General features: G+C 37.2%; 18 protein-coding genes and 1 long non-coding RNA gene across 28 annotated transcripts; 9 read left to right on the forward strand and 10 right to left on the reverse strand.

Moving 5' to 3' along the window:
- The first annotated feature begins 1,903 nt into the window (after nucleotides 1–1,903).
- LOC115763274 lies at nucleotides 1,904–4,038 on the forward strand. Its single transcript, XM_030705753.1, has 3 exons — nucleotides 1,904–2,364; nucleotides 2,428–2,731; nucleotides 2,785–4,038. Exons 1-3 carry the CDS (start codon nucleotides 1,904–1,906, stop codon nucleotides 4,036–4,038), a joined length of 2,019 nt encoding a protein of 672 aa, XP_030561613.1.
- A 1,820-nt stretch (nucleotides 4,039–5,858) lies between these two features.
- LOC115763223 lies at nucleotides 5,859–7,975 on the reverse strand. Its single transcript, XM_030705697.1, has 2 exons — nucleotides 7,457–7,975; nucleotides 5,859–7,376 (listed from the first exon to the last, which is right to left on the reverse strand). The coding sequence occupies exons 1-2, from the start codon at nucleotides 7,927–7,929 to the stop codon at nucleotides 5,879–5,881; spliced, it is 1,971 nt and encodes a 656-aa protein (XP_030561557.1). The 5' UTR covers nucleotides 7,930–7,975; the 3' UTR covers nucleotides 5,859–5,878.
- A 1,187-nt stretch (nucleotides 7,976–9,162) lies between these two features.
- LOC115763235 lies at nucleotides 9,163–11,413 on the forward strand. Its single transcript, XM_030705711.1, has 2 exons — nucleotides 9,163–9,648; nucleotides 9,741–11,413. The coding sequence occupies exons 1-2, from the start codon at nucleotides 9,191–9,193 to the stop codon at nucleotides 11,245–11,247; spliced, it is 1,965 nt and encodes a 654-aa protein (XP_030561571.1). The 5' UTR covers nucleotides 9,163–9,190; the 3' UTR covers nucleotides 11,248–11,413.
- A 154-nt stretch (nucleotides 11,414–11,567) lies between these two features.
- On the forward strand, nucleotides 11,568–13,842 carry LOC115763049. 2 transcript variants are annotated; one of them, XM_030705474.1, is made up of 3 exons: nucleotides 11,964–12,052; nucleotides 12,159–12,214; nucleotides 12,289–13,842. In XM_030705474.1, the coding sequence occupies exons 1-3, from the start codon at nucleotides 12,037–12,039 to the stop codon at nucleotides 13,738–13,740; spliced, it is 1,524 nt and encodes a 507-aa protein (XP_030561334.1). In that variant the 5' UTR covers nucleotides 11,964–12,036; the 3' UTR covers nucleotides 13,741–13,842. The 2 variants fall into 2 exon arrangements, with proteins under 2 accessions (XP_030561333.1, XP_030561334.1); XM_030705473.1 differs by having other exon boundaries at nucleotides 11,568–12,052; nucleotides 12,159–13,842.
- A 90-nt stretch (nucleotides 13,843–13,932) lies between these two features.
- LOC115763048 lies at nucleotides 13,933–16,351 on the forward strand. The gene is made up of 2 exons (XM_030705472.1): nucleotides 13,933–14,618; nucleotides 14,690–16,351. The coding sequence occupies exons 1-2, from the start codon at nucleotides 14,002–14,004 to the stop codon at nucleotides 16,287–16,289; spliced, it is 2,217 nt and encodes a 738-aa protein (XP_030561332.1). The 5' UTR covers nucleotides 13,933–14,001; the 3' UTR covers nucleotides 16,290–16,351.
- A 2,188-nt stretch (nucleotides 16,352–18,539) lies between these two features.
- Nucleotides 18,540–26,374, reverse strand: LOC115763035 (adenylate kinase isoenzyme 5). 3 transcript variants are annotated; one of them, XM_030705448.1, is made up of 10 exons: nucleotides 26,283–26,374; nucleotides 25,127–26,223; nucleotides 23,282–23,599; nucleotides 22,307–22,449; nucleotides 21,295–21,477; nucleotides 21,120–21,228; nucleotides 20,729–21,032; nucleotides 20,449–20,665; nucleotides 19,355–19,519; nucleotides 18,540–19,294 (listed from the first exon to the last, which is right to left on the reverse strand). In XM_030705448.1, the coding sequence occupies exons 2-10, from the start codon at nucleotides 25,146–25,148 to the stop codon at nucleotides 18,896–18,898; spliced, it is 1,860 nt and encodes a 619-aa protein (XP_030561308.1). In that variant the 5' UTR covers nucleotides 25,149–26,223; nucleotides 26,283–26,374; the 3' UTR covers nucleotides 18,540–18,895. The 3 variants fall into 3 exon arrangements, with proteins under 3 accessions (XP_030561308.1, XP_030561307.1, XP_030561306.1); XM_030705446.1 differs by having other exon boundaries at nucleotides 18,896–19,294; nucleotides 20,729–21,228; XM_030705447.1 differs by lacking the exon at nucleotides 26,283–26,374 and having other exon boundaries at nucleotides 20,729–21,228; nucleotides 25,127–25,148.
- A 3,430-nt stretch (nucleotides 26,375–29,804) lies between these two features.
- LOC115763036 (protein rolling stone) lies at nucleotides 29,805–38,797 on the reverse strand. Of its 2 annotated transcripts, none has more exons than XM_030705449.1 (6): nucleotides 38,732–38,797; nucleotides 32,682–32,994; nucleotides 31,276–31,501; nucleotides 30,770–30,889; nucleotides 30,508–30,691; nucleotides 29,805–30,439 (listed from the first exon to the last, which is right to left on the reverse strand). In XM_030705449.1, exons 2-6 carry the CDS (start codon nucleotides 32,781–32,783, stop codon nucleotides 30,103–30,105), a joined length of 969 nt encoding a protein of 322 aa, XP_030561309.1. In that variant the 5' UTR covers nucleotides 32,784–32,994; nucleotides 38,732–38,797; the 3' UTR covers nucleotides 29,805–30,102. The 2 variants fall into 2 exon arrangements, with proteins under 2 accessions (XP_030561309.1, XP_030561310.1); XM_030705450.1 differs by lacking the exon at nucleotides 38,732–38,797 and adding an exon at nucleotides 37,795–37,873.
- On the forward strand, nucleotides 33,491–34,201 carry LOC115763037 (sex-regulated protein janus-B). The gene is made up of 3 exons (XM_030705451.1): nucleotides 33,491–33,620; nucleotides 33,702–33,869; nucleotides 33,927–34,201. Exons 1-3 carry the CDS (start codon nucleotides 33,569–33,571, stop codon nucleotides 34,154–34,156), a joined length of 450 nt encoding a protein of 149 aa, XP_030561311.1. The 5' UTR covers nucleotides 33,491–33,568; the 3' UTR covers nucleotides 34,157–34,201.
- A 2,281-nt stretch (nucleotides 38,798–41,078) lies between the features above and the next one.
- Nucleotides 41,079–45,183, reverse strand: LOC115763196 (protein rolling stone). Its single transcript, XM_030705657.1, has 4 exons — nucleotides 44,687–45,183; nucleotides 42,311–42,662; nucleotides 42,062–42,245; nucleotides 41,079–41,989 (listed from the first exon to the last, which is right to left on the reverse strand). Exons 1-4 carry the CDS (start codon nucleotides 44,786–44,788, stop codon nucleotides 41,800–41,802), a joined length of 828 nt encoding a protein of 275 aa, XP_030561517.1. The 5' UTR covers nucleotides 44,789–45,183; the 3' UTR covers nucleotides 41,079–41,799.
- A 3,602-nt stretch (nucleotides 45,184–48,785) lies between these two features.
- On the forward strand, nucleotides 48,786–50,267 carry LOC115763256 (protein rolling stone-like). Its single transcript, XM_030705736.1, has 4 exons — nucleotides 48,786–49,194; nucleotides 49,598–49,699; nucleotides 49,769–49,955; nucleotides 50,019–50,267. Exons 1-4 carry the CDS (start codon nucleotides 48,873–48,875, stop codon nucleotides 50,239–50,241), a joined length of 834 nt encoding a protein of 277 aa, XP_030561596.1. The 5' UTR covers nucleotides 48,786–48,872; the 3' UTR covers nucleotides 50,242–50,267.
- Nucleotides 50,268–51,193: 926 nt separating this feature from the next.
- On the reverse strand, nucleotides 51,194–53,514 carry LOC115763246 (COP9 signalosome complex subunit 2). The gene is made up of 6 exons (XM_030705724.1): nucleotides 53,344–53,514; nucleotides 53,069–53,263; nucleotides 52,872–52,997; nucleotides 51,833–52,314; nucleotides 51,441–51,773; nucleotides 51,194–51,378 (listed from the first exon to the last, which is right to left on the reverse strand). Exons 1-6 carry the CDS (start codon nucleotides 53,395–53,397, stop codon nucleotides 51,234–51,236), a joined length of 1,335 nt encoding a protein of 444 aa, XP_030561584.1. The 5' UTR covers nucleotides 53,398–53,514; the 3' UTR covers nucleotides 51,194–51,233.
- Nucleotides 53,515–53,732: 218 nt separating this feature from the next.
- Nucleotides 53,733–120,217, forward strand: LOC115763252 (UPF0585 protein CG18661). Of its 4 annotated transcripts, XR_004017890.1 has the most exons (8): nucleotides 53,733–53,890; nucleotides 53,942–54,622; nucleotides 73,264–73,294; nucleotides 94,334–94,402; nucleotides 99,894–99,966; nucleotides 113,924–114,009; nucleotides 117,133–117,300; nucleotides 120,094–120,217. XR_004017890.1 is itself a non-coding variant. In XM_030705730.1 (3 exons), the coding sequence occupies exons 1-3, from the start codon at nucleotides 53,886–53,888 to the stop codon at nucleotides 57,547–57,549; spliced, it is 702 nt and encodes a 233-aa protein (XP_030561590.1). In that variant the 5' UTR covers nucleotides 53,733–53,885; the 3' UTR covers nucleotides 57,550–57,654. The 4 variants fall into 4 exon arrangements, 3 of the variants coding, with proteins under 3 accessions (XP_030561590.1, XP_030561592.1, XP_030561591.1); XM_030705730.1 differs by lacking the exons at nucleotides 73,264–73,294; nucleotides 94,334–94,402; nucleotides 99,894–99,966; ... (1 more) ...; nucleotides 117,133–117,300; nucleotides 120,094–120,217 and adding an exon at nucleotides 57,534–57,654; XM_030705732.1 differs by lacking the exons at nucleotides 73,264–73,294; nucleotides 94,334–94,402; nucleotides 99,894–99,966; ... (1 more) ...; nucleotides 117,133–117,300; nucleotides 120,094–120,217 and adding an exon at nucleotides 57,534–57,654 and having other exon boundaries at nucleotides 53,735–53,890; nucleotides 53,990–54,622.
- LOC115763251 (trypsin-1) lies at nucleotides 56,173–56,984 on the forward strand. The gene has a single exon (XM_030705728.1). The coding sequence runs from the start codon at nucleotides 56,191–56,193 to the stop codon at nucleotides 56,980–56,982; it is 792 nt and encodes a 263-aa protein (XP_030561588.1). The 5' UTR covers nucleotides 56,173–56,190; the 3' UTR covers nucleotides 56,983–56,984.
- LOC115763257 lies at nucleotides 59,071–59,658 on the reverse strand. 2 transcript variants are annotated; one of them, XR_004017891.1, is made up of 3 exons: nucleotides 59,559–59,658; nucleotides 59,332–59,473; nucleotides 59,071–59,260 (listed from the first exon to the last, which is right to left on the reverse strand). It is a non-coding gene; the product is annotated as an uncharacterized LOC115763257 (long non-coding RNA). The 2 variants fall into 2 exon arrangements; XR_004017892.1 differs by having other exon boundaries at nucleotides 59,593–59,628.
- Nucleotides 64,953–65,869, forward strand: LOC115763253. Its single transcript, XM_030705733.1, has 3 exons — nucleotides 64,953–65,033; nucleotides 65,097–65,282; nucleotides 65,343–65,869. Exons 1-3 carry the CDS (start codon nucleotides 64,976–64,978, stop codon nucleotides 65,558–65,560), a joined length of 462 nt encoding a protein of 153 aa, XP_030561593.1. The 5' UTR covers nucleotides 64,953–64,975; the 3' UTR covers nucleotides 65,561–65,869.
- Nucleotides 67,968–68,941, reverse strand: LOC115763254. The gene is made up of 3 exons (XM_030705734.1): nucleotides 68,862–68,941; nucleotides 68,616–68,798; nucleotides 67,968–68,547 (listed from the first exon to the last, which is right to left on the reverse strand). Exons 1-3 carry the CDS (start codon nucleotides 68,917–68,919, stop codon nucleotides 68,327–68,329), a joined length of 462 nt encoding a protein of 153 aa, XP_030561594.1. The 5' UTR covers nucleotides 68,920–68,941; the 3' UTR covers nucleotides 67,968–68,326.
- LOC115763255 lies at nucleotides 70,097–70,773 on the reverse strand. Its single transcript, XM_030705735.1, has 3 exons — nucleotides 70,695–70,773; nucleotides 70,463–70,639; nucleotides 70,097–70,402 (listed from the first exon to the last, which is right to left on the reverse strand). Exons 1-3 carry the CDS (start codon nucleotides 70,750–70,752, stop codon nucleotides 70,191–70,193), a joined length of 447 nt encoding a protein of 148 aa, XP_030561595.1. The 5' UTR covers nucleotides 70,753–70,773; the 3' UTR covers nucleotides 70,097–70,190.
- LOC115763247 (mitochondrial 2-oxodicarboxylate carrier) lies at nucleotides 84,189–85,201 on the reverse strand. The gene has a single exon (XM_030705725.1). The coding sequence runs from the start codon at nucleotides 85,185–85,187 to the stop codon at nucleotides 84,249–84,251; it is 939 nt and encodes a 312-aa protein (XP_030561585.1). The 5' UTR covers nucleotides 85,188–85,201; the 3' UTR covers nucleotides 84,189–84,248.
- On the reverse strand, nucleotides 87,928–89,063 carry LOC115763250 (mitogen-activated protein kinase kinase kinase 7-like). 2 transcript variants are annotated; one of them, XM_030705727.1, is made up of 5 exons: nucleotides 89,018–89,063; nucleotides 88,686–88,953; nucleotides 88,415–88,594; nucleotides 88,206–88,350; nucleotides 87,928–88,135 (listed from the first exon to the last, which is right to left on the reverse strand). In XM_030705727.1, the coding sequence occupies exons 2-5, from the start codon at nucleotides 88,749–88,751 to the stop codon at nucleotides 87,999–88,001; spliced, it is 528 nt and encodes a 175-aa protein (XP_030561587.1). In that variant the 5' UTR covers nucleotides 88,752–88,953; nucleotides 89,018–89,063; the 3' UTR covers nucleotides 87,928–87,998. The 2 variants fall into 2 exon arrangements, with proteins under 2 accessions (XP_030561587.1, XP_030561586.1); XM_030705726.1 differs by having other exon boundaries at nucleotides 88,657–88,953; nucleotides 89,018–89,057.
- Nucleotides 120,218–121,150: the final 933 nt, after the last annotated feature.

Genomic DNA, 121,150 nt, shown 5'->3' on the forward strand with positions numbered 1-121,150 from the left:
GGAACGTTCTATATAAAAGGTGGCGAATTGGATGTTATATCTTAAATATATTTGATACCTCTATGGGATCGAAGATTCCTGCTGTAAAATTAAAAGGCAACAGCATGGCAAATTTGATTAGTAGTATACGTTCGCCAGCATAAATCTCTTGTAAAGTGGAAAAAGGGTAGAAGGAAGCAACTCCATAGTCCATCACTTCCGACTAATGTACTCTTACTTGATTTTTAATTTTCTTTCAAACTGAATCAGTTATTGTAAATTTTGAAATGTGCGAATGCTCTTACATCGTTCGATACTCTTATCTATGTTACAGAAATTGCTCATGTACCGAAGCTCGAGTTCAGTACCCTCAATGTGTGTTTTGTCTATGGCTTTATAGAGTTATTATAATTTTCTCATGGAATGTACTATACATGGAAGGAGGCATCTTTGACACCATCAATTTATAAATAGATATAGATAAATATATATTTATATATCGGTGACACGACCGGATCAAACCGCTATATTATAAAAAAAAATTAAACTTTTCTGTGAACTTTTATTCGAAATAATATATTGCGTACATATTTATAAGTACGTACCTATTTATAACGAAAAATGTTATGTTCTTCGAGATATCTTGGCCAAAATCAGAACTCAGCGAGCTTCAGAAATCCCCTCACACATATGCAAACTCATAAGCCAACATTTTGCAAGGGTATTTCATAGTTTATATGCCGCAGATAGCGTTTAGTTATGTTCTTCCTAAAAGTATAAAGTTGTAGTACACGATCGACTTCTGCGTAAGTTGCCATGTGCTGCATGTTCTTTCTATCTGAACATAACTGCCAAAAACAAGTCCGTATATACCTGTAAAATATTCGTCGCGTTGCCACAAAATGTGCTTATCTTTCATTTCTGCGAAAACCGGATACTCTACCATTTGGTTTTTTTATTTGAATTTGAATCAATTTGAAATCGTTTAAAAAACAATTTTTATTTGCTTTTCATTTGGGTAACACTTTTTTTTCGCACGCTCGTGACATTATAATAAAACATAAGGTATTTTTACAAGAACAGATTGCAACTTAAGTAAACAAGTTGTTGTATTTAAATTGGGGAATGTGTGACTTTCGAATCATGTAAAGAACACGTATATTACAAAGCGCCAAGCACGAACTGTTAAATTGAACAGTTAGCTCCATTGTTAAAAAAGGTTTTACTTTTACACAATTGGTAAAAATTGTAATTATGTTTGGTGAATATTTCGAAAAATGTTCTTATTGCCAATTTAAATTGTTGAAATCAGTTTTTCAAATGGTTCTGTAACGGGTATATAAATGTATGTCATACTAGCTTGAAGTCAAAGAGTTAATGGATGAGATTGCCAACCAAATTGGATAATATGTTACTTCTGATCAAAACATTAGAGCCTGTATCTCTCAAATGAAATAAATAAGAATTTTATATTTATAGATATTCTGATACTATTCGATATTGAAATTATACTTAACATAAATAACAATTAGAAGACATTTAACAGAGTTTGTTTTGTTTCGGAATTTAGTTGAGTTCTGTTATTGCCAACAAATTAATGAAATTTATACATTTTTGTTAAATTTTATTATTAATCTACTCTTAAGTTATCGCACTTAAAAAATGACACATGCGAGGGCCTAACATTTGTTGAGGTGGTACCATTATAAGCTCAATTTGAGTAATTGGCCTTGTTGAATTGTTAAGAAACCGTTGCTCAGGTGCAGACTCTTATGTAGTATGTTCAAGCATGTAGCACGCGTTAAAGGGAACCAATGGTTGTATGCTGATAAAGTCAACCAATATGTCAGAATGTTAAAGACGACGACGGCTACTCCTCAAAATTGGCGTTTAGTTGAGTTTGGTTCGCGTCTATTAGCACACCATGGGTGCTCGTCTTGCCACCGGTCACTTGCTCTTCAAATGGTTCTTCTTTTGTCTAATCCTGATCATTATTTTCATGCTATATGCACCGTATAAAAATATTGAAATCGAACCAACAATGCGTAGTAAAACTGAAGTGGTTAGTGCGATTCCAACACCTAATTTGGCTAATAGTTCGCCCAAGATTGAGGTGCCAAAGCATTTTGTGCATACCTCACAGTGCATGATACCCTATATAAATCCGTTTTCGGCCGAGGCCTTAAAAATCTACACGCCGCGCAAGTTTATACCTTGTTCTAACGAAAGTGAACTAGTTTCGGCTCTCTACGATGTCAATCGACAGCGTTATGTTTTGCATATCAATGAACCCGTGGCTAAGAAGCTGCTCAACTCGAGTGAACGGGAGTTCAATTGCTTCTATCGTGAGATACAGCATGGCGAAAAGGCGGAAACTTATGATATGTAAATTTATGCAGAGCTTACCCCAGAGCTTCCTTTCAAAGTATTCCCTTTGTGTTCGCACAGGCTTAAGCCAAGCAAGTATTTCTCTCAGGACTATGTAGTGCCACTTCACGTTGAGGGCCTGATGCTGCAGTGCGAGACTGCCGAGATACCGTCTGTCAAGCTGCAAAAGGATGCCTACATTTTCATACAATATCGGCCGAATATGAATACTACTAAACCATCTATTAAGACACATCCACGCAAACCAAGTGTTATAATGTATGGCATCGATACATTATCCCGAATTAATTTACGTCGCACTATGCCCTTGGTATATAAGCATCTACAGGGACCCGGCTGGTACGAAATGCAGGGCTACAATAAGGTAGTATAGTCGAATGTTTCTAGTCTCAAACTGCTGAACTGCTCAATTTACAGGTGGGCGACAATTCATTTCCCAATATATTTGCCATACTGAGTGGCTATTCGCCGGAGAAGGCCAAAGAGCATGTTTGCGATACGGACAAAAGTGGCTGCCTCGATGAGATTCCCATGATCTGGAAGTACTTTAGCAATGCCAGCTACTTGACTGCTTATGCGGAGGATGAGAGCCCATCGAATACGTTTAGTTACCTAAAGCCGGGCTTTACCAAAAAACCCACCGATTACTATTTTCGTCCATTTCTGCGCGCTCTCGAGTGCGAGGCGGACAACTATAATTGTCCTGGTTGCCGCATGACCTATTGCTATGGCCGCCGGCTGGCCAATAGTTATATCTATGATTACGGCAGACAGTTCATGCAGCGTTATGTGGAGGAGAGACCCATTTGGGGCATGTTCTGGACGAATCATTTCAGTCACGATGATTACTTTATGCCATCGGCCATGCAGCATAAGGTTCTGGGTGATTTGATAAACTTCGAAAAGGATGGATCCATGGAGCACACAATTATGATATTCTTTGCCGATCATGGTGTACGCTATGGCAGTTTATTAAGTTTAGCCGAGGGTTATTTGGAGGAACGCCTGCCCATGATGTTTATCTATTTGCCTCCCTGGTTCCGACAACAGTATCCGCAGTTTACTGAAGCCCTGGCCTTGAACCAACATCGCCTGAGCTCCAATTTTGATCTGCACAACACTCTGAAGCATATCATCGAGATTGGCGGCACTCCGGATGGTCCGGCTCTACCGAGATCCTACGATTGCCCCACCTGTCAATCTCTGTTCTATCCAATCGCTGAAAATCGCACCTGTTCTGAGGCGGGCATCGCGGAGCATTGGTGCACCTGCCATCCGTATCGAAATATCGATCAACTCCATTGGACTAATCGAATTGCGCCACGTGTTATAGATCGCATGAACGAGTACTTTGTGCACAAGAATCTCAGCCATTTATGCAGCAATCTCACATTAAATTATATACATCGAACGGAAATTAAAATGAGCGTAGACGTCAGTTGGGAGGATGATTTACCCGAACTCGAAATCGCCGTTTATCGCACCAAGTTTAAGGTGATACAGAACAGCGCCGATTTTGAGGCCACAGTTGTTTTTAACAATAAAACAGAAGCTGTAGACGTGAATGTGGAGAATATCAGTCGTACGAATTCCTATAAAGATGATTCTACTTGTATTAGTGATAAAATTGCCAAATTATATTGTATATGCTTTAGTGATATCAAGGCCTAGCCAGCTTTTATTATAATTATATTGATCATGTAGACAACTAGTCGGAACAGTTTTCTGCTTCAAAATTTAAACGGAACGTTCCCACCAAATTAAAATTTAAAACACATCTCAAATGAATTTAAATAAAGATCATTAAAAAATAAAATCTAAAAGTAGTAAACTACCGTTTTCCATAGTTGCGGGTGGAATCTGCCAAACGCCTGGTCTAAGCTCCTTGGACATGTCTAACTTAAATTGTTACCACCATTTGCATAAATTAATTACACAGATACCTTATTGACTATAAACACTTTATAAGCATTTATATATTTTTTTAGTTTCACTTTGGCGGCAGGTCCCCGTAAACTGAATTTCACTGATATGTCACAGAGTTTCAATGTTTATCAATATCAAAAATCTCGATACAAATAAACAAATTTTGTTCTATTGTTGCTAGCTACTAATTTTTATCAACAAACATGACTCTTTTTGATAGAAATCTTCGAACAAGATGGAATAAGATAGTACGCCCATAATGACGGAAATGTAACATTTCCGAGAATCTCTGACATAATGCATGCGAAAAAAAAAAATAAATAAAAGAAAATTGCTTAAAGCGAATGAGAACAACGTGTCGCCAATAGAGACAATTTTCTAACAGTTAATTTGCCGAATCTTATTGAGATTTGCCTACTTTTATAGGGCAGTCTAATCTGACTTATCAACCAAGTTTGTTATATTTAATTGATTAAATAACCAAGGAAGTCCACTCCAAAAAGGTTTCTTCTCACATAAACGATGATAAGTTAATTAAATGCGACGCATCAAATTATATTACCCAAAGCTAGCAAAGCAAACTGTATAGCAAATATATTTCTAGGTTTAATTCTCAGTGCTATGAGAATTATCTTACTCGTTTCAAAAGGCAATTTTTCCAGAATCCGGGTAGGTTTTATTGTTTTGTTTTAAATTTTGCCATCTTAATTTTGCCTCGGGATGGTTTAAGCTAGCAATGATTCTGATGCTGCTAACCTTTTTGCTAGTTATTTCCCATTAACTTAATCCTCTGTCTAATAACCCTTATACAATTTCCTGCTCCAGTTCTATATTTGCACCCATTATTTACCATTCCTCCCTCATTTCTGCTATAAATCTTTTTACTTTGCCGGGCCTAACAATATTTCTAGTTATCTATTCATGAAAGGTAGTGCTTCCCTTTTTCGTCCATTGCTATAGCTTTTTAATATATCCCTAGAATTTTCTGTTTTTCCATATCTTTGGAAAGAATCTCCACAAGGTGGAAAATCTGATTTAAAAAAACACAGGGGCATTGAAAACTATCCGCTATCCCTGTTATTCGAAGAAACTGACTTTGCAGCATTTCTGCATATAAGTTGTCTCCTCTGTTCACCATGAATTCACAAAGAATCGGTCAACTACGACCAATCTGCTTGATTTTAATTCTCTAATAAATAATGCTTTCCTTTCTTAAATGCAAATAACAAATGACGTCATTTACACTAACTTCATTAAGGTGTTCGACTCTGTGCACCATGAACTTTTACTCCTTAAATTCGAGCGCTTATGATATAGTGGCCCGATCCAGCCGGTTCAGACATATGTATTGCCTGCAACACAAAGTCAGACCAATGCAAAGTTTCAAGACGATAGCCTTAAAACTGAGAGATTAGTTCGCATAGAAACAGATAGACGGACAGACGGACATGGCTGAATCGACTTGGCTGTTGATACTGATCAAGAGATGGGGCGAGATGTCTCCTTCTATGCGTTACACATTTTGAGACAAAATTATAATACCATCTGCATGGGTAATAATGATAATTGACTTTATTGATGAACATTATTTAGAAGGTCGGCAAACGCAATATTTTGCGGCTAAGGGTTCTTGTACACAACTGCCATGGGGTTCTAAGCGGCTTATGTGTGCCTCTGGCATTTCCACGACATTAGCTTGCACGTTACTTAATACTATTCCACGAAATTTGCCTCTTGGTCGAGTAGTGAACTGAATCCGATACCTTTCCATTTCATCGGGTGGCGGCACTTGAAGTCCATTAAAATCAAAGTTTATCTTGCTTTCGGCTCTCAGCACACTTTTTAACTCCAAATGATAGCACTGCATGGTGTAATTAGTACTAAATATAAATTGATTTATGCGGTAAACAATTGTCTTTGCCAATATCTCAATTGATTCGGTAATTGGCTCTTGGGTATACGGCTCACAGCTACACCAGTGATCCTGTACCCAGGCATCCTTACAAGAGCGTTTATCTGGAATGACTTCAAGTAACGACTTACAGTCCTGGCAGGTTTTCTCAAAGCGCAATGACGGGCGTACCTGCAGAAGCAGCGCTTTAATGGTTAAGTGCAAGTCTACGGTGGAGCTCAACCGACGACGATTCACGTCAAGTGCATGCCCGACTGTTGGATACTGCTTTCGATACCAGGGTGGTAAATAAATGTGCAGCATAGGCAATCGCTCTTCCAAAAAGCTAGATGACAGATCCATCAGCGGTCCCTTGTGTTGTCCATGCAGGCTGAACAGAATGACAACTGCTCTCTCGAATAAGCCATGCTCCTTGAACTGCTCAAGGTAGCTCACAAAATCCTTATCCACATTTGCCGCTCCACTAAAATCGTCATAACTAAAACTTTTCGTCCAGAAGATTCCAAAGAAGGGCTTTGGCGTCTCGTGTACAAAACGCTGAACCAGCTGAAGACAATAGTCAAAAACGTACCGGAAATTCGGTTTGCGGCCCAAACAGTAGTCGTATTGAAAGCGTTTGACCTTTGCCATGATCTTCTCGAAGGCTTTCATTATAGGATTAAGATAATAATCCACCGGCTGTCGTGTAAGAACAAAGGTGGGAGTGTCCTCGGCATAGGCTGTCTGATAGCCAGCATTATGATAATGATTCCAGAGGTAAGTGAGTGCGTCTAGACAGCCCGGCTTCTTTATATCGCAATAATTTTTCCACTCTTGCGGCAAGCTGCCCGTCAATAGAGTTATCATATTGGTGAAGGGACCATCACTTATAGTGTTATGGCCAAGCATCTCATACCAGCCCGGTTGACGCACAAAGTGTGCTGTGAGCGGCATTGTCCTCTGGAAGTTCATCTGCGACATGGAATCAATGCCCAGCATTATAACACTAGGATAGGTCAGACTGCGCTCTTCGTCGCTCTTGTCGTTGCAATTGACTGGATACTGGACAAAGGAAAATGCGTCGCGTTGTAGGACTCGTGATCTGTTGCGCAACTCAAAACATTCCACTACAATACCTTGAACGCGACGAGGCACCGTCCAATCATGGCAGGAAAATGGGGATATTATGTTCCTAAAATCGAAATGTTCAGCATGTCGTAAAATGAAAAAGATTTCGTTTATGCCCCAACAAGGGGATAATTCAATACACACCATGTAAGGGAATCATCTTGAGCTCGATGTAGCTCGTGACAAGCACAGCCATAGTCGGAAATATTTGGAACGAGCTCAACTAATAGAGACTCATTGTATTGTAAGATATATTGTTTCTCCTTTAGATCATATTGGACGGTGAATAAATCGGGCTGATCTGCACATTCCTTAAATTTGGGGGGCTCAAAAATACTCATAACGTCTTCGGAAAATGGATTAGGTCGTGGTATTTTGCATTTGTGATCAAAAACATTGAAATCCATGTCTGAGGATGCTTTAAAAGCTGCTTTGCGTGCCGTAAACTGTCCATTGAGTGTCCTTAACGATTTCGGCTTGGTCAGTGCTTTTTTATTAACGTTGCTTGAATGTTCCACTATATCATTTGTATGCCGGTTGACAAATATAAAGATGCATAGCAGTAAAAAGATGGCAAGTAGAACCTTTCCCTTATTGCTACCCAGGCAACGATACATTGTCGTTGTTAGAAGTGTTAAAGTTTGTTGATTTATAGTTTTGATAAAGAGCCTACTGAGTTATTATCAAGCTGGTAAATTAATTTACTTAAGTCAACTACAGAAAAACTTTCAAGCCGAGTTGCGTCGAACATGGCGATTCTGAAATAAAACCTTTCGCTGGACTAAGGAAAACAAGTAAATAAATTCATAACACAATTTAAACAGCTCAAGCCAAAAGGCGTTGCACCTCACTTTAAATTAAATTACCTTGTTTTATTCCAACACTGACAATGTAATGGAATAAATACTTATAGCTTACGAATGTTTTAATTTATTTGGTCAGATTACCAAGTTTTTTTCTCGCCAGTTTCTCATGATTAGACTTAAGTGGTAAGAATAACAAAGGCAGAACTTTCTCTCCATGCGACATACAGGTAGCTTCAGTTGGAAATGCATTAATGAGTCATATCTGGCACTTGCAAATATTCAAAGCGCAGTGTTAACCGGAATTTTTACCAATTTTGGGAATTTTACGAATACGCAACCGTAGTTTATTAATAAGATGATGAATGGTTTTTTTCCTCAAGAAAGTCATCTTGAACTAGGGAAAACTCTTAAATCGTTTTGTGCATCGTGACATTGAACAAAAATTCCATTGATATTTTCCACCAACGTGGACTCCCAAAAGAGGATAGGACGAAATATCCTGAAAGTTTCGGATACGTTAAGAACTCGGAATAGAAGTTATGCGATAATTAGCTTGCACGCTACTTATAACCACACGATAGTTACACGGTAAACGATCGCCGAAAGGATTCAGTTCGAGCAACACCTGTCCATTTACATACAGACTGTAGGGCGTTGTGTTCAAGTCGCATCTCAGCTAAAAAAGATCCGACTCATTCGTGCAAACCTTCAGCATGATTGGTTTATAGATATCCATTACATGACGCGAGGTATCAACAACGGTATCTTGTATTGCTTACTATATACTAAATAACGAAGGGGTTTACCTTAAACATTTTTTATGGCTCTATTGGAAATCCCTTCTGTAGAGTTTTAGTCGCAAAGTTCCTGAGTTTAAATGCATACAACTCCATGAATAGATATGTTCAGAAATACCCCAAAGAGACTAAGAAGAATCAATCGAACGGAAGTGTACTTTCCATAACCATATCCAAATTATATGCCTAATTATTAAATAAAACAACATTTGCTTACAATTTAATAGAAGGCTTTCAATTAAATCTCACACAAAACAAATCCATAAGCTACAACAATGTTTCGCCTAGTGAATAATAATGGTAAACTTATAATTGCCATCGTTGTTCTTTTATTTATTTTCATATTTGTAAATCGTGATGCAAACGTTGTTGTAGTTGAGGAAAGTACACAACCCTCTCTAAATCGCTCAAGTTTAGTTAGTGTGCAGTCATCGATTAGCGCTAAGCCCGATAAAATTTCTTCGTCAAAGAACTATTTCTGGGTCTTAGACCATAAGTGTAAAATTCCACGACTTGATCCATTTTCCGAGGATGTCATGAATATTTTTAAGCCTCCCAAATTTGAGAAATGTACAGATCAACCCGATTTATTTACCGTACGATATCACCTGAAGGAGAAGCAATATATAGTAAAATTCAATGAGTCTCTGTTCGTTCAGCTGTTTCCAAATATTTCCGACTATGGCTGTGTTTTTCATGAGATAATTCGAGGACCAGATGATTCCCTTACCTGGTGCGTATTAAATTGTTCCAGTTGAAGATTGTTACAGCATCAGCTAGAAGTTTTTTCAATTTCAAAGCTTATGGTGACTATTTCACTTCTAGGAACAAAAGATCAATTTTTTCTGAACGGGATTGGATCGTACCTCGCCACGTTCAGGGTATTGTAGTAGAATGTTTTGATTTGCGCAACAGATCACGAGTCCTACAACGCGACGCATTTTCCTTTGTCCAGTATCCAGTCAATTGCAACGACAAGAACGATGAAGAACGAAGTCGGACCTTACCTAGCGTAATAATGCTGGGTATTGATTCCATGTCGCAGATGAACTTCCAGAGGACAATGCCGCGCACAGCTCAATTTGTGCGTCAGCCGGGCTGGTTTGAGATGCTTGGCTATAACAAGATTGGCGATAGTATATTCCACAATTTCATAATTTTATTAACGGGCCGATCACCGCAACAGTGGCTGTCATTTTGCAATATAAGGAAGCCGGGCTGTCTAGACGCAATCGCTTTCCTTTGGAATCATTTTCACAATTCCGGTTACTTGACAGCCTATGCCGAGGACATTGCCACCTTTAATTTCACTCGACGGCCGGTAGATTATTATCTAAATCCTATAATGAAAGCATTTGAAAAGATCATGACAAAGGTCAAACGCCTTCAATACGACTACTGTTTGGGCCGCAAACCGAGTTTCCGGTACGTTTTTGACTATTGTCTTCAGCTGGTTCAGCGTTTTGTACACGAGACGCCAAAGCCCTTCTTTGGAATCTTCTGGACGAAAAGTTTTAGTTATGACGATTTTAGTGGAGCGGCAAATGTGGATAAGGATTTTGTGAGCTACCTTGAGCAATTCAAGGAGCATGGCTTATTCGAGAGAGCAGTTGTCATTCTGTTCAGCCTGCATGGACAACACAAGGGACCGCTGATGGATCTGTCATCTAGCTTTTTGGAAGAGCGATTGCCTATGCTGCACATTTATTTACCTCCCTGGTATCGAAAGCAGTATCCAACAGTCGTGCATGCACTTGACGTGAATCGTCGTCGGTTGAGCTCCACCGTAGACTTGCATTTGACCATTAAGAAACTGCTTCTGCAGGTGCATCCTGGCATTTCATATCAGCTACCATGCGCATCATGTAAGACATTATTTGAGATTCTGCCCGTCAATCGAAGTTGCTACGATGCCGCAATTCCAAGTCATTGTTGCAGCTGCGAGCCGCATACCAGAGTGCCAAAAAGCGTTTCGGTGAAAGCAATGGCGAAGTTAGTTGTATATCGCATAAGGCAATATCTGAGGGTGAATAATTATGACGGGCAGTGTTACCGCTTGGAGTTTAAGAATTTGTTAAGAGCGTATCGCAAGCAGTACTTGGATGTTAATGGTAACGAGATGAAATCATATGATGGATTTTATTCGTATCGCTTGAGGCTTACAACTCGACCAAAAGGTGCGTTTCGCGCAACAGTTTTTACCAATCTGAATGGTAATGTCGTGACAGTACGCGAGGAGCTGATAGAACGTTTGAATGTCTATCGAAATGACTCTCACTGCGTGACTTCACCCAGAGCCAAGCAGTTTTGCATTTGCAGACCATCGACCTAAAAATTTCAGCATTTAAGAAAAAAGAAAAATGTGTGTGGCCAACAGATTTGCAAAATGAGAAATATTGAAACTGATAATTAAATTATTTAAGAAATAATTAGAAAATGCAAAAGTAAAATGTTTAGTTGTAATATCAACCTATTTTAGTCTAATACAAATGCAAATTAAAATAAACAAAATAAGACTACAATTTATTATTGAATTGTATTTTATTCAAAGCAATAAAAGCTTTAAATTAAGAAAAACGTCCTTTGATATATGTATTAACATTTAACATTAACATTTTACTATGAAATAGGCCTTTGCGTTTGTTTCACAAATTCGAGAAATTCATAACTACAACAATGTTTCGTCGCCTAGCCTTCAAAAATGGAAAACTTGCTCTTGTCGCTTTTTTACTTATTTTTATTTTTATACTTATTAAGCGTGATACGAATGATGGGGTTGAGAAAAGAACACAATCCACAACAATACATTCAAGCCGATTCCATGTGAAATCCACGATGCGCAAAGACGTCGATAAACCTCCTACCCGAATCAAAGATTTCTGTGTCTTTGATCACAAATGCAAAATACCACGAGTTGATCCATTTTCCAAAGAAGTCATGAACATTTTTACGACGCCCAAATTTAAGGAATGTACGAATCAGCCAGACTTATTAACCGTTCGATTTGATCGGCAGAAGAAACAATATATCATACACGTTAACGAACTTATGTCCATGAAACTATTACCGAATTTAAAGTCTGACTTTGGCTGTGCCTACTTTGAGATAATACGTGGACCGAATGATTCCCTTACCTGGTGTGTTTATCGATTGATTCACAACAGGTTTCACGACTGTTGAATATCAATCAGTTGTTATAGTTAAAGGGGTTCATTAATGTTTATGTAACCATTTCACTTTTAGGAATTTTGGGCCCAGATATTTTAAACAAGATTGGGCCGTACCTCGTCACATTCAAGGTATCATAGTAGAGTGTTTTGAGTACCACAACAGATCGCGAATTATACAGCGCAACGCATTTTCCTTTATCCAGTATCAAGCCGATCGAGACGAGAAACGCGACGAAGCACGCAGTCGGACCCATCCTAGCGTAATAATGCTGGGTATTGATTCCATGTCGCAGATGAACTTCCAGAGGACAATGCCGCGCACAGCCCAGTTTGTGCGTCAGCCGGGCTGGTATGAGATGCTTGGCTTTAACAAGATTGGCGATAATACATTACCCAATATGCTTGCTCTGTTGACGGGTCTTACATCGCGTCAGTGGCGATCCAAGTGCGATGTGCAAGAGCCAGGCTGTTTCGACTCATTTAACTACCTCTGGAATAATTTTCGGAATGCTGGCTATCTGACTGCCTATGCTGAGGACACGCCCAGCATTGATACTTTTCACTATATTTTGCCAGGATTCATTCAACAGCCTGTGGATTACTATCTACGCCCTTTCCTAATGGTCATCCAGCAGCTATTGGTTACGGTACAACACTATGGCTACGACTACTGTCTGGGCCGCAGGCAAAGTTTCCGGTACGTGTTCGACTATTGTCTTCAGCTGATACAGCGTTTTGTCGACGAGACGCCAAAACCAGTCTTTGGTATATTTTGGTCAAATAGCTTTAGTCATGATGACTTTAGAGGCGCGGCAAGTGTGGACAAGGATTTTGTGCGTTACTTCGAGCTTTTCGCGAAGCATCGTTTGTTCGAAAAAACAATTGTCATATTGTTTAGTGATCATGGCCAACGCCAGGGACATTTGATGGAGCTGTCATCAAGCTTTTTGGAAGAGCGATTGCCTATGCTGCACATTTATTTGCCTCCCTGGTATCGGCAGCAGTATCCAGAGGTCGCGCATGCTCTTGACGTGAATCGTCATCGTTTGAGCTCCACCTTAGATTTGCATTTGACCGTTAAGAACTTTCTCCAGCAGGCGGATCCTAGCTTATTATTGGAATCGGCTTGCTTAAAATGTCAATCGCTACTTCAAATTTTGCCCGTCAACCGCAGTTGCGAGGATGCGTCCATACCCGAGCACTGGTGCTCCTGCGACTCGTATACACAAGTGCCTCGCAGCCATTTACTGAACTACTGGGCCAGGATAGTTGTCTATCGTATAAACATGTATCTGAGTAGAAATAATTATGAAAAAAAGTGTTATCGTTTAAAGCTCGCGAAATTACAAAGAGCTGAGCGCAAGCAGAACTTTGATGAAAATGGAAATGATGTGATGCCGTCCAGTAGACTCCAGACATATCGCATCAAGTTCACCACCCAGCCAAATGGGGGCCTGTTTCGTGCAACGTTTTTGACTGACTGGGAAGGTAAGGTGCAGGTACGCGAGGAATTTATAACACGTTTGAATTCCTATCGGAATGAGTCATTTTGCGTTTCTGATCGCACTGCCAAGATGTTTTGCGCTTGTTTAAAAGCACGTCTAAAGTTTTTATATGATGTGATTGATATCAACGACCGAGGGACTCCAAGTTGAAATAAAATTTGCAAATAAAACTGCCACAACAATTTCAATTTTTTGAAGGGAACTGTAGACTTATTTTCACGGGGAGAGTACATTCTAGCAGCGTGAGCCTCATGAGCTGGAAAATTACTCATTTAACATATCTTCCAAATTGTTTCATATGAACAAAGAACTCTTGGCATTTATAATTATCAACTAGTCTCAGCAATGTTTCAAATATTACTCAACAACACCGGCTAAAATCAAAAACATTATAAAATTAGTTTTAAGGGAATGCCAAGACGTAAAACGATGATATTAATACGCAAATACCTTATCATATTCTTTGGAGTTTTATTAATATTTATTTGGCTTAGTCATAGAGATAAAAAGGATGATCCTAAAAATAGTTTCGAGTCTTTTCCACCCGTATCAAAGGAGATGACTCCGGGCTGGCTAAAGGCAGACTTTATTGCAAGAGAAAAGCAACTGCGCGAAATGGTCCAAAGAGGCAAAATGGCAGCTCGAATTGCCGCAGATCAGCAGGAAACAAAAACGGAATCACCCGATGATAATGTAGCTGAGGATGTAATCAACAATTTTGAATTCGAGAAAAGTCCAAGCCAAGAGACAAAGCCATCACGTTATTTTGTAAATAGTACGAAATGCAAGATGCCCTATGCCGATCCCTTCTCGCGGGAGGTAATGGAGGTATATAATCCAACCAAACTCAAGGTCTGCACGAATACGTCGGATCTCTTTTCTCTGAACTACGACCGTGATACGGATCAGTACAATCTGCATGTCAATAGGGAGGTAATGAGAAAACTGAATCTCCGCGTAGCCAGGTATCGGTGCAACTATCGTGAGGTAACCCGGAGCGTCAAGGAAAATCAGGAACGCAATAGCCAGTAAGCCACTTGAATCTTTAACTCGGCATAATCAGCATAATTTTTACAATTGGGCAATTCACTCCATTTAGGGTACATCGGCCAGTCTACTTTGATCAGCAATGCACGCTGCCGCAACACGTACGCGGAATTATTGCCGAGTGTCATGATGCAAACAATGCTTCAAGGATTCTGCAACGGGATGCATTCGCCTTGGTCCGTGCAAACAAGAAGAGCGCACGAATAGAAACCCATCCACTGGAACGTCAGCCCAGCGTTATAATCCTCGGATTGGACAGCATGTCACGCATGAACTTTCAGCGGACAATGCCGGAGACGGCGAAATTCGTAAGGCAAGAAGGCTGGTTTGAAATGGAGGGCTATAACAAGCTTGAGGACAGCACTTTACTTAACTTGATGCCGGTGCTGACGGGTCACAAGTTGACAGAATTAGGAAATGTTTGTGATCTGAACTCTGAAGGCTGTTTGGACCAGTTGCCTTTGATTTGGAGAGATTATAAAAGCGCTGGCTATGCAACAGCTCTAGGGGAAGATACCATAGATGAAGGTTTATTTGCAATGGGTTTTCCTGGCTTCATTAAGGAGCCAGTCGATTATTACCTACGCCCTTTTCTAATAGGCATTAGTCGCTCTATGAACATATATCAAAGGTTTGGGTATCAATACTGTATTGGGCGTCGGCTGAGCATCTCGTATGTGAACGACTTTTGTTTACAGTTTACTTCACGTTTTGCGGAGGAACTGGACCAGCCAATGTTTGGCTTTTTTTGGAGCTGTACATTTACTCATGACTTTTACTTTGCCGCCTCAAGCTTGGATGGGAAATTCGTGGATTACCTGCATCAATTGAAGCATCATGAGCTGTTTGAGAAGTCCATCGTTATACTTATGAGCGATCATGGTGCACGATTTGGCGATCTTTTAGAATTGTCGGATAATTTTCTGGAAGAGCGTTTACCTATGCTGCACATATACTTGCCACCCTGGTTCCGTAACACCTATCCCAACTATGCTGAGGCTTTGTATATGAATCGCAATCGCTTGAGTTCGAACTATGATCTGCATAATACGCTGAGGCATATTCTCCGACTTAACGCCTCGACTCGAGCGGAGCTACCCCCTCTGCCCAGTTGTCCCAGCAGCCAGTCACTGCTACATCCTCTGCCAGAGGAGCGCAGCTGTGAGGACGCTTGCATCGGCGAACATTGGTGCACTTGCAACGAGTTCGTAAGGCAACCCCTAACCGGGGATATGTATTTAATTGGAAAGCAAATTGTGTATCATATCAATCGCTGGATGCTGGTACATCAGCACAATCATTTATGTCAGCGTATTTTACTCCAGGATATGGAATATGCGGAAAAGAAGGTGCTGTTTGAGGAGAATGGCAAAGAGACGATGTATGGATCAATTGTCACTTATCGGTTGCGTTTCCGCACCTATCCTGAAATCGGCAAATTTCAGACTACGATTCGTTATAATCGCGAACTGAAGACCATGGATTATTTACATGTACCGGATATAAGTCGATTGAATAGTTACCGGAAACATGCAGAATGCATTGACGATAAAATTGCGAAAAAGTTCTGCTTTTGCTATCCGAAAGCAAAATTAGATGGTTTTATGGACAACTGGAAAAAAATGAAGCTAACGACTTTAGCGACACTTTAAATTCGTTGGTTATCTTATTAAATTTGCATGTCTACTTTGTGGCAAAATAAAAATTATTATATTCAGAATAATCCTAACTTATATTCGTGTCCAGACAACTGACGTTTTTCTGCACTGACTATTCGATAACTTCATCGTTGTTATCGACATTGACCAACACTTTTTTGTGTCATTTAATTGCGATGTGTTTGTCTTTTGACAGCGATAAAGCTGCGACAGTTTTCATTAATTGCAGTGTTTTCGCAGTAAACGGATCTCTTACTTAACAACTTATTTAATTCATTAAAAGTGACAAAATGAAAATTGTAAAATCGCGAAAATTCTCATTCAAAAATAATAAGAAAAAAAATAATGCTAAAAATAAAACTTTTTCGGTTTTGACCCGCTCACAGACCAAAGGTTCTTCTGAAGAAGAGAACATGAACACTCAGGACTCGAAATTTAAAATAAAGATTACCGTTAAACTTACCAATGAGTTGGACAAGGAAATAGGTTCCGGTATATCATTAATTGCCAAGCCGAAGGCACTGAAGCGTTCGCGAGCTACTCAAACAAAAAGGAAGCTTTCAGCAGTCAAGAAGCAAAAACTTGAAACTGACGAAGATATAAAGCAACACCCACAAATTCAAAGGGAATCAAAAACCACCAACATAAAAAAAACTTCTAACCGGATGGTTAAAAAAGGCAAGTCCATGTACAAAAATATTCAAATGCATACGGTCAACGAGCAGCCCGATGCCATTTTACAAAATGAGGCTCAGCGTGTACTACAGCTCCAATCGGATGCGTATAAGAACTATTGTCAGAATTCAGGTTTTCGATTGGCTTCTCTATTCGAAGCAATCAAGCAGGGAAAGCCAATATCATACCCAAATCTTACGCAAACTGCAAACCAAACGGATAAAATTGGCAAGGCCCAGTGTAAAAATATGCAATTAAAGACAATCAATGAGCAGCCTGATGCCATAGTACAAACTGAAGCTCGGCGTGAGCTACAGGTCTATCCGGAAACGTATAAATCCTATTGCCAGAACTCAGGTTTTCGATTAGCTTCTCTATACGAAGCAAACAAGCAGGGAAAGCCAATGTCAAGCCCAAATCTTCCAAAAACTTCAACCCAGATGGCTGAAATAGGCAAGTCCCAATGCAAAAATATGCCAAAGGATCAACTAATGGAAACAACGAACGAGCAGTCTACAGGAATTCAAACTCCGTATAAATCTTACTGCCACAATTCAGGCCTTCGATTGCCTGCTCAATTCGAAGCAACAAAGCTGGAAACGCCAATATCATCTCCCACAATTTTAAAGGGGCCAATGCAAAATCGTGATATTTACGACGTTATCAGACAATGGAAGGAAGTAAAACCCGTATCATTACCAAAAATTCTAAAGACTCCAATGCAGATGCCTAGGGGCAACTCCAAGCGCCAAATTGTTCGAATTTTGCAGCCTGACTACGAAATAAAAACTGTGGCTCAGTCTGAACTACACTTCCAGCCGCTGAACTACAATTCTGACAGTCGATTGGCTCCTCCACTTGAAGGTAATGAACAGAACGTGGGCGCATTAAAGCCTCGAATGATGTTTGATTCCAAAAATAATATTAAAATAACATCTAAGTATAAAACTGCAACGGCCATAACTATGAAAACACAAATGGAAATGATGAGGAGGCAGAATCGTATCAAGATTGAGCCGAAGATTCATGTCCCATTCTCAAATCGCCTAATGTTAAAATACAAAGAACAATACGGGAGCAATAAGATGTTCAATGAAGCTAAACCATTTCAGCCCATACTACACCAAAAAGGCCCAGAGATTTTCTTGGCTGATAGCGCTACTTGGCGCTGTTCGGTGCTATAAATAAATTATAAAATTATAAATTATTAGAAATAAAAGCAATGCAATAAACTTAAAATGAAACAAAGTGGACTTTAAATATAAAATAACTACAATTATTAGCATTTTTAAGAAATTAAATAATATACTTGTATATAAAAATATATATACCACTAATATATTACATATATATAGATTTTTGACTTCTTTGGTAACCAAAGAAAAGTCATGATCTTGAATTAAAAAACAAAACTTGCAATCTAAGCAAAAATGCGAAGGAAATAAGTTTGAAGGGTATTGAATATGAAATGCAAATATAGTCTAGGTATTTTGCACAGATTTAAAAATCTACATTTGGTCGTTCCTTTTATTTATTCATTATAGCTTTTAAAGTGTTCTTTTAAATTTAGTTATAAATAAGTTTGTTTTTCTTTCACTCTAAGCTTTTTGCTATTCGTAATGCTACCTTCAATTGTATTGAAACCTTTAGTGAAGGCACTTACGAGTTATTAAGGTGTATGTCACTGTGTTTATCTACTAAACTTATTCAAACTTGAATGCAATGAAAATAAATTGGCCTCAATTCTTTTTAGCCATTATTAAATACTAAGTATATCAAAAACCGCCAGCTAAGTGGCGCCATTCTATAAAATATTAAATACCAACAAAACAACATTAACAATAGAACTTGGGCCTAACGAATTCCGCTTATAAAAACTATAAAACTCTTTAATAAGATCTTCTTTATCCTATACTCGTCCGATGCTACATATACGAATCCACCGGATAGCGTTCGGCCTCCTCGAGCATGTGGCGAAAATCGACGGGTTGAGCAAGCGGCGCTACCGGCCCAGTGCCAGGTCGTCCAGCCACATGTCCGTTCATCATTTGTGTGGGTCTTTTAGCGCTTACCAGAGCACTGCCCCGACTCTTCAGATGGCCATTCATCATGCTAACATGATGACTGATCGTGGGCACCGCACCCGGCACATTCGTTTCCAGATCATGCAGTATGGCATCCGTTTGTTCGTTGCGCATCACGTGATTGCCCAGCGTCTCGGAGGCATCCTCGCCCTCAAGCTTATTGGTCAACTGTTGAATGTGATTCCGTATAAGCCGCTCGAATTCGCGCTGTACGGAGGGACTGTCCGTGTCGCCATCGACCTTAGCAGAAAACCAACATATATTGAGTTATCTGGCGCGTAATGGGATTTGCCAACTTACAATCTGTAACCGATTGCTGCTGTCCATTGTCTTCAGCATAGGCAAGGTCTGCTCACGGAATAGCTCCAGACGACGTCGAAACGAGGAGACCGTATCGTCTATACGTCCCCGACCCAGCTGTAATTTTGAGCAGTCCAATAGTATGGTGGGTGGACGTTGTTTGTACTGGAATGGAAATTGAATTGAAGTTATTTTTTTTATCTGAGTAATATTGAGTTATCTCAAAAATAATTATTTTTAATGGAAATGTGATTATAATTATCTACGGAACAAACATACAATAGTAATCAAAAAACCCAAGAGTATATACTCTTTTAAATATGAAGCTAGTGTGCGAAATATTTCTATTCGATTTTATAGTTAGACTTTCATTTTAACTAAATTTGAGCAGTTATACGATAAATCATCTTAATATTATTAGGGTTCTAACATCTGCTTGCTTCGTAGATTCTAACTCGTCAATAAATAGCACAAATTTGTCCTATGAAGGTGATGATAGAGTCAGCAGTTACAGAGTTTCAACAAAATACATATAAACATATAAACGGATGGACATGAACAAGAACACATGTGCCCAACGGGGTCGATGATCTAATAATAATATCTACTCCGATTATATAAGCAAGTGTTACCATCTAAGCCATTTTGGGATGAAATATCAATTTGATTAAATGCGCTTAATTCGAATTGTAAAATCAAATTAATACCAGCAACGTTTTTTTTGCTTATTTTTAATTTCAGATTCCAACTGACTTCTGAGCATATTTATTGCTAAGGCTTAGAAATGTAGATACATAAATACGTAAGTACATCAAGATATTTTAAATAACATTCTCGATCTGTAAGTCAGCAACAATTGAATTGCTTAAATTAAGGGCTCTTCATTCCATTCTAATTGTTAATGCCTAGTTGCAAATGGGGATTAATAAATTGCTAGTAAATATTTAGCTGGAAGGCAAACTAACTGATAAATTTAACAGACAAGAATTTGATAAAATAGCAGAGAATTTGGCTAATATTTTTGTGAACTTTAACATGAACATATTAACATTTACCATGAAGATTCCATTTAAGAGACTAGCCAATTGACCCACCTTATTTTCAAAGTATTTGACCTGCTGCAGATTGCGTGGATATCCGTCAATGATAATGCCCGATTTATCCTGCAGTTGACGTATATTGTTATCCAGCAGTTGATTCAGCGACTTCTCTGGGGCCATTTCGCCAGCAGCAAGAGCCTCTTTGACGGCATAGCTCTCGGTGTTGGCACGTGGCGCAGTGTCCGTAATGTTGCGCAGTAGACGACCCACGCTGTATCCATGCAAACGAAACTGTTGAGGATCAGGAATCAAGTGTGTTTAGCTTAGGGCTTACCTGATGTGCGACCAGCCCGGATTCAGGCTAATCGCCTTTAAGCACAGTGTGGCCTTGTTACTGCCCGGACCGCCAATTACCCAAATAATGGGCGGTATGGTTGGCTCCGGTTCATCGCTGGCATCCATGCTGTTGCCGGCATGAGTCAGCTTCGGCTGCTGGGTGACAACTACGCCACTGTCGTCATCCGCACTGGTGCCGCCTGTTCTGAGAGTCGCTGCAGCTGTGACCGTATTGGCGGCTATGTGAGATATCACAGCGTTTGTGACATTGCGCTCACGTGGCACAGGTGCGACGACTTGGTCTGTAATGTGAGGCGCTTGGGCTTGACTAGGTGCGGTGTCTACGCTAACTATACTGCCGGGTATATCATGTATCCCTCTGCCCATACCTGTAACTCCATTCAGTATGGCCTCTTGATTCTCGAGCGTGCTCAGTATGTCAAGCACAGCGGTGCGAAAGTCTTTATACACTTCTGTAGGCGCACGCTCGCCATTTACCTGCAAAGTTTAGATGAATATGATTAAAGCCAATTTGTAGATGTGTAGAATTTATTTGCTACTCACGGCCAACAGCATGTCGCTTTGATCAAAATAATCAGCGACTGGCATCACATTTTTAAAGAAATTTTCCAATTCCATTTTGGCTAAGGAGAGTACAACATGACCTAATTTAGCGCCATAATCGATTTGTTTCTGCAGCACCGACTGGCGCCAGGATATTAGGATAACGCCATTTACGACTTGTATCTGAAATTGAATAATTGGTTTTATAAATTTAAATACATTTTCTCTTACGGTAATAAAGGCATTAATTTTTGCACTATAAATATATTTAAACATCATCGTTATGCCACAAACATGACAAACAATGACTTCATTTTTACAGCCGAGGGCTAAAATTCACCATCCTTTATTTTAAACTAATAAATTCTGGAGGAAAATTCAAGTAGACTACAGGGTATTTTCTTATCTGAAGTTCTGACCTTCCTAATTTATTCAATTTTTGGCTCAAATACTTTTATTTCCTATTTTAATTACGATTGAAGTTTTATTAAACGCCAATAGAATATTTTTTCATGTTAGTTATCTAAAAAAATGATTTTAAAAACATTCTCAAAGTAAACGAAGTTGTTTGACATAAAAAAATCGTTTATTCCAGAAGCTCTTTAATAATTGGGCTCATAAATTTAGAAAATCGAGTACACCTTATATTGGTAACATTAATTAAACCAGACCTCTACCTGTAGCATTATGTAAAGCCCAATGTGCCTCTGGAGGCCACTTCAGCCAATTAGCATATACATATGCCTGAGTATAGGTATGTGCATAAGTATATTTTATTGTTATGTGTACGTCTCAAAATTCATGGGAATTGGGCTTTAACAAATAAACGTCCACCCATTTGGCAGCTAATTAGTTCAAATGGTTGAACAGCAATTTGCTGAACAAACACATAAAAACCCATAAATACAAAATAGTCCAAATATGTTTCATAATAAATACGAGTAAGTCTGTATGTTCGACAATATAAATATATAAATAAATATTGCTTAAGATTGTGTAATTGGGGAATTACCTTCTCGGAATATTCGACAACGTCGCGCATGGAACGTGGATATCCAGATATTAGGTATGCTTTGGCAGCTGGAGCCATTTTCATTTCCAACATCAACACCTCGGTGACTGTTTTCGACGACAGTTGCGAAAAGTCTTGCATATCTGAAATTTGATTGTCATCAATTAAAATTAAATAAATTTATTTTATAACAGCGAACGTAACTAAACTCTGATTAAGATTGGTTTGACATATTCTTGAACCCAGTTATTGGATCAAATTTTAGCTTGCCAAGATGCGGCCCAAAAACATGATCTAAATTTAAAATTAGCATCTGCCTAATTTGTTCAAAAAAACTAAATACTTTGCTAATCTAAATTATTATATATACAAAATATAGACTATTCGGACATTCATGGACAACTCTTCTGGCAAATAGGGAAATGTCCACAAGGGTGTTACATCTTCCGAAGATACCCTTACCGTTTTGTTTTTAATATGTTTTATTCTTGATTTCGTTGCATTCTAATTTTTCCATATAGGATAAGATTTAGTGGCTGGCCTCTACTATTCTTTAGATGTGACAATTTCTTTGCCGACCACTACTGTAGCCAGAAACGTAAAATACGGCTACAACATGCTAAAAATAATTAGTGCACCTTTTAAGAAACCTTGAAAATATGATTTTGTGGAAAGACGGAACTCGAATGATAGAAGAATGATCTTGATTTCCTTTACGATTGTTTTTAATACATTTAAATAAATTATAAGTGTATTATTAATAATTTTATTTTATTGTATAAATACCATGTATATATTTACCATAGGTATTAATTTATTTATTACGTATGGGAATAAATTTAAGGTCAATTTTATAATATCATCATTTATATATCTTGTGGGATATATATATGTATCTAATATTTATATGGTATATATAGAAAAAGAAATATTTCTAATGAATTGAATTTGTTGAAAGCAAAAACAAAAACGTACCACTTCCCATTGCATATTGCTGCAGCAGATCCATCATATTGATGTGCGTAACACCGCGTCGCTCCTGCATGAAAGTATCGCAATGGGTGACCTTGCCACTACCTGGGCCGCCTAAAACAAATATCACTGGCACCTTGGGCGGATCGAATTTGATCTTTCCAGCATTTTGCATATCGATAGCAGCGATGTTGCCCGAACCGAGCCGCCCATTGCCGTTCAGTGCCATAACGCTGCCAGGTCCGGCATTTGGGCCATTTCGATTCCGTGTATGATTCCAATCGTTGCCTGGTTCGCCGGTATCTTGTGCCGCGCTGGCATCTAAAAAATAATGTTCGTACATAATTCGATTTGATGGGCTACACACAAGGGCGGGAACAAAATAACGCGCCCCAAAGCAACAGTTGAGCAGGACTGGGACATTAACAGGACCGGAAACCGGATGTGCTGCCAAGTTAGCGCCCCGCCTTGTTACGTGCCAAACGGCATTAGTGCTATTCCTGCCACAGACCGGAAGCAATTTGTTGGGGGGTAGGAAATTAACTGTACAGTGCACAAAACGCCAAACATATCATTAAAATATATGTTTAACAATTATTTAATTGCAGACTCGGCGCCAGCATGCGTCATTCTAGGCCGATTCGTATATATGTGTTATGTATTTTCATTCATGGAAAATCAGCTGCGCAAAAGCGTTGCCTACTCTCGGCCGCAACGCCAACAATTTCGCGTATTTCCAGTGGGGTCTGCGATTAGAACTGGTTCTCAGGCTTTGCAGCTCGTGTATTCTACATTCCTGTGACATTTTTTTCTTCTATTGATTTTCCTGCAGTTCTATTTAATTGACATGTTGTTTTGTTATTGTTGCTATCCCTTTTCAGAGCACATAAAGCGATTTGCCTTGTTATTCTGTCTCTCTTTTTTTGGATTTGTTTTTGTATGCGTTTCGGATTTTTATATTAGTTTATTGCCTGTTTGATGGTCAACGAACATGTCCAAGGACCTATCGACGAGGCCGTGCACAACACAAGCGCCCACCACAAATTATAGCGTTTGTGCAAGGTCCTTTGTTATATTTTGTCAAAGCGTTTTGTATATTCAAGTGTTTTCCACAAGAGATTGAGACATATTGTTGGCCTTAGAACTGCAGAAGCAGCACAAATCAAAATCAAATTGTGCTTAATTAATTTCATCATTTCGCATTTGTCTTTCAGTTCAACATTAATGGCAGTATTCAAAGCTTATCTACGGTCAGCTTTTACTTAGGGTTTATGCAGTCCCAATCAGCACATGTGTCGATACAATTTGTATTAACTTATAACTACAATTATTATATGTGCTATGCACTGACAATAACTTAAATGTGGAACACGGACTAGAGGAAAATTTAACGAAAAATTAAACTTTATTGCTTACAAGCAAAGCTTTTTCTTGTTTGCTCTCTTAAAAGTTTTTATTATCCTTAATCTAAGCAACTAGATAAGGCTACTGTTCAACCCAACTATGAGAAATATTGATTTATGCCAAGGAAAATAAAATTATAAAAGCGAACTAAACAGTTATCTAACCTACTTCAAAATGAGCATATATTTTTTTACTTTTACTTACTTGACTTTTGACTTTTACTTATCAAAATATTTTTAAGGCATCTTCAAGTACGTCATATTAAACACGTCGCATGCAGAATAGTTTTGTACATTATTTTCTTTTTGGACTTTTTTTTTGCTTTTTCGGTAACCTGATTATTCTACATTCTGGCTGTTTGTTTTGACTGTTGCTTTGGGCCGGCTGTGTTATTTGAGGCCTGTTGGACAAAAGTTGAATTTGTACAGCTGGCGCATTGCTTACCTGTGTCTAAACAAATACCCATTATCCATTCGGTGGCCAGTATAGCTGAATTTTCGCAATGTCTTTTGCCTGTTTTTCCACTCGTGCCCCACTCAATTAACGCATATATTGAGAGAGGGTGAGAGTTCAGTGCGCTTGGTTATGAAAATCAAATGGAACTTTCCACCAACGTTTCAACTATATGCACTCTTATTATTTTGCTAGACTCTGTTTTCTTTTATATTTTTTTGGTTTTTTGTTTTTTTTTTGTAGAACTTTATATTGTATATTTTTTTCGTATTTGTTATTGTATGTGGTTTCGCTCTTTTGGTATCTCTGGGCGACACGTTAACATTTTTCGTTGGCAACACGCACAGGAAAATTGTTTACTACATAGCGCCGGTTATTTCAGGCTTGGCCGTTACCATACCCCATAAAGCGTGATATTGCCTCTGATTTGTGGCTGCGATTGCGGTACTGTGTGGTACAAATATATGCAGGTTCTGCTGCCCGAACGTCCGAAACGAGACTGAATTTCAAATTTGACAAATGGTTCGGTTTTTACCAGCTACAATCCTCGGCAATTGGTCAGTTAGGCAGGCGCGCGCGTTTCCAATTAATGAATACTTTATGAGTTCCAGTCGTTCATATGATTCACAATGTATTCGTATGGGTTAACTAAGTAATATATGTGACCAGGCGGCATAGACCAATATTAAATTTGACCGGCAGTTTGTCATAGCCCCAGCACTGGAAAGTTGTTGCTCTATCCGATGCCTTGTGCCGTGTGCCGTACAGGGCCTGTGCCTGGGCCGCCGTTTGTTTATGCAATCCAAACAATGTCCCGGCCAGCCTGGTGCGTTCTCACTAATCTTTCAAGCTCTTTTGCTGTTTCTGTTGATGCTCCTGTCATATTGTTGCCCTGCTGCCATCCTGTCGACATCGTTGATTGTGCCTGTCGTTTTTGGTGTAAATAAAACCTCTGACTTGCAGCTGTTCATTTGGTTAGCGCAGCTCAAGCCACACAAATACTACAGTTTGCTGCTTGAAGTAATGTCCAGCATAATTTTAGCCTTAAGTTTCTTAGTATTTATCTGACTTTAAGTCTTATACTATTTCTAAAGTTAGTAATTATAAACAATTAAAATTCCTCAAAACACTTGTACACATTAGTTACCTGCATCTGTTAAAATCTGTTAAATTTGACAGCACTTCAATTGTTACGTTTTACAACACTTAAATCGTTATTTTCAAATATCAAATATCGTACCTTCCAGCACAGTATGCTGCTATTTTAGAACTTGGTAAATATTATTAATTTCAGCTGATTATTTAAACACTGCTTGTTTCTTTTAAAATATATTTTGTGATATATTATTATTATTTAACAAAATTTATTGTTTATTATTTACTTATCTATTTGAAGCTAACAGCATACTTTAGTTTTATATTGTATTAAATATTTGTAGAATACACTTAGTACGCAAAAATTAAGAATATGTATGACTTAAAGTAAATGTTATTTTAAATTACGAAACAATATAGTTTACGAATGTTGTAAAATGTTTTTTTTTCAAACAATTGCATTAGGTGCTGGCAAAGGAGCATTGCTGAGCTTGAGTGTTGTAAAATATGCTCAATTACAGTAAAAGTGCTGATAATAAAATGATTTATTAAAAATTGATCTAAATAAATTGTAATCACTTTAATTTTTTATTCATTCAATTGTATGCTGCTTAATTAAAATGGCTTGCAACAATCACGAATGTCTTGATTTCTTCTGTATTGAACCTAGTCAAATGCGCTGTGCTGTACATAAAATGTTCACCTTTCATACGTACTTAGTTCTGAATGGCTTGGATGCGTTTTTGATGGATAGAAAATTGCACAATTATCATCATAATCTAAATTGTTAAATCTGGTAGGGGAAAATATGGCGGGTGTCTCTAAAATGAGTAAAAATCGAAAAGTGTTGGGTGAATGCTAGGTGCACGAGATTTTCAATTAATATTTCACTCGATTGATTGCGTGTAATTATACTGTTGGCTTACAGCGAAAATAAAATAGAATCGTTGAATTTGGCATTGACAGTTGACAGCTGTCGAAATTTCCAAAGTAGATATGTTCAATTAAATTTCTATTGATTTTGTTTGTCCTAATGATGAGAGAAAACAAAGCGCGGGTCAATAGGCGCGACAAGGACACAAAAAGAAGTTCAAAGCTGAAGGAAATTTCATATCGATCAAAATGCTCACATATATCGACCCGGACCCCTAAACAGATGCGTCGCCTAATTTGCGTCTAACACTGGAACTTGTGACATGCCATGTCCGGCCGTTGGCAAGGACAATAACGACAAATGAGATTGGCACACACACTCACACAGACACACGCACACACACACACACTGGGCAGGACAATCAGGCTAGCTGCTCTGATTTTATTTTTTTATTAGTAGGTCCTCAAATTTATAGCATATGCTTTGTCGCAACCATTGACCACAAACCATGAACCAGCGCAGTGTCATCGCCAGCATTGGGTGTGTCTAGCAGCACGTGTGTTTCTCGTCCTTGAGCTCCTGTTGGGCGTTTGGTTATTAAATGCTTTTGGGAACTTAATTAAGGTTATAGCCAGCAGTAAGAATTATAACAACAACAATGACAGGAACGACAATCAGAGTTTAATGCCGCCGTCTAGCTGGCTCAATTGATTCCCCAATTACATTTCTGCGGGGGGGTTAGAATCCTACTAAACATACGTGCAGCTGGGTTTAAGGGACACTGCGTGTGAATGTGTTGAAAAGGTCACATTAAAGGTAATCCAAAAATTTAACGATGCATATACGCTTTTTATACCCTGAACCCATTAAAATGGGTATAAGGGTATATTGTATTTGTGCGAAAGCCAAATGTATGTAACAGGCAGAAGGAAGCATCTCCGACCCCATAAAGTATATATATTCTTGATCAGCATCAATAGCCGAGTCGATCTATCCATGTCCGTCTGTCTGTCCGTCCGTCCGTCCGTCCGTCCGTATGTATGAACGCAAGGATCTCAGAACCTATAAGAGCTAGAGACTTGAAATTTTATATGTAGGTGCTCCTAGCTCCCGCGCAGATCGAGTTTGTTTTCGATAATCGATAACTTACTCCGTTTCCAGGCAATCGATAAAAATCGATATCGCTATCATGTTTTTTTGGGCACTTTTGGTAAATAATAAGAGCTAGAGTCACCAAACTTGACAATTAGCTTCTAAAATAGAATATATATATGCATTTGATGTTGGAAGAAGAGAATTCAGGGTATCCCCTAGTCGGAAGCTCCCGACTAGAACCTCTTACTTGTTTTTGGTTTGCTATTGACTCTGACCACATTGCTTTAGGGTTAAACTTTTACCAGTCAAATTCTCGCTCGATCACCTACGAGTTATTTTCATTAAACCTTGTTAAGTTTTAACTTATGCTATGGATATTTGTCCGGGTATCTGCAAGGGCATTAAATCTTCCTTATTTTCTCGTTTTTATTCACATTTGTTTTGGTTAAAATAATAATAAGTAAGCTTGGAAAATACGTAAATTGAAATACTTGAAATAAAAATAAACGGTTGCTTAGCACATTTCGTAGATAAAGTACTGAATTTGGATCTACTATCTATGATTAATTTTCTACTATTAATTTTCGACCCGGATTTCGACTGGGTTTGTACTTGATTTATTTAAGAAAGTCCTAAGTTTTTTCTTGAGTGTGAATCATTTATCACTAAATTTATGATTGTAGGATATCCGACTTTCTACAACTCTTACATATTTTCAATATGAGAAAAATTTCGAAAATTGAATTTTGATATTATAAAACAAATGTCACATATGATTTGTGTCTGCTGGGGTATTTGGACTCAGATTTAAACATACTTACTATGTGTCAAGTAATTATATGCTATGGGTAGTTTTATTGTTACACAAATTGTACTATAAATAGTTATGGCTCAACACGTGTTGTCCTTGTGATTGATTACTCTATTAAGATAATTTGGGCTAATGCCGCCATTCAAAGGTGATTAGGACCTTGTGTAAAATATTTACACAGGCTCTCACCCATTTCTCGGGGTTTACGCAGTTTGTTGAGCAACTTTCAGCAGTTTTGCTGTCGATATCGAAGTCCTTCAGCCAATTACTCAATTGCTTTATTGTTTTTCTAGGGGACATAATTTGCTTTTTCTTGTTGTTGCTTTTATTTTTCCCGTTTTTACATATTAGGTGCAGACAAACTTTTGCCGCCTATCATTTAACCTTCCCACAATATGTCCCCGTGTTTAAATTAATATTTGATTTGCAACTGTAAAGTTCCCAAGAGCTAATATGACAATATGGTTAAACTGTCCCTTCGGGGCCTTTTGTAGGACCTTTATTATTTTATGGAATTTTTAATGCATTTTTGGTTCTTTCGGTTGCATGTAAATGCTGATCGTGCAAGGACAAAGCGAAAGTTTTCAAGGATACATTTCTTAACCCGAAAGGTAAGTTCGGAGCTCACTCCGAGGACATACCCTAGCATTTAAGGAAAGTTGATGTAAATAGAGTACAAGTCAAAACAACCAAGAATACATTTTTAGGACTAATTAGAAGTATAGAAATAGTATCTTAGGGTATAAGAAATTGCTTAAAATGCATATTTCACAAGGTTGGTTCAATTTAAAAATTCCACATTCTACATTTATCCATATTGAAATTTATTTGCTTAATATTAGCTACAATTTAATATAATATCACTGGGTTAAAATTCTACTGTACACTTTGACTAAAGTTGCAAAACATAGCCTAGACAGCATTCTTATTTTTAGCTAATTGCACTCTTGCCGGATAGAAATATTTTCTTTCTATTTAAAATGTAGTTTTTAAACCAAGTTCATAAAATATTTTTGCTATCCAATAATTTTACCACAAAATCTTGCAACGCTTTACATATTTGGCCAGATGTCTAATAGGTGTGAGCACAGCTTAACTCTTTGGCTTCTGGTCTCCAGCACTGGGAGAATATGCCTGATTCTCGTAGCCTGCATAGTTGCCCAGCACCATGGATATGCGGGAGGGTGAATGTTGTATGCCATTGGGTGTTGCCAGTGTGTCACTAGCAGCGTTGCCAGACTGCTTGCTGGTGGTGGGCAGCACAAAGCTGCCTTGGCGACAGCTACGTGAGAGAAATAGACGCAGCTTGAAGAAAGCAAAGAGCAGCGCATAGATGCAACACGAGAGCACCAAGACACCCAAAACCGTAATAAAAGCATTTTGAGGCTGATTCCAGTCAATGACATGATAGATATACGGTTTTCCCTTCCTATTTAGTGCAGAGTGCAAAAAGTATACAATTACTATGGGCAGTTTGAGTTGGAATCGTTAACTCACTTGTTGATGCCGCCGGCCAGTTGATATATGTACGAGAATATGGCATAGATAATGCCGAACAATACTGGCAGAAATACGTGCAGCAATCGCAACGGATGTGCCACAATCCACAGATCAATGAACATGCAAATGGAGTTGAATGCATGGGTGAGTACATTTGTGGCATCCAAAGTACTTTCATTGGCTGCAATTCAAACAGAGAAAACAGATAACATTTCGTTGGGTTTACCTATAGAAATAAAAATAAAAATAAAACACTTGCCATCGTAGAGTATGCTCCAGTAGATAATTGTGATGACAATCGATAAGACTAGCGTAATAATATGCATGCTCCAGTAAATCCGAAAAGGGCTCGTCCAGGCCTGCATATTGAGCAGCTTATCTATGGATTATGAAATGAAAACCAATTCAAATTAAGTCAGAATTTTAAAATGTTTTATGTTTTATAGCAATTTATGCTTCTACAGATCTTGTAATTAATATTCTCATTGGTTAATCCGTCAGTTTTTATTATGCTTTTCTTAAAATGATTGTATTTAATAAATAAGAGCGCTGTAATGGAGTATGCTCGACTACAAAATTCCCTGTACACCTCGATAGCTCACTAAACGAAATCTAGAAATTTATTATTGATATCGACAAAAAAATGAAAAGCTTGTTTTGTGTATGGTATAGAAGAATATGTATTTCAAATTGCAAGTCTCTTATGGAGTGCCATGCCACTATATAATCAATTGCTTCACTGACAAGATTTAATTTAAAACTTACCCGCGTATTCTGGATGATAATGCCATATGGTAACAAGTGTAGCGCCAAGTAAATTAGTTAGCATACACATCCAAATGCCCCAATTGGTCATATAGATGAAATATAGCCAGTAGCAGGACTCATCATCGGATCGCGGCCACATGGACTCAATGACAACGGCGATGAAGAAGAGGGCCATAAACCAGCGATAGAACAAATATACCATGCTCTTTGTACAGGTCTGCCACTGTAATTTAGAATAACTAAGTATGAATATTAAGTCGTACGACTATATTAGATATATGTACATATAAATATGTATGAGTGTGTACCTGCTGGGTGTATTAGTCTACCAGCCCCATAAAACTTGATACATCGAGTAGGAGAGCGTTGTGTAGGGCGGGTCAGCGAGCAGTTTTGTTGTACCTGGCGCCACAAGCGATGCATGGCAATATACAGTTAGTAGCTGTTTGCCGCTTATTAATATTTCAAAAGTTTAATTTACAATGCTAGTACAATCGGCTGTCTAACTACACAACCACCCAACCACACAACAGAACTTGGAGTGCCCTCTCTTTCAATTGATACTATGAATGAAAGAAACTCATCAAATATGCTCAAGGTAAAACAATAAAATGGTTGAAACCAGTCACCAGTTCAACTGGGCAACGCCCATTTCTTACAGTTTTGGTCATTTGATTATATAAAGCAAATTATATAGACACTATTCCTGAGGCGACCATCGGCGATCAATCGATGTGCCATAAAAGCCTTAATAGACTTTTGGAAATTTTGTTATTTTAAACTGTTTATTGAGGAAAGCTTCTTTGAACATAATCTCTTTTTATTATAATAATAATAATATAATAAAATATACTAGTTTTCAATGCAACGTAACCACAAAGCTCAAACACCGATGATCAAACTATTGTGGCGAGAAGCCACAAGATTTGTAGCTTGTAACTTTAATCTACACGTAATATTTAATATACACAATAAGGGATATATTAGAATATTACCTTGACTTAAAAAGTATCCAATGCATTTCGGCTTTCTTCACAATAATATTAACACTCTTTTGTAAACTAAAATCAAGACATCATTAAAATGCATATTATAAATATTATAATACATATATCAGTTCGATAATCTGATTGGAGTGTTAAGTTTTATGATGATTAATCTCGGTCCAAGCGACTACGAAATTTGCTTCACTGTAAGACCCATAGGCTCGTTAAAAATATTTGATGTGGCCTCGAGGAACACACTAACGACAGGAGCAGAGCAAACAGTTTAAAGTGGGCATTGACCCGCTATGTTATATAAATAATCCGAATAGTACGCACCCAGCGCGTGTCTATTCAAGGAGACTGCTCAAGGACTGAATAGGTGTAGAGATATAGGGCTTTACTTATTTTGGGTCTTACCTGCGATTTGACAAAATCATCGGGCGTATCATGATCAAAACCGCAACGTTTGCGTCTAAATTCCTTCCTCACTGGATGCACAATCACTTGAAGTTTTGTCATCTTGTGCGGCTGAGATGCAGTTGTTAACTTTGGAGATGCGTTGTTGTTATTTTATTGTTTTTATTTTTTTGTTCAGGCGATTTACAAAACTTGTCGAGACATGCAACTGTTGTGCCCCACGCAAGGTATTATGCAATAGTATAAGCAGTTAGTAGAAATGCCATATTGCTAGCTGATTCTAATATTTGTATGGCATGATCAAAGGTTAGACCTGTGGATAAAACAAATTACGTTGTTTATAAGAAAATGGAAATTATAATTACTAATTATTAGGCATTGAGCCAACTTATTAAGCTTCAAGTTAATATTCAACAAGGCAAAATCAAAATAAATCAAATTTAAATCGAACCGGCTTGTACTCAGTATTTAAATGATTTTTTAGTTCTAGCCAAACCTTTAATAAAACCTGTTTGTGCAACAATTAAACCTAAAGGTAAAAAGATATAATTTAATTGAAAATTTACTTCATATCCGGGAGGTATTTCTCATATATTTTCGAAAACTCACGAGCCAAATCAAAGCGTGAGGCATTGGCTCGAACCGTAAATCGAACCAGCAAACTTTTTCTTCCTATCTTTATAATGCGTATTTCAATAGAAGGTTTATATGTGTGTGTAAATCTGAATCGAAACGTAACCTTTTCAAAAAATTTCATTAACCGAGTAGCCTATCAGCTAGTGCTTGCTACTTTCAACCTAATTTTTCAGTCGGAGCTGTTGTTCTGTATCGTCAACATCGAAAAAGCTCATAATAATTTTTCAAATTACGTTCAAAATTATTTCGATATGGATAAAGTGAGAAAGTTAATTTTTCCCACGTGGCGCCCAATTGTACGTGGTAGGTTATCGGATTTTTAGGCGGGCACTTTATTTCTTTTTTTGTTTTTGTTTTTGTTTAATAACGAAATATCCTCCAAAGCTGCACGTAATTATTGCTGCGATCAAAAAGTGAAGAATCTTGTGACTTTCCCGGAGGTCACTATCGGGGATGGTAAGCTGAAATATATTCTTGCCAAGGTCTACGTTCACGGCGAAATGGGGCAGGCGAAAACAGTTGTGCGTGGCGTATCCCGGGTTAAATACCATCGTGAGTAGAACTTGAATATTTAATCGATTATAAACTAAATGCATTCGAACTGTGCAGTCGATGTCTATGACCAGTTGCAAAGGGAAGCCAACAGTCTTGATCTGTGCACTCAATGCTTGGGTGGCGGTATTATGGTCCACGATTGCGATAAGAATTATATCAAGATTTATGGCCGTTCTCAGACGCTGGGCAAAGCCGATCATCACGAGACTAGAGACGTCTTACATGAACAAGAGAAGTATTCTGCTTACAAAATTGATGCTGAATCTGGCGGAATGGATATATAAAACATATAGTGTACGTCAATCCAGCTAAACAAATATTTAAAATTTTTATAGAAATCTCTAAATTGTATTTGTGTATTTGTCTTTGGTCAATTCGGTTATGTATTTAAATTTTCGGGCTATTAAAAAAAAAATGACGTCAAAATTGGGTTTTAAATACTGTAGTAGTTCCACTTGATAATATCGGGAGTTCAGCAGCGACTGGATTCCACTATTTTTGTTTGAATATAGAAAACGCAATTTGTTGTGCGTTGTGCTCCCTATTCACTGAATCAAAATTTAGAATATATGATATATAATATAATTTAGAATATATATAATTTATATTTGGACTTTAAATATCATGTTTCGGGCAGAATAGTTGATTGCGAGGTAATATGGTTCTTTGATGCCATTATATCTTCTGGTTTTACGACCCAACGTTGCGTATGTGCACATATGCCCTTCCAGGCCTCAATACCAGACCAGTATAATTCGGCCATATTGAGCGCGGACTGCAGAGCTTTTCCGTTTATAACGTAAATTGTTTAGCACTTAATTCGCCTCACTGCACCCTAACATTATTTATGTATAATTATGATTTTGAATACTTTTGCAGCGCATCAGTTTACCTTTGTGTAACTATTCATTATAAATATCGTTCGTTTTTTTTCCATTATAATATAACAATTAGCTAACTGAGGTCGTCACTGGTTGCCACAAAAGGGGCGCCATGAAACAACAAGGGCAACATATATTAAAATTACACTTAATTAAGACTCAAACTGTAAGTGCGATCCGTAGGTCATTCGAGCGTTGGGTAAATTATAAAGTAGCCAACAAATAATGTATACACATGGCATGTCTAAAATTTCAAAAGGTTAAAACGCACTGGAAAAAATATTAACAATAAATCAAAAGTAGCACAAAGTTAAGCCAAGCTTAAATCAGTTTGATGCCAGAATAACTTCATATCTAAATTTATTTTACAAGCCTACCAAATTGTTAACCCGTCTATATTATATAGCTGGATTTTAGCCAGGATTGAAGGCACTTTGATTTGCTTTGAAATTTCTTTATTTATTTTTATATTTTAACTAGAGCCTTCAATCGTGTTATATAAAATGGTGTTATAGCGAATATAATAAGGAAAATTTACGCCAAATTAACCCCTCAAGGAATCGACTGTATACATGTGACGGTTATTCGAAATTAATTTGAATCCTACACATCTTAGGAGTATTTAAATGTTATTGCTATTGATATGGTTACTATTCAAATAAGTCTTCTGGATCAGCATGAACAGTCGGTATTTATCCGTCGGTATGTAACTAGGCAAACCCTAAAGCTTAAAGCTAAAGCCATCCTTGTTGGTTTTTAAAATATAACCAAACTTGCACTTTTTTTAACTTGTAAAGTAAAGTAAAGTAAGGATCTTTTCTTGCTTGAAATATTTGTACAATTCATCAGACTTCTACATACACCTCTCCAAGTACCATATAACTGACAGAGGACTTATTGATATTTTGTATCTATAAACAAGCAATACGCTTAGGAAATATTAAATCACCAAACATATTTAATGCCGGCTCAAAAATAAATGTTCTCTGCACCCGATAATGAACCTTACCGTGTAACGTATAGGCTTAATATCATAGTTATTGGTATAATTTCACCCTTCAGTTTGCAATTTACCTGCAGCTAGCAGCTGTTTTAAGTCAAGCAAAAATGTTCATATCACGCTCGTGTTTCATTTCATTTCAGGTTTGCGTACAAAACGTTTGTTAAACAAAAGAAAAATTCAATAATCCTACTTAGATTTATCAGCTGCAACTGAGCTGCTATATTTCGTATTTAATTTCAGGTCTGTTTTTTAACACAAAATAAAAAAAAAAAACAAAACATTTAATGGGCTGCTACACTCACGGCCCTGAACTTGCACGAATGACACCAAAAAGGTAACCAAAAAGCGAACTTCAAGACTTCGAGACACGTCTTTAAGAGAGGCATACAACACGGGCGTACAAGCCAACTATTTAACGGCTAAACTAACCATGGTTACCATGCGTATTCATGAGTACATTCATTCATATATATCTTTTATTTCGTGTATTTCATTTTATTCACGTTTGTGCCCCTTTTGTGCCACATTTTCGTCAACAAAAGAGCACAAGATAAGTGTGTGCACAACTCATTTGTGTATACGTACATGCATACTATATGGTATATGGCGTATGTATACGATAGGTAGGTACACAATATAGGTTTATAGCTCTTGCATTTGTACTACATTGAACCTCGGCAGTTGCCTTCGTTTGAAGTTGAAAACTTGAATCCAGGCGACAGACAAAATTTAAGTATGTATATGAAAACTTGTTGACCTTTACATCAAAAGCCATCTGTGTAAATAATCATTTTATGTGAATGCAGTCGAACAGTCAACCAAATGCTAAAGATAAAGCCGGATAATGTTATTTGGCTGTTCCAGGGCGCCACTTAAAGATAAGATAGCTAGATAAGGCCTAGTATACTGATTACAATCAGATAATTATAATTATAATCATCTTCATTTATTCAATTATGTATCTTAAGACTCTTTAGCTTCTCTAGCTTGTCACCAGCCTTTAACTACATTTATTTAGTTTCGATTTAAATTCATATTGTAGAAAGTGAAATCAAACGAGTTCAGTAGCATCTCATATACAAATATAAAAAAATAAAAGAGAAGAAACTATTAAAAATATATATATATATATACATATATAATCCGAAATTTGCCGCAGAACAGATCTGCCCTTGCGTACGATATGATATGAATTCTGACAAAATTGTTGTTAATATTCTTGAGCTTTATTTGACACTTGCACGCTAATAAATCAATTGGCAAAACTTGATTGCTTGCATTGTTAAGAGTGTTAATTAGCTAATTAGAATTGTAAATGTCTATAATCAAAGAATTTTACTTTTGTTTGGGGAATGCGAGCTCTACAATAATGATATGAGTTCGTCCTTGCTAACAATTAACTTATGAATCTTTCAGATCTTATTTGGCGACACTTGATATTTGACTCAATTTGGTTTTAGTTGCTTTCTCTTTAAAGTGCTCTGGCTTATTCTTAAAGACAATTTTTAAATTACTCAAATTGTTATTTGTATAAAAGGCGTAGTTTTTTGTTAGAATTATTTTTTAATCGGTTACGTTTCAGTGAAGCTTTTAATGCGCTGAGAATAAGGATAAAGTTAATGTTTATGTCAAAATGCATCAGTTTTAAACTTTAACTTAATTAAAATCACGCAGAACCTTGAAAGCATTTGTTATAAAGCATTTAGCCTAACTCTAGTGCATTCTTTTAATAAGAAGCAAGCAGTTTTCTCTATAATTGAGTTAACTATCAAAAACTAAAGCTGCGCACAGAAAAGTTCTTTCTAAAAACGATTCTAACATAAGCACAATTGCAAATATCTTTAGTATATCCGCTTTCAATACTTATCGCATAAATCTAAATATCAGACTCTCAACAATGTTATGTAAATAAAATTAAAGGGTGTTCTGGCAGCACTGACCTTTGGTTTCTTTTAAATAAATTTACAATTTTTTGAATATTGCTTAATTCAATTATAATATTCTCCAGCACAATATTTCAATAAAATTGTAAGCCTACCTTCAGTTTAGTAATGAATGTATAAATTGCATCTCAGTGTATCCGAGTGTTATGAGTGTTGATTATTTGGTTTGGCACTCCTTGAATTTAGAGGAAGTCAGGTTCCACTATATTGCTAGTTTTCTAATTACTCACCTAGTACTCTATAAACTGCTTATGGCAAACGCCTAGCCAAAACAAAATAAATGTCACTCATTAACGATAACTGGAAAACGTGCACAAGTTTTAAGTATTTGCCAATTAATGAGCCAATTAAAATGCGATACTTGCGCGTTTCTTGGGTCGAGTTCATATGGATATGATTTCTATGCTCAGCCAGAAAAATATTTGAGCTTGTCAATTAAATTTGCATATGTGGGTGGAGATGATTGCATAAGGCTCAAATACCACCAAGCACTTAAATTCTATTTGCCTTTGCTCAATGATCATTATTGTTTGTACGAGCGATCTGCCGAATTTGGCAACAGCATTTGGTCATAATAAGACGAAAATAAAAAAAAATAGCGTAAACCCAACATTGAGTATTCCACTCACGATGCCAAAAAGAATGAAGCCAACGCAATTTGAAATGGGCTAAGCTCGTTGTAACAATAATGATGGCTTAGAGCTGCGCGAATTTGTTGCTATTTTTGTACTATTATTATTATTATTATTGTTGTTATTTCAACTTTTTTGTTAACGAGTTTGTAGCGCGTTTTGCGTGTTTTTATACGCGTGGCTTGGCGGCATAAATGGCGGCTTGGGCACTGTAGTAATTTCTTTTTGGGTCAACAACTTTGCATAACGGTGCCTGCCTCTGGACATTATTGTATTTGGCTTATTGCATTTTCAACTTGTATTGCAGCACTAGCAACAACAACAACAACAACATTCATATTCACACGCAAAGCAAAGAACCAATCTATGCCAGTAACCATCCCCAACAGCAAGTACTAACCGCAAACTGGGAACTCGCCAGATCAACCGAACAAATCACGACTTGTTGACGCGACGCGCGTTCCAAAACTGATCGCAACTTGTTTGGGCCAACGACGATGCGGGCAAATGCTGCGACGCGTCGCACCGTGGTGAAAAAACCTATTGCTTGTGGGTAAATGATCTATGCAAGCGTGAAGTTATACTACAGTGTATAAGTTTAATTCTCTTTTTATATTATAACAATATTTCAATGTTCTATATTTTATTATTTTAGTTTTTTAAAATTTATAAATGTTTTTCTTATTAGTTTTGGTATAATTTATTTACTATATTGCCCACTTGAATATGTAAAACAGCCCTGTCTAAGGCAACAAATTATGTCTTTGCTTTTTTGGTTTTTTGGCAAGGTTTCGAAAATATTCGATATTAAGTCCATCTAAATTATTTTGAGTTAAACTTAAACTTCGCTCTCAAATTTGAAAATAAATCATTAATTTTATTTGCATTTGAACAGATTCGCAATTCGACATACATCAGCCCACTGTCAATCTGAACTAAATATCGTATATCGTATGTCGTAAGACCGTAAAATGCTGCTGCTGCTGCTGTGGCGCCGACTGATCACAGGTGAGTATCGTGCTTTTGTTGAGCCTCGCATACACGACAACTAAATCAGATACCTTAATATTAATAAAGTTTTTCGGATATTAATTACATAACAATATATACACATTGCGAACATTTAATTGGTAGCTTAGTTCAGATTATTTATTTTTGCATTAAACAATTGCAAATTTTACAACTCCAGCGCATACTAAATTGGAGCGACTACTGTTCCCATAAATTAGTCATTTAATTGTTACAGACCTAAACGGATTAAATTCATCAATTTAAGCCATTTGAGTAAATTGTATAAATGCACATATTATATGGCGTGCCTTTAAAACTATTCTTTGTCATTTTTGGTTGAACATCACCCATTTCGCTGAGTGTACTTGTCTCATTTCTGCAGAACGCTTAAAGCTGACGACTCTTTTTGACTCTGTTCCCCACCAACGCTGCGCGTTCCAAGATTTTGGGTTTCCTAAGGAGAGAAACATACCTAATTAGTCGTTTATCTCTGCTTCGCGTTTTGGCAATCGGCGTCAACAGAATAAAAGCAATTCGAGCTGCAAACACTTTACGCCGAACCCCTTTCTAACTAACTTTGTACAGTTTTTGTTTCTTTTCATTTTCTTTTACTACATTTATTCTCTTCTTTTGCAATCGTTGTAGAGAACTCGTTTATATATGTACATATGTACATATGCTTGTATGTTTGGTATAAGACGACGGCTTTATTGCTCAGGGAAATGATTTGCCAATGATTTGAAGAACTTCGTCATTTTGCGTGATGACGCATTTTGAGGAGGGGGTACAACATTGAGCAAAAGTACTGCTAAGGGGCTTGCTGAAATGTGTGCCGTATATAATCAAAACACAATGCTTATCCGTTTCTTGATATTGACTTCAATTCCATAGAAAAATACCTGATCACAAATCAACAAAATTTGGCCATATAGCGTGTAAAAGAATATGAAACCATCGAGAGAGTGGGAATGGGAAAAATAATGTCCAAGGAAAGTACGAAAGATGTGTGTATGTGAAGGTTTTTATATACATATGTACATACATGTGTGCAATGAGTCGCTAGTTACCTTAATGCATATGTATGTATGTCATTGCCCTCTGTACCCTCACTCTTGCGCAGGGAATACTTAGTTTCTAACCAAGTCTGTCTAATTTACCTATATCTATGTATGTATATACATATGTACATATCTATGTAACTGAACTTGTATTAAAACGAGCTTTTTTAACACTATAAAATTAGATCTCCCTTGAATTGTATAATTTGCATTGTCAAACTGTGTAAGATTTATTATTTAAAGCTTTTGTTAAATACATTTTTTAATTGATTGAAAGATATGTCTAATTATTATTATTTATACAATTTTTTTAAAATATATGTGTTAATGATGTTTCTATGCTTTCAATAATTTATGTATTATAGTTTATTTATTTAATTTATTTCTTTGATGAATAAGTTAACTTTTGAAATTATTTTCATAATTTTATTGTATGTTCAATTTACATGGTTTATATCTTTTAAAAATTTATTTTCTATTCATTTTAATATATATATATATTTGTTAATATTAATTTATTATTTACATTTTATCAATTAAGGAATAAATTAAGAATTTATTTTGTTTTTATATTTATAGAATTTATTATTATATAAAAAATGGATTAATTATATTTTTAGCAATTTTCATGATTTATTGTTGTTAAGATTGCGTGTTATCATTTCTTAAATTATTAAGTTCTTTATTTTTTATAGAAACTTTTTTATATTTAAAATTTAAAACCTCGTATTCATCAATGCAATCCAGTAAAATATATGTAAATACTTGCCCACAGCCAGTCTTTTTTTCGATCTAATTTCCTTATTGAACCAATCGGTGTTTATCAATTGATTATCACCTTGTTCATAATCGATATTATAAATACATTGCATTTACAAATTCCATCATAAACACCTTTTTATTTATTTAAACACTTTTTAAAGAATACCATCGGTACCCTTTCCCTTAAGCATATTTTGTATAAACTACAATTTTGCTGCACATAATACCATTTTGAATTTGATTTGCTCAGATTTTGGCAGCGTTATGTTATTTTTTTCAACAAATTCTTTTTACTATGGATTCTATAGTAACAGGCTTTATTCAATTGCTTACAAAATTAAAATATTGCCAAAGCAATTGGATGTTGCTTTGGCATAAAGGAACCAGAAAAAACTTAGTCTAGCCGCATAGCCGGTACTTACTAAATAACAATAATTTAGTCTGTACAGCTACGAATTGATATAAATAAATGCTACTGTGTGTGTGCGTGTGTGTGTGTGTGTGTGTATGTTGTGTTGTGTGTTATGAGTATGTAACTAAATAGAAATTACAACAAAATGCGGGCGGTACTACTTATAACTATGTGAGTGCAGTTTTGTGATGGTGTAATAGTCAGTGCTAAAGACAGGGGCTAATCTCATATGAGGCCCACTGCATGGGGTGTCCAGACAATGCTGAAGGCCCTATTGAAGACCTGCTTCATTTTATGGACGCCAAAGAGCAGCAGCCAATAGCAGATGATCATCAGAAAAATGCCAACAAAAGTCACCAGACAACGCATGGGATTATGCCAGTCCAGTATGGGATAAACATAGGGATTGCCGAATCTGTGTGAAATATAATAAGCAGACAATTAATAAATCAATCTTTAGAACTCTTTAGAAGTGCGGGCTACTTACTCGTCGGTGCCACCACAAATGTGATAGATGAGGGTAAATAAGAAGAATGCTATGGCCATGCACATGGTCTGCACCATATGCAGCAATCGCAATGGAAATGCCACGATTAAGAAATCGATCAGCATACATATGCTATTCAAGGCATGCGTTATCACGCTGATCGCCGGAAAACGTGTTGGCTTGTCTACGCATATACATAGAATAGAATTTAGCATATTTTGTTAGTCTCCTGTTGTCAGTTGCACTTACTCATGCGTCCATTTAGAAATATCCAGTATACTGTGGAGATGACCAGTGCCATTAGCAGTGACATATTGTGCAGCCACCAATAGATCTTCAGGCCGGACGTTGTGCTGGCCTTCTGGCCCGCTTCCTGTACCAGACTCCGCACATTCTGCAGATCGAAGTGCCAGCGTGTGACATGCACGGCGGCGAGCAGCATGGTGATCGTGATCAGACCAAAGCCCCAGTTGGTCATGTAGATAAAAAATTTGCCATCGCAGAATTGCATAATGATGCAAGTGATGTAAACGCCCAGAAACAGTAACGCCCATATCCAACGATACAGCAAGTAAATTGTGCTGACTTCATTCTTTTGCCACTGATTAAAAGACAGAATGAGAGAGAGAGAGGGGCTTAATAAGCTATATATGTCGAAAGTCAAATTCTTTGCAAGATCAATTTAATCTTTGATATCATCAAAGTTCTATATTCTATATTCTATTCTATATTTTATATTATTTATGTTATATAATATTTAATTATATGATTCACTAAATTAGTTAGCAACAGAAATATATGTGTTAGCTCGAAGAAATTCAATTTTTATAACCAAAGCATTGTTTTTTGGTCAATTTATATTAAACTAAACGAAACTGTGAAAATGTTAAGCTAACTAGTTCTTTTTATTTTATTCAACATAATAGTCTTAATAGTTTAGATTAGCATTAGTATTTAAATTTATTTTATAATTTTAAGAACCTGCCTGATTGCGAAGCTTAACAATTATAATTTTTAACAATTTATAAACATTTGTTAAAACCATTTTTTCGAAATAAGTATTTTATATTAATTGAGAATTATATTATTTATATTATTTTATACTTATATATATATATTTTCGCATACATATTCTATATCTAAACCCCGCCAAGAATGACTTTGCATAAAATGTTCAAAACAAGCAAAGCTATATGAGGCAGATAGCATAAGCGCTTTAGCACCCAAAATCTAGATGAACAAACATTAAAAATAAAGATAAGTCACATTGGCATTACAATGATTCACCTTCACACCAGAAATTTAAGTTTTGAGCAAATTTTATTGATTGCCATATGATAGTGAAGCTAGCTTATCTGAACTTTGGCATGCCCACAATAGTTATTTACTTAATTAACCCTGCAAATACAAGTACGCGTTAAAAAAAAAAAAATTCCATTTGAAACAATCATAACACACCTTGCTGCAGCGCAGCTAACATTCTGACAGCTGTTATCTGTCTGTTATCTCGCTGTACGAGAGATGCTGTCAAATGATGACGTACTAGCCGGCTCGTGTTTGTCTAGTTAGTAACTTTGTTGTCTTTACGACTAGGTAAAGTGCAAAACAAAACTGGATCATTACGTAATGAGAATTGATTTGTATTGAACTTGCGAAAGAGCATAACCCACATCAGGTGACCCCAATTTGAATATATTATATGTATGTGTATTCACTCGTGTCTAATCTAAATTAAAAGCAAATATGTTAAACATTTTTTGCTTTTCTCTAATTGCGAAAATTTTTTACAGTTGCAAAGTCATGCGGGTGTCAAAATATGGTGCGATATTTCCGGAATTTTTAGATATGCAGGTGCTGTTACTGTAAACTGTTATCGTGTTGTGTCATATAATCATTGATGATATACGACGACTTTGTAATATGTTATGAGACCTATTCGGTTATCTGTTGTACTTATTTTCGGTGTCATTTGTCTAAAATACCAGGTATTCTTAAGTTAATGTAAATTGCAAGCTATTCACATTGGATATTCTAATTTTCATGAGAATGCTTTATATAAACAGCTCATTAATTATACAGGCGTGGATAGCTTTTTTTTGGGGTTTCAAAATAAGTAACATTTTAATTATATAAAATAAGCATCGGTATTTGTAAATTAGGTTTGCACAAACAAGAACATCATTAGCTAAATAAAGAAGACATTAAACAGACCCAAATAAACTTCATAAATATATGTGTTTGTTAGGGATGTTTAATAACATTTTAAAAACAATAAAAATTATAAATTAAAATTAAGAAAAAGTTGTATGATATATGCAGCTAGACTATCAAAATAAATCTATTTAATATTGTATATTAATTGCTGTGAAAAAAAAATCTCTTCGGTTTTGTTAGGGTATACAACATTCGTTGAATGGTTTCGACTGATCGTACACACGTTATTTGTACACGGTTAGTATTACTTAATGCGTTAATAGCCCTTACGTGTGCACACTAAAACTCCACGCGACTAGGTAAATGATCTCACCTAGAGCTTAGAGTAAACTAAGTGCAAAGGTTTTTCAACTTTGATTTGAACTCTAAATCTCTTTAAAAATTTCGGTTTGTGCCAGCTTAAACACTCACCAGAGATTTGTAGAAGAGATGCACGTGACTGCATTCAAAGCCGAAATTTTGCTTTTGCAATTCTTTGTTGACACCCTTCCGCAGCCTTTTAAGAAATTGCATTTTAAGCGATCGTAATGCAAGTGAGTGTGGAATTGGTCTGAATCACTACCGACCCGCAAACGTGGAGCTTTTTCCTGTGTGGACGCCACAGTTGGGCAACTTTACACAAACAAAATTTCAGCTTTATTCAGCTTGGTGATTTATGTAAACGCGCCAAACCAGCCACACACACGAGACTATGGAACATGCAATGTTCTCAGTGATCTTGAAAAATAAAGCGCTGAGCCAACACTTGGACGGAATCGGTTTCGTGTTCGTTTTGGGTAGCTGCTTCACTGGGAACGCGCACTCGTGCACAACACGACGAGGCAAAGCGGACTGAAAGCAGTAGAATGCTTTTACCCTTTCGAAGACCCACACTTCTGGCTGACCGAACCCGGCGAACCGATTAGAAGCGCGCTCACTGCAAATATACGACAAGCACTAGGCGCAGGCTTCGTGCTCTTTATATACGAAGCCATATACCGATCGGTCGACGGACAAGTCGAATATTAATATCACAATTTATATACCCTTTCGAGTCCGGCTTAAAGCAGAAACTCATTTGACGTTCATTAGGATTACAGCACTCGTCAATATATATTTATATATATATTATATTTAAAATAATTAAATGTTACTTGTTATTTTTGAATTATTAGAATAAGAGTATTGGGTAAGCAATAAGTGTAAGGTAGTTGATAACCGATATTGAAAGTCAAATTAACAAATAAATTATGGATTATAGCATAATGTGATGCATAGCATTACAACAATTAAAATAAATTATATTTAATGTTGTGTGCAATATATTAGATTACATTATATTATAGCTAGTTAGTGATATTTGTTGAGTTACATTACATTATGAACACCATTTTCATATTTATTTTAATAAGTGCTTCAATTTATAATTTTTATTTCAACTGGAATAAGGAGCCAATTTTATTAATTATTATTAAACTAAAATCTATCTACATATGTTGTCTGCAGGAATTGATGTAGTTGCATTTTCTATGCTAATATAAAACTCCACATCGGGTCTTAATTTCTGCATTTTTAAATCAAATAGGAAAAGCAAAAATTAACCATTTTTATGAATACGAATACCGTCTGCATAGCCATTTCATCAAAAATGTACAGAGTATAACAATATATATTAAACTAAGTAATTTAATTAAACGCATGTCATAAATGTGAAATATTCGAGTACACACATCGGGTGTCAAATAACAGAGTCGTCATTCTGTTAAATGCTCCGTCCAAAACATGATGCTGTGGGAAGCATTCCGAATGATATGATATCAATGATATTGACAGCAGCAATATTTGTCAGCATATGTCGGAGGCCGCTGACTTTACTGAACTTGGAGCCATGGAGGTCGATCAATTAAAGCTGTGAGCTCTCCCAATTGTCTGTATTTCAAATACTGTGTGTGGGAGTCGCAATTTCACGGGGATGATAAAGCATTGAAAACTTTTCAGCCCAGAATTTCATAGGTTCGACCTACATTTGTCTTATCGACTGGGCGATAAGTGGGAAAGTATATCAAAAAGAAAGCTCTTTTTTGTATTTTTATGTACAAATAATCTAATTTGAGCGTCATTTATATAGTACAAAGTCCCAGTAAATGTTGTACCTAGACAAGCCTCAGATAACAGAACTACTTAGTTATAAAAACAATGTATGAAAAATTCGTATATGTTTTTAGTTGGAGACATAAAATATTAAACATTTTGTTAATTTTTATTGAGATTTTTTTCGCATTGAAATTATGCAGTAAAATAACTATTTCCCCACCCATTTATGAATGGGGTGATATTTCAATTTGCCAACGTAACTCGATCACTTGACGGTCAGCTTAATAAATATAGCATCGCTTACAAATTGGTTTGTGTTTCAATTCCACTCAAATTGTGCAAATATATCAACTATGTACATATTTTTACCAGATATCATACAATTTGAAGACGCACACAAACGTGCCAGAAATTTGCATTTGGTTTTTGTTTCAGATCTCCCCCAAGTTGACCTTGCCATTGACTTGAGCAAAGATTCTAAAAATTGATAAATTACACTCTGAAAATCGAAAGTGTCGACATTTCTTGTAAATATACAGTCACAGATTTTTATTGTTTCTTTATTGCATAAATTTAATTCAATTTGTTGCCAATTTACACGATCCCCGGACGAAGACCCGGACCCCCAGCACTTTGCAACACTTCTAAATGATGCTACAAACACTTGCTAGCATTGCAATTCCACTTGCAAAGTGTGAGTGTTATTCACATATTTGCTGGAAAATAGAATTGATAATATAATAATATTGCATGTCAGCTGCAATAGATTCGAGGCAAATTTTTGATTTCAAGCTTAGATTTGCGTGACAAATTGTTTTAGGCTTGTCTGAGTAGTCTGCTACAAATTATGCTGATCATCAGAACAACAATCAACTTTTAAAAGACTTTACTATTTTCATATCCTGGGCTGAGCTAATATTTTTATTTTCCTGAATTTTTTGGGAATATGTATTGATTTTCGCCAAAGAAAGTTTATAATTTATAGTTATAATTATATTTAACTCATAAAATATAATTTATATCACATTAAAAAAAAAATTGTATTTATTAAATTTGATTATTTATTTATTATTATTATTTTAATAGGTAATCACTTATATTTTTAATTTTATTTATTTATTCTTATTTTAATATGCAATCAATGACAATTGTATTATTATTATTTATTGTTTTATTATTATTTTTATTATTTTAATAAGTAATCAATGATATCAATGATAGGGAATCAATAACATTATTATTGTTATTTATTGTTTTATATTATTTTATTAGTATTTTAATATGCAGTCAATAATAATTTTTCCCGAAATAATGTATTTATTAAAACTGTCTATAAACAATCATATATTTTTTGTTGTTTTATATAATTATTTAATTATTATTTTTTTAATATGATAATATTTAGTATTCAAGACATTATATATATCTATAAGAAATAGCATATATATTTTTGAACAATAATTCATATTTGAAAAGATATAAACCAATTTTCCTAAAAGTAAATTTTTCATAAATATTTTCTCTAGATATTTTTTAGTTGTTCATAAGTCTTATTCTGTTAATTTTTTCAGCATTTATCTCATGTTTCTTAAGTTTTATTTTCAACGCATGACCATCAAACTGTGATTATATTCTTTTTATTATCATGACTAACAGAATAGAGCGCGTAATTTAGTTTATCTATAATGTAGAGGGATCCCAAGTGCCACATTGTTGGCCTCAGTTAACAGAGTGTGGGCAATGTTTGTTTGTAGTCGCGTTCCATAGGAAATCCATTCAACACCTAAATTCAAGGTCCAATATTGAAGTGCCTAGGCACACGTTCGATCCGTAACATGCTACGCTACGCAATTACGATTTTGATTAAATGTTTGTTAACTTTCAAATGATAAATTGATAGCGTGTGCGATTGATTTCAGTTTGAATGAAATCGGTGATATTTTGTTTTTGGAATGATCGCGCCTTCTTATCATTAGGGCTGTATTTACACGACAGAGTCAGCCAATGTTTATTTATAATAGTTTTATTGTTTGCATGAATCATGTGCAAAAGTTCCCAAATTGTTGTTTAAAAATTCAAAGCAAATTTTGCGCGTGTCACTTTTGCGCGATTGGTACTGGAAAATCGTGGGAAATTTTTCAGGCCTGTTTCGCATTGGTAACTGCTGCTGCTGCTGCTGGTGCCGAGTTGTTGGCCAAGTTAGTTCGGTTCTGGACAACATTAATAACAGCGGTTAAATGCTTATTGGCTTTTTGTACCGTGACTTATCTGATAGACATATACATTGGAAGTACTTTCCAGCTAAACATATCTGGCGATAAGGATCGTGGCCTGATAAGTTCAGCACTCAAATTGCCATTCAACTTCAGCGATTTTCGGAAATAATGCCAAACTGTCAGCTCTGCTGGGCCGACTCTGGCCCTGGCTGCGTCAGTTCGCATTCTACCAACAATCTAGCCAGCTGCTCTGGACGGCCCTAACAGCGTTTGTCCAGCTTCGTAGACATCGAGTTCATCCAGCCGGCATGCGCGATCCAAGCGGGCAATGCTGTTGCCAGCCACTGCTGGATGAGTTCAAGTGCTCCAAATTTTCACTGCACCACGATGAGCCTGCGGACTTTTGTCGCTCCCAGTGGCAACGAGGCGAACGCTGCTTCATCTGGCTGATCTATCGTTGGCTTCTGGCCGCCTTCTTTGCGGGCGGTGTCATTAGCAGCCTAGTGCAGGAATTTAAAGACGGCACGTGGTTCATCTATCTGACCGATTGGGGCTTCACTTTGTGTTTCTATGCCTGCGCCTATGGCGCCGTAATAGCCACCATATACTTTATAAGGCCCAGCTACTTTGGTAAGAAGTGATGTGTGAAACTCCCTTTCTTCCTTTTTATTTTTCAATATTTTAAAATACATCTATAACTCCCTCCCCATCATTTTGTTCGCGGTTTCAGGGAAGCAATTAAGGATTTAAGCCCTCCTCAAGCAGTATTACTAAACATTCTTTTCTTCACTATCTTCTAATTTTGCTTTGGAGTAGAAGTCCCTGTTAACTTAATATAAAAAACGATTCATATTCTCTGCTTAACTCATAAGTCCTTAATTTCCAAAGTGAACATTTTACTGTGTTTTAACTCAGTGAATCAGGCCATGATTCGAACATCACATTTAACTTTCACACAAACAGTTCTCACATTATTAATACAAATCATTCTCATACCGATTCACAACAATTTTGGCACATGGCCTATTTTCAGAATCTGGTAGCTGGGCACTCAAGATTTACTGGTGCTCGCACTATACGACCACCGTTCTGGCCATGATAATAACTTTGGTGTTTTGGGCAGCGCTGTATCCCAGTGAGTCGCACTTCTTAGGACTAAGAAACTGAAATAATTATATTACAACAAGAAAAAAACCTTCTTTAGGCATGGCTGGTGGGCCCATTGGACTATACAATCTCTGGGCGCATGCGTTTAATTCCGTTTGCATGCTTTTCGATTGTTTTATTGTGGCTTTTCCCACGCGCCTGATGCACTTTGTATATCCACTTGCTGTGGGCCTCATCTATGGCCTGTTCTCGCTAATCTACTTCTGGGCAGGCGGCGTAGACTTGTGAGCAATTATTACGGGCAATTGCCTTTTTATTTATTATTATTATTTATTACAAATTTGCAGCTTTGGTAATCGGTTTATATACTTTATTCTGGACTGGGAGAGGCCGGGTTTGGCCATTGGCAGCGTTTGTGGCTGCATCGTTTTAGCGCTGATCTTTTGTGTATTAATTTTCTGGATCTATAGACTAAGATTGTGGATGTACGAGCGCTGCGGAAAGAAGGAAAACTCGGAAGAAATGGAAACACGAGTGGCTATTCCTACGGTAACTGCTCAAACCGTTTAAATAATAAATTGAGTCTGAATTTTTTATTCTTCTGAGGTGTTGTGTATTCTTCCATATTAACTGAAATTCATAATTATTTTTTGCGACTCATGCTATTCAGCAGAATTCACAACAAGTCTGTATCTTAAGAATTATATACAGTATAGTGTCACTCTGTTGAGTTGTGGCCACTTATCAAAACCTAAACCTCATAAGCTCTAAGTTATTTGTGTTCCTGTTAAAGATTTTTTTTAATAAAAGAACTTATTGAAATAAAAAATATGAATTTCGTTCCTAAAACGAGATAGTTAACATTCAGTTTAATATTATTTTTAAATAAAAATTAGAAAGCAACTCTTCTATATTTCCAAATTTTGTAGAGATTTTTCTTTTCCACTGTCTCAACTAGATTAGTTTTACTTTCTTGATCTCTAAAATTCGTAAATATCGAAGTATGGGTAATTCAATGTTCTGAATTGCAAATTTGTTTTCTTTATCGCGAAGACCATAAAAAATAAAAACTTATTCTCTGATACCTATTGAAATTTTATCAAAACATGCTCAGGCATTTCTTTTTGCTTCGTCAATGGAATTTCCAATTATATTTTTTGGTAGAATATAAAAAAGTTTGGTCATTAAAATAGACTCAGGTGCATAGAAATGGGCATCCTCCACTTCATAATTATTTATAACACTCTGTTCTTTATGAAGCGGTCTCTTTAAGTGATTGAATATTTGGAATATTCCCATGTTGGTTGTGGAAATATACTGTGGCTTATCGCTTGTACTGCAACAATTACATTTATGGTACAAGTACCAGCGCTTATCACAAATTATACGGAAAGCCCTTACCATATATAAGTATGTATATATATATAGATATGGTTTGATACGCTACCTAACTTTTGTCACATTTAATGCTCAATAGCTCTCAACTTTCGACGGTTTAAATAAGCAGACTGCGTTTAAAATATTTTCATAATTTCAATTAGGTTTTAATCATTGCCTTATGCCTAAGCCATTTTCTGTACTACTGCAAACTGCAGCGATTGGATTTGGTTGGACCATTTCTCCAGCGCATTGTAGCGGGCTGCACTGCTATTAATCTTGTCCAGCTGCAGCACTTGATTCACCTGATCGATGCGTCCCTTGATGGTGCTGAAAGGAAAAATTAAATATATTAGATAGGACTTAAGCTGATCTGCTGACAAGTCACGTACTCATCGAGTATGCAGGAAACCAGCAAGCTCTCCACCTCGGCGGGCTCAATGTTGAGTGCATTGGCTATGAACGGTATGGCTATGTTCTTGTAGGGTCTGATCAGTTTAATGAGCACTTGGGTGCGTATGTTGCGCAGTAAGTCCTCAATGTGTTCGCGTATAAACTGATCAGCCATAATGTTGCTGCGATGTTGACGCAATATAGTCTCAAACTCGTTGATGTCATTGTTTTGGTATGAATTAACCAGATTTGTCATGGCCAAAATCTCGGGATCGTTCTTATAAGGCTTGGCCTCCTGCGAGTCGAACGGGTTGATGCCGGACTTCATAAGCCTGTTAAACAGATCATATAAATTATGCAGTTTTAATCAATTTAATACAATTTCACCCACATATTTGCTAGCACCAAGTACTTAAGGCAGGTGGTGCGTCTGGGCGAGCCGCTTTCATCGTAGTTCTTGAAGGCCTCAAAGAAGTCTGTGTGCGCCTTCTCGAATTCACCTTCACGCAGATGCATTTTGCCGCCGCATTCGCGAATAACGCCCATTATAAGAGGATGTGGAATAGCTGATTTAATGTGCAGCGATTGCTCGTAGAGAGCTTTCAGCTTCTTGTTGTTCTTTTGTACAGTGTACATTTGAATTTCCAATGCATAAATCTCCAGCAATTGTGTGCCCTTTTTTAGATCATCCTCGCCGTCGTCTGTCTGGCAGCTCGAGTGCAACTGTTTGAGTATCTTTTGCAATTTGGTAAAGTCGCTGCGATCAAAGTACAGCTTGCCCAGCTTAGTGTTAGTTTTGAACCACAAGCGATCGTTTTTGGCATCGCGTAGAGCATCCAGAGTGGTCTCATAAAAATTTTGCAGCAACTCCATCTAAAAGTATTTTATATATATAATTATAAATTTAGTTGAAGATTGTTTTATGTTTTTGGCTTGGCAAGGTGCCATTTGTAATTGCTGACTTTTGCTTGTTTATTATAAAAAGTGTGTTTTACACAAAAAATTATTTGGCACCCGATGGCAATAGGATTCAGCCCATGTTTTAGAATCAGAAAATTGTTTTTATCAGCTCTGTCATTCTGTAGTCTGCTGCTGGGTAAGTTACCCATATATCATTGTCCTCGTTCTCGTACTCTGTCTTCGATCCCAAATCAAGATGTTCGTCTGATCTTATTTTCGTTGAGGCACACAGACAGATGACGAGCTACTGACGCTTGTGATCGAGAATATTTACACTATATGGGGTCGGAAATGTCTGCTTCTATGAGCTAAATATTGACAAATGTATGATGCTCTCTAAGACATTGCATTTTGTATAGGAGTTAAAGTTGACTCCTTAAATATGAAACCTCATTAAGATCAAATGTAGCCCTGCCTCACAAGGCAAGTTCTCACACATATACATATATGTTTGCCAGCTTCTCACTTACGTTCTTGGACGTTGAAATGTAATCCAGTATGGAGTTGATGCTCTTTTCGGAGTGGTTGCGTGTGACAGCGCTTTTAATGTAGGTGAGCAGCTGCTTGTAGCGCACCATCATTTCCTTGTAGTTGTTCTGAGAGTTGATCAAAATGATTTAATTGTTGGGTTTCCTTTTTTCTCTTGAATCTTCTGTTGCCCACTCACCAGACTAAAGTTGATTTTTATCATCTGCTTTAGTGCCTTGAAGCCCCATTCACCCTTTTCGCCATTCTCCAAGTCGAGCACCTTTTGAAAACTGGCGAGCGCTGCTGTGGGCTCCATCTCTTTAAGTGCCTTGCTGTTGTAGTACTGATTCTCTAGATCTACGTCCGGCTCCGAGTTGCTGTCCTCTGAGTATTCCTAAAATAGAAGCCGCAAACGAAGTAGATGCCGGGTTTCAAGAACAGCGCTCGTAGAAGGTTTATTGGTGAGATTCTTACCAGACCATAATCTTCATCATCGTCGCACATGAAATCATCATCATTATCAGACATTGTGCAGCTTATTTAGGCGCAAAAATGGATTTAACAAAACAATGCCTGTTAAAAATGGCAAAAATATGTGGATCTCACAGCAAATTGTGGCGGTCGTGCGATAGAGTTTAAGCAGCACTGCGAAAAGAAAATGACATTTATCGATGTGCGATATCGATAGTTGAGTGTAAATTCAAATATAAGGTCGGAGTGAAATATATTGGTAACTAAAATAATTTATTGAAATAATATTTAAGTAATATTACTGCAATAATTCTTATTTGACGAGTGCTAGGAAAATGATTTAATACCAGGATTAAAGGGCAGTAATGTCTAGATGCTTTGTAAAATAAATGCTGTGTACCATTTTGGGTACATTCGTAAGACATGCTGCAATCGTGCCTTGCTAGAGCTCAACTATTAACACTCACGAGTTGCGCCAGCCCTGGTCGATAGACTAGAAACGCCAGAATCTGAACTAAATAACATAAGTGAAGCAACACAGCAATATGAGGTAAATTGTTAAACAAATTCTAATTTAACTTATAGTAATCACTCAACACAGTTTCACACGACCTTTTAAACGTTTATTGCACGTGTCCACGCTTTGCAGCGCTAGAAAACGTACACATCCATCGGCAGATCGCAATTCCCAGCCGATATCAGAGGCCCTGATCCTGCAGGTGGATAAGAAAACACCCAACTTGCGGCTGCTTGAGATTGCCTCTGGTTCGGGTCAGCACGCTGGATTTTTGGCGCCTTTGCTACCGAATATAAGTTTTCAAACAACGGAATATTCACGCCACGATTTCGACTCAATTAACGCTTATGCCGCGGACTGCGTCACGGGTAACATTTGCCCGCCGCTCTTTGTTGACATTTCGCAGGAGCTGCATCTATGGGAAGCGGATACAGTGAAGCAGGTGAAGCCTGCCAGCTACGATTACATGCTGAACTGCAACATGATGCACATTAGTCCATGGGCCTGCTCCGAGGGGCTGTTTCGTGCTGCCGGCCAGCTGCTAAAGACTGGCGGCAAACTGTTCACCTATGGACCCTACGCCCAGGATGGCCAGTTGACGCCCCAAAGCAATGTTGACTTTGATGCGGACTTAAGGCGTCGCAACGCATCGTGGGGCATCAGGGATATCAGGGATCTGAAGCAGTTGGCGGCTGTTAATGGTTTGCAGTTGGATCGAGTGACCGATATGCCGTCCAACAATAAATTCCTGACTTGGCTTAAACTGTAAGCAAATGCAAACTATTAACTATGCAACAAATCAAATCTTGTACAGAACAGAAGTACCAGATTCCTGTTCTAGTCCATCTAACTCGAATGCTTCCAAGCTGTATCGTTTAGATTTTGGATTGATTCGGCACGCCGAAGGTCAAATATTGCAGTCCCATAGCTTAGCACTGATTTTATACAGAACTTTTATGTCCCACTGAGATCCTATATCAAGCATATAATATATTAGTGATATAGCTGGTATAGAGTAATACTGAAGCTCGTATTTGCTGAAGTGAAGATACAAGTTGTTAAAAGACAAAAAGGACAATCCAATTAACGACCGATCGCTCCTTCTGCGTCCCAAAGACATTCTTTTTTGAACACATCGGACATTATGAAAGCTAGGGAGACCAATGCTTGCAGCTTTTCGTGAAACATATTTTTCTTCCGTACTTCCACGTGCATTAAAAATTTGGTGTAATCTCAGAAAAAGAAAATAGCAGGAGCTATGTAAGAAGCAGGTATATTTACTCTGCTCATTAAATACGATAATCTATTACTGGCTTCTAAAGTTAACGAAAGCAGACGAACAGGCGGCTGAACATGGACATATATATAAAAAAACCATTTAATCCATTCGTAATGACTGAAGTGCATTAGAAACATACTTTGAATAGTGGCTTCTCTTCTCGTTACCAAATGCAATGATACTCACATTTTTGCATCCGCAAATCAGATATTAATTAAGTTCAAGTTCCACAAAGTCATTAAGGGCAACTACTAAGGATCTATTTAGCCAAGCACGATTGCCATAATCTCTATTGGAGCTGGAAGCTTTTGGATAAATGGTGCCAACCGTCATCCCTGTGATAAAACCGCCAGGCAAAGGGCTTTGTAAACTTAAAAGGATTTTTGATGTCAACGCGTTCTGATATAATAATATTCAAGTTTCAATACATATAATTCAAAAGATGACTTTAAAAAGGAAATGGGGTCACAAAGTATATGTATGTGTATATTTTTCTAAAAATAAGTCTCAATTTTAAATCTTCAAGAAACCCAACTCAGGTCCGTTTTCTGTGACTAACAGTTTTTTGTCTGATTCGAATCACTAAATCTTATAGCTCCTATTGGAACTATTGGCTTAAAATCAAAAAGTCAACAAAATAACAAAAAGTTATCTAGATTTCAATTTGGGCAAATATATTTAAAATTGAATACATGGGCTCTTGCTGATTTTGAGACGTGAAGCTTTCCATCCGCTTTGTTTTTTAAGGACACTTTTCCAACCTTTAAGTGCTGATGATAGTTAAATATATAAAGAACACCCTGAATTGTTCGCTTAAAAAAATATTAGTTAAATAATTGGCTCTTAGATAACATTGTCGATGACGACGACATCGTCTGTGGGTAATAAATTTTACGAGTATCGGCGACGGATTAACTAGGCCAAGTGGATACCTTCGCTATATACACACGCGTGTGATTGACCCTGACAAACAAACGATTGATAACCCATTGGCTTCGTATATAAGCTCGGCGCCGGTTGAGTTAGCGTACCATTAACCCACTCGGAACTGAAGATGTCGCATAACCGGAAGACGCTGCTCCTACCGCTACTGTTGGCCTGCATCGGCTGCTTGGCTGTGCCGCCGCCGACAGCGCCACAACTGCGCCTGCGACTGGATGGACGCATTGTGGGTGGCATTGAGGTGACCATTGAGGATTATCCATATCAAATTTCGCTCCAGCGCAATTATCACATGTGTGGCGGCTCGTTGATAGCTGACGGCTGGGCACTGACTGCTGCCCACTGTGTCGAGAACGCCAGCGTGCAATCCCTTCGGGTGCGCATTGGCGCCACGCGCAAGGATAGCGGCGGGGTCCTGGCGGATATCCAGCGCGTTCATCGCCATCCCAAATACGATCCCCGCATTATTGACTATGACTTTGCGCTGCTGGAGCTGGCCCAGTATAATGCCACAAATATAACGCAGGCATTTGTGCAGTTGCCCAAGCAGAATGAAGATATTGAGGATGGGACGCCCGTCACTATTACGGGCTGGGGCAACACCCAAAGTGCGCAGGAATCGACGGATGTGCTGCGCGCCGTTACCGTGCCCAAGGTGAATCAGACGCAGTGCACGTTGGCCTACGATAATTTTGGTAATATTACGGATCGTATGTTGTGCGCGGGTCTGCAGGAGGGCGGCAAGGATGCATGCCAAGGGGATTCGGGTGGTCCGCTGGCTGCCCATGGCAAACTGTGGGGCGTCGTTTCGTGGGGATTTGGCTGTGCGAGGCCCGAATATCCAGGTGTTTATTCCAGAGTAGCAGCAGTCAGAGATTGGATTGTTTCTGTTAGTGGAGTTTAATTTTGTTTAAATAAAGCAAATTTTCTTAAACTGCAACTGCTCTTCATTAAAATAAGGACGATGTGGCTCGCCTCTCCTCTATTTCATTAGTTTAATCAATTTCAAATTGTTTAAATTAGCTCGACCTAAACAAATATTGAGACAATTCGATATGTTGAACAATTCAAATTGAAATAGCTAATGGGCAGCACTGCAAATGGGCAGCACTGCTGAGAGGCAACAACAAGTTCTCTGCTATGATAGGCGCTAAAGGGCGCGCAACTCAAAAAAATGTAGTTAACGTCCTCTTAGCATATTTTCACATTTGGCTAAATAATATGTATTTATATGTGTTTATTTGTCCTAGACTTTTTCTCATATTTATTTTATTTGTCCTTTCTGTTAAGTAATTCACTCTCCCCAACTTATTCTATAATTTTATTTTTCTTACCCGTTATTTCTCTCTCTTGCTATCCTTGTCCCTCTACCGCCTTTTCTGTCTTAATTGCCTTCTATTAAGTGTCCCCTTTCTAAGAGATTCTCATTAATTTATGCAACGCTTTTATTTTTAGTGATACGTTCATGTAAAAGGCCAGTAGGCGATTAAAAAGGCAAGGTTGCAAATGTTTTGCTGCGATATAAATTTATTTGGTATCTCCCAACTATTTACGACGTCGACAATCTCTTAGTAAGGTATGTTCAATTTGGTTACATTAATGCTTGATTCTTCAAACTAAATTTAAAAAACCTTATATTTTAATTTTTTGGTTAATAATGCTTTGGGAATTAGTTTAAAAAAAGTTAAGAGGTCGATCGTACAACATTTTTTTGGTTTTTCCAAATATATTTTGTGAGAGCCCATCAATTACAATCTTAACTTTTTGCCTGACATGACAAAAATATTATTAGTAAAGGGCAACTATATATAAAAAGCGCGTTATCATTTTGATATTTTTATAATTTCAATAAATATCGATTTTAAGACTGTTTTGCAAAAGTTAGATATATTGCATTTTTTTGTGTGTTTTTGTTGCGGCAGCTCTGGCTGCAGGTCGGGCAATCCCGACTCGAGCACCTTTACTTGCCTTTCATGGCAATAAGCGTTCAATTTGCAGTTTCATGTCTTGCCCACGTTGTTTTTGCTCTTAACAAGTTCACGTGCAAAATAGCAATGAGCCAAGTCACAGGACACGGTCCAGACATACACGCACAAACACACACACACACACACACACACACACACACACACACACACACACACACACATACACTCTTTAACACTTTGCTCTGTGTTCATATCGAACCGCATCGCTAAATGCTTTGACAATATAGCCACAAGAAACTCTGACGACACGCCCCATCAATTGGCTCCTGACTACTGAATTGGTAATGGGAAATGGAAGTGAAACTGAGAAGCTGCAGCCTTGCGCCAATTGGGACCGTTTTATCTGCAATTAGTGTGGAGTAGAAAAAAAAGAGAAAGAAGAACAAAATTGAATGGGTGCCTGAAAAAATAGGACTATGATAGTTGACACTCGAAACTTATGATAACCTACTCGCTTCTACATTTGCATCCAATATTCGTATCAGTATCTGTATCTGTTCACTTTGCATATGCTATGGAAATATTTGTTTTCATCTTTTGCACTTCTATTTGCTGTGGGTCAATCATTAAGTGTACTTGTATTGGTGTTTCTGGGGCCGTGGGCGTGACTGTCTGTAGCAATGCCTTGCAGTTATTGAGAGCAGGCAATGGCCCCTGTCTCGATGCCCACGTCTTTCCATTTCCCACCCATTCAACTGACATGCTGTGCAAATATTTGGCTTTAAGCTATTTCCGGGTCAATTACGATAGTTGAAACTTGTTCGCAGAAGTGTCTCGAAGTGCAGATGATGAATGGATGGTCCAGCATGCGAGCAGCTGTTCCATTATTTTGGCTCGGCTAATGAAAGTACTCTTCATTTGTTATGTACATTGATCAATTAGACTGAAAGAAATCATTTCAAATTTATTTCGTTATGAGTTGAGATGGGGCGGGCCGTGTGTTTACAACACGCACTGGTTAAATGTAACTTGGCAGCATTCCAGTCCAGCCCAAAACGGTCGAGAATAGTGAAGTTCTAATCAATATCCGCTTCACTCCAACTCACTTCACATTTTATTCATTTGATATCAAGATGTCCAAAATGCCCTTCATAGAGGGACGCTTTTTGGGGCTCTTATCCCAGCATTCTAGCATCAGAATTTTTATTTGCTCGGGACACTCAAAAATCAAATCATTTAGTGAGGGCCGTAGATCTGCATTAATTGATATGTTAATGTTAATGCATACATACATGCATTAATACGCATATAACTTTTGAACATACCGTGATCAATTAGACTTAAGAGTTGAACATGTCCAAGATTGTGTTGTTCATAGTATGGTATCTTACGCGACAGAACTTCCCAGATTGTAATGCCCATGCTATATACATCACATTTCTCAGTGTATCGCTGACCATTAAAAACCTGTGTGTCGTGAGGTGCGTTAATTGAAATGTTTAGTATATATGCCAATATGATTGTCATTTGGGATTGCAAATTTCTCACAAACCCAAAATCGCAAATTTTCAATGTCTTTCTTGTACCGTCCAACAACATATTGTGGGGCTTCACATCACGATGAATCCCTGAATTCTCTGATAGTCCATGTAGATACACGAGTCCCTTTAAAACGAACATGAGTAATGAAAGTTTACATGCAATGTGATTAATACACATATGTACCATATACCTCCGCAGCCTGACGTAGCCAGCTTATACCTTCTGCAATTGTATATGGTGTATTGCTTGTATGCAAAAAGGCGCCCAGTGTTCCGCCTTCTGCATATTCCATAACCAAGTGGGTCTCATATTTGTCGATCGCTGTCCCAATTAATTTAATGATGTTCTTGTGTTTTAACATCGACCAGTACTTGACTTCACATTTAATGTCCTCTGTTTCAATATTCCCTCTAATGGTTTTAATAGCTACCACGTTGCCATTATATGCTCCTTTCCGGATAAGACCATACCAGCCTCCTCCAATTTTCTAAATGATTTGTGCTATTTTTCAAAAATTAACCTTTTTACATATTTACTAGATAGTCTAACCCCTTCGAAAACAAGCTTATTTAATTGAATTGCAGTCATGTCTTTTTCAGCCTCGAACGTATACTGAAAAAATATGAGAACTACCTGGAAATAGTTTATAAGCTGCGATAAGAAATTTCTCCACCAAGAATGTAATATATGAATACCCTGAACATAGCTCCAAGCTGCCATAAAAAACATTTAGTCACATACAAAGTTCGGGGAAAGTGTTTTAGAATAGATTCAATGTTTATAGTCAGAAGTTATGGCAAAAAGTGTGTTAATATACACTTGGTTAATTTTAGTTGTTAAATTATTTAAAAAAAAAAAAACAAGTTCGAAATCGACGATTATCGATGTTTAGAAATGCGACGAGATATCGACGAAAAATTATAATTTTGCCATGGTATTTTTCAAATTTGAATTCTGAGGTTTTTGTAGTTTCTGTCTGTAACAGGGTATATTAAAAATCGAAAACAAGAAACTACGCGAACAGTCTTCCGAATTATCTTGATAACCTATAAAGTATATAGATCAGTGATCAATATCAACTTTCGGTCGATATTGCATATACAATGATTATATTTTAAAATTTTCCTTTACAATTTCGCTATAGTATTTAGGGTAATATTTTTTACTATATCATGCATAAGGCGTCGATCGTAAGAACGAAGCTTTTTATACCCTCGTAGAGCTTAATATAGTTTTGCATTGGTCATTAAATCGTCGCAGATCGTCATCGACCAGCTTCGCTGAAGACAGGCTTGCGACTAACTATGTAGTTCGTGTCAACTTCACCAAGCCGCGACTTTGGCATTCATTCGTGTGGCTTTTGCTGGTGAAAACCCATTCGGTTTGTGTGCGAAAAGCCACTTGAAAAGCCACACTAGAAATTATGCGTCGCATACAAAGGGATGGGCGTTACTCACCTAAGTATTAATTTTTTCTTTGACTCTTCGATATAGCTGTATGAGATAAACTTTTAACCTTTGTTGATCAATCTCAGTTTCTAATGGGTTGGTTAGATCAGTTTACAGCATTAATATGTTTTTTTTTCTTCAAAATTTGAAAGCCAAACTTTGGCATTATCGAATGGGTAGCTGTTGATAGGGCTTCCGTTTTTTGTCAAACATTTGCCAACATTACAAATCACAATAGCTGCAAATAATTTATCACAATCGATTGGTTCCTGCCACTTGGCCAGCTGGGTATGCACACACACACACACGCGCCTGTGTGCCTGTGCAACACACAACTTTATTGTTGTTGCCCCTGTTGCTGTGACAGAACAACAATGTCGACTGCAATACAAACAAATCGACAAACTGTAATAATAAGCCAGCCAGTATGCCATGGTTAGATGTGGAGAGGAAAAACGAAGACGAAGACTCGTGCATTGTCTGCAACAGCTGCAAAAACTTTCAACATCAATGCAGAAAACAAACAAATTTTATATTTTCTATGTCCTTTGGAATATAGAGCAATCCTTGACAATGCCGTAGAGGATACAAGAGGCCACTAAAACTTAAGACAGCAGCAGGCAGCGGCTTAAGTACGGCCACAACTCGATACTCGTTGTAGTTAATTTGTCTGGTAGTCAGTCACACAAGGAAAAATCTCTTATAGCTGGCTTTAAGTACAAACAATTTGACTTTGTTTTGATAAAATTATATATATCTTTTATCAATATATACATTATACGCGTGCATTGCTCATAAGCAACTACAGTGGATGACAAAAGTCCATTTCCTTTACATGTCAAGTCAAAAAGCAATACTGCTTAAGTTGTTCAAAATTTTTTGAATCTTTAGATTGATCGTTTTTATACCCTGAACCCATTAAAAATGGGTATAAGGGTATATTGTATTTGTGCGAAAGCCAAATGTATGTAACAGGCAGAAGGAAGCATCTCCGACCCCATAAAGTATATATATTCTTGGTCAGCATAAATAGCCGAGGCGATTTAGCCATGTCCGTCTGTCTGTCCGGCCGTCCGTCCGTCCGTCTGTCCGTATGTATGAACGCAAGGATCTCAGAACCTATAAGAGCTGGAGACTTGAAATTTTAGATATAGGTGCTCCTAGTTCCCGCGCAGATCGAGTTTGTTTCCGATAATCGATAACTTACTCCGTTTCCACGCAATCGATAAAAATCGATATCGATATCCTGTTTTTGGGCAATTTTGGTAAATAATAAGAGCTAGAGTCACCAAACTTGACATATAGCTTCTAATATAGAATATATATATGCATTTGATGTTGGAAGAAGAGGGTTCAGGGTATCCCCTAGTCGGGAGCTCCCGACTAGGACCTCTTACTTGTTTTATATTCGAAAGATTAATATTAACTATTTTCCTCTTCTACGAACAATTGATGATATATTTTATTGCTTAACTGCTACATCGATTTCATACGATCGTGTATGTATGCTAAGTACTAAAATTATTTTAATATTAATAACTAATGTAATGTTGAATGGCGCAACCCTAAGCTTGCAGCTCTTGGAAAATATGCCTGCTACTACAAATTAAAGTCAGTGTTCGCCCGTTCTCTCAGCAGCCATTTGTAGCTTATTCAACAACGAGAAACAAGGATGTGTTGTAACTGTTGCCGTATTGCCACACAATACACACAATAGCCTTTAAGCCGCAAGTGTCGCACATTACGCATACGCAGCGTTGACAATCGCTGCCCTAAGTTACTCGCTGAGCTTTAAGCTATCACTAGGCCGTCCTGTTAATGCTTTAATTCGAATATATGTTTGTGTGCAGGATATATTTGAAATAAAATTAAATACACATGTCGCTCTGCCTGCTGCTTGTCTATGATTCGGCTGTGGCATACGTGTCGTATGCTTGATGCTCGAAACGATTTCGTAGATGATGCCGCCCGTGGAGGCCGCGCGCTTACGCTAGCTGCGTGCCATTTTTTATGGAAATAATATTCTTGTCAGGATTAAAAAGGATACGTGACCTGAAAATTAATGCAATGCACAAGGCATCTAGCTAGTTTCGCAGTACAAGACAACGACAAGGCTCGCATAGCACTCGTGTTTGTTGCAACGTGTATCTGCCACGCCACAATACGTCCTACCCAAAAATGTAACTCAACTGTCAGCCAGGCAAAAGCGCCCCAGCGATTTTTTTCCGCCCGTCTCATGTCTGTGCTTATGTTTATCTTTGGGTTGCCGCCTTGAATCCCCCACTTCCCAATCCTTACCCAGTCGGAGTTGCTTATCGTGGGCATCACAATATTATTGTCCTGTCAGGCGAGTGGCTTGCCTTGCCTCGCCTCGCCTTGACTGTTGCACGTTGTTTTTCTAATTTTTAAAAAAGCATATTGTAATTTTGTTGTTTACCTATTGTCGTACACATGAAATATATATACATGCACACAAACATATTTTTATAAATCTAACCCGCAGCCATTTGTTGTTTGTCTCCTGTTATTGTTCACAGGATTTGCGCTTTTCGTTTACCTTCGAGTACCTGCCACTCTGTCGCAGTTGGAGGCTGGGCAATGGGCATGACCAGGGACATGGAGAGGGACTGGGCTATGTAGTGGGGCATTTGCCATTTGTCCTGTCATTTAATATCCCTTACGTATCCTTGACAGAAGCTTATGCTTCGTGTTGTTTTTCGTATCCTGCAACTGTTTCTGTGGCTCTCTCCTTTTTCTTTTGTATTTAGTTATGCGTGACATGTCCTGGCAATGGCCAGGATGCTGATATATGCTTTTCAATTTTTGAAACATTGTCCCCCGTTCCTATTTTTGTTTTATTCCTTTTCTCTTTGTTTATTTGTTATGACAAATGCGTTGGGCTGGGCTTAGACATTAAGACGTGTTTGCAATTGGAAATTTTTTTTTTTCGTCAATAGTATCTTTGATAGTAAATTTATTTGCATATCGTATTTGTTTTCTATTGGTCAATTATTTGTGAAAGCTACAAAATATTTGATTTAATCTATGTAGTTTTCTTTTGCCTCCTCATATGAACTTCAATATAATTCAAAACGAGCTATCTAAAGGATAGATTGGTATATATGTGAATCCTTATTTATTTCTTTTTAGTTCCCTCAATTATGTTAACACATAACTCCACGGTACATTTAATTTTAGATAAAATTACTTATTAACTATCAGTTAGCAGCTTTAAACTCATCTTAAGATACATAAAAATACCTTATTTCAATTCTATTAAAAAATATAGTGATTCGCACTTTTTCTCCTTGGTGTAAATAGGGGTGAAAAGTTTAGAGGATGCAGTTTACTGTTCATATAAATATATATAACTTATACAAAATAAATTTTTTTTGTATTCTTGCGGAAGTTTTGTCATGAATTCGTTAATAATTAGTTTTCCGATGTAATGATGGATGCTAAAAAAAGCTTATCGGTTATATAGCACACCTATGATTTTTACATGCTTATTTTTGTAGCTTTGTTTTACCAGCCCACAACTATATATATATTTTTTGATATTATATAGTACATATAATAAAAAAATGATGTTTACTGTTCAAATTCAAGATACATTAATGTGTTTAAATAAAAATTGAAATTATTGTAAATATTTGCATTTACATTTTTATAACATTGTGTAATTTAAAACTTTGAAAGTGCCTTACTGTTTATATATATTGAGTTTATAAATATCTCATATTAGTTGCTTATTTTAAAGTACCCATGTAGAGTATTTTATAGCTGGGGATGTTGTGTCACTGTTTTATTTGCCTTGGCTTATCGATTAACCAAATAGCACACCTAATCTTTATTATCTTGTGAAATGTGCCTTTGCGTTACATATATGTGGGTGAAGTACCTACAAAATACACCTGATAATGGCTCGAGCAGTTTAGTTGGTCAGTGCCTCGATTAGTTGCAAGTAGTGTTAAACAAAATGTGGACGAAGCTTATTTTTGGTCTAGTGCTAGCAGCCTTTGCAAGCCTACAGTTTGGTGAGAGTTAAACATGATCTGTGCTCGAATCACGGAATTCACTAATCACATAAAACCCATCAGTAAACAGCCTTACCTGCTACAGTTGCGTCTCACCCGACGACTGTCGCAATCCCAGCACCCAAGTCTGCAGTAATGCAACAGCCGACGCCACCAGCCGCTGGTTGAACACCATCCACAGTAATGTGCCCACCGTGAATGGGAGCAATAGCTTCAAGTGCATGAACCTCACCTATTACTATCAAGCAAGTATGTTATAATTTGCAAAGGTGTCTTTTGGGCTGTTTCTACTACTTATTTGACTTACAGACCTAAGCAAGACTCATGAATATCTGGGCTGCTATCATCCCGCAATTTCGGTGTGTCAACTGAACGTTAATGCAACTCAGGGCAATACCTGGAGTAAGGGCTGCAGCACCTGTGATTGGGACAAATGCAATCGCAATCCTGCAGCCACTTTTAGCAAAAGCACCTATACCATTTTGGCTTCAGCTATTACTCTGATCTTGGTCAAATTTACCGTATAGAAGTTGTAGAAATTACAGAATGCATATATTTATTAATCGAACCCATAACATTTTAATTAACATATTGTGATTTTCAAAAAACTGTTTGGTAAAGGAGGAACAGAGTAAAGAGGAGTCTACTTGACCTATCTCCTTAGGAGGAGAACATAAATGGGCCTGCGAAGGATGTTATATTGTGCAGATAAATAAAGTCCAAACAGTTGCCATATTCAAATACATGTACTCGGTGTCAATTCATTAATTTGCTCGCTTTATATTTATCTGTAAAACTCGCTTTGGAAAAAAAGCTTAAGGTTGGATGTAGAAATTGGTGTACAAATTTAATAGAAACATCTTTTGATATTTATTGAAAGTTGTATCAAAAGCACATGATTCTGCAGACCTTTCTGGTTAACAATTATTCTGATCAGTGATCAGTGTTGCAAGGAATTGTGCATATAAAGTTGATTTTCATACTACATATTTTGCAGGCAGATTGCAGACGGGCAATAATATTTTAATTATTTACCAATCTTAGATAACTAAGTATTTTTCGTATTTGATTCCTTTCACTCTTTTCTTTTCTTTTTTGTAAATAATATAGTTTGGCTAACGCGCTTCGAGTAAAATCAGCCTAAGCTATTTGTTTGGTTTATTCATTTAGTTCAAATTCAGTGGGTAGAGGTTTAATTATTCGGCTAGAATGTCCAGCCCTTTTTATCTTTGATTAGTCAACCCACAACAAAGTATTGATAGCGTTATCTTATTTTTATTGGGCGTATAAATGATGACTATCTCCAATGTATAGTATATAATTGTTAAAAAAAATAGTTCTGGTGGTGCCAAGATCGATTAGTTCAAAATTGCTGTTCAAATGTGGACGAAACTCATTTATTGTCCAATACTTACGGCTTATATGGGCTTATAGTTTAAATAAGAATTGCATTTGAATAGAAAATTAAATTAATTACGTAAAACCTGAACGCAAACAACAGCAGTAGTTGGGCCGCAACCTGCCGCAATCGCGATAAGAAAGAAATGCAATTGCCACCCGGCGGCAATTTCAAGCAAGATCATCTTTCCCATTATGGGTTCAGCTATGACCCTGCACAATGCATATTTGTTTATTTGAACAATATAAACACTTCCATAATTATTGTAAAGCATTGAAATAAATGGATAAGAACGAAACTGATAAAGCAGCATAAAGTTCCCGTTTTATAATTTTAAATAGTCTTAAAATAGATCGGTTATTATCTGATCTCCAATCTACAATTTTAAGCTTTAGAAGATACCTTCAACTCAGGGGTAAGCTGGTTTCTAGCCCCATAGCATGTCTGGAAAATGCATTTCTCGATAGCTTCGGTGTTTATAGTTCGTTCTTTATTTTTCGTCGAGCTCGACTCCAGATGAGGGTTATTGTTTTTTTTTTTTTATTTGTCGTTGCGGAAAATATGGTTCAGGGTATTCCCTAGTCGGCAACTCCCGACTAGAGCAGTCTAACTTTTATTTTATTTATTAAAATTCAATACTCCCCTAGCCTCAATGGTAACAATACGCCGCTATTACGATCTTTTATCGACACCAAATGTAAATCATGCTAAGCACTAGCTTGCCTGAGCTTTCCATTTTATGTTACCTATTTAATAGGTAAAGGGATATGCTAGCATTAGGAAAAATAAATAAAAAGAAAAGATACTTATATGTATATACTACACTAAAAGTTACATGATGTGTTTGGTGAATCTAATTCTTAAAACCTAAAAGATTTGCTCAATAAACCGGATACCGTTATCGATTTGTTTTATGAGATCGGAATTGCTTCCATTTGCCTGCTACATACGCTTGCATAAAACTATTATACCCTCTTTAGCCATTATCAATGGGTGATAAGCCTGCAATTGCAGTTTAAACATATCCAAGATTTCCCAGAAGTTCGGTTCTGTTCTGTTATATTTATGAAAAGCTATCTTCTATTCAACCAGCTCTATTACATAGACATTTGAATAAATAGACAAAGCACAAAGTGGCAAACAATATAAAATTAGATATCCACAGCCTTCAATTAGTTGTAGCTGAAATCTCAGATGCACAACATGCTCAAGCGATGTATTCTGTTCCTATTGATTGTGATTCAAGGAGTTTGTTTGCTTGAAAGCTTATGTGAGTAAGGGAGTTACATTCTACAAACTGCTTTAATATGTATAATTTTTATGTTTCAGCAATAAGTAGCAAGTGGATAAAAAAAATGAAAGTTCGATTATTAAATCTACTTGAGTCTCTTCAAAATAAATAATTAACATACAGCGATTTCTCATCAAATGGGTATTCAATGTGTACAAAATTAGTTGCATTCAAATATACTTGATTTAATGTCGTTTAACCCGTCACAAGAACTTATTTTTCAAATTAATTGAATTTTAATTTAAGCCTTTTTGTTGCTTTGTTGTTTATGATTTACAAAGTTTATTTGCTGTTGTTAAGCAATAATTTTTCTTTAACTCTTAGAGGTACCTCTTAAATTGTAAAGAATTTAAAAGGAACCCCCTAATCAAAATATTGATAACCGGATTACTCACTATTGTGAAATCATTTAACCGAAGAGAGTTTTATTCGACTTCAGTATTTGGGTCCGCAGCCGCATAATCTTATCGAACAGTCGACGAAAATATTTAACACTTGATAAGCCAGTTGTGAGATGGTTCAGGCTAATTCTATAGAATATTGACAAATGGAGTAATAGGCTATAGAATATTAGACCTTGTGCCGCTAAGTATATCCACTACTTTAAGCATAGATCTTGGCCAGCATTAGAGACATCACTGTGGCCGCAATTGTGTAGACACTGCTGCTCAGCTTGGCAGCTGGATTCTTGTTGCACTTGTTGCCAGAGCAGATGGTGCACCTTGCCTTATTCCAGCTATATGCATATTGGGGCTTAAGTGCCAAAGTGCAGGCGCCCACATCTGGATGAACACAACCATGTAACTGATGAACCACTGAGTTATCTGCATTGATAAGTACAATATGAAATATAAATTCTGCTGCATAAACACTGGCATTCACATGTACTCACTATTCGCATAGGTATACCTAAGAGCAAGACAATCGAATCTGTAGCTACTTAGATTGCGCACATTCTGATGATAAACTTCTAAAAAGCTGCTCGTCTCACTGGCAGCAGCATTGGAGCAAGTGGTTTTCCTTGGTTTTTTGCAATCAACTGCGCTAGTGCAGGTGTAACACGTCAAGGAGTTGGCTTTATTGGATAGCTTCCATTAGTTAGTTCCAGAAACATATCTTCATAAATCAATTTACTCACCCAACTGCACGCAGGTGAGAGCAATCACTACACTTATAATCAACGTTTTCATATACATTCTGTAGACTTGTGAAGATCTTTCGGGCACCTTATGTTTGCAACTGAACTGACTTTGCTTATAGTGAGTGGTTTTATATTAGGCATTATTTAATAACATGGGTTGGTTTATCAAGAAGCTTATCTTAACGGAATGCGAGCGGCAATTCAAAGTATAGCATAAAGTTGTAATGTCTATCTATTTCGAATTGCAAATACACTTGCTAAATATTTTTCCCGGCAATCTATATATATTGAATAAAACATTGTTTAAGCCAGCTAATAGATACATGCTACTTATTTTTTCTAATATTATATGATGTCTAACTTTTATTTTTTTTTTGTTTATATTTTTTATTTGTATTGGCAAGAATTAGCTAGCAATTTTGTCTATAGCATGACATCGTGTGTGTATAGGAGCTACGCCTTATCATATGGACAACGTTTTATTGATAAGTGTTCCAATTCTGCAGTTGTTGTCGTTTCTTATGGATGTCTAGCTGGGTGATTTTTAAATCGGGCTGGCTTGTTGGCTGTCTGGTCTGAAATGTTTTCCTTAATGTAGTTTTCTAATGAGGTGTTTGCGTTTCACGCCTTTTGGAAAATCCACTGTCGGAAGGCAAATATGAGTTAAAGTTTGTATGAGCGCTAATTACATTTTTAGCTACAAACTGATTTTTAAGAAATACGAGCTGCTACAGTCTTATTACCCGGAGAATGGGTTAAAAAATGTATGTCTACACCCGAGTGTATCAAAAAACAGGCGTGCGATTTTAAATGAATATGATAAGATTTCATAATCGGTAGTTTTGCTGATAGTTAATAATTTTTGACATACTAGACAGGAGCTATCTTTGTATACGAAAAAGTGAGGAGTATTTTACTTATTGTAGTCCGTTTATATTGTTAGATCTGAATGAATATTCCATAGGCGTCCAAAAATAAACATGAAATAAAAGATAATATAACATTTTCTTAGAAATTTATTTTGCTTAGATAACACCAAATAGAAACTCATAGTTGATTCTATTGATTCTGGGTTACTGGGCTACATCCATTTCGCAACCGAAAAACTGTGTAATTTACGTACATATTTTATAGTTAAAAATTGTACTATCGCGTTCACCTTTGATCTCCATGGTTAACATAAAAGTCTCAAGTCAGCAGAAACAGTAGCATATATATAGAGATTTTGTTTTATTTAACAGTTCAATCGATCAACTTTGACATACATCAGCATTGAAACTAATCGATATGTAGATTTATGACAGTTCAGCTATACCGTTAGCTATGCTAACGCAACCGTTTGGTAAAGATCAGAGTTATAGCTGAGGCTATAATGGTAAAGGTGCTCTTGCTAAAAGTGCCCGCTGGATTTCGATTGCAATAGTTCCAATTACAGGTGTAGCAAAAGTTGTAGCCGAAGTAGGACGTCAATGGGAACTGATCGCAGACTTTGACTTCCGGGAAAATACAGCCACGTAGTTCAGTCAAAGTTTGATTGGCTGTGAGTGAAAGCTTACTTAGAATATTTTTAACAAAATCCAACAACGATTGTGACTTACATATATAAGTGAGGTTGAAGCACTCGAAATTGCTGATGTTATTAACATACGGCAGATCCTGGAAAATGGTGCTCAATATCGCATTGTTTTCCAAGGCTGTTTCATTGCTGCACTCTTGGGTGTTGGCGTTGCGACAGGACTCGACAGAATCGCAGCTGTAACAGGTCAGCGCATTACCTAAATTTGTGGACTTTATTGAGAAAATCCCTGTAATTATACTCCAAGCTCTCACCATGCTGGACAGCCGTGAAAGTCCACAGAAATAGAGCGGTTACCACTTTTTTCCACATTTTTAATGACGAATGTTCGCTTAAGGAATAAAATCGAAACTGATTTTCCAACTATCATGTCAGACGGATTATATACGCCTGGATCTATTTCATGGGTTAATTGCGATTAGATTTATTAGTTATACTTATTTGTTTTACTTGATTTATGTACATGCCATTAAATCCAATAACTATAATGGTATAATCAATTAATGAAGGCCAACCTTGATGAAAGAGTAGTCTAAATGACCTGACTGAATAGTGGGGTTTTAGGCTAGCGCCAGTGCTTGCTAAATAATATAAAATAACAGTAATATTAACAAAAGGATATATAATAATAATAATAATAATAATAATAATAATAATAATAATAATAATAATAATATTAATAATAATAATAATAATAATAATAATAATAATAATAATAATAATAATAATAATAATAATAATAATAATAATAATAATGATAATAATAATAATAATAATAATAATAATAATAATAATAATAATAATAATAATAATAATAATAATAATAATAATAATAATAATAATAATGATAATAATTATTATTATTATAATAATCCAAATAATTGTAATGAACACTATGCAGTAGAATTTAAGTTATAGTGACCCCCTTTGAAAAAAACCGATATTTTTTATTAGATTTGAGGCTCTTAAAACCAAATCAAATATATATACACTTTTCTCTAAGTTTCGAAATGTTTTGATATTACAATTCTTGGAAATTGCGTGGCTATATATAATTATTGAGAACGACTTTTTCTTTAAGATCCTTTAAATTATACAGAGAAATATATACGTTATTAGAAGTTGGGTTGAAAATGTAAGAACTTTGGGTAAGAATTGCAAATGCAATTAAAAGAATTTAAATTTTAAAATAATAACAATAAATCATATGTCTGACAACTTCTAATTGTTAAATCATTGATTTAACAAGAGTATACACATAGCTCGATGGACACCATAACCCATTTATGTAGGCAGTTATATAAATTCAGCAGCTCTTAGGGTAAACACATAACACAAAACTAAGTTTAGAGCACATTGCCATCAAAAACAAGCAAACAATTGAATCGAAAAACCAATCAGTCAACATGGTTACCTCTGAAAATACAACCGATATGCCGCATAACGCTGTCCATAGTGTCCCTTGTCCCCTGATCCCTGTTCTCGGCACCCTGCTCCATGGCGCCTAGCCCCAACACCAAAACTCAGAGAAAATGCAACATTTTCTGCCAAAAAAGAAAAACAACAATACAAAAATTAATTGATGACGCACCCACACGAACAAACACACACACTTTCACGCACACACACACACACACACACACACACACACACACACACACACACACACACACACACACACACACACACACACACACACACACACACACACACACACACACACACATGACGCGCCAACACTAATTGGCAGTAACAGCAACAACAATAACAACAACAATGGCAGTTATGTGGGTCCACGAAGTCGATTTGATAACGGCAGGCGGAGGGAAAATCCATTGGTTATGAAACGACTGCAGCGAGTGTGGGTTGAGCCTGTTTGGGTGGGCAATGTGGTATCACGGCAGGCAAATCGATGCAGACATAGACGAACGGCAATCAATCAATTAAATGCCTGACTGCAACAGCAACATCAACGGCAACAACAGCAACAACATCAACAGCAACAGCAAAAACATCGCCAAGAACATAATTCGAGGCTTTGCAAAAACTGTAGCCGTCTGTTGGGCGCTAGCAAAGAAGCAAACATTTTAAAGATTTATTTATGTTGCGGTTATTAAGACTGAGCTGATACACCAGTCGATATTTCATCGAAGCACAGTTTTGATAGGAAGTCAATTAGGAAAGAGTTAAGAGTTCTGCAACATATTCCCTAGGACAACTTTGCTTTCATAGCTATTTTTTATTCACAATAATTATGTAAAACAAGTAAGAGTGCTTTAGTCTAGAGTGCCTGACTAGCGGATACCCTTGGCTTTTTTACCAACACCAAATGCAGATGAAAGGGAGTTTATTTTTACTACTCTACTATGCATGTCTATACATGTCAAATTTGGTGACTCCGACCAGAGATTTGCTAGATCGACATGAACATATACTTCATTGGAACACAGACGCTTCCATCTAAATTTGCACAGAACCATTTTATCCTTTTTCCGCTTTTTTAAATGGCTACAGGGTATAAAAAAAAAACTAATAATTAACTGACAGGAATTAAAATCATTTTTTTATTAATACATAATTGCTAGAAATTTAAAATCGCTTTTTGTGCGATTAGTTTTATATATTTATTTTACAAATGTTTTAGTGAATTTTAGTAGCAATATTTAATACTGAATATAAATTGTAATTTACATAACGTACTCTGGGAAATACAACTATAATATTTCATGCATGCATGTGTATTTCTGTGTAAATAATTTTTTGAAATCGACAAAGATTTAATTAAATACTAAATGTAGTTTAATTATTTTATACATCTTTCAGACTGATGTAATGCAATGGATGCCTTGTACCGGTAAGTTAAATAATCCAAAAATATTCTTATAAAAGAGACATATTTATTTAATTTTTTTAATTGTTAAGCGAAAGTGTGCACCAGTCAATTTATTTTCTAATGACATTTCATTCTATTTTTTAATCCCCCAAAATAATGTGAATACAATTCGTACGTGCTTAACAGCTTCTAGACAAACCGCATGTCGATTGTTTTTAAATATGCATATCATGATTTTGTGACAAGTCAACAATTAAATCAATATTTAATTTATACAATGAGAAACGTATTCCGCCACAACCCCGCACCCACGGATTATCAATTAAGCGCCCATTTGCCATGCAAAAGAAATGAAAAAAAAAAGTTTAAAAAATTGCGGCAGCTGTCAGGCATTCAGTGTCAAATTACATTAATAATATGAACACGGGAAAAACCAACACGGCGAAAACTGAATAAAAATACTCGCATTGACCAACGCGGGATGTCAGAATGGTGAGCGGGGGGAGGGCCGTCAACTGAATTAACCGCGAATTACAAATCAATTTAAATGCGCGTTTCGAGGCCAAAACTTTTGGTCACACTGAAAATTGAAAAGCGGCGCATTTTTCATTTTTCCAGCTGGTCCTTAGAAAAGCGCTACACAAAAACTTTTAATTCAATTCTTGTCAGGCATGTCAATGAGATAGCAACGAGCAGCAGTTGCTCATTTTGGAGCTTGTGTCTGAGGGCGAGGCTGAGGGATTCACGGAATTGCTGAAATCAGGAGTTCTTTTTCTACCGACGCGCTAATGGAAATTTTAGCTTATCACATTAAAAGCGCTTAAAGTGCACGCGAACTTACTAACTATCCATCTATATAAACATATTTATACGCGGCATGAGCTGGAGTATCAGCATCTTTGTCTTCGCTTTTGCTTGTTTTTTAGTTGTCTTAACATGCAAAATCACGTCTATGTATCTTAATAACTTTTCGTGCTTGTGCAAACAATGCGAACGTGAAAGTTGAATTGCTTTTCCCAGTTAACGTGTTGTGTTGTGGCTAAGTTTTTGTTGGATTTGGTTTTGTTTCAAGATTGGGGCATAGATAGAGCATTGGCTATTCTCAATGTGCATAAATTCCAGCTACAGATTGTAGTTGAAGTCCAAACTATAGTTAGTTTAAGGTGCATTTATAAATTAAACATTTACTTCATATAGCTGTGCTCTGCTTTATATATCAAAAGAAAAATTTATGACCGTTAAAATCTTCAAGGAGTACATAACTTTGGAGTACATAACTTACATTACAAGCTGCTTTTATATATTTAAAAAACAAGTTGTTCGACTCTGACTCTAGTTTGTGTAATTCATTTTATTGGTATGTAGTACCTTGAAACTTACTAAAAACGTAGTTTAGATATCGAGTATAGAGTCTTGTATGCCGAGTAAGGTACATTTTCCATGATTTTTATTAGAATATTCTTTGCATTAAATATTTAATTGAATTCAGGTTTTTGAGAATTTTTAACTTTAAGCAATGCACGTCAGATCATAAAGTCTTTGAACATCTAAAGGTTGTTTTTTGATTCGTAGCTCTAACCATTTTTATAAATTTGCAATTGCCTAACATATTGATTATGTATTTGGGCTAAATGTGAGTTTATTTTAATCCAAGTCTGAAGCATAGCTCAAAACCAAAATGTTCCTGCTTACCATAAGTAACTTTTTTACAATGACTCTTTTTATGCATTTATATTGCATACTTTTTTGATTAATTTAATTGAATTGAAGTAAGTTAGTATTTATTTCTGGCAAAATTAATGATATGCTTTCGCCAAACGTAATTTTCTGTCTTATTTTTTATCAGCTTCCAACTTTGTACAATAGTATCTCATTTTAAGCTTGTTTATAACGAAAAATTAATAGTGGCTAGTTGCTTTACCCACAACCTTTCTCTATCTCTCTCTCTCTGTCTCTCTTTCTCTTTCTCTTCCTCTCTCTTTCACTCAGCCACTTCTGGCACAGTTGCCCCACTTGCGGCCTGTTTACATGACATTGGTTTTCATGTGTATTTTTTTTATCTGGCGTCAAGGTGCAAATGTGCATGAGAGTTGTGTATGTGACCGTGTATGTGAGTGTGTGTGTGTGGCAACACTGTCCGGCTGTGGCCACGCGTTCGGGCAAACAATACCAATTACCAGAGCATATCAGCCATGCAACAGGATATGGCAGGATGTGCATGGTGAGGTCGTCTCTGTGTGTGCGCTTCCTGGCTCGCCGCCGGCTTTACATATTCATATATATATGTATATATGTATATATATATATATATAAGTATGTGTATGTATGTATGCATATATGGCAAATATATATATGATGGGTGCATGTCTACTCGCCACGCCGATGCAGATGTCCCGTTTGTGTGTTTATTTTTGGCTATTTGCTCGTTTAACTGACATTCGTCGCTGGCCGCGATTCAGTTCCCGCCAACTTTCTGACCGAGCACCGCGAACCCATTGTACAATTTTAATTGGCGTTTCAGTTGTTGAAATGTTGCACTTGCAACGCTTTTAGAGTCCTGCCGGACAGGGTACTATGGGTTCGCTTACAGAGATTGACCACCTTCGAGAGTTAAACTATATGTGGCAAATGAAGCATTAATTGTAATACGACAGTTCAAGGAATGATATGTTTTGATATTCACGCAAGATCATAAATAAATTATCAACTTATATTATAATTTCTCATACTAAAGAATACATTTTTATTTATTTATGTTCGATTATGTTTTCAAATAATAGATTCAAGTGCGTAATTGATTTGGTTACAACTAAATGCTCAAGGTTTTATTTAAGCAACAAAGAATAGATATTAACAGGAATTGAAAACATATTCCACTTTAAAATATATTTCAGTTGGCCCACAAAATAAATAATGGTAAGGAACAGCATTTTGTTGCACATCTTTTATCGTTCATTAAAGCCTATTCGTTAAAAGTCTTTCCATTAAAGTGTATGCACACTTCGAACTCCTAGTCATATGTCATTCTCCATTATTGTTGTGAGCTGTTCGGATATTAACAGTCAATAATGTCAGTTATTGGCCGACATATGCGGCAGTGATTTTTCATTGTGGCGCCATTAAATTTGTCGGATATTCAGTTTTCCATTGACCCAAAAAGAAGTGGAGAGTAAAATACCATTTATGGCTAAATGTTTCATTGTCTTAAGGGCAAGATTGAAGCCGATTTTAAAAGAAGAGCCAGCGACGCTGTCATTAATTTAAATAATTTTCGATCCGTGGATCCGAACTGTGTGTTAAGCTTTAACATTTGCGATATGGATTTCATTTAAATCTGTCGATGTATCTAGACAGCTGTTGTTGCGTTTTGTTGTTTTTGTTTGTCATTTTGGTGTTAATAACAATGCCCGTTCAGCTGTTGTGCTTTCTCAAAATAACAACATAGAGCTGCCATCCCCGCCCAATCGCATAACACCACGCCCGCACGCCCACTGCGAATGTCTGGCAACGCACGTCGGCGTCTTGTAGGATTAACTCTGTGCTGCTCTCATGCATAAATTGTGCAAGTTATGCAACTGCGTCAGTGCCCACAAGGGTTGCCTCGTAACGATGATTATGATGATGATAATAGTCTCAATGATGATCAAAATTATTTTCGTGGGTTGTTTTATATGTTTACAAATGCTATTGGAACTATTAGGTGAATCAATTAATTAAATATCCTTAAGTATATTCCTTATTCAAAGCTCATTACTTTTATATAATAAAAAGAAAAGTAGAATTCAAAGAAGAATTTTATGATTAGGCAAAACTCAATTGGGTGTCAATTGGTCAATTAAATAACAACAACTCATGAAAAATTAAACAAGTGTTTTTATTGCTTGCTTAAAGGTTAAACCATGAGACTATTAATATTGTTGGATTAAAATATAGGCAATAAAGACAGATGCCAGTGGGAAAACATTTGACTATGTTTGATTTATTAGAGGATATTTGCACATATATATAAAAAATGATCCCATCAAATATTGGAGTACATGTGTTATCTATACATATAAAATTTGAATAAAACTTACAAGCAAAATTTATTAAAAATGGTATAAAAATTGTTATATTAAAAAACATTTATACTTTTTCTATATCGATTTTACACATCTTTAATGAAAATATTACCATAATTAAATAAAATTCATTTTTTCCTGTTGCTTATAAGAATTTCCTTTGACAAGTGCTGAAACCATTAGTAAACACTGTCCCCTCATTTTAACTGACCATTCAGTATGTTGTGTTCCTAATGAACTCTTTCTAATGACTTGCAAACAAGCCAAAAACTTACCAACTAACTTCTAATAGCAGCTTTTAGCTGGGCAACAGCGACAACAATTGCGACGGTCTGATAAAACTTAAAGCTATGCAAACATTTTGCTAATCTCTAACTAAACCGCAAAAGTCAACTCAAGTTTATAATATCTGAATATGTATGTGACAAATTGATAAACGATTAAGCAAAATGCTACAAAAATACTGTGAAAGTGTTAGGCTTACAACATTTGTTTATGATAAGTTTGCGGCTAAAAGACTACCATAGATTTTTCCAAGCTGACTGTGGTTTTCATTTTATTGAATATTGCAACATTATTTTCACTTTCAACGCATTCTGACATTTGCAGTTGTCTCGTAAATTATGGAAAAATTCTTTGTGTATTTACAGCAGCGTTTGTCATGTGTAAACATTAGAGCTCAAATTTTATAGACAACAAAATTGTTTCATATGAGTGTGAATGTGTGTGTGTATATTTACTTTGATTTATTTGCTCAAAATTAAATTTTGCAGATTTATGGTTTACGTAAATATTTACCTGCATGCCAGCATACAGAATGACTTAATTATTTTGCTGTTGCTTTTCAATTTTATGTATTAGAAACAAAATAGAAATATAATTATTGCAGCAATTTTTGAGTAGTAAATTATAACTTAGTTATGTGAATTATTGTTATTTTCTTTATTTGGAAAAGTTTTCGGTTTTTTCAAGATATAGAGTTTTAGGTTATCGCAAAAGAGGTAAAATAATCTGTTCGAAAACTCAAATTCTGTTAAAGACATGTAAAAGGTGGCAGCTGTAACCATTAACATGCCACAACAAGTTCCTTGGCTTGATGCAACATGGTGTATGTGCAACTTGTTGTAGCTCATATTGAAACATTAAAGCAACATTTCAGCTCGACTCTGACGCAGTTTCAGAGCAACTGCTGTGGGGACTACAACAATTTGACGCATGTAGCTCGTCTGCGGATTTTATTCGATCATTAAAGGTTCGTAACTATGCGGCGTATACTTGATATGAGTCGACATACTTACATTTATATATTTCTTGAGCACGCTGGCCAAACAAATTGTGAAATGTAAGCGGAATGGAAACTTTTAATGCTCTTTATTAGTTAATACATAAAACTAGCAGGATGTGCTCTCACTTATGCCGCCTACACAGCTTAAACATTTTCACACATTTTCCTTGGACACGCGTTGCACATTTTATTTCATTAGCACGTAAAATTCCTTTTAATTAATATATAAAAATTGCCAGCAGTCGCATAACTAGCTTTTACTCTTGTTCCCGCTGTTGTTGCTGTTGTTGTCGTTGCTGTTAGAATTTCCTCGGTCAGCAGCCCCATAAAGTCAGTGGTAGTTGGGTGCTACTTGTGGTTCAATTTGCGGCCCAGACCAGACCAGGGCAGACCAGAATAGACCAGACCAGACATATAAACTCGCCCCATGCATTTTATTTGTTTTTGCTCGAATATCAGAGCATAAAATGTTGAAAGCAGCCGCTGCACGTGCGCAGCATGTTTAATTATCTGTATCAAGACGTTTGTGCATGAGTGTGTGTGTGTGTGTGTGTGTGTGTGCGTGTGTGTATTTGGGTGTGTAATGGGACGTCATGTGGTGCATGTGGTCAGTAGTCAGTCAGTCCAGTTTCGGCTTAATGCCTCCCTACTGCATATGAACTTGTGCGCCAAGCTTTGCAATTTAAACGCCAAATTGAAATTAAATGGTTTCTTGGCAAATCTTGAGAATTTGGACCTTAAGGATACTTAATTAAATAACAAGTAAATGTTCATTTCGATTTTTAAGTAAAGCTCTTAGGCCTGTATTTCATTTGAGAGAAATAAAAGGGATGATTAAAATCATAACGATTACAAGAGTTTAATAAAATAATGATATGAGAATTTCACAGCCTATGTAGATGAATGGATAGAGGCAGATAAATATAATGAGAAATATATAAATTGATATAATATTACACAAAAAGATTTACAAACCAACCGTTCCATAAAACTGAAGAGATATCTTTGTCATGCCTATTAAATTATTAAATTACTATTAAAATATATTAAATACTTTTTATAGAAACAACAATTTTTGACATTCTTCTAAAAAGAGATTCTGCATGATTGCCCTTTATTTGGTTTGTAAGGCCACAATAATATCATGTAGCTTAAATACTTTTGTGAAAATAAAGAGCTTATTGAATTTATTTTATTGCAAAAATATTTGATATTTATATGTGCTTTAGCAGCCAAAGCGAGCTCGCCACTCAAACCAAGAAGTGGGTTGTGGCTGCGTTTGCATAATTTACAAGCAAACGAAAAAAAAATGTATGAGCAGTTGCAATTGCCTGAGAACTCTATAAATTTAAGACTTTAACTTTGCATATAGTAAGACTGTAAATAGCTTTAAATGTCTGCACACGCTTAAGGAAAATCATATTAACTTAATCAAATTTGTGTAAAAGTATGTAAAGTCCTTACAGTTGATAAAAGCGCTGGTCTCTTATACAATTATAAAATCCTTTAAAAACAAATTCGTATGCGAGTGCGCGTAAGGGTTTTTTTTAGCACTTTTTTTACGGGGGGTGTTTTTTGACCGACAATATTAATATGAATGACTGTCATGCTCCGGTGTTAGTGTGTGGGTGTGTGTAATTATGTCACTGTGTACTATGTGTGTTTGGGTGTGTGTGCAGCGAATCGTTAAATGTGCACGTGACAAGCGTGTAATGAGGAAGTCTTCAGTCTTCGGCCCATACCCAGCCCATACCAGCTTCTGTCTTCGCTCTTGGTCAATTTGTAGCCCGACTTTATACACACACACACACACACGTACATGTACATATGTATATATCCACATTATGATGGTCGGAATTTTGCTGCAATGTAGCAGCATGTTACGCATATATCTGCCATACATATATTTCAATCATTTTAAGTGTGTTTGTGTTACAGGCAGCCAAGCCAGCAGCGGCACAAGATTGTCCTGGCCCTGTTCGTTCTGCTCATGCCACTATGCTTGCTGCAGGGCATGCGACATGAAAATTGGACAATGATTTATGAGGCGTTAAGTCAAACTTCATATTAATTTCATTTCATTTTCACAGCACTTTACGTGGCGGCTTTAAAGTTTCAGGGGCAACGACCACATAAAAATAAAAATAAAAATGAAAATAATGCCAAGTCAAAGGAAATAAAATACGTCTGCCGCTCACATATTGCTAGGGCAACCTGAAACGTGTTTCGAATTTCCAAAAGCTTAAATCAGTATTTTCTGAAGATCTGATACCCTATATAAATTATTGGCACAATTATTTAAAACAAATTTAGGATATCTTTTTTTATCAGTAAACATTTTTTGATTTCTAATTAAAATGATTTGGTAAATTTTTGGATATTTTGATATGTGTTGGTAAAAACTTTTTAAAATAAGTTTGCGACTTGTTTTTTTTTTTTTAATTAAACTTTTTTGAATGTTTTTTTTTTTGAGAAGAAAGTGATAATATATATTATTGAAAAAAAAAAATACTATTATATACTATGAAACTATTACAAGAATATAAATAAATTTCATATTCAACACCATTTTGGATTGAAATAGAAATAATAATAAGGAATTTAACCTATTTTTTATAAGCGGATCTTAAGTAAATTGTAAGGCATTTTCAGAGTAAATAAAATATTGTTTAGAAAATTGTAATAATAAGGTCCATACTCACATTCCAACACACACACTCGGTCACTCATGGTCAGATCCATACACACACGGTGTAAGTTTGGGCCTTGGATTGGTTTCTTGGGCGTCTCACCCTGCCCACAAGCAGAATCATATTTACGTCTAACAATTGTATAACATGTGTAATTCGAGCATTTTATTTTATACAAGCACTCACACACATTTAACTGTGAAGTGTGCGTGTGTAAAATAACTTGTGGCATGCTTCGACGTGTTGGCCAACAGTGGCAGTTGGGGTTGGCGTCCTGCAACATTTTTCTCTGTGGTTTTTGCGCTTTTCCCGCTCGGCATGAACCAAAAATTCCCTCGGCCGTCCGCACTGCTGCGTGCCTCTCATTCGTTTATTGTTCACTGAAGCGTTAACCATGGTCAATAAAAAATTTATTTAGACAACGACAACAACAACAGCAATAACAAGAGCAGGCATTCAACAACAACAACATGACGTATTCGAAAAAGTTTGCTATTCACTGATAAAAAATTTGTGACCAGGAAAAAAAATACACACTCACACGCAGAACATTTTGTTTTCCCTGCTGTTTTGCTCGCTTTGATGCCGAGCATTGGTATTTGATTTATTTTTACTCTTAAATATTTCAAATAATTCATATTTTATTGACTAGACAACAGCATGAAGCAGTTAAGGTAACCAATTGATACACAGATACTCGTAGATATATTTACAGATACAGATACACCGAAACGCGACAACAATTAAGTTTCAACTGAGTGCTTTTCAGTTTTGTTAACTCAATTTGTTTTTAAATTTTTCAAAAGCGCATTTTTATTAGTGATTCGACTATTATTGATTGAGCGTGCGGCTATTGTTGTATTTCAATTGGGCTTCCTGTTAAAATTGTGCAGTTTGATTGGAATTATGTGTGGAATTTGTACGGCATAATTGACTCAAAAGAAATCAATTTGAAAGCTGCAAATAATTTAATAAAGCAGATGGCCAAATGGCTGTATTTATGTACTTAAATTGTTATGGCAACGACTTAAACAATTCTATACATATATTTTGTTATTATTAAACTACTCAGGTAATGGGATTCAAAATAAGAACTGAATCTTTTTCATTAGCTGTCTATCAAAAGTTATATGCAATAAATCGTGCTTTACATCAGTTTACCATTTCGGTCCCCAAAATATTTATTTATTTATTGATTATTAAGGGTCGACAAAACGAGGGTCAACCCAAATGTTTAAGACATGGGAGAGAACATAAATTTACAACTTAAATATTTATACCTAAATTAATAAATATCTATATATTCAGAAACGCTTGTTTAAGAAAAATATAATTTTCAATTTATTAAATTATTTTTATAATTCTCCATTCAACCAACCATTTCAAATATAATGGAAACAATAATTTAATTTATTTAGAATTATATCTAAACAAAACTTTAATTATAGCCCGAGATTTAGATTAAAGCATCAATAAAGTTATTGAAATTATTTATATAAATATAGTAGAAAAAAAAACACAGTATATGTTTCTAATAGTTTATATTGCACTCGATTTGGATATTTAGCCTTTAATAAGCATAATAATTAAAAGTCATATTACTATCCATATTAATGTTCAATTTGGCCACTTGTTTACCCACCAATTTAACTTTGATGTGTTGTCTCGATCTATACATACTTTCTGATAAATATGGACATCATTGGTTAATCTATTGAGCGTGCTGTTTAACAGGTTGCAACAAGCCAATTTTAAATGTTGAACAATTTAAAACTGACATCAATCAAACAAACAACAATATTTGCAAACTTTTGTCAATTGGTCAAGGGGACGACGCGTCGTTAGGGGTAGTCAACAGAATTTTCATGCTTAATTAGTTTTAATGCGTAATAAGCATATTCCAGCTGAATTAGCCAAAAGCATAACAACAACAACAAAAGGGGCAAACAATTGCAATGGCAATTTGGAGCCTTAAAGTATGCAATGCACATATTCAATTATTCATAGTTCAAATTGCAAAGGGTAATGAAATGAAATCAAAAGCTGCATTTGCCATATGCCAAATGTAACTGGCATCATGTTACTAATGCTGCACTCTCCCCTCTTTCTCTCTCTCTCTCTCTCTCTCTCTGCCTCTCTCCATATATTTCTAAACATATACCTCTTTCGCTCTTCAATTCATGAGTGCAGTAAAATGCCTTAGAGCCAACATTGACATCATTCCAATTCATGGCTATACTCGTAATTACACTAATCTATGCATATTTTGAGCTGTGTGTGTCTGTGCGTACGTGTGTGTGTGTGCATCTGTGGCTATGCAAATGCATTTGAAATTGACCCTGGAGACATTTTCGGTGCCCAGAAAAGCCAAAACACATTTATTGTTTAATCTGTTGTTGCTGTTATTGTTGTTGTTTGACGATTCGATTTGTTGCTCGGCTTGTTTAATTGTCTAAAGCTTCAAGTGTTTGCTCTATTGTTTGTTTTATTTGTTATTTTGCTGTTTCTGTTGGTTAATCATTTGACTCGGATTGCTCGTTTAGCTGCTGATTTTGCATTGCAAAATCGGGCTGAAAGAAGCGTCTTCGATCCCATGGAGTACCGTGTGTACCGCTACCTATAAGATCTATAGACTTGATTGGACTTTTGGCTTAAGAACTATGGTCATCAAATTTAACATTAAGTTTCTTTTTATTTTTTTTATTATTTTTTTAACTTATTTTTTGTGTGGTATTTTTGGTGTATATTTTTGACCAAAGCGAGAGCTTTTCAACAATTTTCTCAACTCCACTTTTCAATCTTTGCTACATAAATAAAAAAAAGTCCGGCTTAATGACACCCGTTCGAATAACGATTCGTTCTAGTACATGTTGCAAATTTTTTTATTCATGCTTCAGGTCCAAGAAATAGCTGAACATTACATTAAAATGTGTAATACCCTAATTGAAATATTTAACCAAAATTTCCGTCACATACTCATAGCCCAATAGCAGTATGGCTCCGCCTGGGCCAACACGCAAAACCTGCGGCAGGAGGCCCTTGTAGAGTGCATGAGCACCCTCTTCTTTATATACCGTCGAAAGCGTGCCATAAGTCCAAGCATATTTAATTTCGCCCGGCACGGGCTGTGGTCCCTGAATCCGTGTCTTTGCCACGTCAAGAGGGATACTGAGCAAGCAACCCAAAGAGCCGGCCGCGTAAGCGATCGTAAAATTGCGCAGAAACTCCATAACGGAATGATTAAAAGCGGGCGTGGCCTCTCGAACACTGCAAAAGAAACCGAAGTATATTACGTGAAAAATGAAGTTTCGTGCCATGGTCGTTGTCACGCCTTTGTAAAGCCCATTGAAACCAAAGCCGCCTTCATTAATGATATTCCTCGCGACATGCAAGGGACGGAGTTTCTTCTTCCGATTCGCCTGCTGTCTGACCTTGACAACCTCGAAGGGATTTTGTAGCAGCACCTCAATGGTGCCGCCCAAACCACCAGCTAGTGCATAGCTAACGGGACTCGGCACCGAACCAGATTGAAAATACGGCTTGGACTGCTCAAAAATGACAAACTTAATGGCACGTTTCGGCGTGTCAGACACTAGTAGAGGGCCGACGCCTCTCCAAAATGCGTTAGCACCTTCCTGACGATATATTTTGGCAAAGGCATCAAGCACCCCCCTATAGTGATTGGGTCCTTTTGCCTGTGCATTGCTCTGCAGTTGAAGTCGTGTCTTTACCACATCCAGTGGCAGCATAAGAAACACCTCAAAAATACTGGATGACCCGCTTGCGATTATTTGAAAAGCGACAGTCTTCAAACGCGGGATTTTGCGCGGGAGTGGCTCATTTAAGGGTTCCACATCGGGTTGTTTGAATTTAGACATAAGGCATACGTAGTTGTTAAAAAACTGATTCAGATTGCAAAGCTCTATAAAATTCGTTATATTCTAGAATAAATCAATATCAGGGACAATTTTCTTGTGGAGGACAGAAATATTTTTTGCACACTCAAGAGACTCCTCTTCCGTCCAACACAGAGATAGAGATCCTTGAAAACTAGAACTTAACTATTATGTTATGCCTATGTTTATCACAGATGCTTTTTAAAAATCGGCGAATAAAACTGTATTACTCTTCGTGCTGCAGGGATATCTGTCGTTCGATAACAGCTTTTCTCTAGTTATCTAACAAACGCAGCAACTCGCTGGGACAGCAGCCTCGGCATCAACTTAACCGGCTCTAATTGCTGACCACGTGATCACCTCTTAGATTGCCACACAGGTTAGTGGGCGTGTCATAGTGTAAAGAAGCAGCAGCGGCAGCCAGAAGTTGACGACCCAATGTCTGAATAAACGAATGGGAAACTATTTAGTGGCTGACTTAAAGCAGCTTCCCAAGCACTTCACATAAATTAATTACAGTGCGCTTGTAAATGTGTTATATAATTGTTGTTGTTGCTGTTGTCAGTTGTCTCGTAATTGTTGTTGTCGAGCTAAACAATTAAGTGCAAATTGTTAAACATGCAGAGCTGCGGTTTGTGGCCGTGTTTGTGTTCTTGTCTCTATTCCTGTCCCATTGCTATCTGGCTCTTTGAACCTCTCCCTCCGGTACCCCAAAACTAGCTGCGGTTTTGCACTTGACTGAGTTTTAGAGTGGATACTTCATACGAGACTTTGTGTTCTAGTTAGTTGCTTAAGTCATTAAGTTGTTGAAGCTGGGGCTAACCGTTTAAAAAAAGGCTACAGTATGCCGAAATTTAAACATTCTTGCAGCGGAAAATATATATTGGCTTTAAAAAATTATTTTTTTTTATTTCGGTACAAATCCTTATTCATACCATATTCATATCCAAATTATGCCAGATGCCAGTTTGATTATGATTTTTATAAAAATTGAAAAAATGAACATGTGTATTTCATCATAAGTGGATTTTGGAAAACCTGAGAAACAAGCTTCTCATGATTACTAACAAAGATCTTTTAAAATTATTTCAAAACCGTATTGTAACCACTTCGTGCAGAAACTACCCAAGAATCCATCATAGTGTGCACCTTTATAACATGACTTCAGTACAGTCTGTCTGTTAGAAAAATAATCAGTATCCGGCTGGTTATGTTATAGACAGATGAAGATAAGTGGGATTTAGATGTATTACTGGAGGCATTTGCTTACCTAGGACTAAATCGATATCAATGTTAGTTTCATTCTTTTCACTTAAACACATGCTTTCTCTTCCGTGCGGCAGTCATGACTAACTTCATGAAAGACACACCTGTGATCGCTTGCTCATAACAACAATTATGCTAATGTAGTTCAGTCCGGCGACGTCAATCCAACATAATTGCTAACAAATTAGTCATGGTCACACTGGCCCAACTGCAGCTGCTGCAACAGCTACAAATGAGTGTCTGGGCTGTCGGAGTCCATTGTGCTCCCACTTGACTTGTCGGAGGCGAAGCTTAACACGTTTCATTGTCTAGCTATGTGTGTGTGTTTGGTGTGTGTGTGTGTGTGTCTGTGTGTGGATCCTGGCAATTTGCGTGTCACGCTGCACAAATGCCAAGCAGCCAGCTAGTTCCGGGTAAAAACCAACTGTGGCATTTGCCAGCCCACTTCTGCAGCCTGCTTACAGGGCCCAATGAAGCAAATGAGTTTCATTTCATGTCCTTCAAACAGATGCTTGTCTGTGTGTCCTAGCTCCTGCCCTGCAGCCGGCTAAGTTGGCCCAAAGTGTTTGCCTGGCTGGCATCAGTGCCTGCCGGTATTCTAACCGTGTTCTGAAGTGATCTCCTCCCCCAAACCCGTCAACCTTCAACTGGTGTTGACTTTCGAGTGCTCCACTTTTGATGGAGTGCGTTAAATTTATATTATAATATTAAGTTAATGAATGGGCTACTTAGGAAGAGAGAAGTAGCCCCAGTTTGTGTTTGAAGCATTGTTAATATATGCGTAATCATGCCGAAGAAGGTAATGGAGTGTCTATGAAAAGGAAGCTTGTGTCTAAAAAATTGCAATGCTCGTATAGCCAAATAATACTATACTTTGAAATATCTCAGGTAAGTGTAACAGCTTTTAATGAATGAGAAGTGCGATATTGAAAAATTTTCTACGATTCTGTAGAAAAATGAAAAGTATATGAAATTTTATGTTTCTTACCAATGTCAGTTTTCTTTTCATACACTGAACCCATTATAAATGAGTAAAAATAATTAAAACGGGTATATATGTATGTAACAGCTAGAAGGAAGTATCTCTGACCTCGTAAAGTATATATCAGCATCAAAAGCCGATCTAGCTATGTCCGTCTGTCTATCCGTCCGTCCATCCATAAGTATCCGCATGTATGAACACAGAAATCGGAGAACCTATAACAGCTAGAGACTTGAGAAGAAACACAAAAGTTATTAAAGAAAACGACACAGTAGCGCAACATGCATTTGGTGTTAGTAGAAGAGGGTTCAGGGTATTCCCTTGTCAGAAACTCCCTACAAGAGCCTCTTACTTGTTTATATTTGTATTGTTTTGTGGCCCATGACTGTTTTTATAGAAACTCGCTGAAAAGATTTTGACAGACTTTAAAAAGTGATCCACATAGACTTTATCTTAGTCCACTTAAGTAGATTAATCCTTTATTTAAATAGCTCACACATATGGATTAAATGTTTTAGTAATTACTGTCAACTCCTGAAAGTTGCTTAGAACTGTTTTAAGATTTCCACAATACCCTGCATGGAGGGACGCTTCTCGGGGTTCTTATCCCAACATTCTTGCATCAGAGTTTGTATTTGCTCAGGACACTCAAAAATTAAATCTTTTAGTGAGGGCCGTAACCCTGCATCAATTGAAATTATAATCTTATTCTTTAACCTCTATAATGAAATGCATATAATTTATGAACATACCGTGATCATCAATTTGTCTTAAGAGTTTGACTGGTTTAAGGCCATCTTGTTCATAGTACGGCTTCTTACGCGACAGAACTTCCCAGATTGTAATGCCCATGCTATAAACATCACATTTCTCAGTGTATCGTTGACCATTGAAAACCTGTGTTGTGTAAATTGCGTTAATTGAAATGATTTATATACCCGACTATATGAGATATATAAACCTCGGGTGCCATATACAAGCAAGTACCCAGTCTACTTGTCATTTGGGTTTGCACATTTCTGACAAACCCGAAATCGCAAAGTTTCAAAGTGCTTTTTGTGCCGTCTAGCAACATATTGAGGGGCTTCACATCACGATGAATAACCGATCTCTGTGTTAGCTGATGTAGATAAGCGAGTCCCTTTAAATAGAACATGAATAAGTTTCCATCCGCTCTGATTAAAAAACGTATGTAATTTATACTTCCGCAGCCTGACGTAACCAGCTTATACCTTGTGCAAGTGTATATGTCGTCTCGCTTTCGTGTAAGAAGGACCACAAGCTTCCGCCTTCGGCATATTCCATAACTAAGTGGGTTTTTATGTTATCGGTCGCTATACCCTTTAATTTGATGATGTTCCTATGATCGACCATTGCCAAATAAAATACCTCGCGTTCAATATCCTTCTTCTCAGTTGTCCCCTCTACGGTTTTAATAGCAACCACATCGCCATTATAGGTTCCTTTACAGACGAATCCAAAGGAGCCTCTTCCAATTGCCTACAAATTTTGCACTCTTTTTTTACTAATATTAACCTTATACATATTTATCATATAAAAGTACCTCTCCGAAAACAAGCTCACGTAGTTGAATTTCTGACATCTCTCCGTTAGCTTCGAACGTATTCTGAAAATATATGTATAAACTGATATTAATTTGTACTAACTGGCAATATGTTATCAACTGCGATAACAAATTTCCTTATCAGCAATGCAATTTCAGTACTGCGATCGGCCAACAAGATTAAAATAATAAAGTGATGTAGAGTTTTGACTTGAATTAAAGGATATGGACTTCTGTAATATATTACAAGCCGACATTGATGCCCCTAACTCTTGTGTCGATCCGATAAGTTTGGCGTATTATACACCTTAATCTTTATAATTTTGTCTGACTTACTATGGCTTACATGAATCGTTTAAAGTGATCAGTAACAGTACATAACAGTATTCTCTATAAAGTTTGTCTAAAGTCTTAGTTTAAATTCGTGTTTTACGTTGAAAAAAAAAGAGATAAAATAAAGTGCTATAACACATGAAATATATTTTCGATAGTGCGAAACTCATATACCCTATAAACAATTTCAAGTCGTATGAACATGTACACATATTTTGAATTAGTTCAAGTCAATAAATATTTTACACTAGATAGGCATTGTATTTTTTATTTTGTATATCTCTTAAGTTTTCATTGCAGTTATTCTGAAGAGCTGAAAGCATAGAAGCGTATTGTATTTGTATATATATCAACGTTGTTTATTTCGCCAAGATGATAGGCGGTTCTTATCAATGCCGGATGTGGCTTCTTTGAAAGTCTGACTGTGGGAAAAAATAGAAAACAGCGGGCAGCGGGAATTCTGGCTTTTTGAAATTCAGATTAACTTGCTTCTCGCTTTTTTTTATAGACCTAACTACTACCACTAAGGCAATGCATTTCACAACTTAATAAACTTTTGACTTGTAAAATGTCGAAAACTGTTTATAAGAAATTGCGTTAAGTACCGAGTTTAAAAGCTTCAAAAGCTTAGTCGGCATAAGCGAGTCTTTGAATTTGTTGTATACTCTATTACTTTTAATGAAAAGTAAACTCTACTCACCCTGAATGTTGTCCAAAAAGTGCCGGCTCGCTCGCTAGCGAGCCGTGCGCTTGCCTCGGCCGCTCAACTTCGCCGCGATCTTTCGCTCTTCGCCGCCGAATTGAAGCTGCGCCCTCGAAGGATGTCTTGAGCAACCGATCAGCAACGCACGGTTGCAGCGGCGGCCGGCGGATAAATTTAAACTAGGCTCCTTGCCCTGAATTAGCTTCAATACCTCGGCACATTGCCTTAACTGGTCTCATTACTAATACAATGTTTACATACTATACAATACTTATATCCTATAACTATAATTATGAACTGTGGGGTGGCTACATTAGTGGCTGCCTCACAATTATAATTATTATTTTGGTTATTATTATAAATACGGAATATGGTAACAAATTATTATGTTCTAAAATTGTCGCTTATTTTTTAACTTGTACCTTATATATAAGAAACTGAATTAGAAGCGAACGTATTACTTTTTTATGTTAGCTAGTCCTTCTTATTATGCAACCTGCCTTTTTAGCTGTCAACTCCTTTTTGATTTTTCCAACCAACAATTCTGTAGCTCTCACTCGACGTCTATTTGGGACACAAGTTATTTTTTTCTAGTATCTACCACTGCCATTTGGCTGGCAGCCCTCGTTTCTTGTCATTTTAAAGCCATTTGATGTATGACAAATCAAATTTGACAAACTGCCAACAGTTGTTTTGCATCTTTGCAACATTTTTCAACGCCTTCGCATGGTGGAGGATTCGCCAGTCCCCAAGTGTGTCCAGAGGGACATGTGAAATCAACGCTGTACTTTTTCACATTAATACTGTAGCATAGATATAGAGATGCAAGAGAGGGGATGAGCGGGATAGAGAGAGAGAGTGAGAGAGGTAGGGAGAAAATTTACATACTCATGACATGACATGCAAAAATGCTGCAGAGGACCAGGGATTTGTGGGGGTTTCAGTGAATGTAACTTTAATACAGACAAAGGGATTGAATCTCAATAGGGGGCTTGCAGGCAACAATTATAATGATGCTGCTAATGATATAGCAGAAATTTCATATCATGTCCGATTAGGCTCTTGCTAGGCTAAGCAAACCTTAAAGAAAATAACTAAACACGTACGAGCTGCCATTACATCGGTCGGTGCTTTGAATCCAAACGAATATTGCGCCAAAGTTTCTACTGACACTTGGGAAATAAAAAGAGTTAGCCGTTGCCTTTTTTGTTTAATTTCGTGCACCACATACCCAATCCGCCACATCATGTTCTATATTTTAAATAAAAAGTCAAGTGAAGCTCTGACTGTCTGACAGTCCAACTCGAAGCCGGGAAAACGTGCGCTCAATCAAGCGCCTCTGCAAGTACTGCTGCTACGGCTGCTGCTGAGCTTCAACTGGGGAAATTTACAAGTCACACACACTCGCAAAGAGAAAGACACAAATGCGCCAAGTGGAAACCTAAGTATGTGGTCGGAGTTGGAGCAGCAATTGCAGTGGAGGCGACTCATGACTCTTGACTCTCTTGCATATCGCATAAAAAATTAAATCGCCAGCGTAAGAAATATGCAATTTGCTCGATTTGTGCATGATTTACCATTGAAAAAAAGTATACAGGCAGCGAAATGATTATAAGAAAAAAAAATTGGAACGTCAGAAAACAAATTATGATAAAGATTCAGGCAACAGATTACATGCATTTTTTTTTTTTTTGGACTCAATTCAGTTACTTAAAATTGTGCTTTAAAAATGTATTTCAGAAACTTATTTATGAAAAAGCCTTGTTTATAATATGAATATTAATTTTGAATATAAACCTATCGATTGTTGTGCATGTGGTGCCAATTCATATTTGCAACCCTGATGGCTATTCGTAACAATAGACAAAATGTGGAATCTTGCTCTTCTTTAGATTAGGGAAAGATTCAAAATATTCAAACTTTTAAATGCACCAAGGAACTACTCCCAACATAGGAGACTAGTTACCTCAAACATTCATATAAATTTGCACTTGAAGGAAATTCCAAAATATAAACAGTTTGCGTTACAAATTTAAATTACTCCCACGATAAACAATTTGGAGCTAACAGATCGATAAATATAATCTGTTCTCAAAAGAAAGAAAGAAAAGATCAACTTTCATAGAAAAAAATAAAAATTATAAATACTAAGGCCTGATATTTTTTCTTTAGCGTACACTACTTTTACAATGGTTTTTCGCTAAGTGTACCCAAAACCCATGTATACCCTGAATACACATGATGATGAGAAGTCGTGCGTGTAGTTCCCTTTCCTTATACAGATATAACTGAAAACAGGAGAAGAAAAAAAACTATTTTAGAACACAGAGCGCTACATGTGCCGCTTCCAAAAAGTGTACCCCAAGGATATGGTGTCAGTTTGGCAAGTTATTGCATTGCATCGAACCCAAACCCAATGCCCAATGCTATTGATGGGAACAGTTTTAGGCGCCCAGTTACCAGTCGTTCTCTATTTGGTCCTCCCGGTACCCTGTGCCGTGTGCCCTGTGGCGCCTTTGACTTCCATACGCTTTTTGATTGTTGTGCGACTGTCGCTTAACATTCGAGGCTCGGAGTCAGAGGTTGGAGCTTCCAGCTTCGACGTTTGCCGTTTGACTTCATGCATGAGCGACTTTGAGTGGAAGTTCATATTGGGTCTAGTCATGTGCCTGGAAGGCCACCAGATACTCCGCCTGCGTACCCAAAATTACTTTTGCTCTGTCGCTTTGTACATTTTATATGAAGACGAAGTTGCTCCAAAGGGATAGCCAACTGCAACGTGAATGTTACCTGGACGCAGGCTTCAACTTTCTGTTGCATCAACGTCCTGTGCATTTACCTGATGTTAATGCCGGATCTGGACTAACCTGGGCAACTACTGGCAAAATCAAGTTATCTGCATTTGTGTTGTCGTGATGCTATGTGAAGTTTTGGGCAGAAACTTGAGACATAGACGGCAAGTAAATTAGTAATCAATATGTAGAGTTTTTGTAGCTCTGATGCCGCCGCCTGCATCGCTGATCCCATTAGCTGCACATGCTACTCTAGACTCAAAGCTCCCAGAGAACTTCACGCTCCACTCCAGCTTAATCAAAAAACTTCCCAGCTTGATGGTGGCTGCTGATGAAATGCTGCCACAAGAGCTGCAACTGGAGCAGGAGGCACAACATTGCCACCATTTTGTGATACACACACATAAAGCACTTTGTATGCATGTCGGCGACTTGTGGCGCTGGCGCCTTCGGCTCCACCAACGTCTTTTGCTTCGTCCGCGTCCTGTGTTATGAATATAAATTTATTTCCCACGTCACAACACAAACATGAGGTACACACACACACACGCACTCCCCTTGTACATATATACAGACATTTCACACATCGCGCATAATAATAATAATAAACGATAACGAAATTTACTTCCTAGTAAGCCACACACATACACACACAGACACGAGCACACGCATAGCGGGATGACTCCTAGATGGAGCGACAAAGCGCATCCTTCCTATTTCCGGCGTGTGCTCTTTATGAAATTTGATGTTGCCAAACTATTACAGTGCCTTAGAATAGGTATATATGCCCTATCCCACTCCATAGCTTATAATTTGGTTAATGCGTTTGCTTTGTGCGCTTAGTTTGTGGCGTATGTCCGTTCACAGCACAATATTTTGGTGTTAATCTTAAACATTTCCAAAACTGGTTGTAAACGCAGTTCCTTTGTGGACTAAACACGATTTGAGAGTGAAAACTTAAGTAGATTTTAATTTATGTATTTTAAAGAAGTATGTGCTTGAACCTCCATCAGATAAGCTAATTACAGAGAAAATGTTTGCTATAACTTTTCGAAATCCTCTCCCCAATTGGCCGAAGTTGGTGCATGCAGAATTATTTGATTTGTCTGTTCATCAATGTACTTCCCCGTCCTGTGCTAGCATCTCTACTTGTTAGTGGTATTCTTATAAGCAGATCCACCTCATCACAGCACCCCCCAAATTTAGCCGGATGCGCCCCAGCCACCACCAATTTATTTAAGAAGAGTCCATGATCTCATGTTTAACACTATCTAACAATAAATTACAATCAATTGTTAAGATACATTGTTTTGCACATTTTGATAGCAGCTTTAACCTAAACCAAATTTGTGGTGTCAAACTATTTTAACTACTAAAAGAAATCAAAGTCATAGGAAAATAGAAATATCGATACTATCAATATGTTTACATCCAATGCATTTACCGAAACTTCAAAGTTTTACTAAATTGAACTTGAATTATTTACAGCTAAATTTGCGGCCAATTATCAAGCCATGAATAATTTCTGCAATAACTTTGAAGCGAGGCACAGATGAGGTAAGTCTGGCAAAAAAAAAAAAAAAAAGGATAATATATAAATATACTTATAAAGGTCTATATATAAGGCAGAAAGCGCAGCTGCTTGCCATTTTTCTAATACACGTTATATTGATGTAAGTTTTCATTATGCGGGGCGCCAAACGCGCCGCAAGAAGTCAGCCAGCCAGCCAGCCAGCCAGCCAGGCAGACAAGCAATCTGTCCCAGCTACATGAGTGTGTGAGGGTCTGTGAGTGTGCGTGAAAGTATGTGTGTGTGTGTGCATGGTACAACATTATGATGATGACGTTGACAAACCTACGCACAAGGCGACAAGGCAAGACGGCAGCTTAGCTTAGATTTTTTTATTTTCTTTTCTTTTTTTTTATACCCTGTACCCATTACACATGAATACAGAAGAGAGTTTAATGTTTCTATGCAAATAAATGTAACAGGCAGTAATTGGCATTTCTCTGCTCCAATGGACTGGTCAAATTATGACCAAATAGAAATGATTTATAAACTGATTCAGTAAATTAAACTTTTATTGCTAATATACGAAAGCTTACGGCGAGGCATGGGCTTAAGCCGTTAATTGAACTCCCATAGTTGCGAGGAATGAAGGAGATCTATAAGAAGAATCTCGCATTCATGCTGCGGCAGCTGGGTATAGGGTATCTGCTTGCGAGACACACACGGATAGGGCAATCTGATGTGTTTTTTTTTTTGGTTGTTGCTGGCACAAGGAATCGCAGGAAACTCATCTAGAAAATTGTCAAAGTGACAGCTGTGCGAAAGTATTGTGACATGTGTTTAAATGAGCTGCATTTGCGATGCCTGGAGCCTTAAAGCCACTTCGAAGTCAACTTAAATTTAGTTTGCCGCAACTTTTTTGAATGCCAAATGCAAACAGCCGAGTCGAGTAAGCCGAGCCGAGCCTCACAGACGTTTGGCAAACAAACACAACGGGGCAGTAAGTGGGCGATGAGATGGGGTGAGGTTGGGGGTGGATGTGAGGGGGGGGGGGGGGTGGTATTGCTCGTGTGTCCTGTTTTGTGTTTTGTCTGCATAATTTAAACGTTGCATGCTGCAAAGTTAACTGTTTTTTCGTGTGGCGTGTGGCCCAATGGATTCTGTGCAGCTGACCAGCTGCTATTTTTAAACAAGTTGGCAACGCTGTGTATATCGTCGGGAACTCGCTTTGTGCGCGGCAACTAAATTATCTCCATTGTTTGCGTTTGTCGTTTGCAACTGCCACACCTCTCTCCATCCCCCCCATTGCCATCTCTCTCTCTCTCACTGTTGCTGTTTTGTGGCATTTGTTGCAATTGAAAAGGCCTCGCCGGCTCGTTTAGTGTGCCGTGGCATAAATTTCGTAGCTAAATTGTGTATGCCCAGCCTGGTTAGCTGACAGTCAAGTCATTGCGGCTGACTAGTTTATTGCGATTGCGTTGGTAACTGAAAAATACCGCCAAACAATGAAATCAATTAACTAGAGATGAGCACGAGGCGCATACAATCTTTTTTTTTTCAATCCAGTGCATGTGAATTGATGCTAATGAAAGGCAAACTTTATTGAGATTATACAACGAGAAATATTGCGTTTAATTGAACTGGCATTGTTGATCTAAACTGCTTCGCATTTTGTGGAATGAGTATGATTATTCTCTTAAATAAAACCCAGTACTACTCATTCTCATTGATATATGAATATATGGCAACATATAAATAATAATATTTATAATTATATTAAAACAATTAAAATTAACTCAAATTAAGTTTCTTCATTTACAACTTCAATGAACATTCTTATCTTTGAATGAAGTTACTGATTTAATTTTATACTGAGTATTATTATTATAAATTGCATCATGATTATACCCTGAACCCATTAAAAATGGGTAAAAGGGGTATAATGTATTTGTGCAAATGTATGTAGCAGGCAGAAGAAAGCATCTCCGACCCCATAGAGTGTATATATTCTTGATCAGCATCAATAGCCGAGTCGATCTGGCCATGACCGTCTGTCTGTCTGTCCGTCTGACCGTATGTATGAACGCAAGGATATCAGAACCTATAAAAGCTCGAGAGTTTTAATTTTAGCTGTAAGTCTTCCTAGTCCATGCGCAGATCGAGTTTGTTTCAAGTCCGAATTCTGCCAGAGGAACTTTTTTTTTAAACTTATCTTTATTAATTCAAACGAGCGCGTAGCGTGAGCTGCATTTAGTGTTGGAATAAGAGGGTTCAGGGTATTTCCTAGTAGGGAGCTCCCGACTAGAACCTCTTACTTGTTTTTTAATAATATTATTATTCTCATTATACATTTTATTAATATTATTATTATTATTATTAATTTTGTTTTAACCAAAACTTCAATTTAATTCAGTGCCCAGTTAGAACTTAAGAATTACCTTATGAGCATTTTTCGCTTTCTTCAGTTGCCTGCTCTAACCGATATTCAACTCTTATTTCAATGTCAAAAAGTCAGGAAGGCGTCGTTGTCCTTCTGGCACTCGACTCGTTAATCATTCGCCTCCAGGAATTACGTATACGTCACGTGTAACCGGTCAGATAAGCGGCGTGGGCGTCGGCCTGGGCAAGGTTAACGTTTCCGGATGACACTTTTGCTCTAGGACAAAACACAAAAGGGCTTTTCATTTGATAAATGAATGTAGTTTTCCACATGCAACGGGTTCAAGGTGACTAACAGCCACCTGAGTTGGCTCAGTGCCCATCTCCAAGATGCCAAGGTAAAATTATGCAAATGAGCGCACACTAAAGAGCCAAACAATTTGTCAGCCATGCAGTTTTCCTAGTGAAAACTTTGCAAGACAAATCAATATAGCCAGCCAGAAATTGCAATTAAAATACTTGGCCTAAAAGTTGGCTGAGTCGAACGCGTGACTGCAAAAAAAAATCAATCGCTAATTAGGCAGGAAATCAATAATAAGAGACCTGAGCAGTCTTATCCATTAAAATCAATCGACAATGCCATTTCACAAGCAGCTGAAGCCAGGCATTGCGCAAACGGCGCGTTGGATAAAAATCAAAGTCTGAAATGGCGCATACAAGAAAATAAATAAATAAAAAAGCAAGCAAAAAGTTGTGGGAAGGTGGTTTCAGACATTGGCTGTTGCATTTGGCTTTCTTTACGCCGCGTTGTCATTTAACTGTCAGTTTGTCTGTGTGTTTGTGTCGCGCGGCTGTCGCTTAAATGTCGCCTGGGGAGCTCAGCAAATGCGTTCGGGGAGTCACAAGCTTTTTGGGCTGCGGCATGTGGCAACCCATAAAATTGTGAAGCATATGTGGAATATGTTGCTGTGTGTTTCTTTGCCGTCCCATGGGCTGAAATGCCGCTAAAGATTTAGCTAATCTCTATTAGTCTTTACCTTTAAAACTTTTAAGACTTTTCGCACACCTTCTAGCTACCAAAAAATTGAGCTATACCTTAGACTGGTATATATACAAAAAAATATAGTTGGTTGCCGCCAAAGTTTACCACTGCTAATTACCACCAAGCATTTGGCTTTTTGTCACCTGACAAGTACTTACAGGAGCTTTAAACTTTAGTTTTCGAGAGCGAAAAAGATTTTATAACAAACTACTATTTAAGATCATTTTATGAGCAAATGAGAAATTTCATAATTTAAACTGGCTGAAATTTTACTTATAAAAAGTTTCTGTTTAGGTTTGCTTACTGTTTATCTCTCTTAGTCCGAAGCATACCTGATTTATTTAAATGAATATATATATAAACTTATTAATGGCTGTCAGGGCTTTCAGCTAGATAAGAGTATGAAAATATAAGAAGTCTTAGAACATATTTACTATTGAACATAGGTCCTGAATTCTAATTTATATTAACATTTATATTATTTAAATATCGTTATACAAGTTATATTTTGCTCAGAAATTATATATTATATCAAATATGCGACCTATATTGAGGTTAGCAAGTAAAGTGATTGAAAAATTCTTGGTTGTTAGGGCGAAGCAGGTTTAAGTTTTCTATTATTTTGGCATAGTGACCATATGGGAAAATATTGTTTTTTAAATAACGTTTATGCGTTACTTAAGATTGGACTAGCCGTAGCCAATTATTTTATTCCGATCAAATGGTAATGGATGCGTTGATTACCAAGCTCATGACTTTATTTTATCTGCTTAGGAATAGTCTTCAGCCTTCTCTGTTTTCTACCTAACTTTTTGGCTAGTCAATGTTAATTGGGCATCATTTTAAAAACGCAGAAAGAAAAAAAGTTATATAAATATTGTTGTATGCTAGTTGCGGCACATGCTTGGTACACAAGTGTTGTTTAACAAGCAGGCAAATATTTAACGATGCCACGCACTCGAGTGGCTGCTTAAACCGCCTAAACAAGCACTCACTCTCGTGGGATGCGCACTCATATGCTCACATTTTCAGATTCATATGGTAGGAGGAGCCGCAGCATTTGCACTCACCGTTAAGTAAGTGCCAGGACCTGTGCCACACTCTATAAGTAGCGATACGTAAAGCCGAAGGAAAAACTGTTTCGAAATATTGTATACACTTATAGGTATAAGTATTTGGTTGTGTGTTGGTGTGTGTGTGTTGGTGTTGGCCTGGTTTCTCAACATTCGACTTTGCAGCCATAAGTAGCCGGCAGCCTGTCTGCTGCAATATCGCAAGGCAAAGGCAGCAAATGAAAATGGCAAGGATGCAGCTGCAGTTACAAATGCAGCTGACACAAAATGCCAGCTGGCTCCTTAAAGTATGCAATGCCTCAGTGCACATGTGCGAGGGTGTAAATATATGTATAGCCCGCCAACCCGCCTTCCGCCCCTGCGAGCAGTGTTCTCTGTTGCTGTTGATTTCCATTACTTTCAATATTTTTTGCAGCATTTTATTTGTCTGCTTTAATTTAAACGCGTGGCCTGGCCAACGAGCTAGACGAAAGTGGAAATTAAATTTAAAAAACAAAATTTCCCAACAATTTGCAGGCCTGCCGGCGCAAACGCTTAATCCTTTATGCCTGTTCCTTTGGTCGCAAAATATAGAAAAAGCGTATAAGAATGCAAACTGTGGGGTGCAAAAAAAAAATAAAAAAAGAAGGAAACAAAGTTACGAAATACTTTGGCGCATTCCGCAGTCCTGAGCGCCGTTGGCTACACTCAAAAATGTTTGCTGGCGGCCCAATAAAATCATCAGGAAATCCGCAGCCAGAATTGCAGCTGCCAGGACAGCAACAGCAACAGAAAAACCAAAGGACGTGGCAGACACGACTGTCTTTCAATTTCTTCCCTTTGCGAAAAAATGCCTTTGCCTGCTTTGGCTGCCGCTTACCAAATTTCTTTTCTTCTTTTCTTTTTATGCGTTTTCATTTTTGCACTTGAAACCTTTCCATAGCTTTAAAAAGGAAACTTCACAGACGAATTTCCATTAAATTGCTGTGAGTGGCGCCTTTTCTTTTTGCCAAATCAAATGAACTTATTCTTGTTATTTATTTATTTTTTGTACCTATTTTCCAGATACCTCATTTTGATCTATCAGCAAGGTTCTCAGCACTTCGGCAGCAATTGCAATAGGATATTATTTAATAAGGTAAGAACTATTTTATTTTTATCACATTGAATTCCACTCTATTTTTTTATATAATATTCCATTCTATTTTTTACATACATTCATAATACGATCAAGAATATATATTTTTATTTTATATCATTTCCCACTTTCAACGATACTCTCTTGAAACAAACGGCTTTCAGATATAAGTAGCATTAAACTCTTCTGCATTTGGAGGGAATTTCGAATTTTAACTAAATTCCAATTCTGGAGCCAGTTTAAAACTGATATGCTTGGCATACAATAGTTCGAAATTCTCAGATAGCTTTTTTATAAAATTCTTTTCTATGCAAAATATTTACAGTATTCTGCTTGTACTCTTAATTCGTAGGGTCAAATCTGGTAGGCAGCCATTTAAGTTTGACAGTTGTCAGTTGAAGTTCCATTTCCGTTGCGCCAAGTTTTCTTTAGGGAGCAATCAGCTTGAATCCCTTTTTTTCACTAAACACAGTCATAAAAAGCATTCAGGGCTCCCCACTAGTTGAGTGTTAATGCAGAGGATGTGGAATTGCGTGTAAGAGAGAGAAAGATACAGAAAGAGAGGCAGATAGAAAGAGAGAGAGAGAGAGAGAGCGTCTGAATGGCGTGTAGCCTCAAAGGAAAATCCTTGCCGAATACGTGCGGCATTTTCAACGCCAATAAAATCACAAAGTCACGTACGGTACGCCTTGGCCCATGTCCATCACGGGCACCACAACTCCTTTCGTCCGTTTGGTCCTTTCGGTCCTTCTGTGTTTGTGTCTGGTTGCGTTTTGTACTAGTGTTTTATGGATGTCCTGCGGTTGCTCTGTCCATATAAGTGTGCGTCCCATCATGTCCTTTATTATGACAAGCTGCGGTTTTTGGGCTCGCCGATTGCCTTATCGTTGAGGTCCTTGTAATAACTCTGCGTTGTGTTTGTGTTAATAGTTTTTGTTGTTGTACATATTTATGGGGCGAATTTTGTTGCTGTGGGGTGTTAATGTAAGGGAAAGGGGGTAGATAAAAGTATTTGTGGCTGTGTGGCTAGTTATTAGAATTAATGCGAGGAAATATGCTTGACAATTGTTGCTTTTGGATATCTAACTTTGGCTTGCGGCAAGTTTATTGTGATGGGTGTGTTTTGGAAGAAATTGAAAGATGATTCGATTAGGAAATATACTTGAGATTACTGAAGATAAACTGCTTTATAATGTGCAGAGATGTTCAGAAAGATAAATGATTTCTGAAAGAATCGTTAATTATTATAGTGTTCTTATTTTATTTATTTATATTTTGTATATTTAGTGAAAATTAAATATAATAACGGGTGCTTATAAATATAATACATTTTAAAAGCAACATGCTTAGCATTCTTCTTTCTCTTGTAAAATTTTCTTTACACTCAACTTTAAGTTGATCTCGTTGTGGATTAGTCAATGGCAACTTTCACTTGACTGCGTGCAAGTGCATGTCATGTTCAAATCAATGTAAAGGTTGCCACAGTCCCTTATACCTTACCCCTAGTTTGTCTGTCGCCCGCTCGACCCTCATGTATATCTATTCATATATTTACATCACCCTCTTCAGCTGGGCTGTTGCACAAATACAAACGCGAAGGTTGTTGGCAATTTTTCAATGATGTCCGCTTTAAGAATTTATGAAAACGATGAAGCTGATTTCATGGTAACCGTGCCAACTATCATGTGAGAGCCAAAGCAAAAAGCAAACTAAAGCGAAACGAAACGAAACGAACGGAACGCAGCGAAACGAACCAAAGCTGGGCAAACAAACACGAACACAGTCTCAAAAACAAAGATCCTTTTCGCAGGATTGCCACAAAAGGTTGCCAATGCCATTACCACAGTCAGTGCTGCACAATTCCCGTTGTTGCTGTTGTTGTTGTTGTTGTTATTGTTACTGTTGTTGTTGCTGTTATATCCTTGCAATGATTTTCCAACGCTGTGTTTACCCACGTTCGTCCCCCGGCTCATCTGTTTGTCCTGCGTCCTCTGCCCTTTGCTGCCTCAGCAGCTCACTGAGCTGTGCGAAAACCCGCGGCCCTGGCCGGGAATAAATTATTAAATCATGCACAGTTCTAGTTTAAGGCAAGCAGCTTAAAGTTCATCTAGGTTTACCTAGGGTTGGCAGTCGGTTGGGAGGCTACGTTGGGGGCGGTGTGTGCCTGAGCCATTTATGAATATGCGGCGTTGAAATTTCACAGTCAGCGCTTTGCAAATCTGCTTATGAGCTGCCGTGCCACTCGCTCAAGCGTCTAATTGAAGTTGCGGCAAGAAAGTGTAGCATGCCACAAGCGACGCACCGGCCAACTACTGCGATAAATTCTGCAAAAGAAATCGCTGGCAATCGATAATCGCTTAATTGGCCACACGACAAACTCGTTGATGCAGTCGCTGGTACCGAGAATAGAAATACAAAAAACCGCAATAAAAAATGAGCTAACGAATTCTCAATTGCGGCGTCACGTGCGCGACGCCTAAATCGCAAACGGCTTAACTTGTGGCCTGTATATGGAATTGTGTATGTGTGTGGGTCTGTGTCTGTGTTGGCCAAATGATTTTAAGGCCAGTAGAAGCAGCGCGAAGACAAGAATATTATTTCCACACTTAAACGGTACACTGAGCGAAGACTTAGTTCTGTTATAGTTAAATAAACTTTTATGCTAAGTTAGCAGAGAAACATACCAAAAGAAAAAAAATCTTTATGAAAAATTATACAATTTGAAATTTAAATAGCAATAGGCTAAACTTTTTAAAATGAAATTGAATGAAAAGTAATTGATAAAAACTATTATCTTGAATTTGACGATAAAATTGATTTAGAAAAATGCTGAGTGTAGAAATATGTTTATTCTAATATTATAAAAGTTTTTGTTGTTTTTAGTTTTAGTTTTGGACATAAAGCGGAAACTTTCTTTTTTTTTTCATTAAATATTAAAACCAACTTTTTTTATTCAAACTATATCTTGAAATAGAACAATGTACAGAATGATTTCTCTATATATTTTTAAATGTCAATATTGCTTGAATATTTCACATGGCTATTCTAAATGGCCTTGAATTATAAATAACTCATCAGCACGAGCATGAGGATAAAATATACAGATTATTCAGCTAAGTCCGCTTTAAATTATTAATAAAAATATTATGAACCTTTATGAAATGTGAAATTTTTAATGAATGATATATAATGTGAATTATATATGAATTTACAGCTCAATCAGAGGTTTTTTTATTTTCTACATAGTTTTTGTTTGTGTAAAATTCAGTGCTAACCTAATTCGACAGTTTTTCTTCGATTTTTTGCCAGGTCATTTACAATGCTTTTGGTCAGCATTAAAACCCCTTTGAAATGACTCGTTAAAACTTAATGTTTGCACCTTTTTATGATTGCCTGTGCTTATGGGCAACATAATTGCCAATTGCGGCGCATTTTTCAAATATTTTTCGCAGACCCCAAAATGTATTCTACGAAAACAGCTTACATATGTATGTCGACATTTTATACGAGACTGAGCACTAAAATGCCTTCTTTTGCCTGCACTTTGGGGCTGGAGCCGTTGTAAATAAAACATTGTAAAGAGACAAAAGGCAAGTGGCATAAAATGAGCAGCGACCAACTCATAAAACAAAATGCCAAAGAGCCAAAGCACAAACCGCAAGTGCCGTCAAGTGCGAAATTTAAATTTGCATAAATTATACAACAGCACAAAAATTGAGGGAACAAGCAAGAAAAATCAGCGTAGCAATACAAAAAAAGTAGATATATTTAAAAATTGTTGGCGGAATATCATGAAAAATATATGATATAATCATGAGGCCCACACCGCAGAGGGTTACGGATTTGGGCTTGGTCAAAAGCTGACCGACCAGCTTATTGTGCTTAAAACGCGTTAATATCTGATTGTGCTGTTATTGTTTTACAAAAAAATACTGCTGCAAAATGCAACAAATATAATAAAAAGCTTTAATAAGACAACTAAGTGCAAAAGTAGATAGATAAACGTATTCATATTTATATATATATATATATATTCTTCAACTGAAGTTTCATACTCTTCAGTCGATATAAAATAGATCTAAATATATAACTATATATCTTTAGTAAGATCACCTCGCTAACTAAAATGTTTTTTATAAGACTAAACATTTTGTTAGGCTGTTCTTTGGCATACACTCAGCAGTTCAATAGCATTAATAATATTGCTCATCAATATAGCAGCATAATATATATTTCAATATGTTATATAAATGCAAAGAATGTAATATACAAAATGTTATCAAAAGTATTTATATATTTTGCTACTGAATATCATAGATCTTTGTTTTGAACACAGCTAGATATTTAGTTCTTAAAATAACATTCTGTTCATAAAATTCTGTTAATGAAAATAAATAGTGCTGTTACGCACTTTTTGCGTGGCATTTACAATAGTTGACTACATGTTAAATATAGTTAACATAAGCATTAGCTGCGTCACATTAAGGCTTACTTGTCTAATGAGCTGTCAGTTCCGGTAAGTCAATATTAGTGTTGCCCCAACATCAAAGAGAGCGGGTCCCTAGATGAATGCGTTTTTTTTTTTTATTTTGGATGTTTTCTGCCTTTTCGATTAAACTCGCATTCTCTGCTCAAAGAGATATATTATCTTTTATGTGTGGCCTCTCAGCATCGTCGTCATTAGGCTATGCACTTTTTCTTCTTTCGGGCTTATGTCTGGTCGGTTTTTTTTATATTTGTCTTCCACTTTTTATTTTTTTTTTTGAGCACATTGCACTCAACGGACATCACTCACACACAATATCACACACACATGCACACATATTCGCAGATTCGCCGTGACGCTGCAATTTTAACACTTTGAAGTCCAGTTTGAATTTGGGCGTTGTTGCATGCTGGCCTTCTTTCTACTGGCAGCTGCCCCAGAACCCGAACCCACCTTTTGCAACTATTTCAACAAAGCGCAGTGCAGTTACTTTTATGTTTTGTACGTGCCCCAGCAAAACGACAGCTGAGCAAAAACGCAAAAGAATCGCCGGCTATGATGATGTAGCACGTGTCAACATCAGTTGTGACTGCTGCCTCTATTGCTGCTGCTGCTGGCACCGGGTCTGAAACAGCAACTGGCTCAGGCATTGGCTCTGTGTACGCTGCACAACATGACCGCCTGTCATCATAAATGTCAGAGGATCTCAGCGTCCGGAGGGGCAAAAAACACAAACACAAAAACAAAAAAATAAAAACCTAAGAAATGCTAGACGGGACATGCACTGACATTTTGCTGCATATCAAAGTGAAATGGGATCTGTGTACAACCTGCCAAAAATTATATGGAATGTGTTGACAACTGATTGAGAACTGTTTAGTTAACTGCGTTGTATGTGGGTGTGTCTGTTTGCTTGTCTTTTGAAATTAAAATTTGCATTGCAGGGTCTACTTTTGGGTTTGAAGAAAGCTTCACAGCTTTTCATATTATTATTTATTTATGCGTTGCTTAGAAAGCCATTTCAAAGCAAAGCATTTGCCCACAATTAGGTTGAATTCTTGTTAATTATTTATCTTTTGTTGTGCTTTTATTATGATTATTATTATTATATATTGATAATAAAATTCTCTTATTGATAATAATATTCTTAATGATTTATATAGGTATCATAAGTAATCAGATCCATTAAACACCCACGTTTACTTATTTATTCCTTCAAAGAAGTTTTGTACAGTTCAACTGATTTAACAAAAATGTTGTATCTGCAATTTAATTTCTATAATATAAAAAGCCTTAAAAATAATTTATTAAATGAGTTTCTGTAGAGATTTAGTATTTGCTTAGCTTTTATTATCCACCTGAACCCATTTGATATACTTACAAATCTCCACCTGCAATTTGTTTAGACGTAATTTGTGTTTGCCACAGTTTCGACAGGCTCAGTTGCCCAGTGGTCCAAATTAATTGGCACCATTGCGGCAATTGGGGGATTGGCAAATTTGGTAGCTGGCTGCCAAAACTGTCAGAAATTCAATGCGCGTTGCCCCGACCAGCATAATTTCAATTAATAATCAAATCGGCAAAACGGACACGAACCACGCCCACACCTGCTTGGATCCCAGGGGGTAAAGACCGCGCTGACGACTTTACAAATTGAAATTAACATCGTGTCGCGGGCGGTGGGAAGTAAAAAGGGGGCAATGCAGCCACAAATGTAACCAGGTCATTTTGTGGGTTGCGCTGAAATTAGAATAAGTTTTGGGGACTGCCAACACTGGGGTAGGCCCATCAGCAGAATTGTGTTAATGAAGGCGTCAGTGTCTGGCACAAGAATCTTTATTATTTCGTAATTAAGTGGCTTGCCAAGTGCCGCCGAGACGAGCACGAGCACGAGTAGGGGCCTCTCCCTCCCAGGTCACTTAGAAATGCACAAAAAGAAGACGACGGCAACTCTGGCAAAGAAAATTGTGTTGATTCAATTTGAAAAGCCTCGACGGGCTGTCAAACTCTGGCAAGGAGTCGAAAAACAGACAGACAGACAGACAGACAGACGAACAGACTGACTTGCTCTCGAGTGGGTGGCCGGAGTTGAGTTAGTTCAGGTCTGGGTACCACCTAGGCAGTTGTGTTGACAGCCCATTCAAGTTGTTTGCGTTTTTGTTCTCGGCCGCTTTCATTTGTATCTACGCTCTTTATATATTGTCTTAAGCCGTTGCCAGGTGACTCGCAAAAGGAGTCAACAACTTGTTGGCTTTTGACCTAAGAATTGTAAACTATATTATGCCTATGAACTCGCTCTTAACAACATCAGCTTATATAAACAAGTTTACTGAATAAATTTACAATTGAAGATGGACACGGTTGGGTTATTCCACGGAACTGGAATAATAGCTTCTGAATGAGCCATAACGAGCTAATTGTCGAAAGTCTTTTAATATTATGCCATTTGCGAATATCGCGATAATTGTTGCAGGCCCAAAACATTAACATTTAAAAATTTGGTTAAATTTAGTTAGCCACACAGCCTAATTTACTATTTATATTTATTTTCATGGATTTTCTTTTTAAGCTCCTATTATTTTCATCAGTTTCTGACCACCTTCTCAAAGATAAGCTGAAACATTTATTTACATAGTTGTTTATCTTAATTCATATTTGTTCTAAACTGAGATTTGGGCTAATTTATAAGAATTTATAGCTGATAACATAGAATATACATTTTTTTAAATTAAAATTTTCCACAATTTATAAAATGGCATAGATAAATTCCTGAACAAAAGATAAACGACAGCGCCTGAGTAAACATATCGGCATCATCAATGCCCAACCAGAAATAAAGAAACGTGCCGCCGGCATATTCTTTTTATGGAAAATCGAATGCGGGGCAACTGGAAAATTGTAAGACAAGCGAGAGGAAAAAGCAAACACGCGCGTATTTTTTGCTTCTTTTCTTATCTGTAATGATAGATGCCACGCCCACGTACGCAATGCCGCGCCTGCGGCAAAGCGAGCAACAACAATTTACAATAAATGGAGTTAAAAGTTACAATTCAAACGGTTGTGGAGTGGGTGGGGAGAGGGGCGTGGCACATCATCATTGTTGTTGCTGCTTTTTTAAACGTGCGATAAGCCGAAGCAATTTAATAGCAAAAATAACAATAAAATACGAGACAGACAGGCTGGCAGGCAGACAGACAAGCAGACGGACAGACGGACGGAGAGACAGAGAGCCTGGCAGCAGGACAACGAGACGGCAGCCAGGATCCAGGCAGCAGCCTTAGCAAACAGTCGAAAAATAAATGTAGCTGCCTCGAGGGCGCCGCCCGCCCCCGCCGACAAGGACACTGGGCGTGAAAAGTGTGTCGTCGCGCATATGTAAATATTTGCATAAAAAAAAACCAAGTCGGAGACGACAGACTAATGTGGGCATAATAGCTTTCGATTATCGGAAGAGAGCAGCGAGTGCCACACCTTAAAGCAATGCCACTTAAAGAGCTAAAACAATAAGAAAGTAATAATACTAACCAAATTTCATAGATTTTACAACGACGCGTACGTAAATAATTTATTCTTAGTATTTAAAATTTTATTTAAATTCGTTTCGTATTGATTTTCAAAACATACTTATCACTTTAAAAATAATACTAAAAATATAATTAATATACTTATTAATATATTGTTCACTTGACTTTAAGAAACAAATTTTACGTACAATATATGTATATGCATGTATTTTAATTGAGTAAGGTCTTCTTATCGTTATTCTTGCTTTCGAAATTTATAAATTAAAGTTATTTTTTTGTTTTATATATAAAGACACATAAGTAAATGAGCCCTATGTTCAAGCGCATTGTGCCCAGTGCAGCTTGGCATTTGGTTGGCAATTTTCATAGCTCGCATTTTCCGACTTCTGCATATTTGTGCGACAAATTGCGAGCCAATTCCGTAAAACAGTTGCATTCTTTTAGACGCCAAAAGAACACATAAAAGAGAATTATCAGAATGAACAAAATTTCTATGTGCATGCCTAACAAGAGTTGGGGGGCTTACCAAAGTGGGGCGTGGCATACAGAAAAAAATGGAAAATGTGTGTGGCAAAGTTTTGTGTGGAACATGTTTGCCATACTTTTTATCTGCGCCCAATTCTTTATGCGAGCAGTTTATTAAAGGATGCGAACAACAGCCAAGAAGTGTCCTGTACAAAAGACGTCCTGCGTGCCAGCACACGAGTGTGTGTGTGTGTGTGTGGGGTAAAAAGTTGTATGTGCATTTCGCATAAATGGAAAATTGTTCAATTTATCGGCGCACAAAGGAACGGAACCCATGAGCTGAGAACGTGGTCAAAGAATAACTTAAGAAACTTTATGCAATTGAATAGATAAATATTTATGTTGGTCAACTCGTGTGAAGGGTTTCCCCCGCTTAACCCTTGAAGTCATAAATATTATGACTTTATTTCCCTCTCACTCCCAAGTACTCGCCACAAGTAATTGCCACAAATGAGGCGCATCAAATTTGATTTGATTTGAGCTTTTAAGCATCAACAACAATACAACATTTGAAGGACAACATTTAAAGCGCTGTAAACAGCCATAAGCAGGATAAAGAGCTGCGTAAGGAGGATGATAAAAATATCAACAAGCCAGCAATAAAACATTCAACATTCAAGGAGTGCAGAGCAGAGCAGAGCAGCCAAGTGAACATTGGACCATTGTCGAAATGACATCAATAAAATATTTAAGGCGACAACAAAGAGAAGCAGCAACCACATTCGCATCCACGAATGGCCTTCATGCTTCAGCTACCTCTGCCCCTGCTCCGGGACCTACTCTTGTTGCTGCCTCTACCACGCCCTCAAAGTTGGCAAAACAAACTCAAGGAGTGTGCTGAATGGGTAACTCCACTCGACTGGCGCCGTGGCAAACGAGCTTAACAGGATAAACCGATGAGAACTGACGAAGGCGCTGTGAATGAGGTTGCGATTGAGGAGGAAAAGGGTTTGGGGTTGAGATTGAGACGAAAAACTCACTTCAGCAGGTTTTCACTCGTCTCGGTTTCAACTCGACTTTGAAGTGCAACATCGGAATTTGAATTCAATCGCAATTGCAATCGCTTCCCTCAGAGCCCCATCCCACGCCCATCTCAGCTCCATCTCCATAACTGGCTTTTTATTGTGGCTTCCCCTTCTGTTTTTCTATCTGTGTATTATTTGTGGCTGCTCCGTAGCAAGCGGCTTAGACTTGTTAGCAACGTCTTCCAACTGTTTACGGATCTTAGACGAACAGGGCGGGGAGTGGAAGTGGGTGGAGGAAGTGGACGGAACCGAAGTTTACTCTGGAAATCGCGACTGACAATCAGGGACAGCACAGAGATGGGCTGCCATCGATAGGCAAAAGACAGCAACTGGGATTGGAAACCGAATTGGGCAGTTACTTTAAATGTTGACCAAATAGCCCAAAGAGCCTCTTTTCGGTTTTGGTTTCGGTTTCGATTTCTCATAATTTGCCTCATCACGTTGGTGGCTGCCTCTGGAACTGGGTAAAGATAAAAACTTAAGTATTTCTGGATTTTTATGAAATTTACATATTTTAATCAGCCAGCGTCGATTTCCCAGCGGCAATCAATTTTCTCGTAACGCTTCGTTTCGTTATTCAGCTCAAAAAATCAGCTGCGATTTTATCTTTCGATTTTCTTTGATCTAATTTCGTGGGTAGTTGCAATTTCTGGGCTATGCATACATTAAGATACATACCCTGTGCCATCGCCGCACTTAAAGCTGCATTTAAAAATATACTCTATCCTGCCGGACAAGGGCTTTGGGGTCTGTCAGGACTGACGTCGTCGCGACTGGGGCTTAGAAACGCGACAGGAAATGATAAATGGGTCCGTTTACTGTTGATTCACTCAAGCATTTAACTTAAAGCGTATTTTCTAAGAATAGCTGCGCTGTTTACAGCCCCACACGGTTCAAAAGTCGAAGCGGATATCAAATTACCTTTTAATGAGCCGCCTGACCACAGGGGACAGGAGCGATGGAATTTGAGACTTAAGTGTTAATCGATGCATTAAATGTACAATTTTAATGCAAATGTAATATAATTAGAGGACTTTAAAGGGAACAGCCTATAAAATGGAACCAATAATCTGAGCGGGCAAAGTTTCCCATTTGGACCGAGAGCCTGCGGAGGGAGTACGAAATGCAATTGGGACATAAATTTCCATTTTCGGTTTTATGCCCTCGAGAGCTCAGAGTAATTTAACGCTAAGTTTTTGTTGTTTTTTCTGTTGCTGTTGCTGCCGTTGTTCTTCTGGTTGGGCCAAGCCGACGCGCCGCAATAAAATAAAATAGTAAACATGCAGAACAAGAAGAAGAAAAGGAAAATAAGTCGCGCAAAAAATGCGAAAAGCAACTTGGCGCTAAGTGTATCCCTGTCCTATTCTACACTCCTTTGCCGTTTCCGTGTCCATGTCCTGCTCCAGCTGGTTTCGGTGCTGACCGCAAAAACTAAAATGGGCAAAAGTTTTTTGGTTACTTCTTTTGGGCCGGGGTAACGAGTGCCGCCTCAATTTACGCGGCTTTGAGTGGTTTTTGTTTTGCTATTTATCTTGGCCTGGTTAGCAGTTGTCCCCCTCACCTAACTACGGCTGGGCCCTTTTGCTTTGCTCCTTTCTTATTTTGGCGGCAATTTAATGTCATCATAAATACAAATTCCATGCGCAGAAGGACTTTTGCAGTGGCTTTAGTTGCGCTTGAACTTCATTTCGTTGTCCTGTTTGCTGCTGCTTTAATCCTTTGTTCCGCAACTCGGCTGCAATTCTATTAACCCAAGCCAAGCCACAAGCGAGCCTTTCTTTTGCACTCTCCAGTTATTTTAGCCACTTGCCAGTCTCTCAATTGCCAATAAATTTTAGCCGTTATCAAGCTGGCCAGCTCCCACTTATTCATACACGTGCCAGCAGCTGCTGCATCGACTGAAACACCGCAGCCATAAAGCCCTAACTGGAACTGAAGCTCAACGGGGAACTAGTACTGAGTTGAGTCTGGGCACGGACGTGGGAATGGGCTGGGCCTGGTACTCGACTCACATTATTTAGCAGTTTTATTTTTTGTTAGCAGCACATAAAACTAGCCGAGCAAAAAAAAAAATATTCCAGGCTGCATTCACTTTTGTGTGCGCTTTTTTCGAGCTCAATTTTAACGCCCAATAAAATATTTTCTAAACGAATTTTCAAAGGCAAATATTTAAATATTTAATATTGTTGAGTCGGTTATATGGAAAAACGTATTTTAAATTTGTATTTTAATGTTTTGTTTTATTAAAATATATTGAATTTCTTTTGAGAAAAGGTTTTTGAGATAACTTGACTCAGATTTAAAATTTGACTATTTGGTTTCTTTTTATTGTTTTTGTTTTGTAAAAGAGAAAACAAATATTAAAAATTTACATATTTAAGCTTAGTTTTGTTAAAATATATTGATTTTTTTTTGTGAAAATTCTTATGTGATAACTTGGCGCTGCCTTAAAGGTTGACAATTTATGTTTTTTTTTGTTCAATTAATAAGTTCATTATAATTTGATTCGGAATATAATGAATTCTCTTGACAATATTGGATGGTATAAAATTTTATATTAAAAAGTGTTTTTGTCATTAAAATTGTTAAAAAAAAATATAATTTTAGGCTGTTCGTTCAATTTTTCCTGTATATAGATTACAGATAATTCATTGAACCAGGCAAATGTGGGGATATTTCTGTTTGGAAATAGGAAAATTAACTGTACGGTTCTAAGCTTTTGCTAAGCTATTTATCAGTTGAACCCAATTTCATTGCACCGCATGCCACAAGTCTCCTTGGAGAATCCTAGACTTTTCCGCGTGTCAGGAGGACGCGTCGTGTCCTTGCACTTGAGCAACAGTGGCAAATGTAATAAAAATTGTTGCAAGAGCGCGAGAAGAACAAACGGAGAACAAACCACCAGAGCACGTGCTCCAGCGGGAAATGTTTCCCGGTTGCGAGTACCAAATGCCGACCCCCTCCACATTCCCCTCCCCCCAGTCAACCTAGTGTGGTGGAGCTCTACAAGTGCCGACTTTGGCCGTCGTTTGTTTTGCCCGTTGAGTGCAAATTATTTATGCCACATGCGGGACTCGAAACACACCTGCCCTCCGCTCAACAGCAACTGGCAATGCAATCAAAGCAGGCAGCAGAAAATAGATGCATATATAGGGGGAGAGAGAGAGAGAGAGAGAGAAAGACAGCGCGAGTGGGAAGAGGGCGAGTGAACAAAAGCCACATTGCCATTTTCCACTTTCCATTTTCACTCGAGTGCAATTTGGTGGCTTTGGTTTCTCTCCGTCTCGCGCCTTGGCCGGAAGTTGAAGTCTTTTGTTTTCATTTCCGTTATTTAATGCAAGTGGCATTGTTGTTGTTGTTGTTGTTGTTGCGCGTGTTGCAGGTGCCGTTGCCAGCTGCCTTGACTAACATAATATATGACATTGCCCCGGCTGCGCGGCCCTTCCCTCTGCCCGCCTAAGCTGGGCGCCCGAGCGCTTTCAACAACTTTTAACGTCGCAAACTTGTTGGCACCTACTTGTCCTTGCTCTGGCTCCTTGCCGGGGCATCCTTTCACCACTTGGCAGCACTTTTCAGGCAGCCCATTTGCATTTCGCCGCTCTGAAAAATGTTGCCTTCTCTTTTATTTTTTGCCTTTGCTCTAAACGAAGTTAACCAGATTCTCATGTTCAGATAATGATTTTCGCTTTATTTGCATGCGATTTTTACCAGACAGTTGTTGTTGCTGTTATCCTTTTCTCATGAGTTTTACTCTATTTTGTGGCACATTCGCGGATTCTTTGTTTTCTTGCTGCTCTAAATTTATTGCCGAAATGTGTGTTTTAAATAAACTTTGTAAAGTTGCTTTAGCGAATATTTTTGAATTGTGGTCCCTGATATTTATTACTGTCCCGCTGATAGTCAGTTGCAAATTTAAAATCTATTACATATTTTCTTATTATAGTTTTTATTAAAGCTGTTAATAATAAAATTTATAAACACAAGCTAATATGGCCTTTGTCTAGTATATTACAATAATTACATGTTCTTTATAAAATTTCCGTTTACATACTTGATCAGCATAAGCATCCGTCTGTATGTTTCTTTACGAACTAGTCTTTCATTTTTGAGTCTGTGTCATAGGACTTATCCTAGGACCATTCCTCTATTCCAGACAGTTTATACTTTGGCACTAACCAGATCGGGTCACTGTATCTTATAGAAAACATCGGTCGAAAACTAAGTTTTTGGAAGAACTTTTATGTTTCTCAAGATGTCCTGACCAAACTCGGCATTTATTAGATTGACTATGCTCTTTCCATATAATAAAAGAGTAATATATATAAATAATTATGCAAAAGTACGTATATCTAGTAGCAATAATGCATTTTTAATATATTTTTTTTGTTTATTTTCAGATATTTACATTGAAGTACATCATACGGAAAGAATTGTCATCCCCATACCTAATTTCCGAAAGCTTATTCCGTGAGCCGTGAGCTAGGTAAGTCGCATAAAGTGCCAGCAGTGGAAGTCAAGCTTTATATTTTTTTTGTTTCTAATGGAAATTGTTTAGCTAAAGATTGGCTTATAGATTGGCTCGTATGGAGCTTAATCCATTGGGGCCCTCCCCCCTCAACCCAAACGCAATCAACAAACAACTTTTGCGCTGCGGGGTAACTTTGAGCTCAGCTGCATTTACGCTCAATCTGCCACACACTTGCCTTGACGGCCACAAATTGCTTTTTAATAACTCAACTAAGCCAAGTTAAACTAGCAGCAAAAACAACAACAATCTACTACAACTGCAACAACAACAACAATCGTTGCTACTGTTTCAATTTACCAACTGGCAGTTAAATGAAGGCAACAAACCACAAACTATGCAAGCAAATCTGTTAACTATCCCCGCCCGGCTCTATTCGAACTTCTCGGCTAAGCTTCCTGGGCAACCCCTCTCGCCTATGGATTGCGTAAATCTCTGTTTTTGAATAGTTTCCCCAAACCAAAAATGTTCTCTCTCAACCCTTCATGGGGCTGTCGAAACTTTAAAACTTGAGCAATTTGTGAATTTAGTGCCAAACTTTGCCTCCAGTTTTGTTTCCCCACTTTTTCATTATCGTTTGCTGTTGTTGTTGCTTCTGTTGAGGCCACCTTCTCGTCAGATCTCAATTCTCATTGTTGTTGGTTGCGGCTGGCCAAATTGCGATTGCTGAGCTTTTTTTCGGACACCTAATGGCCAAGAAGAGAAACTACTTAGAGAAATGCTTATATGACATGTCCTTAATTTAAATGTCATTCACTATAGAATAAGACTCAGATCCAGCTTAGTAGCAAGATTGCAAGTCAGAAAAATAGAGAGGTGGATCGAGCCAAAAACGGAGAGAGTAAAATAGAGAGTGGAAAAGAGAACGAGTAGCATAAAAAAGTGAGAGAGTTTTAAAAAAGAAATGGAGATACAAAACAAGGTGGAGTTATATATAGATAGATAGATACCTAAATAGATAGATATATCGGTAGGTGGGCAAAATGGATGAAATGCTGAATGTAGGAAAAAGAAAGAAGAGAGAACAAAAAATGTATTTGAAAAAACAACCATTACTAAATTAAAAAAATGCGTTTATATACAAAAGAAAAAGACTGATAAAACGGCATGCAAACCAGGTCATGTGCTAATGTTTTGGTTCCTTTTAGAGCACATTCATACATTTATATTCATTTATACTTGTATATTGCGGCTTGTCCTTGACAACTGCATCATAAATGTCAAGTAAATTACTTTTCCTCTCTTTTTTTGTCTGCCTCACCCCGAGTCTATGTCTATTTCTGTCTATCTAACCAACACGAAATGTATACACACACACATACACATTCACAAGGGTGCACACATGCAACTGCAAATGCGGCAGCTTAAAAGTATGCAACATAAAATGGAACTATTTAACAGCGACACCAACGCCAAATCGCAACAAACAGAACCAAAGAAGGAGACTCAGCCTGCCCGCAATAGCAACAAAAATAAAAACAACAACAAAAACTACATCCATGAAATGTTCCATATGCAATGCAGCAACAACAACAACAATAAGAGGCACATTTTCTTTTTGTGGTAATAAAAACTAATTAAATCTGCACGAAAAACACGCCAACAAGCAGCAACTCCTTGTTGCTGTTGTTGTTGTTGTTGCTGCTGCTTGCAGTGTGTAACATGTTTCAACACTTTGCGTCTGGTCTAGGGCCAAAAACTATGCCAGCTACGTATAGTAGAATATGTGTGTGTGTGTGGGTAGGGGGAGGGGGGCACTCAAATCCACATTGAAAATTTAATAACCAAAAATTTGCAGCCGAGTTTCGTTTTAGTTTCTCTTTCTCCTTCTCTATTTTTTTTCGTGAGCAGCCAAATTGCAAAAGTGCGCCGAATACCCCCCACCCTGCTCCCTCCCCCACACTTTGTATATTCATCTCTTTTGCTCTGTCTCTACTTTGAATGTTTGTGTGTGACTCGCTCTAATTGTTGTTGTCGTCGCTAGCTGTTATTGTCATACCCTACTGTAATCAGTTATCGGCTGCAGCGGTATTAACGATTCACTGCATGCTCTCTTTATCACATAATATATATTCCTTGAAGTAAGAATCAAAGTTATCCTCAACTATAATATTAAGTATTTATTTGCTTTAATTGCAATTTATATTAAACTAGATACTTGACACAGGGTATTTTGGTAGTCGTAACAATTGGTTGTTTCTTTTTTCGTATATTCTAATTGTTGCTGTTGTTGCTGTTATTCATTTATGTTTTATGTGGCATTTGCCGTCGACTGTTTTTGGCACACGGCAACGGAGACAACGAAACTTTTTGGCAGACAGTTGCTGCTGTGATTTTTGTTGCTATTGTAATTATTATTGTTGGCACTTTGGGCTCGAGTTGTGCTGCTGCTGCGGCTGCTGCTAAGTAATAAGCAGCCACAGCAGCAATAGTAACAACACAAAAGTGTCGACAGACGAAAATGTAATAAAATTGTTGGCAAGTCTGCAGCACAAGGTTGAGGACGTAGTCGACGCTGCCGCCAGCGCGTTTGCTGCCAAGTGCCCAGCATCAAAGAGCGCGCGCACACACACACACACACACACACACACACACTGGCACTCCACACACATACCATAATGGCGTTGTAATGCTCGTAAGCAGGTGTAATTGAATGGCCTTCCCCGTCCCTCATGTTCCGGCTAACAGCCAAGCTCCCAGCGGAGTTTTCACTTTTGGCACGAGATTTCAAGTGAGCTACGACATGTCTATGGGTATGTTTGTGTGTGTGTACAGCTGTTTGAGTGTAGGTGTGGCTTTTCCGGCTGCAGGAAATATCACATGGATTGTGGCATAGAATTAAATGCGATAATTGTATTAATTGCCCCCTGAAATATTGTGTGGTATTCAATTTAATAAAAAATGCTATATTTTATTTTATTTATATTTGTTCTTAATAATATGAATGAATGAAATATTTATCTTTTCAATATTTATTTAAATAATCACGTGTATTTAAGTGCACAGCTAAAATTTTAACAAACATTTGTTTATTTTTTTATTTTCATGTCATGACAAATTTGTTTTTCATGTTTTTAAAAGGTCATCGATGGATCGATTGCATCCAATCCAAGATCAGAGGCTGTAAGGACGCAACGTTAAAATATTATCCTTGATGCTTCTGAAACTATCGGCACGATTCAATGTCCGTTGCATGACACCGAACTATGCCCTTCATCTTTACTGGAAATATTTTCTTTCTTTAATTTGGTAAGTTTGGTGTTTATAGACCAATATTTGATGGAATCCTACATCCTTAGTGGCTACGACTACAAATTGAATGTTCTCTTTAGAAATATCACTTTAACTCGGCCATATCCTTGCAGGGTTTTGAGTTAGTACATTGATTAAATAAAGCTATAACTGGCAATCGGGGTCGATTTAGCTGCTGTCACGCCGAGATTTCAACATTTAGATGCGTCGCATTCCCAGCAATTAAATTGCGCTGTGCAGAATATGCAATCCGTATGAGAGTATTTCTTTTATTTTTAACTACAATGAATTATTGTCTGGGACCAACAAGCGACAAGCCGAAAACCAAGAGGGTGCGATGTATATGCTTGTATATATTTCTTATCTGCCAATTCCTCGTATCGTACGATTTTCTGAACGTCCTTACAAATACATAGGTACCACACTCATTTTAGTGCTTGACTTCAATTGTCCGTACATATTTTTTTCCTATTAACTTTGCTTTATTTAAAATTTACTGTTATTATAGGAACAACTTTAATGAATCCTATATGAATATTTTCTACTTATTCTACTGTCAAGCTTAACATAAAAATTGTCAAGATTAGGGTGATTGTTTAAATCGATTGGATGAGTTGACTTCTTTAATTCTGCGTCTCTTTAGAAGGCGCCCAGCCCAAAATTTAAAAAAAAATTGGAAAATTCCTTCAATAACAAAGTTTTAAAGTCAAAATGGAATGTATCAGCAATAGCAGGTCATGACGCACACCAAATCTTTCGAAAATCCGCAAGCATATGGCTAATTTATGTGCACTTAAAAACCCAGATTTTATGTTTGGCAGAAAATAAAACGTTGCATACCCGAAAGGGGCGTCTGTTAGCATCTTTAACAGTAGGCTGTTTACACTAACAGCCGGCTGTTAACAGCCGCGAATAAAATTTTTTTGGGCATCCCTTTGAGGTATGCAATAGATAATTTTTGGCAGGCCAAGTAAAAATGTTATATTTGAATGCATATAACTGGGCCATATCTTAGCGGATTTTCGAAAGATTTGGTGCGTTGTGATCGTTAGCACCAAGCGCATCGGCCTGCATCAAAATACTAGGGGGTCATCTAAGGATCCTGGACTTGGTAATTTTTGGGTCACGGGTCGCAAGGAAATTGGTATAACGCACAAAATCATTAATATCTAACAATCTGGAAGATCGGTTCTGATGTTCTCTGGCCAGATTGTCCTTGAATGACAATCGATAGTCCTGCTCCTCACGAGATCAACAAGGTGTATCCTGCTGACATCCATAAGAATATGCCCAAGCTATCGCCATTAATAGAATATGTTGTTCAGATTAAATAAGAATATCTCGGAAACTTAAACGTCGATTCTGATGTCCTTTGGTCAGCTGATAGTCTTCATCATCCAATTCAAAAATATTCTATAAGAAGGACGAAAGTCATCAAAACAGCTAAGCAAAAAGGACATTTTTGTACACACAAATCATCATACAGCTAGGCCATATCCCTATGTATCCTGACAAGTCCTGTGTCAATCAAATTGTATTCACTACGACTACCAGCTGGCCAAGGAGCATACCAATTGTCCTTTTAGTTTTCAAGATATCAAGGATTTTTTGTTTCAGTATATTTTCTAGCATATCGCTAAAAGTTTTACAAGGCCATGATCCTTAGATGACCTAATAATGTTTTGATGCAAATCGACGCAGTTGGCCCCTACGATCCAAACGCACTATTTCATTTAAAAATCTGCAAGGATATGGCCGAGCTAGGGCTCTTTTTCTAAAAAGGATATTATTATAAAACTAGCCATTACTTGGGCATATCAAGGACTTTCGGCATGTCCTTTGGCTATCAAACTGTTCTTTTCTTGCCCATTCAGAAAATATAATGAAAAGGACGAAAGTCCTTTTAGCAGCCACGATATGAGGACATTTGGTTTGTAAATTAATATGGCTATATCTCAGCAGTATCCTTGCGGATCCTAAGAAATCCTGTGTCAACCAACTTGTATAGACTAGAACTTCAAACTGGCCAAAGGACATAAAAATCGTCCTTCTGGTTGCAGAGATATGGCTACTTTTTTAAAAAGGACATTCTTCTTTTAGCCATATCTTGGTCATATCCTTAAGGATATCGGAAGGATATACCTTTTTGAGCTCGTGAGGAGCAGGACTATCGATTGGCATTCAAGGATTTCCAAGATTCGACAAAAAATTTCACTAAAATTTATTACAGGGGTTTAGTCAGAAAATGGCCAAAAATCGAAAAATTCAGGACTAACTTCGCCATTTGAAGGACTATCGGGATGTCCTTTGGACAGCAGATAGTCCTCACCCTCCCATTTAAGAAAATACAACCCGAAGGACGAAAGTCCTTCAAACAACGAAGTTTTAAGGACAAATTTCAATAAAGAAAATAGGCCATAACTCGGCTGTATCCTTGCGTATCCTGACAGGACATGTGTCAAAAAAATTGTACTGACCAGGCCTACCAACTGGCCAAAGGACATCAAGATCGTCCTTGTAGTTTCAGAGATATAGCGATTTTACTGAAATTTTGTGTTTTCAGTCGATTTTCCTTGCGGCCCGGGACTGAAAATTTACCAAGTCCAGGATTCTTAGATGACCCCATAATGTTTAAATGCAGTTCGGTGCAGGTGGTCCTTACGATCCTAACGCACTATGTCCTTTGAAAATCTGCAAGGATATGGCTGAGTTATGGCTATTTCTTTCCTCAAAATACCCTTTTAACTCTCTTATGATATTTTTGATTCAAATGTGCTTTTATCTTTTCAGATTGAAGGATTCAAGGACTCTACTAGATTCAAAGGACTTTTACGAATCTAACAAGGCTATTCCTACCAGGATCGGACGTATTTTAAGACAGATATAGCCATTTTAAGTTAAAATCGAAAATACATTAAGAAAACCACAAAATTGTTAAATTTAGCAAAAATAAACAATTAATTTAAAATTATTAAACAAATTCCTGTTTTTTTACTTCCAAGTGATATGGGATTGTGAAAAATTGTAAAATCGACGGACGTTAAAAATCTGTTGCATACCCGCCAGGGGCGTCCGGTGGCTGCCGAGATTTTTCTTAAATTCTGCCAAAATACCAGGCAAACAGAAATCCACAGAAGGTCGACAAAATTTTTCAGCGATCGAAAAAATTTCGTTGCATACCCGAAAGGGGCGCCCATGAGTGCTGTAAAGTCGGCTGTTAAGTAACAGCTGCGGCTGCTGATCATTTACAGAAAGAAAAAACATGTTTTTGGACGATTTCAATGTAAATTTATTTCTGTTAAAATTAACATTTTTGGCTATATCTGTCTTAAAATACGTCCGATCCTGGTAGGAATAGCCTTGTTAGATTCGTAAAAGTCCTTTGAATCTAGTAGAGTCCTTGAATCCTTCAATCTGAAAAGATAAAAGCACATTTGAATCAAAAATATCATAAGAGAGTTAAAAGGGTATTTTGAGGAAAGAAATAGCCATAACTCAGCCATATCCTTGCAGATTTTCAAAGGACATAGTGCGTTAGGATCGTAAGGACCACCTGCACCGAACTGCATTTAAACATTATGGGGTCATCTAAGAATCCTGGACTTGGTAAATTTTCAGTCCCGGGCCGCAAGGAAAATCGACTGAAAACACAAAATTTCAGTAAAATCGCTATATCTCTGAAACTACAAGGACGATCTTGATGTCCTTTGGCCAGTTGGTAGGCCTGGTCAGTACAATTTTTTTGACACATGTCCTGTCAGGATACGCAAGGATACAGCCGAGTTATGGCCTATTTTCTTTATTGAAATTTGTCCTTAAAACTTCGTTGTTTGAAGGACTTTCGTCC

This window comes from Drosophila novamexicana, unplaced genomic scaffold (genome assembly GCF_003285875.2).
Source record: "Drosophila novamexicana strain 15010-1031.04,08,12 unplaced genomic scaffold, DnovRS2.1 tig00000689-arrow-pilon, whole genome shotgun sequence".
In the NCBI taxonomy this organism is placed as follows: Eukaryota; Metazoa; Arthropoda; class Insecta; order Diptera; family Drosophilidae; genus Drosophila; species Drosophila novamexicana.

Bases quoted from the DNA above. Each gene is read 5' to 3' on its own strand.
- LOC115763235 (XM_030705711.1), top strand. From the start codon at position 9,191: ATGTTTCGCCTAGTGAATAATAATGGTAAACTTATAATTGCCATCGTT. The intron at 9,649-9,740 runs GTGCGTATTAAA...TTTCACTTCTAG, and splicing joins CCAGATGATTCCCTTACCTG to GAACAAAAGATCAATTTTTT.
- LOC115763251 (XM_030705728.1), top strand. From the start codon at position 56,191: ATGTCGCATAACCGGAAGACGCTGCTCCTACCGCTACTGTTGGCCTGC.
- LOC115763223 (XM_030705697.1), bottom strand. From the start codon at position 7,929: ATGTATCGTTGCCTGGGTAGCAATAAGGGAAAGGTTCTACTTGCCATC. The intron at 7,377-7,456 runs GTGTGTATTGAA...TTTCGATTTTAG, and splicing joins CAAGATGATTCCCTTACATG to GAACATAATATCCCCATTTT.
- LOC115763246 (XM_030705724.1), bottom strand. From the start codon at position 53,397: ATGTCTGATAATGATGATGATTTCATGTGCGACGATGATGAAGATTAT. The intron at 52,998-53,068 runs GTGAGTGGGCAA...ATCAACTCTCAG, and splicing joins TAAAAATCAACTTTAGTCTG to AACAACTACAAGGAAATGAT. The intron at 52,315-52,871 runs GTAAGTGAGAAG...AAATACTTTTAG, and splicing joins ACATTTCAACGTCCAAGAAC to ATGGAGTTGCTGCAAAATTT.
- LOC115763049 (XM_030705473.1), top strand. From the start codon at position 11,592: ATGTTTCGTCGCCTAGCCTTCAAAAATGGAAAACTTGCTCTTGTCGCT. The intron at 12,053-12,158 runs GTGTGTTTATCG...TTTCACTTTTAG, and splicing joins CCGAATGATTCCCTTACCTG to GAATTTTGGGCCCAGATATT.
- LOC115763255 (XM_030705735.1), bottom strand. From the start codon at position 70,752: ATGTGGAAAAAAGTGGTAACCGCTCTATTTCTGTGGACTTTCACGGCT. The intron at 70,640-70,694 runs GTGAGAGCTTGG...CCACAAATTTAG, and splicing joins TTTCACGGCTGTCCAGCATG to GTAATGCGCTGACCTGTTAC. The intron at 70,403-70,462 runs GTAAGTCACAAT...TTTCACTCACAG, and splicing joins CTTCAACCTCACTTATATAT to CCAATCAAACTTTGACTGAA.
- LOC115763036 (XM_030705449.1), bottom strand. From the start codon at position 32,783: ATGACAAAACTTCAAGTGATTGTGCATCCAGTGAGGAAGGAATTTAGA. The intron at 30,890-31,275 runs GTAAGTTTTAAA...CATAATCCATAG, and splicing joins TTATCATCCAGAATACGCGG to ATAAGCTGCTCAATATGCAG. The intron at 30,692-30,769 runs GCAAGTGTTTTA...TTTGAATTGCAG, and splicing joins CTGGAGCATACTCTACGATG to CCAATGAAAGTACTTTGGAT.
- LOC115763247 (XM_030705725.1), bottom strand. From the start codon at position 85,187: ATGTCTAAATTCAAACAACCCGATGTGGAACCCTTAAATGAGCCACTC.
- LOC115763256 (XM_030705736.1), top strand. From the start codon at position 48,873: ATGCGCGATCCAAGCGGGCAATGCTGTTGCCAGCCACTGCTGGATGAG. The intron at 49,700-49,768 runs GTGAGTCGCACT...AACCTTCTTTAG, and splicing joins TTGGGCAGCGCTGTATCCCA to GCATGGCTGGTGGGCCCATT. The intron at 49,956-50,018 runs GTGAGCAATTAT...ACAAATTTGCAG, and splicing joins TGGGCAGGCGGCGTAGACTT to CTTTGGTAATCGGTTTATAT.
- LOC115763037 (XM_030705451.1), top strand. From the start codon at position 33,569: ATGGATAAAGTGAGAAAGTTAATTTTTCCCACGTGGCGCCCAATTGTA. The intron at 33,621-33,701 runs GTAGGTTATCGG...TATCCTCCAAAG, and splicing joins GTGGCGCCCAATTGTACGTG to CTGCACGTAATTATTGCTGC. The intron at 33,870-33,926 runs GTGAGTAGAACT...CGAACTGTGCAG, and splicing joins ATCCCGGGTTAAATACCATC to TCGATGTCTATGACCAGTTG.
- LOC115763048 (XM_030705472.1), top strand. From the start codon at position 14,002: ATGCCAAGACGTAAAACGATGATATTAATACGCAAATACCTTATCATA. The intron at 14,619-14,689 runs GTAAGCCACTTG...CACTCCATTTAG, and splicing joins AATCAGGAACGCAATAGCCA to GGTACATCGGCCAGTCTACT.
- LOC115763274 (XM_030705753.1), top strand. From the start codon at position 1,904: ATGGGTGCTCGTCTTGCCACCGGTCACTTGCTCTTCAAATGGTTCTTC. The intron at 2,365-2,427 runs GTAAATTTATGC...GTGTTCGCACAG, and splicing joins AAGGCGGAAACTTATGATAT to GCTTAAGCCAAGCAAGTATT. The intron at 2,732-2,784 runs GTAGTATAGTCG...CTCAATTTACAG, and splicing joins AAATGCAGGGCTACAATAAG to GTGGGCGACAATTCATTTCC.
- LOC115763250 (XM_030705726.1), bottom strand. From the start codon at position 89,056: ATGTCAGAAATTCAACTACGTGAGCTTGTTTTCGGAGAG. The intron at 88,351-88,414 runs GTTTATATATCT...TACACAACACAG, and splicing joins GCTTGTATATGGCACCCGAG to GTTTTCAATGGTCAACGATA. The intron at 88,136-88,205 runs GTATGTTCATAA...CAATTGATGCAG, and splicing joins AAGACAAATTGATGATCACG to GGTTACGGCCCTCACTAAAA.
- LOC115763254 (XM_030705734.1), bottom strand. From the start codon at position 68,919: ATGTATATGAAAACGTTGATTATAAGTGTAGTGATTGCTCTCACCTGC. The intron at 68,799-68,861 runs GTGAGTAAATTG...TATCCAATAAAG, and splicing joins TCTCACCTGCGTGCAGTTGG to CCAACTCCTTGACGTGTTAC. The intron at 68,548-68,615 runs GTGAGTACATGT...TTATCAATGCAG, and splicing joins TAGGTATACCTATGCGAATA to ATAACTCAGTGGTTCATCAG.
- LOC115763196 (XM_030705657.1), bottom strand. From the start codon at position 44,788: ATGCAATTTCTTAAAAGGCTGCGGAAGGGTGTCAACAAAGAATTGCAA. The intron at 42,663-44,686 runs GTGAGTGTTTAA...TCTTTTAATCAG, and splicing joins ATCTCTTCTACAAATCTCTG to TGGCAAAAGAATGAAGTCAG. The intron at 42,246-42,310 runs GTAAGTGCAACT...GTATATGCGTAG, and splicing joins ATTTCTAAATGGACGCATGA to ACAAGCCAACACGTTTTCCG.
- LOC115763253 (XM_030705733.1), top strand. From the start codon at position 64,976: ATGTGGACGAAGCTTATTTTTGGTCTAGTGCTAGCAGCCTTTGCAAGC. The intron at 65,034-65,096 runs GTGAGAGTTAAA...AAAACCCATCAG, and splicing joins CTTTGCAAGCCTACAGTTTG to TAAACAGCCTTACCTGCTAC. The intron at 65,283-65,342 runs GTATGTTATAAT...TTTGACTTACAG, and splicing joins CACCTATTACTATCAAGCAA to ACCTAAGCAAGACTCATGAA.
- LOC115763035 (XM_030705447.1), bottom strand. From the start codon at position 25,148: ATGGGTATTTGTTTAGACACAG. The intron at 23,600-25,126 runs GTAAGCAATGCG...ATTATTTTTTAG, and splicing joins GGGTATTTGTTTAGACACAG to ATGCCAGCGCGGCACAAGAT. The intron at 21,229-21,294 runs GTGAGTAGCAAA...TAAACTTTGCAG, and splicing joins AAAGCGACATGCTGTTGGCC to GTAAATGGCGAGCGTGCGCC.